The sequence below is a fragment of the Populus nigra genome, chromosome 19 (assembly GCF_951802175.1).
Source record: "Populus nigra chromosome 19, ddPopNigr1.1, whole genome shotgun sequence".
Lineage (NCBI taxonomy): Eukaryota > Viridiplantae > Streptophyta > Magnoliopsida > Malpighiales > Salicaceae > Populus > Populus nigra.
The window spans coordinates 3894463-4036588 of NC_084870.1; the positions used below are offsets into that span (position 1 = coordinate 3894463).

The 142126-nt window shown below is 32.3% G+C and overlaps 14 protein-coding genes across 32 annotated transcripts in view; 9 read left to right on the forward strand and 5 right to left on the reverse strand.

The window, feature by feature from the left end:
* Positions 1-7565: 7565 nt before the first annotated feature.
* LOC133679962 (LEAF RUST 10 DISEASE-RESISTANCE LOCUS RECEPTOR-LIKE PROTEIN KINASE-like 2.5) lies at positions 7566-15786 on the forward strand. Its single transcript, XM_062102708.1, has 7 exons — positions 7566-8531; positions 9306-9338; positions 11978-12013; positions 12174-12203; positions 12392-12427; positions 13013-13108; positions 14544-15786. The coding sequence occupies exons 1-7, from the start codon at positions 7721-7723 to the stop codon at positions 15686-15688; spliced, it is 2187 nt and encodes a 728-aa protein (XP_061958692.1). The 5' UTR covers positions 7566-7720; the 3' UTR covers positions 15689-15786.
* A 3891-nt stretch (positions 15787-19677) lies between these two features.
* On the reverse strand, positions 19678-24163 carry LOC133680397 (receptor protein kinase TMK1-like). The gene is made up of 2 exons (XM_062103318.1): positions 21323-24163; positions 19678-20494 (listed from the first exon to the last, which is right to left on the reverse strand). Exons 1-2 carry the CDS (start codon positions 23760-23762, stop codon positions 19986-19988), a joined length of 2949 nt encoding a protein of 982 aa, XP_061959302.1. The 5' UTR covers positions 23763-24163; the 3' UTR covers positions 19678-19985.
* A 16720-nt stretch (positions 24164-40883) lies between these two features.
* LOC133679459 (histone deacetylase 8) lies at positions 40884-45626 on the reverse strand. 2 transcript variants are annotated; one of them, XM_062102061.1, is made up of 4 exons: positions 45254-45626; positions 44478-45058; positions 43310-43619; positions 40884-41197 (listed from the first exon to the last, which is right to left on the reverse strand). In XM_062102061.1, the coding sequence occupies exons 1-3, from the start codon at positions 45507-45509 to the stop codon at positions 43317-43319; spliced, it is 1140 nt and encodes a 379-aa protein (XP_061958045.1). In that variant the 5' UTR covers positions 45510-45626; the 3' UTR covers positions 40884-41197; positions 43310-43316. The 2 variants fall into 2 exon arrangements, with proteins under 2 accessions (XP_061958045.1, XP_061958044.1); XM_062102060.1 differs by having other exon boundaries at positions 40884-41207; positions 45254-45625.
* An 11381-nt stretch (positions 45627-57007) lies between these two features.
* Positions 57008-60946, forward strand: LOC133680287 (RINT1-like protein MAG2L). Of its 2 annotated transcripts, XM_062103141.1 has the most exons (5): positions 57008-57501; positions 57585-57683; positions 58531-58649; positions 58752-60345; positions 60428-60791. In XM_062103141.1, exons 1-5 carry the CDS (start codon positions 57180-57182, stop codon positions 60571-60573), a joined length of 2280 nt encoding a protein of 759 aa, XP_061959125.1. In that variant the 5' UTR covers positions 57008-57179; the 3' UTR covers positions 60574-60791. The 2 variants fall into 2 exon arrangements, with proteins under 2 accessions (XP_061959125.1, XP_061959124.1); XM_062103140.1 differs by having other exon boundaries at positions 58752-60946.
* Positions 60947-62042: 1096 nt separating this feature from the next.
* On the reverse strand, positions 62043-66632 carry LOC133680288 (probable serine/threonine-protein kinase PBL2). The gene is made up of 6 exons (XM_062103142.1): positions 66299-66632; positions 64883-65208; positions 64648-64783; positions 63659-63795; positions 63442-63565; positions 62043-62723 (listed from the first exon to the last, which is right to left on the reverse strand). Exons 1-6 carry the CDS (start codon positions 66363-66365, stop codon positions 62329-62331), a joined length of 1185 nt encoding a protein of 394 aa, XP_061959126.1. The 5' UTR covers positions 66366-66632; the 3' UTR covers positions 62043-62328.
* A 5891-nt stretch (positions 66633-72523) lies between these two features.
* On the forward strand, positions 72524-76702 carry LOC133679318 (proteasome subunit alpha type-3-like). The gene is made up of 10 exons (XM_062101868.1): positions 72524-72755; positions 72896-72935; positions 73021-73104; positions 73853-73926; positions 74562-74648; positions 74752-74836; positions 74947-74993; positions 75304-75369; positions 75816-75906; positions 76412-76702. The coding sequence occupies exons 1-10, from the start codon at positions 72652-72654 to the stop codon at positions 76481-76483; spliced, it is 750 nt and encodes a 249-aa protein (XP_061957852.1). The 5' UTR covers positions 72524-72651; the 3' UTR covers positions 76484-76702.
* A 3237-nt stretch (positions 76703-79939) lies between these two features.
* Positions 79940-85582, forward strand: LOC133679276 (COP9 signalosome complex subunit 2). The gene is made up of 12 exons (XM_062101819.1): positions 79940-80074; positions 80178-80270; positions 80990-81068; positions 82043-82283; positions 82358-82432; positions 82524-82658; positions 83530-83717; positions 84291-84359; positions 84462-84552; positions 84654-84788; positions 84976-85088; positions 85224-85582. Exons 1-12 carry the CDS (start codon positions 80065-80067, stop codon positions 85312-85314), a joined length of 1320 nt encoding a protein of 439 aa, XP_061957803.1. The 5' UTR covers positions 79940-80064; the 3' UTR covers positions 85315-85582.
* Positions 85583-91157: 5575 nt separating this feature from the next.
* On the forward strand, positions 91158-98993 carry LOC133680417 (CBL-interacting protein kinase 32-like). Of its 11 annotated transcripts, none has more exons than XM_062103354.1 (16): positions 91167-91357; positions 91818-91917; positions 92776-93003; positions 93275-93337; positions 93852-93923; positions 94240-94347; positions 94489-94569; positions 95621-95674; positions 95775-95900; positions 95982-96071; positions 96808-96930; positions 97057-97170; positions 97910-98023; positions 98114-98170; positions 98269-98343; positions 98602-98993. In XM_062103354.1, the coding sequence occupies exons 3-16, from the start codon at positions 92833-92835 to the stop codon at positions 98674-98676; spliced, it is 1323 nt and encodes a 440-aa protein (XP_061959338.1). In that variant the 5' UTR covers positions 91167-91357; positions 91818-91917; positions 92776-92832; the 3' UTR covers positions 98677-98993. The 11 variants fall into 11 exon arrangements, 7 of the variants coding, with proteins under 7 accessions (XP_061959338.1, XP_061959339.1, XP_061959334.1 ...); XM_062103350.1 differs by having other exon boundaries at positions 91171-91357; positions 97907-98023; XM_062103351.1 differs by lacking the exon at positions 91167-91357 and adding an exon at positions 91400-91423 and having other exon boundaries at positions 97907-98023.
* A 3433-nt stretch (positions 98994-102426) lies between these two features.
* Positions 102427-110090, forward strand: LOC133679092 (vacuolar protein sorting-associated protein 26A-like). Of its 2 annotated transcripts, none has more exons than XM_062101599.1 (12): positions 102427-102562; positions 102746-102802; positions 102886-102960; positions 103885-103959; positions 104082-104154; positions 104983-105027; positions 105285-105396; positions 106266-106332; positions 107925-107969; positions 108448-108503; positions 108606-108781; positions 109442-110090. In XM_062101599.1, the coding sequence occupies exons 2-12, from the start codon at positions 102800-102802 to the stop codon at positions 109618-109620; spliced, it is 906 nt and encodes a 301-aa protein (XP_061957583.1). In that variant the 5' UTR covers positions 102427-102562; positions 102746-102799; the 3' UTR covers positions 109621-110090. The 2 variants fall into 2 exon arrangements, with proteins under 2 accessions (XP_061957583.1, XP_061957584.1); XM_062101600.1 differs by having other exon boundaries at positions 102448-102641.
* Positions 110091-110302: 212 nt separating this feature from the next.
* LOC133680106 (probable protein phosphatase 2C 55) lies at positions 110303-111421 on the forward strand. Its single transcript, XM_062102930.1, has one exon. The coding sequence runs from the start codon at positions 110303-110305 to the stop codon at positions 111419-111421; it is 1119 nt and encodes a 372-aa protein (XP_061958914.1).
* Positions 111422-118058: 6637 nt separating this feature from the next.
* LOC133679298 (heat shock 22 kDa protein, mitochondrial-like) lies at positions 118059-119073 on the forward strand. Its single transcript, XM_062101842.1, has 2 exons — positions 118059-118360; positions 118445-119073. Exons 1-2 carry the CDS (start codon positions 118108-118110, stop codon positions 118879-118881), a joined length of 690 nt encoding a protein of 229 aa, XP_061957826.1. The 5' UTR covers positions 118059-118107; the 3' UTR covers positions 118882-119073.
* Positions 119074-122234: 3161 nt separating this feature from the next.
* On the forward strand, positions 122235-124182 carry LOC133679240 (calmodulin-7). The gene is made up of 2 exons (XM_062101778.1): positions 122235-122465; positions 123455-124182. Exons 1-2 carry the CDS (start codon positions 122390-122392, stop codon positions 123826-123828), a joined length of 450 nt encoding a protein of 149 aa, XP_061957762.1. The 5' UTR covers positions 122235-122389; the 3' UTR covers positions 123829-124182.
* A 2628-nt stretch (positions 124183-126810) lies between these two features.
* On the reverse strand, positions 126811-130292 carry LOC133679238 (SNF1-related protein kinase regulatory subunit beta-1-like). Its single transcript, XM_062101776.1, has 4 exons — positions 129729-130292; positions 128716-128900; positions 128456-128618; positions 126811-128045 (listed from the first exon to the last, which is right to left on the reverse strand). The coding sequence occupies exons 1-4, from the start codon at positions 129936-129938 to the stop codon at positions 127743-127745; spliced, it is 861 nt and encodes a 286-aa protein (XP_061957760.1). The 5' UTR covers positions 129939-130292; the 3' UTR covers positions 126811-127742.
* A 4638-nt stretch (positions 130293-134930) lies between these two features.
* Positions 134931-142126, reverse strand: part of LOC133680336 (probable peptide/nitrate transporter At3g43790) — a 7296-nt gene continuing 100 nt past the window's right edge. Inside the window, exons 1-18 of one of the 6 annotated variants that reach the window (XM_062103208.1) lie at positions 141798-142126; positions 140953-140993; positions 140671-140731; positions 140456-140558; positions 140232-140334; positions 140024-140077; positions 139878-139940; positions 138846-138895; positions 138639-138714; positions 137856-138071; positions 137216-137303; positions 136774-136859; positions 136583-136690; positions 136354-136398; positions 136141-136229; positions 135948-135991; positions 135206-135331; positions 134931-135096 (exon numbers count right to left, since the gene is read on the reverse strand). The exon at positions 141798-142126 is cut by the window's right edge and continues 100 nt beyond it. In XM_062103208.1, the coding sequence (XP_061959192.1) occupies positions 135240-135331; positions 135948-135991; positions 136141-136229; positions 136354-136398; positions 136583-136690; positions 136774-136859; positions 137216-137303; positions 137856-138071; positions 138639-138714; positions 138846-138895; positions 139878-139940; positions 140024-140077; positions 140232-140334; positions 140456-140558; positions 140671-140731; positions 140953-140993; positions 141798-141951 (1473 nt within the window). In that variant the 5' untranslated portion in view covers positions 141952-142126 and the 3' untranslated portion in view covers positions 134931-135096; positions 135206-135239. Of the gene's footprint in view, positions 135332-135364; positions 135406-135947; positions 135992-136140; positions 136230-136353; positions 136399-136582; positions 136691-136773; positions 136860-137215; positions 137304-137855; positions 138072-138638; positions 138715-138845; positions 138896-139877; positions 139941-140023; positions 140078-140231; positions 140335-140455; positions 140559-140670; positions 140766-140952; positions 140994-141797 lie in introns of all 6 variants that reach the window. The other 5 variants (XM_062103209.1, XM_062103211.1, XM_062103207.1 and 2 more) reach the window with 5 other exon arrangements.

Sequence of the window (142126 nt, forward strand, 5' to 3'; positions counted from 1 at the left end):
TTTTTATGAAAGATATATAGGAATGAGTTAGCTAACATTTAGCACTGGTATTGACTAAATTGGAGTTGTATAGCTCTAGATATGGGCAAAATACCATTAAGAAGTCAAATTGTCCGTAACCGGACAGTTTAGTTCTCAGAATTAAAACTATTGTTAGACATAGAAGATAATAGAAATTGCTATAACATTTTATATAAAAGTTGTAGAGAAATGAGTTGGCTAATATTGGGCACTATTCTTGCCTCAATTAGAATTATAGCACTTCATATATAGGCAAAATATCATTGAGTGGACAAGCTGTTTTAATAAGATAGATTTCACTACCTGACTTCTAACTAATTGTAGAATAGATGAACAATAGAATTTTGGCCAACCTTATACATGAAAGTTGTACTTAAGGATGTTAAATTTCACTAGGATTTGGCCCTACCAATTGAAGCTCTAGAATTCCATTTAAAGACTAAAAACTACAGACTAGCCATGTTGCAAATTGATGGACAGATTTACACGTGTGTAGAAGATGAGTGATTTTGGGCATGCTAATGGTTCATGTTGAAATTAATTCTTCCGAATCATGGGAGATGTATATGTAATCATTTAAAACAAACATATAAAAGGGTCTAAACAGAAATAGATGCTGAAATTTCATTGACGCAAACCCAAGTCATAGTTACTAAAATCTCGTTGATGCAAAAATGATTCGTGTAAACACGTGAACATAATATACTAACTCTAAGGAAATACACTTGATATGTATATATACATTATGATGAGGAAATGAACATGCATAAAAAGGAGCATATGTATAATGAATGAATATGGATTGCATATAACATTTGGCTTGAAGGAATCATGACCAAAGACTTCTTTGTGAATCAAGAGGAGTGACCAAGATTGGATCTTCTATTGGAGGAAGTCACGAGACAAGCAAAACAGGTGTGTGGTTTCCTCTTCTTAATGCTTATGTAATTTAAAATCTCCATGATGAATGCAATTATAATAATATTATGTTCAATATAAATAAAGTTTGGTGTATTAATGAGATTAGCTTCGGCTAATGGCATCTGTGATAGGGATGCCAGAAAATGAATTACAAGATTAGCTTCAGCTAATGGGATTCGTGATAGGATTGCTGGGAAATTAATTACAAGATTAACTTCGGCTAATAGCATCCATAATAGGGATTCCAGGAAATGAATTACAAGATTAGCTCCGACTAATAGCATCCGTGCTAGTATTGTTGGGAAATGAATTATAAGGGTAGCTTCTGCTAATGGCGTCCATGTTGGGACACCTTGGAGCAATCGATGAGCCTTGTTCGTAAAAGGTATGCATATTTGGATGACCTGGAAAATTTGATAAGTATAATTGGCTAAAAATATCCAGGTTGGACTACGTAAAGTTGAAGATCTAATAAAACCAATTAAACAAAGTTACTAAGTTCATGTAAGAAGATAAGAGTAATAAATTAAGAATAAATAAATGATATTTAATTGGTCTTTAATTGTTTCCCTAGAAATTTATAAGTTGGTTATTAGAATCCTTAGGACACTAATAGAAAACTTATGCTTTATTTGTATTCTTTACATGATCATTTATAATTCTATTGTCAATATAATTGTATGCTTATTAAGTTGTTTTTGTAATAAGTCCATCTTACATCTAGGGAGCTCATTAGATTTTAGGAGTTTTCTTTGCTAAGCTTATGTAAAAATTTATTTTAAGCATAACACCATTAGCTAGATCATGCAATATGTTTTTTTTTTTGTAAACTTTAATGTATATAAAAATCATAGCTCAACATGTAGTATGTTAGTTATGTAAACTCTGATTTTGTTTGAACTAGAACTCTTTAGTTATCTTGTAATTAAACCTTTTGAAACTTTTAAATATATTTATGTTATGTTTAAATTCACTCATTAAATGTTAGTGTCTGTTTTCCTTTTGACTTTATTATATGATTTATGGGCCACACACACACACACACACACACACACACACACACACACACACATATATATATATATATATATATATATATATATATATATATATTGTGTGAATGGATTGTATGAGGTGTTGAGTATCGATGATGGAAATGAAGTCCAAAATCCTTGGACCATGTTGTGATGGATTAAACAGGTAAATTGAAAGTAGTCGATAACTTGAGATGTTCTATATACAAATGAAACTCTGCTAAAATTTTGGTAGAATTCTTTACAAAAAAAAAATCACCCTCACATTAAAAGTGTAAAACCCGGGAAAAATAATAAATAAATAAAAGTGAAAGAATTCATGCATATGATTAAATAAAAACAGAAATTCAGAAATTTTTGAATATAAATTTCCGGGCGAAATAATTCGAGACATTATAATAAACCCGGTACTGTTGAGGGTTAGATTTAATTGAAGAGAATAATGCACTTAAAGGAAAAAGGAGGTCTAAATGCAAATAAGGGAAAATATAGAGTATAAATAGTCTCTCCTCACCAAGACAATCTGTAGGAACCATAAGGAGAGAAAATAGGGAGTTTTATACCCATTCTCGAGAAATCAAGAGAGAAACACTAAAATTTCAAGAACCCATCCAAGATTAAGAGCTTAAAGATGGGATAAACACTTGAGAGCAAAGGATTACTAAGAAATTGAACAAGAAGAAAAGACATGAGGGAAATTGAACAAGAAGAAAAGAAAGGAGGGAGTTGAAAATCTTCAACTGGTTGAAGATCAAAATCTTAATTTGTACCAGGTAAGGTATTCTAAACATGATCTTAAAGAAATTCATTTTTAAATTCGATGAAGAATTGATGCCTTGATTTTGGATCATAGGTTAGGGTTCTTAGACATAAATTAGGGAAAAAGTACTTATTGTTGAAATTAAGTTAATTCATGTGTGTGGTATGTAGTTTATGAAAGTATTGTGTGAAGGGGAGGGGGAGACGAATCTGGACAGACTTGTCTCCTAACTTCTGATGAGATTTCAGGTAGGAGGATGAGGGGATTAGGATCGGGTTCCCCATAGAAATTGTAGATTTGAATGTTAGTTAACCAAGGAAACTGGTCTTGCTCAATTTGGAAATATAGAACTCCAGTTATGGGTTACTAACTGAGACTGAGTCGTGACTGATTATGTAGGGTAGTAGGACTAATTAGTAAATGAACAATTTTGACTATCTTGGAGGCAAAATTAGGTTCTCCTCCCTCAGAGAACTAGTAGCCTTGAGTCTTAGCTTTCTAACGAGATCAATCTCAGTTAAAATGAAGTTTTAGAACTTTGGATATAGTTAAAAATCTGATGAGTGTTCAGACAGTAACAGTTGGAAATTGGACAGTAACAGTTCAAAGTCAAACAGTAACAGTTCAAAGTCAAACAGTAACAATAGGAAAAGTCAGACAGTAACAGTTGGAAAAGTCAAACAGTAACGGTTGAAAAAGTCAAACAGTAACAATAGGAAAAGTGAGACAGTAACGGTTGGAATAGTCAGACAGTAACGGTTGGAAAAGTGAGACAGTAACGATTGGAAAAGTCAAACAGTAACAATAGGAAAAGTCAAACAGTAACAGTTGGAAATTGGACAGTAACAGTTGGAAATTGGACAGTAACAGTTCAAAGTTAGACAGTAACAGTAGACTTTCATGTGAATACTATAAATAAGAATATAAAAGAATTGAGTCATACGAACACTTGTATATTAAGATATTAACTCTGAAAATATACATGATATATGTATGTATGTTATTATGAGGAAATGAATATGCATAGAAAGTAAAAAACTTCCTTGTGATTCAGGAGGAGCAACCAGGATTGGATCTTCTGTTAAGGGAGGTCGCGAGACAAGCGAAGCAGGTGCATGATTTTCCCTCCTATTTACACTTATACAATTTAGAATCCTTCTGGTGAATGCAATTATAATAAATGTGTTCAATGTAAATAAAGCCTAGTGTAATTACAAGATTAGCTTCGGCTAATGGCATCCGTGATAGGATTGCCGAGAAAATTTACATGATTAGCTTCGGCTAATGGCATCCGTGATAGGATTGCCGGGATATGATTGACACGATTAGCTTCGGCTAATGGCATCCGTGATAGGATTGTCGGGAAATGATTCACACGATTAGCTTCGGCTAATGGCATCCGTGATAGGATTGCCGGGATATGATTGACAGGATTAGCTTCGGCTAATGGCATCCGTGATAGGATTGCCGGGAAATGATTCACACGATTAGCTTCGGCTAATGGCATCCGTGATAGGATTGCCGGGATATGATTGACAGGATTAGCTTCGGCTAATGGCATCCGTGATAGGATTGCCGGGAAATGATTCACACGATTAGCTTCGGCTAATGGCATCCGTGATAGGATTGCCGGGATATGATTGACAGAATTAGCTTCGGCTAATGGCATCCGTGATAGGATTGCCGGGAAATGATTCACACGATTAGCTTCGGCTAATGGCATCCGTGATAGGATTGCCGGGAAATGATTCACACGATTAGCTTCGGCTAATGGCATCCGTGATAGGATTGTCGGGATATGATTGACAGGATTAGCTTCGGCTAATGGCATTCGTGATAGGATTGCCGGGATATGATTGACACGATTAGCTTCGGCTAATGGCATTCGTGATAGGATTGCCGGGAAATGATTCACACGATTAGCTTCGGCTAATGGCATCCGTGATAGGATTGCCGGGAAATGATTGACAGGATTAGCTTCGGCTAATGGCATCCGTGATAGGATTGCCGGGAAATGAATCACACGATTAGCTTCGGCTAATGGCATCCGTGATAGGATTGCCGGGATATGATTGACAGGATTAGCTTCGGCTAATGGCATCCGTGATAGGATTGCCGGGAAATGATTCACACGATTAGCTTCGGCTAATGGCATCCGTGATAGGATTGCCGGGAAATGATTCACACGATTAGCTTCGGCTAATGGCATCCGTGATAGGATTACCGGGATATGATTGACACGATTAGCTTCGGCTAATGGCATCCGTGATAGGATTGCCACGAAATGATTTACATGATTATCTTCGGATAATGGCATCCGTGATAGGATTGCCGGGAAATGAATTACAGGATTTAACCTTACAAGGTCACCCAGTTTACGCAAGTAAATAAGAATATTCAATTAAGAATATACAAATGAGTGTTAATTGGGTTTAAAAGATTCGCAAGCAAAATATAAGTTCTTTGTTAGAATTCTCATGGATTTGATAGAAAGTTAATACTTCATTCGTATTCATTTCATGAGCATACATATATTTTTTATCAACATAATGGTATGTTTATTTATGTAACAGGTCCACCAAACATTCAGGAAGATCATTAGTTTAGGACTCTACTTTGTGAAGATTATGTAAATATTTAACATGTTTATGTAGTATACTTTTGTGCAAACCTTGATGTATTTATAAAGGTTTAGCTTAGCATGTAGTATTTTTAGTTTTTTAGTAATTAACCATTTTGAAATATTTAAGAACACTTCTTATATTGTAAATACCTTCTTTGCATGTTAGTATTCCTTTTCCTTTAAATTTATGATATGATGTGTTGGACTATGTTCATATTGAACTTACTTGTGGGATATATATATATATATTGTGTGGATTGTATGAGGTGTGGAATTATGAGGTTTGATATAAGGTCCAGAATTAAGGGACCTTGTGATAATGGGTTGATTGAGTAAACTGATAGTAGTCATTAACTTAGGATATTCTTAATGCAAACGAAACTCTGCTGATTTTTGGAAAAAAAAAAAATTTACCCTCAAATAAAGAGGATATGTTGTAATCTTTTAACATTGATCGAGTCGTACAGTCAGACTATTACAAAAAGCATATGCCAGGATCTTTTAGCGTTTATAGAATACAACAGTCAAGACTGTTACAATCTAGCCATTTTGTTATGCTTGTTCTGCTGCCAATTGTTTGGCCTCCATTCGGTAGCAGATTGGCCACTATTCTGGTGAGTGTAGCAGTTGTTGTTAGGGCCTCAGTGGCCATGACAATGACCCCTGTTACAGCTGAAATTTGAGTTGTGATGAGACATAGCAAGATGAGCAGAAGGTCGTCGTGATGGCAGCAGAGGTGGCTACGACAGAGATGATAGCAGTAGAGATGGAGATAGTAGAGATGGAGATAGTAGAGATGGAGACAGCAGAGAGGTAGTGGTGTACTTGAAATAAAGGGAGTTTTTGTGCAGAAATTCATTGGTAAGAAGGTGGTTGTAAAGATCAACATACGACAACGATTCCACATTGGTCATAAGACTCGTTACCAAGTCTTTGAACTCACCACAAAGGCCACAAAAAAAATATAAATTGAAGTCTTCAAGGGACATGGGACGACCTGCAGCAACCAATTCGTCAAATAACGATTTGGCTTGCTGCATGTATATACTAACTGATAAGTCACCTTATTGAAGGGCTTGAAAGGAACCATGCAATTGCATGATGCAAGAGTTAGACGGAGATGTAAGAGCTTTCTCAAGAGTGCGATAAACAAATTGCGAGATATGACAATCTATCATGAGATGCAACACATCCATAGAGAGAGAGGAGAGCAATGAACTCAAAATAAGTTGATGTTGTTGCTTCTAACAAAGAAAAGAAGGGTTGATTGTAGAGGAAGAACCAGCAGAACCGTCAAAAACATGAGATGAAGGACACGACACTAAGCAGTCAATGAAGTGAAAAACACCTTGACCAAGGAGATAGGGCTTCATCTGCATTCACCAGTAGAGATAATTTGTGTCTATAAGTTTCAACAAAACAACTTGATGGGTGTTGGATAGAGTAACAGTAGCTGGAGTTTGTGTCCTCATAATGTGCAGAGGAATGGCAGAAACTTATGAGGAGGACTTATTGACGTGTTCTGATAGCAAAGGCTACTGTTGTGGAGGAAGAACACCACTGGTAGCAGCTTGTAGATGGCTGGCCAGCTAGGCTGCACCACCGGTGATGAGGGAGAAGTCGGCAGTAGCAGCAATAAAGTCCATTTAGGAGAGGAAGAGGGAAGGTCGGCTACAAGGAAGAGAGGGAGAGAAGAGTTCTGATGGCAAGAGGTTTTGATACCAAGATGCTTAACCTATTGTTTAGCCAATCTTTTCTATATACATTGAACAATATATAATAATAATGGTGAAGATTATAACATAAGAGTATGCCTATAATATTTTCTATAAAAGTATATTCTATAATACATATATTAATACCTTGATTTTGTAATTGCGGCAAAGTCATAAAAGCTGCCTTCACTTTCATTGGTGGGAACCCTTCATGTAATTTCCTAATGCATGATGTACAGCTCTAAAAGATGTGGGCATTGTTCACGCACCACAAATACGATACTGTGCATTTTTATAAAATTCAAAGTTGGCTTCCCCTTTTCTGTGGTGCGAACTCCTCATGTAATTTCCTAATGCTTCAGCAACCATTCCATAATTAATTCGTAGACTTGACCCATGATCGATCACTTTCGTATTGAATGAGGATGGACCCAGTTTATATAAAAGAGTATTGCTCAAGACCACATAATATATGCAGGCAGAGTAACAAAACAAAACCATTATTTTATTTCCCTGCAAGTTTTCTCTCGATGTTGAGTGGAATATCAAAGTACCTCTTTGGTGCATATGCAGCCCTTCTTTTTCTACAGATCATAGCCATCCACCATAGCTGCAGTGCTAGAAAGAACAGCAATTACTGCTCTCGATGTTGAGTGGAATATCAAAGTACCTCTTTGGTGCATATGCAGCCCTTCTTTTTCTACAGATCATAGCCATCCACCATAGCTGCAGTGCTAGAAAGAACAGCAATTACTGCTCTCCTTCTTCCTGTGGCAACATCCATAATATTAGCTACCCTTTTCGACTAAGTACCGATCCCAATAGTTGCGGCAACAAAAAATATGAACTTACTTGTGAAAACAATCGCCCAACTTTATACTTGAATAAGGGGGTAAGATATTACGTTCAGGCAATCCATTACAGCAACTTCACGATTCGACTGGTGGATGCTGATTTTCAGAAGGCTGATTGCTTCTCTATCCCTCGTCATTCTTTAATCATAGATCCCTTAGACAACAGGGATTATCTTCCATATAACCTTGGCTGGTTCGATAGCAATAGGAATTCCCTCTATCCATCAACTTTTATTTTTATAAGTTGCCCAAATCCAATACCAAGTCCTTCACACTATATTGTGGATGCTTCTTCATGCAAAAATGGCAGTACTCGTTTTAATTCTACATCTAATATTTCTTTTCCGGGTTCCCACGATATGGAGGGTTATTCCTTTGTCTTTATGGATTCTCCCTTGGGGGGCATACCGGACTTATGCCATGTAAATTTGATGTATGCCGCGCCTTTCACTTTTCAGCCGAAAAATTGGACCAATATTTCCTATATAGATGTCCGCGATAGTATTCTATATGGGTTTGATCTTTCATGGTCTGGGGCCTGCTGTGATTTTCTGAAAGAGAACCACTGCAAACTTGATGAAGCCGACATACGCATGTATTGTTGTACGTTACTCTCTCTCTCTCCCTCTCTCTCTCTCTCTCTCTCACACACACAAAGCTTACCTTAATTTGAATATCTTAACAACACAGTTTGCTGATAAAAAGAGCAAAATTATGCGTTACCGTTTGTCTTAAGCTCTTATTTGCTCTTTCATTCATATCAGCTTCATAGTTATTCTACTTAATTTTTTTTTCTCTCTCTCTTCTATATACATACATTCTATAATAAGAACAACTTTCATAGGAAGAAGATTATTTTATTTATTTTATTTTATAATCTGTTCGTTTTGTTTAAATAATAACAATTTATAATAATAATAATAATAATAATAATTAATTGTTGTTATTATTACCACTAAATGGAACATTAACATATATTATCCAATGGGCAATGACCAGAGTATGTCTCTAATTAGTGGGGTTGCAAATCACTCCAATACTCTTGTATTTGGCTTGATTTTTAAACACCCCCTCCACAATTATATATGAAATTTGCCTCTCTCTCTCTCTTCCAAATTTTAAAATCTTATACCTCTTTTTTAATGGCTTATTAATTTTTTCAAAAAAAATACTTTTCTCTATCATAATTTAAATATCACACCCCAAATATTATATAAAACTAACTTTCACCTTGTAATAATATTTTAAAATATTATATACAATTCCTCAACCTTTTTACATCAAATGCACCATGCATAATTATTCTATATTCACCAATAAAGAGTAATGTTGATATCACTTAGTCTCTTTACCATTTATTTGTTTTTTTTTTTGCAGATTTTTTGACTAATCGTATACTCAATCATTTTGGTAAGAACTTTTCTATTTATATAAATTCTTGAATTTAAAACCTAAATAAGGTTCAAGACATTAAAAAAATGAATTGGAGAGAGAGAGAGAGATCTTTAGAAATTGCATGTTAGATGGTCATAGGTCGAGTCTGAAATAAGGATATTTACTCTATCCATCTCAATATATACCCATTATGCATGTCAAATGAGAATTAAGTTAGGTATGGGAGAAAGAAAATCCAAAACCCGTAGGTATGACTATACGCGCACTTTATACATTTCTAATATGCTCTAATTATGAAAAAATGACATGCAAGATCCTAATTAGAGAAAAATAGTAATAATAATAATAGGGATTTAAATGATTCCCCTAAAAAAATTGAGCAAAAGCCTTCCATTCGAATACTTTAAATTTGTTGGGAGTAAAATACTGTTAAGTTGGGTGGGATGTACTTCAAGTTCTGAATATAAGTTCAGAGGATGATTTTTTTAATGTTTCCAAGGCTGGAATTTTGTTTTTAATGAGTAGGGTATAAGTTTTAAAAAAATTAAAAAAATATTCATTTAATAAAATAACAAAAAAATAAATATAATCAACCTACAAAATTTGTGACTGAATCATAAAATTGAGATAATCTCATAAAAAAATAAAAATTAAAATTATAAAATTAAAATCAAGAAAAATAAAAATAAATTCATAAAACTGGTATATAACCCAACAAAAAAAATTAAAACAAAATTATGAAGTATAATTTCCAAAATAACATAATATTCAAGAATGAAATTAAGAAAAATAAACATAAAAATAAAAATAAAAAACTCAAAAGACAAAACTTTGTTATAATAAATAGTATTTTATGGGTGTGGCTAATTGATTTAGTCACAACCTTTAATGTTTTGTTAATTAATATGCTAATGAATTAAAAAAATTATAAAACTTTTAAATTTGGATTTATGTTAATTATTTATTTCTATCGCTATGTTTTTTATTTGGTCAATTAAATTATTTTTGATTGAAATTTGTTTTATTAATTATTAAGGTCTCTAAATCTATTCAATTATTTAAATAGTTGGCTTGTATCAACTAAATACTTATAAAATGAATTTTAAATTTATGTAGGGCTATTATCACCAAATAAACTGTTTTAGATTAATTTTTCTAAGATAGTTTATTTGATGATTGTTACTAATTAAGTCTTGCCTTCCTTCTATGACGTAGATTCAATATTTATGAAAGGTTTCGAAGGATAGCAGTAATTATCTAATGATCAAACAGCTGTAGATTTTATATATATATATATATATATATATATATATATATATATATATATATATATATATATATATATATATAGTAAAAATTATATCAAATTAATGGGATAAGGAATTAGAATAAAATATCATATAAATTCAAATTAAAATTGAAATTAAGAAAAATAAAAATAAAAATATAAAGCACAATTATCAAAATAATATAATATTAAAGAATAAAATTAGGATAAATAAATAAATAAATTCATAAGACAAAACACTATTAATAAATAGTGTTTTGTGGATGTGTCTACGATGATTTAGTTAAATCCTTTAATGTTTTGTTAATTAATGAGCCAATGAATTAAAAAATGATAAAAAAATTTAAATTTATCCTTGTATTTATGTTAACTATTTATTTCTATCACTTTTTTTAATTTGGTCAATTAAATTATTATTTTCTTGAGATTTGTTTTATTAATTATAGGGGTCTCTAAATCTGTTCAATTATTTAAATATTTGGCTTATATAAACTAAATACTTATGAAATGAATTTTAAATTTATGTAGGGCTTTTATCACCAAAATAAAATGTTTTAGATTAATTTATGTAGGGCTTTTACCAATTAAGTTTTGCCTTCCTTCTAGGACGTAGATTCAATATTTAGGATGCAGTAATTATCTAATGATCAAATTAATAGTTGTAGATTACACACACACACACACACACACACACACACACACACACACATATATATATATATATATATATATATATATATATATATATATATATATAAAGTAAAAATTATATCAAATTAAAGAGATAAGAAATTAGAATAGAAAATCAAAGGTTTAAATAAAAGTAGTTTTATGATTTTAAAATAGAAAGACCTAATGAGTTATGAAGGTTTTTTAGAAAAGTTAAGAAAACTAATAACTAAACCTAATGAAGTTAGTCCTTGAACTAAAAAAGCCTTACAATTTAACCCTATTACTCATGTCCTATTGAAAATATTTATTTTAAACGTCAACAATAAAATAAAAAAATCACATCATAGCAAAAACACAAGGAAAGATTAGGAACACAAGGGGTATGTAATTGATCAAATTATATATATATATATATATATATATATATATATAAGAGAATCAAAATAAATATTAAAAGATTTATATGAATTGGTTGAAATGGTTAGCTCTCAAAATGATATAATCCACTCAGTCAATAATGAATTCAATTCGATAATTTTTTATTATATTTCTTTTTTATTTTGCTTTAAACTCTCCAAGTCTATATATTTCTAGTTATTAGGTTATTTGAATACTAAAACAGACTTTATGAATTAGTAATCTTACTATAAGATTCTGAACATTGATACAATGTTTTCTTTTCCTTGAAATGTAGTCGTCATTGTATGGCCGCTAAAGAAGTATTTACAAGGTGAGGAATCTTTATTTATTATGGCTCGGTTTTGCAAAAAGAATATATGGATTGAATTTAATTGATACATTTATCTCATAGGTATTTTCTTTTATTTTTTTTATAACAAAATCCTGGACACCGACAATACCTTTTTCTTTTTCTTTTTTGGTGAATATAGCTCACGATTGGATAACATATCGAAGCTCAAGTGAGTTATTTTATTTTATTTTATTTTATTTTATTATAACACTTTCTACGAAGAGTACTAATACTAATATTAATTCTACTATAAAAAAACTATATTTACTAAGCATGCTAGCCTTTCCACTTATTCTATACATATCTTACAATATTTCACATATTTTCTTTGCTCTTTTTCTGTTATTGTTATTGTAGGGCAACCGGGATTGAAATTCAACTTTTATAGTAATGGTGAGGACTAGTTAATGCATGTCTTATTTAGGCTAATTTACAATCTTCCTGTTACAAAGATGGATGTGAAAGTCTTCTTTCATTGGGTTCAAAGAGTTAATCTAAATATTTGGTGTTAATTTAGATAAATATTATACTAAATTACATATTAGTTTCATTACAAGTACTATAAAATTATTACAAAAACCATACAAAAGTTTAAAATTATTACAATTCAAAATTCCTTAATAATGTTTCTTGAAGGGATGATGGTTTTGAAAAAGTTTAATGCATGTTGAGAATAAATGGAGAATTTTTATATATTTTTTATTTTCCTTATAATAGGTTATTGTAATTTAATTAAGAATCTTACATTGCTAAAATATGATGTATAAACTACATTTCCATATGATTATACATGCATTGTTTAGCACATGAGAGCATTGGGATAGAAGTTGTTTTGAATTTATCCATATAATCTTATTTTATTTTCTATTTGTTTAGCAATAACCCTATCTTGGCAACTATCCAAAGTACCTTATATATAAGTGAGCATTGCCTTTATGTACTATTGTTTGTGTTTCTAATTAAGTTTGTATTTGGCAGGAAAGTATCATTTTATCACGAAGACCATCTCTTCGGATTTTCTAAGCATTCTTATGATTTTGCTCATTACACTACCTGTGCTGCTTATGCTTAGCGGTAAGTATTCTCTTTTACTTTTTTGAAATAATTGTGAACCGTTAAATGTATGTATTAAGATGCAACGCCATTAAAAGATAATATCATTTTAGAGTTACCTTTTACTTATTTTCATTATTTAAATTGCTAAAAATAAGTCTCAAATTTAAATTCCTCAATTCAATTCTAATTACTTATTTTCTTGCAACCTATGTGAATTTTTCCATTAAATATGGAGAAGTGTCAAAAATGTAGAAATTCGAGCTTGAATTTTACCAAAAATAAAAGAAAGATAAAACAAATTATAAAAATTGACAAATGGGAAACATTAGGAAAAAATCAAACTTAAAATCTCTAAAACTCTTAGAAACAAATTAAATACTAGACTAAAATGGAAAAAATAAATTGTAACCCCTCATTGAATTTTTAAAATGGACAACGAATGTATATTAAGATGTGAAACCATTAATTGCAATATTATCTCTAAGTATTGGTACTTATTCAATGGTTTCATCCATTATCTTTTGCTTATCTAAACAAAATATCAATTAAAAATTGAAAAAAATAAATTGAAAAGCATCTAGTCAAAAAAATAAATGGAGTATTTAAAAAGTTATTAAATATTAAAAAATAAAAAATGTAAATAAATAAGAATGACTTAACATATTTTATTTTTCTCTTTTTCTTTTTTATGACAAAATAATATTTACAATGCTCCATGGTGTTTTTTTTTCTAATGGTTTGTCAATTTCATTTTTCAATCTAATTTTTTTATTCAAATTTATTTGCATTTTCAAATTTTGAATTTTTATTTTTTTTAATATTTCTCAATTGTTGATTTTATACAATTGTTTAATTATTCTTTTTTTATATATAATTATAGGTGTAAAATTCTATATTCTTGGCATGCGTTGACATTTAATGGAAGTATTGATCAAACCACAATAAAGGGATCACATCAAAAAAATTATCTAAAGTAAAGGGACTGTATGAATGAAAAAATAATATTTTTTTTGTGAAATATATAATTATTTCATTGTTTATTAGAGCTCTGAGTTTAAAATTAGAGGATTAGGATAGAATTAAAAAAAGAAATTAAAGTTTGAGGACTCCTTTTAATGACTATTCTAACAAATAAAGAGAGATTTTATAAGCTAATGAATAAAATTACAAAATTTGAAAACAACATATATAGGCAAGAAAAACTTTATATATATATATATATATATATATATATTGTTTTTATGTTTTGCATTTTCCCTAAAATCAATGAAATCTTAGTTAAAATTTATTTGGTGATAAGAATTTTAAATTTGAAAAAAATTGATGCTTTTGCAAATACATGTTTGAATTAAGAATCATAATTTCATTTAGAAAAAAAATATTTACATGGCAATCTAATAACAAATAATATATTTTCATAATTGATTAATGTTCTTATAATGTCTATATGCAGGGATATATCGTATATTATTATTTTTTTGTGGGCTTCCATGTCTCATAATCTTATTGATCTACAAATGGAGAAGAAGGCATTTATCAATGTATGGTAACATTGAAGAATTCTTGCAAAGTCATGATCATAATCTCACGCTTATAAGGTACTCTTACTCAGAGATTAAAAAGATAACTCAAGGATTCAATGACAAGTTAGGTGAAGGAGGTTATGGTTCGGTATACAAAGGAAAACTTCGTAGTGGCCGTTTTGTGGCTGTAAAAATTTTGCGCAAAGAAAAGGCTAATGGCCAAGAATTTATCAATGAAGTTGTTACCATTGGAAGAATTCACCATTGCAATGTGGTGCAACTCATAGGCTTTACTTTTGAGGGCTCGACGTGTGCCCTTGTATATGAGTTCATGCCTAACGGATCTCTTGAAAAGTATATATTTTCTAGGCAGGGAAGCATACCACTAAGCAACCATATATTATATGAAATTTCTGTTAGGGTGGCTCGTGGCATTGAATATCTACATCAAGGTTGTGACATGCAGATTTTGCATTTTGACATCAAGCCTCACAACATTCTTCTTGATGAAAATTTTTCTCCAAAAGTCTCAGATTTTGGACTTGCAAAATTGTATCCAACTAATAATAGCATTGTGTCCCTCACCATGGCTAGAGGAACGATGGGATACATGGCTCCTGAGTTATTTTACAAAAGTATCGGAGGCGTCTCTTACAAAGCCGATGTATATAGTTTTGGGATGTTGTTGATGGAAATTGTTGGGAGAAGGAAAAATTTGAATGCATTGGCAGATCATTCAAGCCAGATGTACTTCCCTTCATGGATTTATGACCAGGTTAATGAAGGAAGGGATATACTTGAAGATCAAGCGACAGAGCATGAAAAGAACATAATAAAAAAGATGACTATAGTGGCATTATGGTGCATACAATTGAAACCTACTAATCGCCCCTCGATGCACAGAGTTGTACAAATGCTTGAAGCAGATATTGAATCTTTACAAATACCTCCTAAGCCTTTTCTTGCTCCGCAACAGACATCAAATGATGATAGGATCAATATAGTCAATCCAACAAGTTTAAGAGATTCATCAAATGTTTGTAGCATCGATTCTTCATATCAATTTGGTCGTTGATAGAAATAATCTTATATGTTTGTTTATTTAAGAAATATGTTAATTTTGTATGCCTTAACTATCTAAACTTTGATCATAGTCGAAATCATATTGGTGTTTGTTAAAACTTGCAATTAACTAGCTTACAAAGCATCCAATATACACTAGTCATGTATTGTTCTCACATTAAAATATTAATTTCTAAAATTACTTAATGTCCATTATGACATTGTTTCTGTCGCACGTGTGCGGCATCGCGATAATCGTTCACTCTCAAGTATATGTTGTTTCTATCTATCTAGAAAATATGGGGAGACAAGGAATTCTAGTCTCGTATCAGTGGAAAATAGAATGGGAGTCGCCACCTAGTATTTTGATCATTAGAAATTCTAATTGGTCTTGAAGATCAGGTACGGGGACTAGTTGCGTAAAGGAAAGGTATTAGCATCCCAAATACACTCTACCTAAAATAGACTGCATTGTTTTATTGTCTGATATATGCTATGATTTTATCGTATTTCTAATTGCTGGTCTGTCTACGGTTTAAGAAAAGTCCTACTTGGTAAGGAAATCCTTATCTTATCCAGTAAAACCTAACTGTTCTAACATCAACAAAAGAAACTAATTTTAATAGTAGAATTACATCTTACGTGTAAGTTCATAATTTTAGATATTAAAAGAAAACAAAATAATTTTTTTGGACTTTTTGAAATATTGGTCAAGTTCTTGTAACTTTAATAAACTAGTTATTAAAGCCAAAATGCATGTTAAAACCTATGTTTTTTTTTTTGAAATTTTCTTTGTATGAAAATACGATGTGATTTTTTTGTTTGAGACTTGGTCATATGCATGAAAACAAAATATTTTTTTAATTTTTTAATGTTTTGATGAAAAACATGTATTTTAATACCGGATTTGTATCTTTATGATATAAAAATACAAACCATTATTAATCAAAATATCATTAAACATTTACGCAAGAAAATCATAAATTTCAAAATCATTTTTTTGAATTTTTTTGGGATAGGCCAGACCCGGCCTAGAAAAAAACTAGGCTGAGATCTGCCTAAAATTAAGTTAGGCCAGAACCGGCCCGAAAAAGAACCTACCTGTGACTAGACTCAACCTAGCCGCGTGGGTTGGGCTGATGTTCCAGCCCAAAACAACGTACTGAGCTCGACACGGTAACTAGTGAATTATAATTAGGTGGTTACTGTAACCACCTAATTATATTTCATTTGCTGCAGAACGTGAATTGCTCACGTTCTGCATGCAAATGAAGATGAACAAAAAAGGGACAGAGAAAGGGGGAAGGTTACCTGGAATGAAGGAACGTGCTTGCTGTCTCTAGTGGCTTGTGGTGGCGGCGGCGGCCAGGAATCCCAATGATTCTTCTTCCAAACATGGTGGTTGTGCAGTGAGAAGCTGTTGCGCCGGTCAATGGTTCTTCTCCTCCTAAGAGTGTGCCTTTTTCTGCTTTGTTTCTACTCTTTGTTTTGTTCACTCTTTCTCTCTTCTCTATTTCTGTTTCCCTCTTTCCCCTCTCCTTCTTCTCGCCTCTGTTCTCCCCTGTTTCCTTCTCTCTATCTCTATATCCCCTGTTCTTCTTTTGATTTCTCTTACCAGTCCCCCTCTGTTTCGGTTTCTTTATTTCTTCGTTTTCCCGTCAACTCCCCCCTATTCTGTTGGTTCCCCCCCTCTTCGTCTATATCTCCATCGTTTTCTTCTCTCCCTTCCTCTGTTCTGCTCTTTATTTTCGTTCTTTTTTTTTCTATCCCGCTGGATCTCCCTTTTTTCCCTCTCTTTCTCCTTTTTTTTTCGGTCTGCTCTCTTTTCCTGTATTTATAGGTTAAAAACAGGGGAAGAGAGAGCTACTATCCCTGTCCAATCATGGCACAATGGTAGGGTTGACGAGGCAGCCACAAGATAGCTACCTTAGCTGCCCGATGGGCTTGTCCCTTCTGTTTTTTCATCTATTTATTGATTTTATAAAAAAAATTAATTATTCTTTTTTATAATTATAGGTGCAAAATTCTATATTCTTGGCATGCGTTGACATTTAATGGAAGTATTGATCAACTCACAATAAAGGGATCATATTAAAAATATCTAAAGTAAAGGGACTGTATGAATAAAAAATATATTAAAAAATATCAAAAATAACGGTGTGAAATATACAATTATTTCATTGTTTATTAGAGCTCTGAGTTTAAAATTGAAGGATTAGGATGAAATTTTAAAAATGAATTAAAGTTTGAGGACTCCTTTTAATGACTATTCTAAAAAAATAAATAGAGATTTTATAAGCTAATGAATAAAATTACAAAATTTGAATTTGGTGATATTTAATGTTTTTATGTTTTGCATTTTCCCTAAAATCAATGAAATCTTAGTTAAATTTTTTTTGGTGATAAGAATTTCAAATTTTAAAAAAAAAAATAATGCTTTTGTAGATACATGTTTGAATTAAAAATTATAATTTCAATTAGAAAAAAAATATTTATACATTTTAATATTCAAACATGTATCTGCAAAAGCATTACATGTTGATCCTCTTATCCGGGATCCTAATATACACTAAACGTATGCTAGTTCACGCCTCATCACATTTCTTATATTTCTTTTGTCAGCAATCATTTCATCACTTAGCAATTCACACAACATTCTCACCTTGAATACTATTCAAAATATTGACATCATTACATAAAATTCCCTTATTTCTCATAATATCCAATATTCGATAATTCACATATCACATCAATAACATATTAAATCATGGAATTTAATTTGAAAGTATAGGTGTGAATCATCTACCTGCAGTAGAAGCTCTACTCGTGCTCCCATCTTGCTGTTGTTACACCACATTGGTGGTCCCTCCCATCAAGCTCATCTCATAAATTTTCCTCATTCAATGATATGTTTTATAATAATCATATCAATAACTAATAAGTCTTTCTTTCAATCATTTTTTTTCTTTATATTTTATGTTTTTCTCATTACAGCCATTAATATTGTCATTTTTTATCTAACCATAGTTATCATTCCTTTCTTTATATTTTAGCTATTATTGTTTAAATCTCAAATTGTTACTGTCTAACTGTTATTATCTAGACCTTGAATTGTTACTGTCTAAACATTAAACTGTTATTATCCAACTGTTATTATCTAGACATTGAACTGTTATTGTCTTGAACTCTCTTCAGATATCAAGCGTTAATGTCTAAACATTAAAACGTTACTATCTTGAACTGTTAGTATCTATACATTTCAAACATAAATGATTATTATAAAAGATATTCTTTTTTGAAAATCCAAACCCAGAAAACAGATGGAATTCTAGAATTCTTCAGTTCAAAGAGCTTTCTCGATTTGGTTTGAAAGGAAAGGACTTCTTCCATGAATGGCCTCCTCGTCTTGATTGACATGTTTTGCACAGATGGTAAGATGGCATCCAACTGAGCCACCATCAATCTGGCCGTCGGTGTTTGGGTGAAACGTTTTATTCGAAACATTTAATGTAATAATTATAGGATGTTTGAATAAATTATTTCCATTCAATGATTGTCTATGAAAACTAAATTAAAAATATTTACAGGTTTAATTTCAAATTACAAAGTGAGATTAAAATGTCATACATTCACAAGGAATTCAATACTTGACTGTTTGTCTCTCTCTCTCTCTGCTACAGGTTTCTGAATTTGCTCAGCTATCACAACAGCATAATTCTTCAATTCAGTTCAAAAACTGACCTTGGTGCAGAGAAGCCACAATATAACAAAGACTTCCAAATGTGTAGCCGAAGACACACGAGATGTTTTTTCGAACAATGGCCACCTGATTAAGGATTACTGGCCACAATGTGAACCTCCCTCATGTTTCGAGGATAACAAGTACCGATATTCGTCTTAAAGGTGTTTTTTGAATTTCTTCTTGCAAATGGAGGCATTTAGGTAGTGAAATTAACATGTTGATGCAGTGTCTGATCTAAAATAATCAAGAAGAGGCAGAAATGACATGAATCGAGTAACTTAAAATTCCGAACGACAACAGTTCTTTACAGACATAACATATGACAAGCAAATTCTGTATTAAGGAATACCAAAGTGAAAAACTGAAAACAACATCTATCTATCTACAGTTATCAGGGCTCAAGAAACAAACCCAGAACGTCTGTGTGGTTGCTTTTAAACTTGTGTTTACTGTGTGCAATAACCTAATAAAATGCTCGATGCTATTAAGCTGTAGCATAAAATAGAGCAACTGACTCCATCTTAATAGAACTTACAGCTCTAGTCCAATGCTTAGGAGCTGCCTTCATTTAACGACCATCAGCAGATGTGAAGGACTCAGCAAACCCAGCTGGTCTTGCTGGAATACTGCTCTTGCTGTCATTAAGACTGGTATAACTTAGCCCAGTGCTTTCTCCATCCTGCCAAACTTTTAACATCTCTGGAAGTGGAAGGCTGTAGTCGATGCCAGAAAAGTCCTCGGATTCGTCGTTAATTGGTTTCCATTTCTCAACAAGTGGTGCCAACACATTCACCGCATGACCCATATCAGGCCGGTGGTTTGGTTCCCTCAAAGTGCAATGCCCAGCCAATTCAGCTATGGTGTAGATGCTCTCAAAAATCTCTTCACTGGCATTAAGAGTAGGGTCAATGGCAGCCATAAGCTTCTCTTTGCTTGATTTGATTTTCCAAAACCACTCAGCCAAGTATCGGCTTTCCTCAGAGCGCTCCTCATCAAGGGCTGTTAACCCGGTCAGAAGTTCCATTAACACCACTCCATAGCTGAACACATCAGCTTTGGTTGTTATCTTCCCCATAACTGTGAGAATAAATAAGTAAGAGCAGCAGTCAATTCAACCTTCTAATTGTTGGTGTTATCTTGGAAATTAAATCCAAAAAAACCACCAATCACCACAAATGTTATATATCAATGATCTGCAAATTTCTCAAGCAATTCTACAGTGTGGACTAAAGGAAGATATACAAAGATCACACGCACTTACCATTTTTACTTTTAGCCGTAAAAAATAACTATTTGATAAATCCATATATTAATGTGATTCCATGTGGGTTCTTTTTGATGATTTAAGATACATATCAAAAGTTATCAATCACAATACGAGAAAATAGAAATGACTGCATAACTATCATATCTTCCAATAAATCATAAGGAAAAGATTTTAAAGGGTAATACAAGTAGAAATGTTTTACAAAGATCAGTCAACAGAATGTTTGGAGCACACAAAAGGAGGGAAACATGTTTTATGAATATGATTAATGTGCACTACATGTTTCTGTTCTACATATCATTAACATCATTATTGCATTCTTATTGATAACAGGGTTGAATAAGCTCATTCCACTGAGAAGGATATCAATTACCAATGTGATGTATTGGAAAAAAGCTTGTCAGTAACTGCATCATAGCCAAACAGTTAAAAGGGGACAAAAGGTAGTAGTGATGGGCATTTCACAGCAGATGTTTTAGCCAAGACTTTATATTATTTGAACAAATGAGGCACAACTGGAAAACCATAAAAGTCTTACTGAACCGAGCAATACTTCTTAGTTTCAGTTAAATTAGCTTCTTTCTAGTTCTAAATAATCCTTGTTCTATACCAATAATAAGAATTTGGAAAACACTTACCAGCATATTCAGGTGCAAGGTAGCCAAAGGTTCCAGCAAGTCTCGTCACAACAGATTTCTCTCCGTCTGGAGCAAGTTTCACCAACCCGAAATCAGAAACCTTGGCACGGAAATCATCACCTAGAAGAATGTTGGAAGATTTGAGATCTCGGTGAATAAATGTTTGTCGAGCCAGACTGTGAAGATATTCCATCCCCCGGGCCACATCCAATGCAATACTCAACCTTCTTGTCCAAGATAGAGGCTCCAAGTTTAATTTCTTCCAATGGAAAAGATGCATGCTTAAAGCACCTTCTGACATATACTCGTAGACAAGAAGTCTTTCATTGCCTTCGATAGAATAACCAAGAAGAGAAACCAGATGCCGATGCCGGACTTTAGAAAGAACAGCAATCTCAGCCTGAAATTCATCCACAGCTTTACCACTCACCACTCCGGCCTCCATTCTCTTAACAGCTATTTTTGTCCCATCTTCCAATTCACCCTTGTAGACAGTTCCAAATCCACCAGAGCCAAGCTGATTTTTTTGGGAAAAATTATCTGTCACCTTGCGAAGAACTTGGACAGATATAATAACATTTCCAGCCTCAATTGCACGGGAATTTTCAGTCAGACTACTTGTATTACTGACAGAACTAGTTCCAGTTTGAGTGGACAAGCTTCCAGTGATGTTGTTGGAAACTGCAATCTTGACAAAATTTTCTGAATCAGATGGATCTCTAGGGTGAACCACAATGGAACAAGGAGGATTTGAAGTTTCTTTTTTCTTCTTAAAGCAAGAATATAGACACAAAGAAATCAACACAACAGCCAGCAATGAACCGGCTAAAATTCCACCCACAATTACTAGTTTGGTTCTTTCAAATTTTCTTTTAGTTTGGGCAGGAACTTTTGTAGAAGTAGACCGATTAGCGTGTGAGCTTGAAGTTGGAGAAGGCGGACTAGAAGGCATAGTGAATGGTGAAGGCTGTGCACTGCCTGGTGGAGAATTCTCTGGTGGAGAATTCTCTGGTGGAGTGAAACTCACAGGAGGTAGGCTGCTAGCAGGGGAGGGGGATTGCTGACTCTGATTCCCACCAACCAGAAGAGGATTTCCATCAACAACAAGCTTCACGCTATTCCGAAACTTGGGCAAAGGAGGACCTAGATTGTTTTCACTGACATCGAACAATCTCAAAGACTTCAAGTTTGTCAAATTGCTGGGAATTGTGCCCTCTATATCGTTTCCTCCAAGTCCAACTTGAACCAGTGAATCTAATTTTGCAATTGAAGGATTAAGGGTGCCAGTAAGATTACGTCTAGGCAGATTTATAACAGAAACCTTTGAATTAGAATCACAATTCAATCCCAACCATGGCCCATGACATGGATCATTACCAGACCACTGAGGTGCAATATTTGAAGGATAATTCACTCCACTAAGAAAATCCAAAAGTGCATAAACTTCTGGGGCGCATTCAACTCCAGGTTTAGATTGACAAAGAGGATTGGAGTCATAAGAAACCTTACCAGCCTTGAACACTGGCACTGGACCCATTAGCTGATTATTGTTCAAGTCCAAATTCTCCAGCTGCATATCTGCCAAGCTCTGAGGAATATAACCGACAAGTTTGTTTCCGTTGAGATTAAGATCTCTCAACAAAGACAAATCTCCAATTTTCTCAGGTATTGTTCCAGAGAAAGAATTCCCATGAAGCCATAATTGTGACAATGATGTCATGTTTGCGATAACATCAATTGAACCACTCATGCCCCCTCCTTCTTGATTATTCAGAAGCAAAATTGACATCAAAGATTGCCCAAAACTTGCAGGAATTTCACCAGACAATCTGTTGTAAGAAAGTTCTAGATTACTAAGAGATGGCATGCTGCCTAGAAAATCAGGCAATGGACCAGCCAAATTGCATGAAGACACTGAAAAATTCGTCAACTGAACAGAACTTGCCAATTCACTGGGCAGAGACCATCCTGTACTCTCATTCAAACTATTGCCATCCAAGGCCAAAACCGCTATGCTACTAAGTCCCTCAAAGAAATCAGATGGGATAGTGTCAAAATTATTGCCATTCAAGAAAGCATATACCAGTTCAGACAGTCCTTTAAAGCTGGGTAGTTTTCCATTGAAGTTGTTTCTTTGAAGCCCTATATTGTAAAGTTTTGAGAGCTGGTTGAAATTTTGAGGGAGGGGTCCTTCAAGACCCATATTTTGGACCTGAATTTGGGTGACTCTGCCATCCGAACAGAAAACATGAGGCCATGAAGGAGGGCCACAAGGATCGTTACCCTTGGCTGGCCATTTGAGAAGCTCTGGATTTTTCAACCCATTCTGGAAATCTAACAAGATCTTAAGGTCATTGGGATCCGTAAAACTATAACACAAAGTAACGAAACCGAACAAAAAACATACAATGTTGCAAAGCTTCATACTTTCACCTCCCATTATCAAATCACCATACTAAAAGAACGAAACTAACCCTCCCAATGTACCTTATAATCCCAAATAAAAACTAAGACTTTCACATGTCAATTACCATAAAAGGATGTAAACAACAAGATCCAGGTGCAAAAAATTAACATTTGTTTCAAAAGTTTTTGAAGAGAACAAGAAATGGAAGTAGAAAAGGGATTAGATTTTGAAGGAGAGTGAAGAAGACGAAGAGAAGGAAATCGTGCCCAAAACAGATTGAGATAAAGAAAAGTACGTTAGACTATCATCCACTACTTTAGGGTTTTTTATGTTTAGCTAAATCTTCGAACAGCCAGACCTTAAAGTATAGAAGGACACCACCATGACTGACACTCTCCCCACCCCTTTCTTGATCTCCTATCTTTGCAAAAGCAGACGTCATAATAATAATAATAATAATAATAATAATAATTTGTTTTCCAATGCTAAACGAAATGGCAATATTACCCTCAAAAGGTGGCAGCTCAGAAGATAATGGCAGTCGGTGCATGTAATCACAGGATCCATTGAAAAATATTTTCTTAACAACACTAATGTTAAAAAAAATAAATCTTGTAAAACATTTTGCAGTGTCATTATTATAATTAATAATTATATTTTTTAAAATCTAGGCTAGGAGGCTTATGAAGCAAAGAAGCTCCATTGATGTCGGTAAGTGGAAGCTTAAAAAATCTCTTGGGATTATTGAGTGGGTCCAAATATGGATGACTCAACTACTTGTACTACTTTGTGTTGTGTTGTGTCGTGTCGTGTTGGTTGAATGATGACAGCATTCACTTGCTTTTGTATTGTTTTGTTCACTGCTTCCTTGTATCCAGGAATTTATAAACTCCCAAGCTCGACCACTAAAGAAGACTTTGTTAAATTTCTGCATTATTACCACTATTGTATTTACGTTGTTTTGGGTTCCATATTTGTTTCGTTTAACATTGGAGTGCCTATTGTTTTTCAAAGTATTTAGTCTATTTACAAGGTATTTTTTTTTTATTGATGAGTCGGTCCAAGTTTGGATGAAAAATATATATTTGTTAAAAAAATACTTTTCGTCAAAATCTTTTTATTGAGATGTTAAGAAAAAAGAAATGTATAAATATTCCAATAAATTTTAATTAAGAGTATTGACAAAGCTTGTAATTCATAAACATGTCAATGATTATAAATTTACAGGCGATAGCAATTCAAGAAATGATTTGACTGGGATAATAAATTTTATTTAGAGGTGAGTAAAAAAAATTAAAAAATCAAGAAAATTGAGGAAATTAGAAAAAAATAATCGAAAAAACCTAACCGTGAAAAAAACTGATTAAATCGATTAAAATTTTAAAAAAACTGACCGGTTCGGTTCGGTTCGGTTTTGATTTTATAAGCCTGAAACCGAAAAAACCGAACTGAACCGAACCTAACACAAACCAAAAAAACCGAGCCAAACCGGAAAAAACCTGAGCCAAAACTGTGTCAAACCAAAAAACCGAGCCAAATCGGAAAAAACCCGAGCCAAAACCGTGCCAAACCAAAAAAATCGAGCCAAACAAAAAAAAACCGAGTCAAACCGGTTTGAACCGGTTTTGTCCTAAAAAACCGAACCAAATCAAACCAAAACCAGTCGGTTTGAACCGGTTTTGGTTCGGTTTCGGTTTTAAAAAAAAATATTTGGTTTTGTTACATTTTTTATAAAAACAGAACCGAACTGAAAATAACCATCCCCTAACTTTACCTATTATTACTCCACTTAAAAAGTAAAAATTGATAGTTGTTATACCATTTTTATTCCAATATATTAACTATAATTTTAAATATTACTTTTCAATCTCTAGTTACTTTTACTTTATACTCGTTCATACATCAATCAACCATCGTGCACCTCTTACCAAAAAAAATCATCCACTCAAAATTGGCATAGCAAAACGAAAAACAAAAACAATTTGGGCAAAAACTGAAAAAAAAAGAAAAAAAAGGGAAAAAAATTAATAACATACCTTATTAGGAACAAGAATATCTTGACAATGATTAATATCAAGTAAAGAAAGAAAGGATATTGTGTTTAAGAAGAAAGAAAGAGCCTTATGAGATAGATAGAAAAAAATAATGGATGTGTTAGCATGTGAGTACTTATGGAATATTGTTTTCAACATTAATTTCATGAGTTATTATTACAGCAAATCAAATGGTTTTTCATTTGATCCTTTTTTGCACCTTTTTTATAAATTTAATTTAATTTAAAATTCAAATCAATATCCTTAAAAAGGTTTAAAACATGAGAATTCATTTAATTTTATGAATTAAATTTAATTCACATGGTTCTAAATAGACTATAGGATTGTACATCTAGTGATACCAGGGATGCATTGCAAAATATATCAAATTGCATACCTAATTTAGCATATAAAAAATCAAAGTAAAATTCCTTGGATATCATGCATATATAAATAAAACATGTCATAAAACTAGTCTTATAATGCTTTATAGCACCATACCTATATTGTGCACTCATTTTTAGAAATTTAATTTCTAAATATAGTAGTTCTTAATCCTTTTGCATAGATTATGGAAACGGAATTCTGGTAGTGCAGCTAAAAAATAGGTAACATAAGACCCCATCTTTGAAACAAAGATTTAAAGAGAAAATCCAAGTTTGCAATGTAATCAAAGGAAACATAGGGTCATTTACCCACCATTCCATACATTATGTAGAATGGAACATTTTTTTCTCTTTTGAAAAAATAATATAAATATACATAGATAGAATGGAGAATGGAACACTTTTGAAATTTGTGATCACAGTTAAAATCTTACAGTAAGGAAATAATTTGATATATCGCAATGTATAACCTAAATTTTTAATTTTGCAGCAATTCTAAACAATTTCTAAATATATATATTAGATGAAGCCTCAAAATCTAAGATGCTTATGAATAAAGTTGATGTGTTGGATAATTAGTTAATTTTTTAGTTCAAGCAATCCAATCTATTCTTTCTAGTCAAGGTATTCGATGGCTTGATATGGAAAGCTCAGGTGGTTCATAATTGGTAGCTGGTAATGCTTGGTAAGCCAAGATGACTGATGACTGCTAACTGTTACGTGTAAAACATCTTTTTTTATGGATACAGGAACTCTCAAATACTTAAGTCAGTAACTTTATAGAAAAAGAAAGTGTAATGGTATCTCAGGCCTATATGGGTGTTGGGGTGCATGCCCATCACCAGTTGGGCGCCAATTATAGGCTTTTTGGTAGTAGTTGGGTTTAGGCGTGGTAGCCGAAGCCCATAAGGATTTTTAAGCTTTTGGAGGATTTGGACCCGTTAAATTTGGGTTTATCAATAGTCCTCCTAGTCTTTGTGATAATAAAACGCAAAGATCTATAAAAATACTCAGTACGACGAGTTTTGTTGAGTTTTTTTTGTATGAAAAGAAGGGTGAAAACCACAGGTAATATATTATAGAGTCTATGTGTACAGGTATGCACCATGGTTGAAAAAAGAATTTCTAAGTATATAGAGGGGAACCATGGAGGAACTCATACTTAGAAAATTTCTAATTGGCTTAGAGGAAACCATGAAAGGTGAGCGTATACTTAGAAAATTTTCTAAGACGCTAAGGAGAGTATATAGAGAGTAGAGCTTGTACTTAGAAAGTTTCTAAGTAGCTATGGGAAAAAACCTATGTCGACATCTATACTTAGAAAAAAATTTAAATGGCTAGGAGGACAGATATATATCGATGCTCGTACTTAGAAAAATTTCTAAGTGGCTAGAAAGATGGATCCATATCGACGTCTATACTTAGAATATATTATAAGGGGCGGAAAAGAAACCCACGGAGGAAGACCTTATTCTTAAAAAAAATTCTAAATGGCTAGGAAGACAGGCCAATATTGATGCCTATACTTAAAAAAAAAAATTATAAGGGACAAAGGAAAAACCCATGGAGGAGCTCATACTTAGAAAAATTTCTAAATGGCAAAAAGGATGGACCCATAGAGGGTGGTGCTAATTCACTAGGAAGACCAAATTCATCCTTTAAAGAGTGGTTGCATTAGAGTGTGGGAGGTATGTGACCTTCTTAAGATGGCATGAGGCTTGAGAGTCCTCTACTTAAAAGTGATCTATGAATTGTGGGAAGTATATGACCTCACTAGGATGGCATGAGGCATAAAAGCTCTTAAATAAATAAATAAAAAGATCTCACCTAATAACAGGAGGTTTATAGCCCCTTTAGTAATGTTGTAAAGGTTTGGAAGCTCCCTGCTAGAAAGTGTGTGGGGTATGTTACTTCCCTAACATTGTCATGGAGCATGGGAGCCCTCTATTATAAAGTGATTGTTTTCTAAAAGTGGGTGGCTTGTGGCCTTCCTGATGATGTAATGGGGCATAAGAGCCCCCTAGTAGAGGGAGGTTGTATCTAAAGGTGGGAGATCCAGGATCATTTTCTAAAGATAATATAAAACCTAGGAGCCCTACCGAAGAGTTGTGTCAATTCAATACTACATTAGAGAGGCAAGAGATTTAAAATCAATCCCTAGTGAATTTATGAGAGACCCTTTAGCATTATCACTTGAGAATGTGCCGGTTCGAATTACACTAGAGAATAGTGATACAAGATCATCCCTTAGTGAATTGGTAAGAGGTTTTTAGGCATCACATGAAGAATATATTAGTTTGAGACTATACTGATGAATAGAGGATTTGAAAACAACCCCTAACAAATTGATGAAAGGCTCTTAAACATCATTTAGATAATAATGTTATTGTAATAGGAATACCTCATACCCATCCCTTGGAGATTATAAGTATATTTCTCTAGGGAGACCAAGTCAATCTCCTTCATTGAGAGTGATGTTATTGAACTAGGGGGACCAGGTCAATCCTTTTCTTGAAAAATGACCAAAAGCCCCCACTAGAGATTTGTAGATAAGAAATGTATGTTAAAGATACATTATTTTTATTTCAAAAATAAACTTACATTCCTATTAAGGGTTATGTATTCTAAGGTGATTTGAGTGATAAGTATGAGGAAGGTTCTTTGGAGAAACATGCCTTGGAGGGGCATCAAGGTGTATTGCCTTGATAACTTTGAATAAGTGATCCTATTTTGATTCAAGGGAGTGATAAATCCTTAGAATACACCAAATACTCATAAGTTGACCCCTCATAGTTCTTCCTTGATCTTTCATTTCTACTAGAAGAATAATTTTGCTTGGAAGGTCCTTCATACTATTTGTCCTTGTGAAAACAAGAAGGCCCATATCATAAGAAACTGGTCTCATCTACACATATGTGATTTTTCATTACTTGCTTCATATTAAGCAAACTTTTCTCTAGAAAAGCATAAAGTTTTCTCCAAAAAGGGATGTTCATTTACCCCCTCTCACTAAGTCTATTGGTTCAAGCAATTCTTACACCTTGGGCATCTCCTCACTGAACCTCTTCAAAAATATTTCTGTGTATACTCACTCTCTTGTTGAATAAGACCAAATAGCTTTGTAAAGCTTTCTTTAGCGAATATGCTAATACTGAAGCATGCAACTAGGTTAACATAGAGGTCACTAAACCCTTCACTGGAGTTTGGCTCCAAATTATTATATTATACATATGAAGACCCATAGAAGGTTATGTGGAGGATTTTGCATATTGAGTCATTGTCCTAGATGACCAACTTTAAGCTACTATGCATATTATGTACATGCTCCCTCAGGTTGGTTAGGCCATTATAGTTTTCCAGACTTATTTTTATTGAAATGTAGTCCTTATGGAGTCAAGTGTTCAATACTCATTGTTGTGGAAATGTAGTCCTGGTATGCTCATATACAGACCATCTCTAAGTTATTTGTCTGTCGGGCTATTGGGAACCCAAGAAGTTTGGCATAATGTCCATCCCATGACAACTAGAAGAAGTATATTTAGAGTACCAACTTTGTAGATGGGTATCATAATGACACGAGCGACCTCTTGAGGGACTCTTACGAATGTCATTATACCTAGTCCCCTCTATATAGAGTAATCATCTACGAGCGTCTGGTCTGGCTGATGGCTATAGAGTTGGGATGTTATGTGTTGCTAAGGGTGTCAAGACTTATTGGGGTGGCAAGGTTTGATTTTCCCCTTAGGTTACCAATACGATTTAAGTAAGGAGTTGCACCTGACTTAGAGTTGTTGAAAGGTTTAGTTGGGTAAAAGTGTATGTAGTAACTAGTAGATTTTTCTCATATCCTAACCTAGGTGTGTTTTAGTTGTGTGCCATGAAATGACATAGAAGTGTCAAAAACAAGTTTAGAGGCCTAAAAGGCCAATTTATAGGTTTGCTAGTAGCTTAGGCATTTTTTAGCAACTAGGTTCATGTTTTTCATGTTCATCCAAAAAATATTGTCTTGGGTGCTAGTTTAGGTTTTGTTTTGATTTGATTTTTGTTTCTACAAGTTCCATGTCATTATTAGTCAATAATCTAGGATTTTTATACACCAATAACATGTTTTTGTGGGTTTTAATCCTAGGGTTTTTGTTTTGAACTGAAACTCATTTTTTACAAAAGATGTGATGTTAAAGTAAAAATCAAAGTGAATGGATACTTGATTCTTAATTTATGCTTGATTGCGAAGAAAACCTTGTCTTTTATTGATGTGCCTACACACACACATCATTACTCTTTATCATTGTGTGTATGTGTGAATGCATTATTATTAAACCTAAAAATACAATCATTTAGAATTTTTTTTCCATCAAGATAAATTTTCATATTAACATATCTCTTATTTATCTTAGTAAATGCAATGTTTTTCACTAGAACCATTTTTTTCTATTAAAAAAATAATATGATTGTTAAAGCAAGTCAACAGATAATATCAAAATAGTATGTCTATTTTTTGTGATTGAAAACTAAAAAATTATAAATTTAATGAAATAATGTTCGAAGTCTATTTAAGAATAAAAAAGATGAATTGAATCGAACTTCCATGAATACTTTATTATTAGTATTATTAATTTCACATCATATATGTAATAATTGAAAATAAATTATTAAAATTCAATAAAACATTTGTAATAGTATTTAAGAATCAAGTTAAAACTAAAGAATAGGTGAATCTAGTAAATATTTTTCTAAGTGGCCAAAAAAATCAAATAAAGAAAAAAAAAGATAACAAGGGGTCATTGCGTTACCTAAACCAACAAACGGAATCACCGAAGAATTTTTTCCGTAAGTATTTTGGGGTGATATTTATCGCCTGAATTTTATCCATCGCTAACTCCGTCAGTATTTACCGATATAAATATTTTATCGGTATATATTGAGGGAATCCCAATCGGAATAGAAGGAATTTAAAAAAAAAAAACAAACCAAACAGTACGATGATTTGTAAGTTTTATGAATGATTTTACCAACAGAATTATAGTTAGATTTAAACAGGGATGTCCATGCAGTGACATGTCAGTTATACTGATAGAATGGCCGACAAAGTGACAGACAGAAACATTCCGTTGGTAATTTCATTGGTAACAACTAATATATGACGTGACCATTGACCATCCCCTCCCTTATTTCTACTTCTTCCCCTCTCCTCTACAACTAAACAACCCCCTCTGCAACTAAACAAACAGCCCCCTCCTCCCCTCCACATCCCTCATCATCTCAACATAACTCATCCTTCTTCAACTTTTTCAGTCACAACATTCGTGTTTTATTGCGGATTTTTTATTTTAAGTAAGTAAATCTATCATTTTTTTTAATCTGGACATAATTTTAAAATGTTAATTTTTTTATTGTATATTTTTGTAGTATATGTATATTGTTTGGGTTTTTAGTTGTTTTATTGTTTTTTCTTAAACAAACTTGTTGTATGGATTTATTATTTTGTATATGTTATGGTTTGTTTTAGATTTTATAAAATTGTATTTGTTTGTAAATTATTGAAACTTATATCGAATTACTAACTTAGGTGTGTTATGATGAAATAAATAATTGCTTGTTTAATGGATCTGTTTTATATTTTGTCAATTTTATTGCCGAGTTGTAATTTTTGTAAATTAATGTGTACAAATTTGTATGTACATAGATAATTGATAATGAATTAAGAGGAAGTATGAAAGTACATTGGATAATCTTGAGCTAAACCAATATTTTTGCAAATTTATTTACTTAACATGGTTAATTAATACATGTTGTCATCATTATTTGATATAGATTCGAGAAAAAATAATCATAGATGATCATTTCTAGATGTATCAAGATTCACCCCAATGATTACGGAGGATGGATTATTGTAATAGGGTTCATGGTTTTATTAATTACGCAACATCTATTCCAAGAAATATTAGTGGAGACGGTATTAGGTGTCTATACAAAAGGTGTGAAAATAAAAAGTTTCTCGATTCAGATGTTGTAATGATGCATCTTCTACACAAAAGGTTCATCAAGGAATATTTGTGTTGGTATGCACATGAAGAACCATTTGTTCCTCACAAGACCATGGTAGAAAGGATGGTTGGGTTAACTTATAGTTCTAGCAACGTGTATTAAGTTGTAAATGACAATAGTAATCATTACAGGACTATGGTTATAGATGTGATGAGAATGAATCAGGGTCATGACAGTTAATGTCCAATCGTAAATGAAGAACCTAATGTAGACGCGACCAGGATTTTGATCTTTTAAAAGATTATGAAGAACCATTGTGGGATGGTTACACAAGTCACAGTAAATTATCGGTTATTGCACAGGTGTTTACCATTAAGTCGGATTATAGGTTCAGTGAGACCAGTTATGACAAAATTATTGAATGGGTGAGAAACATTTTGCCTAAAAGGAACAAGCTAAAAAAGAACTTCTATGTTGTTAAGTCCATGATGAAACCCTTCAGTCTAGAATACCAGAAAATTTACATGTGTCCAAACTTTTACATGTTATACTATCTTGAATGATGAGCTGACCGAGTGTAGGACATATGGGCATTCCTATTATACCTAGAACTAGCAGGGGAAAGATTCTTGTAACATTAAAAAAAACTTAGATACTTCTCAATCACACCTAGATTACAAAGGTTATTCATGTCACCAAAGATTGTCGAGCACATGACATGGCACCAATCAAATAATGCGGTGGATGGAGTGATGGCGCATCCTTCCAGCGGTGAAGCATGAAAACACTTTAACAATATGCATCCTCACTTTTCAGCTAAATCAAGGAACGTGCTTCTTGCATTATGTACAAACGAATTCAATCTATTCAGGTCATTTGTTACTCCTTATTCTTATTAGTCGGTTATACTCATGATTTACAACTTACCACTAAGGATGTGTATGAGATCAGAGTTCATGTTTTTATCTACGGTCAAACCTCATCCTAATAGTCCGGGCCGGAATATAAATGTTTGTTTTTGACCATTAATTGATGAGTTGTTGCAGTTGTGATCCTTTAAAGTTTTGATTTATGATATAACGATGAAACAAGATTTTCTTATGAGGACAGCTTTGATATGGACTATTAATGATTTCTTTGCTTATAGAATGGTTTCTGGTTGAAGTACTTATGGAAAATTAGCATGTCTATATTGCATGAAAAATAACAAGGCATTCACACTAATAAATGGGGGTAAATATTCTTTTTTTTTTTACTATCACCGATGTTTCTTGCAAACAAAACACGGGTTCAGAAAGAACATAAATGATTTTTTTGTTGGCAGAGTTGAAAAGAATGTTGCACCCCTGCATATTTCTAGTGAAGAATTATATAATGTGGTGTTAGAGTAAGGTGACATTGTGTTTGGTTTCCAATCTGATAAGCAGAAGTTTTCTGGTTTTGATTTGACCTACAATTGGATAAAGCGAAGAATTTTATGAGAGCTTCTTTATTGAAAGACTAATCTCCTTCACCATAACCTTGATGTCATGCACATAAAAAACAACGGTTTGAGAACATTTTCAACATGGTACGTGAAGGGGACACTAGAAGTTCATTTTTTTTCTCTCATTTTTACAATCAAACGCTCTTACTCTCTCAATCCTCACACTCTCACTCTCTCAATCCTCTCTTGTTTCAAGTCTTCTTAATTAGAATTAACAAGTATATATGGTGAATTTTTTGATGTATTTGTTTTTTGGTTTATTAACAATGTATTTTTTGTTTTTTTTTATCACATATAGATAAACTTTGAAAGTAAGCACGCCATTTATTGTTTGTTGAATTTTAATTGTTATTATCAAATATGTAGTATAAATGTTAATTGAATATATAGGATTAAATTTAATTACAAAAAATTCTTGTCAATTTAGGATTTAAAACATTATCATGTTGAAATAATCCAAAATTGTTGATAGAAATAAATAAAAGCAATTGGTTTGTGGCATATATTTTGCATATTTGTAGGATTGAAAATTCTGGGTAGTTTCCAGTATAATGGAGGTGCTGCCAAATTTTTTAAAAAAAATCAAAATTGATTATGCAAATATTCATTAAAATTATGTAGATGCATAGGGGAAAATCAATTGCACGTCGTGAGTATATGATCGTAGTTAGTTCTTCTAACAACGACAATGACAATAACATGTCATTAGGTGCCAACCAAGAAGAAGCACCTGCATCAACTCACAACATTGCCTCTTCAAGTGCGATTCCACAACATAAAGGTGATGTCCCTTCACAGTGAAATCCATTCACCAGCAAGTACGATGCTAATTGGAAGAACGACCTTTCAATGTAAATTTGGTTTCCTTTAAGTTGGTATGTGTGTAACAATTTATGAACTAATATTTCATTAATTTTATCGATTTTCAGTTTCACAAACATTGAGGTTGTCTGAGTAATAACATCAACGTTTAAATCATGGATGGCAATCCCAAATATCCTGATTGGAAACCCCATATTAATGTATGGTTTACAAGATTTAAGGTTAGTGTTAGCTTAAAATTTAACTATTTTTTGTGTTAATTCCTTTACTCTATTGAAATTATTGATTTATTTTTTATGAATAATGAAAGGCTAAATTCAAGTGGGATAGAGAAAATAATAATGTTGCAGAGGGTTTGAGAGAATCGCATTGTAACTAGGTAACATAAAAACAATATAATAATTTTTTTAATTTTATATATTAAAATTTTATTTGTCATTACCTCATATAGAATACGTTTGTATCATGAAGCTTGCGTGATTTTTGGTATGAGACGCAAAACAAAACAAAAAAATATGCCAGAGAAATCAAAGCCGACGAATTCATGGTTCGGTTACCGCGCACACCAGCAGCTACGTTTTGTTTGTATTACATGCAAAACGGATGGTAAGATTAATTTTAATCACATCTATCTTTAATTAATTTGTTGTTATTTATAAATATATTTAACTTGTAACATTGTTTTTCTTACATGCTACGACTCGTGGATATGAGTCAAGCCCAATAGAGCTTTTTGTGGAGATGCATGTGCGGAGTGAAGACCGCCAAAAAGAGGTGCAACAGTTCGTTGACAAACACGCTCAACACTTTGTGGTATGTTTGTTCAACCATTTTCTTTCGTAAGTTATTAGTTTCTTAGGTTGAATTTGATGGTTTCATTTTTTATTTCTAGGAGACATACAACAGCCGGTTGAGGAAGAGATACGGGGACGATCCAGATTTATGGATGGAGGCAGGATCGTCTTGTAGACCCGATAGATATCAGGTGTATGGACTCTCCAACACTACGACCGAGAACTTGCAAACGGCTCATAGTGTCTCAGTTGTTAGGAGCTAGCAATCAATATCGAGCACCTAGTCTCAGGAGTTCGCAGCCTTGCAATAACATATGGCCAATCTCACTGAACAATATGAATGACTCTTTGAGGATTATGAACGACTCTGCCAAATAATCATAGATATGAGATCACAGATGAGTAGTACGTGTGCGCCCTTTTTTGACTATATGGTCCCATGAAAAACCAGCCTCATCCTCCAGCACTGCTATTGTTCTAATTTAATTTTATTTGAACATAAAAATTTGTAATGAATATTTGGCTTTTATATTAAGATTATTTATTTTTACATACTTGAATTTTATAAAAAAATATTTTTTTAATTATTATGGACGGATTTACTGACAGACTAACTCTATTGGTATATTCCAGAGAGTTGATAAAAAATGACTACACATGCCACTTCAACTGCTACATCACCGATGAAATTATTTCATCAGGATTTTATAGAGGGTTGGAATAAAATTACTCTAAATGTCATTGCCAATCACCGACAGAAAAATTTCATTGGTATATTCTAGCGAGTAAATTTTTTTTGGCATGAAAACTCTATCTAGAAAACCATTGGTTTTTAATTTTTTTTAACAACAAAAATGAAATTACCAACGAAAGGTTTACTAACAGATGGTTTCCGTCCGTGAATCAGTTGATAAAATTATCCCCGATGAAATGTTAGAATAAATACCGATAAAAACTCCATCAATAAAATTATTAAATGTAGTAGTGTTGCTCGAACTCGTGATATATTGGCTCTGGTCCATATGTTAACCTTAACCAACTAAGTTACGATAAAAATTTGTTTTCAAAACAATTAAAATAATATATTAATATTTTGTTATAGTGCATATGAATAGTGAACTACCATAAAAAGCCTTTGTTATTTTAATAGTATAGTATAATGTTGACCATATATATTTCGAGTAAAAAACATTTCATCTCTCGTATGCTAGGATAGGGGTTTTTAAGATACATATGTAGTTGAACATAAATATACCAACTCATCAAAAAAGAAAATGATGAAACTTAAATATAGTTAATGAATCTTCTCTCTTTTCTGTTTGAACGAATATCATAACATAATATTTTGGTCATAACCAACATTTTAGACGATAAAAAGGGAGTTGGGGGAGTGACATTAGTGAATCAATAGCTAAAAAGCCATAATTATCATTATTCTTGAAAGAATAACTTAATTCACTAAACATTAAAAATCTAGAGAAACAAAATATACAAGTGAAACTTGAGAGATAAATTGAAGTTAGTGAAATAGTTGAGATTAAAGTTGTGTTTGTTTTTCATTAGCTTTTGTGTTTACCGTGAAACAAATACAGTAATGTGTTTGGTAACAAACTAAACTGTGTTTTATACTGTGAGGCCCACTAAAAAATTGAGTTTGAAACGTAATTTTTGTGCAACAGTTTTTACATATTTTTTTAACTGTGTTTCATAAAACTCTATCTTTTTTACGTTTCAAAAGCGTTTTTGATGTGCTGATATCAAAATAATTTTTTTAAAATAAAAAATTATTATTTTGATACATTTCCATGTAAAAAAAACACTTTAAAATGCAACCACAACCACACTTCCACCAAACATTATATATTTTTTTTTTTGCTACACATAAACTTCAACCACAATTTTTACCAAACACGTATCTAAATCCAACTAACCAGAACTAATTGCACTTTTTTAAAAAATTATTTTTTAAAAAACCACAACCACAAAAGCTACTTTATAAACAAACATACTTAAATTGATGAAAATTTAGAAGAAGTTATTGAATTTAGTTAAGAGATTGAAATTAAAATAAATAAATAAAGGATAAAAGAAAATATTATTTTTCTAAAGTCATAGAAAAAGTTTGGCCTGAAAGATAAAAACAAAGAGGTTGAAGGAACAAATTTGATTAAGTTGTAATACAAGAAGTTTATTTTGTGAATAGGTTAACTACAATACTATATTCAAATATTTGTATTGTCTTTATTATTTGGTTATTTGGTGTGGATTATTATCTTCATTATTCTTGTCACAATTAATTTTATTTTTTTTAGTTTTTTAATTGTTAAAAATTTTTATGTTTTGAGAAGTTATGAATTAGTCCAATAAATAATTAAACAAAAAAATATAAATTTTGATCCGGTCGTTAAATTAGATTAAATTTTTAATAAATTATTATAAAAACTTAATTTTATAACGACGGCTAGTTTATCAGTTGTTTTTATTTTTGAGGCTCAAATTAAGTCCAGTAGCTATTCTTTTGAATATTTTTTTCTTGTTGTTTTTTTTTAAAAAAATAAATTTAGATTAAAATCTTTAATTTAATTAGGATTTTAATAAATGAGATATTTTTCTTAAACTGAACTATTTCTTATTAGAAAATTTTATAAATTATTGAATTTCAACGGCTGTTAAATTTAGAGCTTGAGAATTTCCTAGTGCTAAATTCTACATCTGGGTTGGAGAAATAGATTTACATTAGCTCTTTCTAATTATTTAATAATTAAGAAATTATTTCGGCATACGGTGTGAATCACGTTCTCAAAAACATTATTTTTTTAATTAAAATTTAATATGGTTTATATGTTTTGGATCGTTTTAATGTGCTAATGTAAAAAATAATTTTTATAAAATGAAAAAACATCATTGACATATATATTAACACGAAAAATAATTTGAAAAACAACTATTATCACACTACTAAACATATTTTAAATCAAATCAAATCAAATCATTGAAACATGAATCGCTTTTATAAAAGAAAAATCAAAGAAGAAGATAGCCACAAGCCTATGCAATCAGAAAGACACCACCAAGATCATGCAAATCCATCAATAACAAATGACAATTGATGCTGAAATATTTGGTGCAATTATTAATAACCGAAAGTATGAATCTCCATGGCTGGCCGTGGCTGGGCCACAAAACAAATTAAAATAAAATAAAAGGACTGAGACTATTAAAATCATTAAACTTATAATCTCCTATCCTCTGGTCGCTAATGGACAAAGAAATAGTGCTTAAGGGTCCCTTTGGTGGAGGGCCATTTTGAAAATGGAAGTTTCCGCTTACGTGGACATTAAAATAGCATCACGTTCCCTTGTCCACGTAAAGCCATGACACGTAGTGCTGGGAGTATCATATAAATTATTTTTAAAATATTTTTTTATTTTAAAATATATTAAAATAATATTTTATTAATTTTTAAAATTTATTTTTAATATCCAAATATAATTAAAAATAAAAATAAAAATTTAAAATATCTCAAAAATATGGTTAACTACGATGCCCGATCATTACTTCATTGAATTCTTAACCATGCCATGCTAAGAAATACTTGAGTCGCCTAATTTACAGTAGAAGAGAAGACATCACAAAGCTTGTATTTTATGGAATTAATTAAATTATAGCGAGAATTTGAAAGAACAAAATAGGGCAAGAATCATGACAATTACTTGCATCATCAAATTCTAGGATTTAAATCATTGTTTTATTAATTCGAAACTTGACCAGCAAAAAAAAAAACAAAAAAAACTAATCTAGATTGAAAAAAATACAATAAGAAAAAAACTTGGCTAATCTTAAAAACATGGATGGATCTAATTAGCCTCATCAAAACTTAATTATTATTTCATTAATTTTTTTAAAAAAATTATTAAATGATGTTGTTTTGGTTTTTTTTTAAAAAAAATTGAATCAGATTAACTCTACTAACCGGTAAGCCTTGCCTCAAATTAACTGAAGTGATTTAAATAGGGTTTTCATTTGTTTAACGTGATTCTTGGCAAAATTAAGGCTTTGATGCTGAGAAAAAAATAAAAAGGAGATTAGAAATGAAAGAAATTGATTTAGCTTCAATTCTTTTTTATCATCCACTAATTTTGAGCATACCAATTTGTTGTACAGATAAGGGCTTTGAGCATTGCCTGAAAAACTGCTACTTTCATCAATACAATAAATTTCAAATTGGAACAAATTTATTCTAACGAAAAATAAAGATCAAAATTTGATCTCATGCCCCTAATTAACACGGCAGAATCTGCCACCCTTCGACAGGCATTTTACAGAAACTGAGATTGCAACTCAAAACCAATCGGGCATTAAGCATTGAAAGGAGGGATGATCTTGAGAAGCAATGTCAAACTTAAACATGGTTTCTAAGCATGAACATATATTATGTCAAGGAGAATTTTTAGATGACAAGATTAGGATTTGTATCTTGAAAAAAAATTAAAGTCTTTTCTTCTTCTTCTTCTATCATGCTATGGAAATACAGAAAACCTGAGTATTAGTCTATTTATATGTTACCCCGTGCAATAATAATCCACCCAACAGCCACACTATGATATTTACCTTACGACGCCTGACAGCATGTCGAAATTCATGAATTCCTGAGCTCATTGGGATCATTTATTGAATCATGTGCGGTAGCGAAGATGTTTCTATCAGCCTGGACACGTCAGCATCAACTCAGTAAACTTCAGCCCCCCTTGCAGGATGACAAGCTCCAACACTGAATTATTACATGTACTTGGCATCTTCCATGTATTCAATACAGTCAACTCACAAAAATGACTGATGCAAAGGACATGCATGGAATACAGGATTTTACATCAAGCATAGATACAAAAAACAGCAAAAATATAATCAAGATGCCTTTGGAACTGAATTAACGTGCAAAAGGTTTCTTGTTTTGTCCTGTTAAATGAATGAAACCTGCTAATTTGCAGAATATATACTTGCCCCAACGTCCATCTATATAAGGAGGGGGCGGGGGGGGGGACCAGAAATGACACTTCTTCTAGGAAAACATCAGTTTGGTCATTAGATAAATGGTGGAGCAGTAAACAATAATAAATGCTCAGATGCATTTGACAGGAAAGGATAACAAGGATGTTCCAAAGGGGGGCTGACCATTCTTGATGAAGAAAGGATGTCTCAATTAGTATGGAATCAGAGATACAAAATGCAGATTCATTCTAATGTTAGTAGAAACCAATTCTTTTTCCCTTGAAGAGGGATTCCTGATAAATCCCATGCAAACCAGATCACATACTAGAACTACAATAAATGCCCTTAATGACTTCATATAAATGGTGGATGTCAGATCATGAGCAGAAATGGAAATCTCCAGAAAATTTCCGTCAAAGCCAGTGGAGTTGCAGTAAGATTTGTATTCTAAATTACTGTTCATTGATGTGGAAGCGCTGAGCAAGTAAAGAAAGGCATTATTTTTGAAGAACAAGTCAGCAGAAACCAAAGCTGAATGGATGGTGATTGCTATGCATATCAGCAAACATAGGACAAGGAAAACTCCAGAATGGAAAAACTTCATGATTTTAACCCACAGATGTCATGAATGACAAGTAAAAAAAATATATGACAGATGTTGGAAACAATCTGTAAATTATAAAGCGGTGATTCTGACAATTAAGTGTATACTTAAAATGATCAGCAGCAAAGGATAGTACACAGTTTATCACTGTACCATCCCAGGATTTTAAATTTTTTAACAAACATCAACTCCTATAGTACAGTTCTCATACCAAGTTTCTTGGCACAAACGATGGTTTTATATGATCAACATCATCCTTCACCTATATTGACAGTCCATTTTCCAAATCCTTGATGTCCACCACGGAACGGGAGCTTCTCACCAGCTTGAATAGTTGGTAAAATTTGATGTCAATCCTCCACCTTGCTGTAGTGACCTACATATGTTGAGTATTACTTGAACATAAATTTATGGACAGACATGGAAAAAAATCAATGGAAAATCTGTAAAGTATGTTTGTTTTGTCTAATGCCTCGACCATAAATGAATTTGGCATTGTTCAATGCTTTCAAGCTCAAGCTAATGGCTGAACAGAGTAATTTTACCTCAAAATATTGTTGCTAAGTATGTGAAATGCTGAATGAGAATACAGGGAGCTGAGAGAATAACAATTGGGCAGAGGTACTTGGAAGAAGGCAAAGAGAAGATAAACATGTTGGGCACACAGATTTTCCATACGTTGCACAACATAAAACGTTAAAGAAACACAAAGACCAGAGTTCAGTGCTGCACCGAATTTACTGTACCACAAATTTAAGTTCCCAAGAATCGTCTCTTTCTCCAAATTTCAACCTAGTCAATCTTAAATAGATCTTCGCTAAGCTATTCAGCTATAATTTGAAATCATATAGTAATCCCTAAATTTCTGGCTCTCCAAAAAGCAAATAAAGGCTCCAATCTGTCCTATATCAGAAGGGGCAACACTTGCAACCTAAATATTTTGAACTCGTTTGTCCCACAACCATAGCCTTATGTTTTATACAATTATTAGCAGAAGTTCTATGTTTTTGCCGAAAAACTTCAACAAAGCATAGACTCACTGGTGCAGAAAATATCACATTTTCCATCCCTTGTTATTTCTAATGAATTTATTATTTCTTTCCTCTACTCTTTTTGCAAAAAAATAAAACAAAATAAAAAATAAATAGAACCTGAATTTGATGGCTATCAAACATTAGCAAGACAGGCAATGGATTGTTTGGACCATGGCTTATTTGGTTAGTTACATTATCACTCAAATAAGCATTTAGTGCCCGTGTGAAGCTCAGAAAAATGGTTAACATTATGGAGAGCAATATCTTCATTGGCAAATCTTGAGAAGATCCTAGCTAGAAACCAAATCATCTACACAGATAAAAGATGACCTCTAACACTGTCTCATAAATACACAGGCAATTTTAACATGGCATTGGAACATAAAAATACAAAACACAGTGAACGGCGCAGAGTTGGCAGGGAACAGGTCATCAAGATCTTCCTGATTTAGAATGTTCCAGACCAAAACAGACAAGTGACTCCCTAACAAGGCAAAGAATATTAGGATTGATCTGTGAGAATCTAAAAAAAAAACATGCAACTGTATGCATGAAGCTGTGCAGAATATATTGCGAGAGTCTACATTATTCTGAACTACTGCAAAGAGCTCAGAAATAAAGCAATTGGAATTAAACTTACTTGAGGCTAACAAATTAAAAAAAAATTCAATATCAAGACTCACTCCAAGGGGCTAAGTTTTAGAGCCTTTTCTCAAGAGTCTGAGTTTTTTTTTTTTCTTCTTCTCTTACAACTATATGAAGCCACTGAAAACAGTATCATATGTTAATGAACGATTCAAAACTTTTCCTTCTGTTTTTTTCCGGGTTTTCTCTAAATTTGGAATTTATCACTTAGCAAGTTTCATACCAGGGGTCAATCCAATTAAGTCCTCAGCATCTACCAATTTCGCCATATATGGATCTTGTATCTTAAAATGGGAACAAAATATTCAAACCTCTAGACAAAGCATAAAAGGGAAATAAAACATGTAATTCCTCACATAATAAATGTAACCAATCGGAGTATATAACAATTAGCATGGAAATAATGGCCTAAAAGCTAGGAATTAAACCTTCTATTAACAAAGACAATACTTTCAGGAAGCTCTTCCAGATCCAAAGAAAGTCATTTGTCAACTCCTAAATTTATTCACTTCCAACTTTGCATGGCTACTTGTCTTGGTCAGCTCAATAGGATTAAGATAAATCATCATATACACAACATATTAAACTCTATTGTTATTTCTATTCTACCATGCACATCATTGTGTGATCAGTGGTACATAAAACTACGACCAATGCAAATGTAGGGCTATAAATTAGGAAATCAAGTAAAAGCCTAATTCACATTAAACTCTTACTGTTCCTATGATAGCATGACATAATATTAAAAATACATGTAGCATATGAATCATAAATAAAAAATGGGCTTTGAATACCATACCTTCTAATCATGTTCCTTTTAAAAACGGAACCATTTCTTTATGGTACTTTCTGGTGGCTTCAACAAATTTCACGGCAAAAGCCTCGTCCTCTGGGTAATATGCAATGGGATCACATAACAGAGGCTGGGGAAGGTCAAGCACACCTTCAAGTATTGCATGAAGACAGTAAGCTGAGTACGTGATGTGGTATCCTCCTTCTTGGACGATAAGAATCTTCCCACCACTGTGTTTATTTGCCAGACTATGAACTATCCGTCCAATCTCTCTATAGCCATCCATTGTCAAGCATTGCCTTCCATTTGGATCAAACTAAAGCAAGAAATGCGACTCAGTAAGGAGATCGAAGTTTTAAGCACTAACATTTTAGAAAAAGAAGGCAAAATCTGAGAAATGCTCATCAAAGAAGTACAATTATAGCTAGAGTCTAGAGATGATGACAATCGAGGAACTTCATAACAAACATGCACAGTCCAAGTTACGAGGAAAACCACAAAAAGAAGAAAAGGGAATCCATCTGGAGGGTGTGTGTGAGAGAGAGAGAACAACTTAGGATGCGTAAATTTGAAAGGGGACACAACTATTTTCATATTTATTTTTCAGAGCCAAGTTACAAATAATTTGCAGTATAGAAACACAAAACTGACGTTTTAGTCTAGAAAGCTCTCTAGAATATTGAATATTAGTACATGTAGTAAAATATATCCAAAAAATTGAAGTATATGGTTTAACTAGTTCACAAGCTTGCTTTTTTCTCATGTATCCATAATTCACTCAGTTGTCTCTGTGCTTTGCTACTTTCAGGTTGTATAAGACAAAAAAGGGTTAAAAAGAGAGGAGAAGGGGGAAAGGATTAATTAATGATCAATCTGAAGGTCTCTTCCACATAATTTTTCATTTTTCCTATTTCTACATCCTGTAGAGCTGTAAACATATTTCAATGTCATATGCCGTGCTCATTTAAGTTCTTCAGTTTCCCTTTCACTATTACTCCTCTGTGTATTCCCATTAGACATGTTATATGGAAATATATAAAGACACAAACAGTAACATATTTATGCATGTATAATTATATTGTCAAACTAATATGCATATGTTTACATGCATAACCTTACCTCATAACATAGTAACAATTTGGCAATGGCCTATCATCGAATTAAAGGTACTTACAGCACTTGAATCTTGGCCAACAACAAAAACTATCATATCAGGTTCAAATTTGTGAACAGCTGGGACAACTAACTCCTTCATGGCATACCCATATCCCCTATCGCCTGTCCCATTAGGAAGAGGTATGTTCAAATTGTAGCCAAAACCCTCTCCTTCACCTAGCTCACCAACAGATCCATTCTGTGGGTGAGATGGACCCCATGAACCATGGTTCATATGAAGGGATACGGTAAGTACTTTATCTGTCCGGTAGAATCCCTCCGCTGTTCCATTTCCATAATGAACATCAATGTCAATAACTGTAACCTTTTTGCACCCTGAATCTAAGGCCAATTGAACCGCAAGACCAGCATTGTTAAGGAAGCAATACCCATCTGCTTGTTTAGGTTGAGCATGGTGACCAGGCGGCCTAACCAATGCATAAGCAAGCTTTCCATGCCCGTCAAGAATATGCTTCATCGCTGATAGTGTAGTGCCAGCAGCAAGAAGTGCAGCATCCCATGAGCCAGGATTTAAGAAAGTTCCGGCACAAATCATCTTCCCTCCTTGTTTATCTGCTTCAACTAGTTCATCTATGTACTCTGCAATTTTAACATAAATGAAAAAAATCAGACACGATGCAACAGATTGAAAAAAATAACCTATTTTCTTTCTGCCAATAAAACATATAAGCAAAAACTTTAAAACTCTAAATGGCTTCAAGATAGCAACTTTCCTATTCAATAGGTTCAAAACTAGGGAATTGCTGATCTGAATAATAAGAAAGAAAGAGTTACCTGGGGCGTGAAAAGAGAGCAATTCAGGGACTTGAGCAGGTCTTCCATGTTGCCAAGAAATGTATGGAGAGATGGGACCTTTCTGAAGTATAGAAACCATGTTCTTGATCCTGTCTGAGTTCTCTGGGTGCTTCTCTAACACGTCTAGGAACCCAGGATCAGTTCCTGAGTCAAAAACTCCCTTTCTGGTTTCATGGTTTAGCATGCCCTCGTGCCAGAACACGTCTATGATCTTGTTTGAGCAAGCAGCAGCCATGGCTGACAGCAATTCTTAGAGGATTTTAAGGTGAGACTGCGAGGATGGGGAGAAATTTTAGAGAAAATTTTCCGCGCATTAAATTAATTTTTAAAAAAAAAAATAAAAAAGAAGAAGAATGGAAGTTACTTCACCCAACTATTTGTTGTAACATGGTAGCGATAAAATTACCTCTTAACTATTAAACTTTTGAATTAGGTATTAAATTGAAGGTTATTTTTTATAATGAAACAATTATTTTTTATTTCACAATATAATTAACTAGTAAAGTTATCATATTCTAAGAAACAAAATATTATTCTAATAGTATAATGATAAAATTATCTTTTAATCTTTAAACTTTTAAGCTAAACATTGGAAAATAAAATAGTCTTTTTACACTATAATACAATTATTTTTTATAAATTATATAGAGTTAAATTGATTTATTTTTTTATTATTATTGTAAACCCCAGAAAAAAAAATAACGCTTAATTTAAAACTAATAAATTAAGTGGAAATTTTTATGAGTATGGATGGAAAAGTCAAATGAATTAGTTTAAAAAAAAATGTATGATGATTTAAGTAAATAAAATTGTACATAAAATTTGGTTTTTTTATGTAAAATTATTGATTATCTAATTTTATGATATTAAACATATATTTTAATCTAACCATTTGATCAGGCTAAAAATTTACAAAAAATCTCCCAACATATTTTATTTTAGATTAAAATTTCAGGTCAATCAAAATTTGATAAAATATTACAAGAGTACTAATAGTTAGAAAAAATATAAAAAATAACAAATAAACTAGGTAGTGATATTTTTATAAATAAATAAAAATAACCCCCTTTATTTATATATTGACCGACTGTTCTAGCAGCTCAAAATCGAGAGAGAGCTCAAAAAAACCTCCTTCCATTCTTCTTTTTCTTGCTTCCTTTACTTAAAAATTGGTGAGAAAGTGAAGCTTTGTAGAGAAATTTGTAGAGAAATTTACACCAAAAAAATAGTAAGATTGAATCAATAATGGGAAGGGGTTGGGACTTAAAGAAAGAAACAAGAAACTTTGAAAAAAGAAGAAGGAGAGGACGAAAATATTGACAAAAGCCCATAAATTGAACTAAAAACTTGGTTGGGAAGATTTTTTTATTATTATTATTTTGTTGTTCTATTTATTTTAGAAGGAAAGAATTGAGAACCCCTAAATTTTGATTCCAAATTTCTTGAGAAATGTTTGGAAAGTTTATACGTTGAAGAAAATTAATTATGTTAACATGAGAAGGGTGAAAACTAGAAGAAATTATGGAAAAAATTGAAATAAATCAAGGAAGAACCCCTCCCTTTGAAATCGGCCATGGGTGGGTAATGGGCACATGATAGGAATTTGTTTGAAACTTGTGAATGTATGTGACTATGTGATGTGTATGAATGAAAAATTATGCTAAAATGAGTTTTTAGTTGGGTTGAAATTTGTATGTTATTTGCATTGCATGTGAAAAAAATATTAGTTGTGGTATGTTAAAGAATTTTTGATGAATAGTTATGTTAAAAATCAAATAGATTTTAATATGGCTGTGTGAAGAATTAATGAGTTAAAAGAAAATGAATGAAGAAGAAAAGAACAAGAAAAATTTTTGTTGAGTTAGAAAATTTTGTTGGGACAAAAGTGTTGGATTTGTGTATGATTTGATTAAAATAGCCTTGTAAATTGTATTAGTGTTTGAATAAATATGCTTAGGATTGATAGTTAGAATAATTTTAGATATTGATTAAATGGATTAAAAGGTTGGTGGTAAAATTATTAAAGGTTTTAAATAAATTTAAACGCTTATTGAATATATATTACTCCAAGTGTTATGGATTGATAAATATGATAAACGAATGTGTGAAGTGAGATGTTTAATGTTGAAAATTGTAAAAGAGACAGCTTTCTTGGTTGTAATTTGTGAATATGAAAAAAAATGGAAGGATTAGCTTGAAAATGATAACATGAATTATGTTGAAATTTGCTTGAATTGTTGTGTAGAATTGTGTATAAAAATTGCATAAATGATGTGTATATATGGGATATTGATTTAGAACAATACGTAGAAAGTTAAATCAACTTTGTTAGTAAATGAAAGAGAATAGACTTTGAATGCGATGTTATGTTATATTGTGGTTGGACTTGAACTAAAATATTTTGGAACGATCCTTAAACAATAAATTGAAAGGAATGCTATGAAAAATAGAAGGTAGGTTCAGCTTATAGGAAAAATAAATAAACTTATATAGTGTTAATGAACTTTGTTTTTCAACTTAAATAAAAAAAATTATATCAATGTATAAAGGTGTTATTATGGTAAGAGAATTTCCTAGAATCTTGAGATCTTGATGTTATTTCATGTGTACAAATAAGGACATTACATGATGTTAACCTAAATTATTTTAGGATAGTTAAAATGAATATGGAAAATATGTTTTCCAAACATGAATGTGTTGTATATATGAATGAAATATGATATGGTCATATTTAAAAATTGTGATAAATATGTGTTAAATGTGGAACCAAGATATAATTCTTAAGATTAAATGAATATGATGATAATGATTAAAATCTTGTTTTTATAGAAGAAATTGCAGTAGCGAGGCCCCATATAAGATGAACATCATCATCCCGAGTAGCAAATAAACACTCGACACTTAACTTATTTACTTAAAAATTAAATAATTCATTGATGTTTAGCTATATTAAAATGTTCAGTAACTCTAAAATGAAACAAAGAAAGGAAAGAAATGTAAAGATGAGAGTAGATTGGAAAGTCTGTTAAAATTATTGATTAGTCATCAATGTGTATGGATACTAATGATATAAGTGTAACTGATATTAACATTTGATTTATTAGTTGTCCATTCAGTGGTAACTAATGATATGGGAAGTACTGTATTGATATTGATTAGTCATCCATATGTATTGATACTAATGATATCAGTGTAGCTGATATCGATATTAAATTGATTAGTTGGTCATTCGATGAAAACTAATGATATTTGGAGTACCGATATTAACATTGATTAGTCGTCCATGTGAATGGATATTAATGGTTTTGGTTTAGCTGATATCAACATTGTTGTATTATCCATGTATTTCTCGGCTAAAAGTAAAATACTAAGAAAGGAATATGGAATGAATATTAAGGAATCAAATGGGGGGATTTTCTACTAGTGATAAATAATGATTGCATATGGTGATAATTATGTATGTGCAAATACCTGTATGTCATAAATGTATAAAAATGCAATTTTTTGTTGTAATTTTTAAAAGTGTATGTTGGTTTTCAAGTATTTCATATATTTTTCTAGAGCCGTAGTTTACTTTCAACTTTGATTTTTACTCTAGATTGTGTGTGTGCGTGCGCATGCACATGCATGCTCCTAAACGTTCAGCGTATCTTATGGTTATATATTAGTACTTTAAACTTAAAAAATATGTATTTTGGAATGAAAATTAATTATGATGTCACGTGTTCCTAATTGTTTAACTTTATTGTTGTATGAATATAACTCTATTCAATTATATATTATGTATTATGTTTGATTGAATAAGGAAATAATAGGGTAGGCCTAAGATTGCTATATATATATAGGGTGATCTAGAGCAGTTGGATATGATGTATATAAAGTGTTAATGTGTCAATTACAAGTAGTGAAATTTTAAGAAGGCCTCTTTTTAAGAAGAAACTCTGTCGAAATCTCATTGGAATTATTTCTAATTTAATTAAATTACATGAAATTAATCAAGTGGTTAAAGGTTATATATAATAATAAAAAAATCAAGTATTCTTCATGCAAAGTATTATTGTGAAATGTATAATATACTTTAAATTTGGGGTCGTTACAATTGCACATTAAATTACTAATTTAACTCTCGAATAAAAAAATATGATGCCTATTACTAAGAGGCATTTTGGTCCTTCCCGGGGGGTTTGAAAGATCTTGGCATTCCCTACGTGATAGTGTGGCGCGTGGAGCAAACATGTCTCTGGTTTGGTGCCAACGACCCCTTTTTTTTTTTGCGTTCTTCTCTCTTTTTCCTAAATTCAGCACCAACTTCTTCAATTTCTTTTTCCTTCACATTTGGCCCATGTCATTTTTATTATTATTTTAAAATAATCTATAAAATTACAAATGTTTTTCAAATTCAACCCCTTTTCATTTTTAAATTTTTTAAATTTGATTCTCGTTCTTTTGATTATTTTTTTTATTTTGAATAAGTTTTAAAATTATAAATTTTTAAATTCACATTATGTTCCTGGTTGAATAAGTTGCAATCCTATTCGTGCTCAAGTTCTTAACAGGAACTGTACTAGCTGCTAGAGCATCACCTCCATTGTTAAACTTAAACATGTCAATTTTATTTAAATCAGGTTTAATAATCTCACATGAATGCCCAAAAACTTGGTAAGTACTGTACATTTTCAACTTCCATTCATATTCAACATAAATCGAGATAGGCTTAGTTGATAAACTCCAAGTAAACTCAAATCATGAATAATGGACAACAAAGCATCAATCTCAACATATACCCTTGTGAAGTCAAGCCTAGTTCACCTTAAAGTTTGCTTATCACATGAAAGAGGTCTCCCAACCATGATTGTCAACTTGCTCAAACCTTTTATTACCCACAAAAGAAATAGTAAGCCATGTAGTTTTACCTACACTAGAAATCTTTTAATTCTATATGTATCAAATAAAAGTGGAGATTTCATTCCTATAGCACAATCACTTTCCCTTCAAACATTCATGGCTCTTTTTCAAGGATTGAATAGACATCATCCTTAGCTTTGAAATGAAATGTCATGAAACCATTTGCCATCATCATGACATCCTCCAAACCTAAACTCTTCCATACTCGAAAAGCTATAATTTTCATGGCATGATAAGGCATTTTGTAACTAGGGAAAATTCAACAATACTTCTCTACCATAATAAATTGCTTTTATTAACAACATCCTCTGAGACATCCATAGTTTTCCCTATTTTATGCATAGGTAATGATTCCAAGGTACACTTTTGATGAGTAGTGGTGATGTGAATATTTTTAACCCATGAGGACGAGGCTTATGGGGGTGGAGAGGGGTTGTTTAGGATTTAGTTTTATGGTGTTTAAGGGCTATTTTGTGGTGATGGTGGTGATTTTGGGATGCTTGGTCGTGAGGTGGGTTGCCTTGGTGGGGGGGGTTATTGTGGTGGGTTGGGTAAGGTTTGTGAAGGGCAATGAAGGGTGAAGGTGATGACAAGAAGGATTTTTGGCCAGTGGTGGTGGTGTTTGTAGAGGTTGTGTCATGATTTGAAGGATGTAGGCTATTATGGTTTTTTGGCTAGGGGATGGGGATGGGACATGGGCGATGGGTTGGGGTGGTTGTCCAGAGCCTAGGCGGGGTTCTGTGTTGATGCAGGTGAGTTTTGCATGGTGGTGATGGGGTTTGCAGCGATGATAAAGGAGATGGAGGCAGTCTGTTTTAAGGAGATTGGGTTTCTTGAAGATATAGGGTTTCAGCTAAAACTCTCAAAAGAAATCAAAGAAATGAATCTCCACCGACCAAAATGAAGGGCATACAGAGATGAACCTTCGCTTAGAATTTGAAGCTGATTGAACGATAGAGAGCAATGGAACAAAGCGGTGAAGGTAAAAAACCTTGATTTGTCTCCTTTTTTTCTCACCAGGCTATGCAGCTTGTGGTGGTCCAACAGGAGTTGGGATTAAGATCTTCACCTTAAGATGGTAAAGGACTTAATGCTGGACAAAATATCCAAAATTGTGACAGATTCAACAATGATCGGAGCCAGATCAGAGCAACGAAGATGGTTGTTCTCTGAGGAAACAATCCACATCACTTGTTCCCAATCTTCATGCACATGCAGTCCATGCTTCACAATTTGTCTTAAACACATAAAAGTGAAATAAGAAAGTAATAAATCATCCTTAAATCCAGAAATAATTATTGTCTAAACATGATTAAGAAATAAGATAAACTATATATAAAAGAAAAATCAGCGACCACAATAAATTAACCAAAGAAAAAAAACTTGATTATGATGATGGATCGTAAAAAAACAATTGTTTGAGAAACAAAGATAAAAAAATAAATAGAATTTAATAAAACAATATCTAAAAAAACATTCTTAATAAATCAAAGTTTAAAACATATATATATATATATATATATATATATATATATATATATATATTAAAAAAGAAAGAAAAATAGGGATAGACATGTGGGCTTGTGTGACCCAACGTGCATGGGCCTTTAAATATAAGCTCGTGCATGTTAGTCTGCCAACTCAAACCCATATGTCTGGGCAATTAATTTCTTTAAAAAAAAACCTCTAATTTTGTTTAATAATATAAAATCAAATAAAAGTTCCTCTCTCAACATCAATCTATTTTTCTTTAAATATAAAAACCCAAAAATACCACAATGATACTTCTCTCATCAAGATAAACACTTTGACATCAAATTTTGTTATTTTTGTGCAAGTAATTGGAACAATTAACTTTATTTCTCTCCTTCTAACTTCTTCTCTCTTCTCTCAAACACAAAGATTAAATTATAAAATGAAATAAAGTTTTGGATCAAATCGTATGATTTTCAAACTGAAAAGATTAAAAACTATTTTTGACAAAATCCTAAGCCTAAAAAATTAAATTGAAAAAAAAACAATTTAAAAACCAAACAAAAAAAATACTATGCAGATCCATAATGGAGCACACAACTTTTTTCTTGAGCCCTCTTTTTTTTTTTAATCCATAATTTTTTTTGGTACATCAAAATAATAATAAAAAAACTAGGAAACTCTAGAAAAAAGGTTACTCATAGATTCAGCCAAAAAGAGATGTTCCATTCCTGGAAAAGGAGCCTCCCAAATCATCAGATCAATTATGGATCTTTTAGTAGTGTAGAATTTTTCCTATAGTTGAAGAAGTTGAGAAATGTCCAACATTTATTTTTTAACCAGAAATTTCCAATATTTATTTTCTATCTTTTCCTATAATTGGAGAAGTTGAGAATTTTTCCTATATAGTTTTCAAATTTTTTCGATATGTTGATATCAAAAATTATTTTTAAAAAATAAAAAAAATTATTTTAATGTATTTTTAAACAAAAATTACTTTGAAAAACAACCGCTATTACACTCTGAAAGCCCCAAAATAATAAAGTACGACACTAACATGTTGGCAAGTGTCCCATGTTGACCAAACACACCTTAATTCCCCATGTACGTTTGGAAACACAATGCAAACCGCATTCCCTCAAAATAAATTTAAAAAAATTGTGTTTAAAATGAAAATAAAAAAACTATATTTTCAGATCATTTTGATGTGCTGATGTCAAAAATAATTTTTAAAAATAAAAATATCTTATTTTAATATATTTTTAAACAAAAAAACACTTTAAACCATCATCATTATCACAACCTCAAATACACCCTAAAAGACACATTTGTCTTCCACAGTCCCCATGTTCTATTCCATGCTTAAATCTCATTAACTATTTATAAAGAGTACAGAAGTTAGAGACTTTGAATGGTGCTGTATGACGGATTAATGTAGCATTTTCTTAGTGAAGCCATAAATCCTCTGCTCTCTTCTCCAACTCTTACAACTTTGTTTCATTACTCATCATCCTCGTTCGCCATTTTATCTGGCATTGCTGCTCCTCCCAATAATGGAAATGGCATCTCGAAATCATGAGAATGGTGGCCTCTTTACACGAGGGCACCAGAAGCTCAAGGCATGGAAATCATCAGGAAATGATGATCCAAGCTAAAGTAGGATTTGCTCTCACGTTGGCTTCACTCTCCTGCTACTTTTGAACCTCTTTACGATGGTTTTGGTGTGTCTGCAATGGGGGTTGTTCTAACTGTTGTTGTCTTCGAGTTTTCTGCAGGTACGTATGTGCTGATTACCATGACGTTCATATATTTTATGGCTAGATCATTTCTATTTTAATTTAAGGGCATTGGAAGTGATAGCTAGATGACTTTCTGAATCAACTTTTGAAGTATATTCACTTTAAAAGATATTAAACTAATGGTTTTTTAGTGATTATTTTTATGATTTTTATATCTTGAGGTTAAAAATAAAAAAAAAATCTAGAAAGAAAAATTATTTTAATATATTTTTAAGTGAAAAATACTATTAAAATGTACATGCACTACAATATCAAACAGGCACTTCATCTGAAAATAAATTAAATTAATTCTTTCAAAAATATTTTTTTTATATAGTTTTGATGTGTTTGTATCAATAATAAAAATAAAATCTAAAAACAAATGATTTCTATACTTTCAATAAAACACTACAATATCTAACACACAATTAGTGCTTCAAGAATATATAAAAGAATTCATGGATCATACCTTTTTATTATTTATTTTTAAAACTTTTAGTAATCTTTTGGAAAACAATTTAAAAAGTTTAATGGTTAACTTTTTAAATAGAATTCATGAATTAACTTTTTACCTAAAACATTAATTTTTTTATTACAGTAGAAAGCTCAAGAAAATTTAATGAATGAGAAATTTCAAAATTTTCATTCATTAAATATTTTTGAAATTTTATTTTTTTTATATTTTTCAAAAAGTTTAATGTTGGAGCAATCTGAGATTTGTTTTGAGTTCTTAAAATTTTAAAATAAATTAAACTTTTATTTCTCGAATATATTCAAAAAATTTCATTTCTTAATTTTTTTTATTTTTTTTATTTTGGTACAATGGTCAAGAAAAGTTAATGAATGAGAAATTTCAAGATTTTCATTTCTGAAATTTTATTTTTATATATTTTTCAAAATTTTAATGTTGGAGCATTTTGATTTTTTTTTTTGAGTTCTAAAATTTTTAAAATTAATTAATTTTTATTTGTAGAATATATTCAAGAATTTTAATGTTGATAATCTTTAAAATTATTTTAGTAAAAATTTTGAAACATTTTTTTATCAAATATTTTTTTAAAAAAAATAATAGCTTCATATTGATTTGTTTCAAACCCCGACAGCGGTCCTAACTTCATAAAACTAGTTGATTTGTGATTTTTTAATCGAAAATCCAAATTGTATTATTCCACCCTTGCATAAGTCATATTAATCATCATACTAAATCCTGGGAACCATTTAATTATTTAAAAATGTATTTAATTTGCCTTCTCACCATTTATTTTGCTTGCGGATTTTTTACTGTTTCATGGTAACATATCTATTTTTAACTAAGGTTTCACCAACACTTTTTCATGTAATTATTTTTTAAATTTTATTTCTCATTGTCATTATAATTCTTTGAAATTATTTTATCACTTTTAAAACACATTTATTTTAAATTTTTCTAATTCTTTCATCCATCGAAACCCATTACTGGTTTTGTTGTCATTATAAATTTGAAACTAAATTTCTCAATTTTCATTTTAATTTTATCAATACCTTTAAATGTATTTACAGATATCATACCCTCCCTTTACTTATCACATGTATTGTTTATTTATTTATTTACTTTTTATTTTTTTCTCTTTTCATCCCAAGTCTCATTACTCGATGAAGTCTTATTACCATTGATCCTATGTTTACGCGAGAAACTCTCTCCAAACCTAGACAACAATCTAGGCTTGAACCTCGAGAACCCCCAAATCTAGTTAAGTTCTGAACCCTGACACCAATCCCAGTTCCAATTTAAATCCAACACAGGTCTCATGTCGAACCCCAAACACCCTAGACCTAATTCCAAACGACTTTTGAGCATCCTAGTCCAAGTCTCATCCTAAACCCTAGTCGCCCTCGATTAGGTCTTGAGTTAACTTCTAGGTGTCCCGAACCCTACCGATCTTGACTAGAACTTTTATCGTTCTAGACTTAGTGTCAAATCAAGCCCCTAGCACCCCAGATTACATCCTAATAATGATCCCTGGACCAAGTACCCAACCCAAACTTTAAACACCCTAAACCAGGTCTTGACACGAATCTTAGGCATTTTAAGCCAAGTTTTAGCCCGAACCTCGAGTGTCTCAAATTTAATCCTAACTTAAATCTTAAAGGCCTTAAATCATGTCTTAAATTGTATCTCTTGTGCCTTAAAATAGGTGTCAATTGGTGCCTAATACATGATCCACCCCTATTTTCTAAAACTCTCGAACCTGACTTTATTTCCTAAACAATAATTTATTGTCCCGCGCTTCACTGCAGTCAAATCATTTTTTTAAAAATATAAAAAAAAAAGTTAAAAGCGCAAAAAGTTTTTTTTACACTGTCATTAAACCTTGTCAAGCAGATCAATCTTAAAACCTCTCGTCTCAATTCTTTATCTAATTTAAGTTTTTAATTCAACCACATGGGAGCTAGCCGACTTAAATCGATCAATTTTGTGGATCTAAAGGTATTGGATGATTAGTAGAAACATGGTTTAGTTTTTCAAAAAACATTAAGATGACGACTTTAAAAAAAAAAATTAAAACAACAACAGATTAAATTATTGTGAATTACTATTGTAACTCATAGTATAATAGGTATGGGTGAACTACTGTTAACCCACACCCTTTAGCTTTCTATTAATACGATGATAATGTTAAAATTTTGGTTTTTTTTTTTAGAAGTTTTGAAATGTTGTTGAAAATTTTATTTAAAAGAAAATATAAATAGATAACTGAAAATGAATATCAGATAGCTCAATTATACCATTCAAACCCAAATCCAGTTATTTTAAAACCAAATGCTAATTAGTCATGCAAGCCCTCATTTTCATAATTATCAATTTATTTTCGGTCATGAATTCATAAAGCTTAAGTTGTATCTTCTTTCTTTTCATCCTCGTATCTTACACTAAAGCATCATGGTCACCTGCCGACAAAACCACAACACCAACCTTTTCCCTGTCTCTCACGCCTGTCCCGATGAGTTTGTTGATATTTTGTATTATATTTTAATTATATTTTTGAATATTTTTAAATTTTTTTAGTTTTAAATTAAATTTTTTAATGTTTTTAAATTATTTTAATGCATTGGTATCAATAATAATTTTTAAAAATATTATTTTAATAAATTTTCAAGCAAAAAAAATACTTTGAAAAAAAAATATTAACACACTTTTAAACACTGATTATCTATTTACCAAAACCTAGTTTAAGTTGGTTTTTTTAAAATTAACTTGATTATATCTATATAATCAATTAGATAAATTTATAATTTAATTCACCTAACTAATTAAATATCTAGATGAGAATATTGTTTTAATTTTGTACTAAAGTTGAATTTTTTAGTTCTAGTTTTTGAATTTATTAATTTAATTGACCTAATTAAATATCTAAATTTGTAATTCAAAGGAATTTAAAAAAAATCAAAAGAATATTGTTTTAGTTTTTTTAAATTTATCATAAACAATGTTATTTAAGTTGTTGTTTTTTTTAAAAAAGAAACTGAAACAATTTTGATTTTTTTTAAAAAAAAAGACTGAAACAATTTTGAGTTGATCTTAGGGGACCATCGACCCCCACATTATCTCAGCAAAACCATGATCCAATCCTTGAACTCGAACTGAGTCGTACTGGTAACTATAATTGTCCGTAACTCCGTGTCTCTCACTTTGATCTGAAACTGACATGAAAACTTGAGTTACGATAACGCAAAGTGCATGTTCTTCGACACACTTTTTGACACTAACAATGGATTCTCCTCCTCCTCCTACGCCACCACCACTACAACAGCTACCGTTTCAAGTTCTGCCCAGAAGAAGTGAGCTCTCTTCACAGAACATACAGTTTCTTGATCAAAATTTAGTAACCCATCAAGATCTACTCGTCAGGGCTCCTCTCCTCTTATCTGATTTAACAAAAGAACGCTCCAATTTCGATGCCCATCTTTTGAACTTACGGAGAAAACTCACCGAACTGGCTGTTTCGTGGATTTCTCGCTCGTTTAGTGCTAAATCATCACTTTCCAAAGTCAATTTCATGCTGGAAAATCTGAGTCTCCAAACCTCTCAATGTTAGTATTTCTCTCTGTTAATGGTATTTGAGTTAAAGTTGTTTAATAGTTTCTTGATTGTTTTTTTGTTGTCGATTTTGTAGATGGGATTGGTTCATGGAAAGTAGGGAAGGTTCTGGTTGAGGAGATCCCAAAACTTGCTAAACAGGTTCAAAGAATTGAAAATATACTGAAATATATTGGTGGGTTTTGAGTTTTTATTTTATTTTTTATGCTTCTTTATGTTTTGTGTATTTGCTTTTTGATTAATATTCTTTGATGGGTTCTTTACCACTTTATAAATTTGCTAATTGTGGTTGTTTCCCTTTTCTGATGGTTAAAAAGTTTATTAATGGAGTAGCCTTTAAGTCAAGGCTTGGCTTAATTGAATCAAAATCTGCAGGGCACCATGTTTTTTGTTCATTTATGTTCAAGCGATGTTTCTTGAATATTTCCATATATTTGCTACATCAAATCTCCTTCTGGGTTAAATTTGGGTGGTTTAGAGTATAAATATCTGGTGAGCACCGGTCGAGATTTGTTGCTTTAGATTCTGATATAGCATGACATTTAATGCAGCATGGGACCAATTAGTGCAAACAGGTTTGCCTTGATCTAAAATTTCATCCATATTCTGCTACTACTTCCTGAATTGTTCCTGAAGTTCCGCAATGACTGTCACCGTCTTTGAAGTAATAACCAAGCTATTTTGGAACCACTTGATATTGCATGCAGGTTCTTTGACAAAATTGTAATTAATTCTAGTTTTTTTAAAACAAGAAGGGTTATATTTTGGCCTTTGTTATTCTACTGTGCTTTTTACTGTCAAATAGATTCTTTGTTTGTTATTAAGCTTCTCGGGTTTCTCAAATTATGGAATGTATATCTATATATTTATGCTTCTTTGTTTTTCCTCATTCATCAATGACAGTAATATGTGGAGGCTGTATATATGGATTTGCTGATTGACTTCATGGCTAGGCCTGTCAATTTTAATTTTAGATCTTTTTGCAATATAGTTTTGCTAAGCTTTCTTGTAAATTGTCTCAGATACTGCCTTGCAGTTGGAAGCTCTGGTTGGAGATCTTGAAGATGGGGTTTTCTGTGTCGGTGGTCTCCATGCTCGGAATTTGTTTTCAGAAAAGCGCCAAATTTCTTTGAAGTCAATGGTAATGGCTCTAATCTCTGTTTTCTTATCATTCCAGAATGTTTGTTGGATTTGTATATTAATAGGCGAGTCAAACATGGATCTTTAATGCATTGGTATGCAGGACTTTGGACCAAAGCTAGAAAGGATACTTGAAGCCATAAAAACGATGAACAACATTGAGGAAGTATTGGTTAACATTAAGAAATTTCAAGCTCGGTGGCATCGTCTTTTGGAATCTGTTGATGCTAGAGTTGATAAAATTTTAGTTGTTGTTCGGCCACAAGTTCTTGCTGATCACCGGGCTCTTCTTTCTTCCCTAGGCTGGCCGCCCAAACTTCTAACACCAAAAATAGACAGTGGGGATATTGCTGGCCTTTCGTATCCACTGGTTTTAATGCAAGGAGACAAAATTAAATGTTATTCTCAAACATTTTTAGCTCTTTGTTCTTTGCAGCATCTGCAGAGACGAAGGGAAGATCGACAGCATAACATTATCGAACAAAGGGAGTGTGGCATAGGGCTTTGGGCCATTGATGAACTAGTTTCTCCCATTGCATCACGAATGGAATACCACTTCTCTAAATGGGCTGAGCAGCCTGAACTTATTTTTGCTCTTGTCTATAAGATTACAAAAGACTTTATTGAAGGAGTAGATGATGTTTTGCAGCCTTTGATTGACAAAGCAAGGTTGAGGAGCTGCAGTGCTAAAGAAGCGTGGGTTTCTGCAATGGTCCAGATGCTTTCCGGGTTTCTAGCAAAAAGCGTTTTTTCTGTTCATGCTGAAAGATACAAGGATAAACAAGTTAGATCAGAAGTAAGTACATCATGGCTTCATTTGATAGACCATATTGTTTCTTTTGACAAACGGATGCAGTCACTTTTAAGCTCAGAAACTCCTTTCTTCTTAGAGGAGCCTAAAAGGTTTGAAGGGCTCTCCAGAGGCCTGTCAGTGTTAACAATATTTTGTGATAGGCCAGAGTGGCTCAAGATTTGGTCTACAATAGAGCTGAAGGATGCATGGAAGAAAATAAAACCTGTACTGAAAGATGAAAGAGCTTGGATAATTGATAAGGAATGTGATGTTGTAGTTGGTACAGAATCTAAATATTTTGTACTATCTTCTAGAGGAGACCATAAAGCTCCAATAGTAGCAGAATCAGCCCTGAAAATAGCCTGGGAGATGATTGAACGATGCCAAACTTTGCCTTCTCTTCAACACCGTATTCGCTTTATCAGATCAACTTCGGCGAGATTCTTTTGGTATTTTCTTAATGGATTGGTCTTGCGGTGCAAGAATACTGACTTTTCTCTTGAAAATGTGGATGCCTCCTTAATCAAGGTATGTGGATCAATCAATGCTGCTAGATATATTGAATCTAAACTGCAAGAGTGGAGTGATGATGTTAACTTTTTAGAGATGAGAATTGCTGAAAAGGATTTTGACATTGATGGAAATAATGAAGTTTTGGGTGATAGTTGCTTCTTTGGGGAAGAAATCAAAAGTTTGGAAGAGCTTATGACTAACTGGCTCATGGAGATAATCACTGCTCTTCTTCATCATTTTGAAACCCTTTCCTGGGAATATCTGCAAAATGGGAGATTTTTTGTGCAAGAGAGAGATGTGAATTTAAATAGAGTTCCAGCAGTCACCGATTTAGCAGTATCATTTGGCATTGTACAAGCATTGGATGCTCTGAAAAGTCAGCTTCATCTTGGTAAGACGAGTCTCAACCCGAAAGACTTCTTGGATTTATGGAGAAGTGTTGCTGATGCGCTTGATCAATTTGTTTCTCGCAGCATTTTCACAAGTGGTATTCGATTTTCTAATGAAGGGATCAATCAGTTTGATTCTGACATGCAAGCACTGTTCCATGTTTTTCAACCATTTTGTTCTCGCCCTGAAGCATTTTTCCCTAGTATTAGAGAAATTCTTAAGCTGTTAAAAATGAGCAAGGAAGAAGCAAAACTTTTGCTAGTAGCTTTATCCAAAAATAAAAATGGGACGAAATGCTTGCATTCTCTAGGAATTTCACACTTATCTTTTGATCAAGTTGACAAAGTTTTGAGTAATAGAAGGTGTAGATCTTGGTCTTGATTTTTTCCTTAAGATCAACGCAATGTGATTCATAAAGATTAGTAATATAGTTGTACATTCTCTGAATCCTTTTGCTAATGATTTGTGTGGAAACAATAAATTTGGATGAACTGGCTGCATGTAATCAGGGGATATACAAGCTCTTGATCCTTGTAATATTTTTGTTCACAATCTTCAGTGGTCGAACCAGAGAGTTACTCTTGTTGAGAATTGGGCAATAACTCTTTGACCCTGCCTTTTCTGGTACTATTTGGTAAATTTGAGCATTGTTCTATTGAGCCATTAAGATGGGTTGCCACTGCAGGTTTTCTGTCATGGTGAACCTGGAAAGAAGAAAAGGAGCCTTCTGTTCCGTAAAAAGAGCCTTCTGTTCCGTAATCAAGTCTCTATTTTTATTTTGATTTCATGAGATAACAAGTATTTCAATGGATTCCAGGATTTATATTGAAACTATTCTATAAAGTGCCTTCACATTTATTTTTTCCACATGGATTTGTGGATACGTGGATTATGTTATCAACTCTTGTTGGAGAGTATTTTTTTTATAAAAAAAAAATGGTTTTCATGTATATTTTTTTTAAAGTAAATTATTTTTTCTATATTTATAGTATTATAAAAAATAAATTAGAAAATATTTTTAAGTGTTTTGTTATATTATGAAAAATAACTTGTTAATGTTTTAATTTTTTTTCAAGTTTATTAAAAAAAAATTAGGAACTAAATTTGACGGATAAAAAAGTTAAAGAAAGATAAAAATAAAAATCAAATCAAATTTTATAAATTATAAAATAAATAACAATAAAAAAAATAAAGATCAAATCTATTGAATAAAAAAATTAAAAATGAATGAAATTAAAAAACAAAATCTAATTTTATAAATTATTTCAAATTAAAAAAATAATAATCAAAAGAATAGTAATCAAATTTTATAGATAAAAAATTTCAATTAAAAACATAATAAAAAATAAAAACTAAAGTTAATATAAAAATCAAATTTTAAAAAATAAAATAAAATAAATAAATAAATAATTCAAATATATATATATATATAATATTTAAAAGATTAAAAATCAAATTTGATATAATTAACGATTAATAAGATATTTTTTTATTTTTTTATAACTTCTAAAAAATATTTTTCAAAAACATTGGAAATTAAGCTAAAATTTTTTTTAATTAGAAAGTATTTTCTATTACCTAACTTTAAGGTAAATAAACACTAGAAAATTAAAAAAATAATTTTCAAGTGAAACAAACAGGCCTTAATTACAATAATCCAAGAAAACATAAAATTTATACAACCCAAACGGCCTGAAATGTAGGAAATGACCCTCACTTTATAATTTTCTTCCACAACGCATCCTCCTGCAAATGAAATTAAATAATCAAGTACATTTTACAAATAGCTAAGCCGGTTGTCTTTGTCCATGACACTAGTCTTCACAGAGATGAGAGACATGCACACGCTTCCACTATTGCATCATGCATCTTCTAGCCATTTACAGATCCTCATACTTTCAGGTGCAACTTCATACATCTAACCAGCCCTGAGTAGAGCGATGCCAAAAATAGGATACAAGGAAAGGATAGTTTATAGATTTGCTTATGTTTTGGTTATCCTGTAAGAGCTGTTCATAGGCTTGATCCCATGATTATCCAGCTTAACTGGACGTGCTGTTCTTGGGATGTCCTTTGATGTGTTGAGTTTTTCTAAAGTTGCTAGAACATCAATCATGGGTGGCCTGTTCTTGGGATCTGTGTGCAGGCACTGTAACGCGAGTGCAGCCGCGGCTTGGGCTGCTTTCTTAGGGTACTGTCCACCCAGTCTAGTGTCCATGATTCTCAAAACTCGCCTGCTGTCGATCAAGAAAGGCTTCGCCCAATCCACCAGGGTTTCGTCTGGACCGCCTCTCTCTTCATCCATTGCCCTTCGTCCTGATAGCAACTCTAACAAGACAACACCATAGCTGTACACGTCACTCTTCGGGGTCAAATGACCTGCTTGGTTTGGAACAATTAATGAGAAAGAGCAGGTGGTTAAAAAACTTAAAACATTTGCTTCCACTTTTCAATTTTCCTTTTGAAGGGAGATCGAAAAGGACAGAGTAGTTACAGTAACATATAAAAATTTGGCTAAATAGCACTTGCTTATACTTAGTGCCCGTTTGGGAACCCAAGCGCGGCTGCGGTTGCACCCGCGTTCTGCGAAGCCTAAATCTAAAGAACATATCTACTTTTAAAACAAATGGAAAACATAAACAGATGTTAAACCCTCAATTCATGGTTTACATTTTGTATTCAAAATTGGAATACTATCCTACGGATAGAAAAACTGAACAAACTCTCTCTGTTCTTTTTGGAGAGTCAACTGCACAAACTAGAGCTTATTAAATTTTACCTACCAATCATTATCTTTCTCCAAATATTATTAACAGCATCAACAACAACAATGACAACAATAATGATCATATCCAGTGCTTGTGAGCTGATGGTAAACCCTTCTTTTATCATTTATTATATCCACTAGTTGTGCAAGAGATAGGGGAACAGATGCATGGAGCAAATGTGGAGAATTCCCCACTATTTTGAGAATCTACAACATAGTAGTAGTCCAGCATTTTTGAGTTCATCCTAATGAATTTAATTGTTAAACTCTCCTAAAGATGATCCATTTACCATGAAAAACTAAATCATATGCAACAGAAAGTCGACTGACCTGTGGCTACATACTCTGGAGCAGCATAGCCCCGAGTTCCCAAAACCTTGGTTGAAACGTGTGTGTTATCTCCAGTAGGGCCATCCCTTGCTAAGCCAAAATCTGAAAGCTTAGCATTATAATCCTGAACAAAAAAAATCAAAAATCCATCAGCCTTCTGGGTGTAGAGTTACTCTTTACCGGTACCCAAGTACAAATTCATGAGGTTTCAGCATACCGAATCAAGTAGAACATTGGATGCCTTCAAGTCGCGATAGATTACATTGGCATCCAACCCATGCAAGAAGGACAACCCCCTTGCTACATCAATTGCAATATTCATTCTCATAGTCCAAGTGATAGGCTGAACACCTTCTGCAGGGCGAGAGATTGTTTTATTTATTATTAGTTTTGCAGAAAAGTATCAATAATAGTCATTCATAGAAATTTTTCATCGTGGGAAAAGTAAAATTATTATCTAAAATGAATCTAAAACAAGCCCGTGATCACTTGTTTCATAGAAGAAAGGGTCCAATTCCACTCACCAGAAGAGCAACAAGCCACATTAAACAAACAAGTTGACAGCATGAGTTTCAGCTTAGTTATTTTTTTTCTTTTTCTTCAATTTTATTTCAATGTCATTGCTTCCCCCTAAGATCATGTATCATTCAGAAATCACCTTCAGGCATATGGAAACACAAGTGCTTCCAAAATATGAACTACGATTTTAAGAGCATTCAGTATCTTTAGGAATCACCGTGCAATAGTTTCCTATATGACCCTTGAAACGTCAAAAAAAAGGAAGCTTACTTCTCTAAATGAGGTAACTCCTTGAAATTTCCTCCTGCAATGTTCACCTATGTTTTTCCCTATTACTAAGAAATAGATTAAATTCTTCAAGAATTTTTCCGCTCTCCCTTCAATCCAATCCTCATCATCTTCATCCAATTGTTTCATATATTACACCTCGCAATCCCAACACAAAAGAGCCTAAAATGTGAGTAAAATTAGTCGTCAAGCATATAAGATAAGGACAGTATCTCTCCCTCTCCCTCTCCCTGTTATAAGCAATGGTATTCACATAAACATCTAAGTACGTTTAGACACACTTTATGATAAAACACATATACTATTCATGATGGACTGTAATACAGAGATAAACAAAATTATACCTAAACATGTAAGGAAATTGGGAAGAAATAAATCAATAAAATTAAATTTACTTACTTCTAAATAAATGTTGCTCCAAACTTCCCTTCGGCATAAATTCATAGACTAGAAGTCTATTATCAGACTCGGAACAATACCCAATGAGTTTCACTAGATTTTCATGATGAAGCTGACCGAGATAGGTTACTTCTGTCTGCCAAATTTAAAGCACCGAGCACAAAGATGAGTTCAAATATAGGTTTGCAAGGTCAAATGGAAAAATAACAGCTATAAGAGGGTCCAATATACATACAAGCCACTCTTTGTGACCCTGACAGCTTTCTGGCTTGAGCTTCTTGACTGCAACAATAACTCCACTTCCAGGTTTGGTAGGAGCAAATGTGTTCAAGTCAATCCATCCTTTGAAAACACACCCAAAACCTCCCTCTCCGAGCAAAGTTTCTGAACGGAAGTTCTTGGTGGCATTCTTCAAATCAGTAAAGCTAAAGGACTTGAGATTGCTATGTGCAGATACATCAACTTTGGATGCAATCAAAGATTTGTTCAAGCTTCTAAATGATGATTCCCCGCTAGGAGAGGTTGAAACTTGCTTTGCATCACCATTAGGCTTTGTAGCTCCTGAAAGGACAGATAGCAAAATAAAAGAGCAACTATCAGTGCCTTTGAGATACTATGCAGGTAACCAGAAAACTTGTGTTTTTGAACAGCCACAAAGAAGTAAACATTACTAAAGAAGTAAACATGAATCAGCTTCCTTGCGTTTGAAGTAATGATACAATCTCTCCACAGAACAATGGCCTTATTTCCCATCAACATAAGTCGGTCAGAACAGATTTATGAACACTAAGCATCCATTTAACCCAGTTACACAACCCTTCCAAAGTAGTTTAAAACTGAGTCTCAAAAACATATAAATGCACTGCTATTACTTTCTTTGCATTTAATTATGCAGTTGAACTCCTCTTTTGGATTCGACAGAAGGTATCCAGCGCAGGTTCTCATATCATCGTACCCACATTAACCCCACATCATGGCCTCCTCATCCTTAACGAACCTCACTTTGCCTTGGCAATGGGTGGCCAGCTGAAGTGGGAATCCAAACCGGTGACCTTAAGCTTACTAGTTTGCTCCTCTGCCATTTCACCCCCTTTGGGTTTCTAACGTCCATTAAATCAACCAAACTTAAATCACTATCCCATCAATATCCTTCGCATTAGGAATCAACATTGCTTCAAATTTCCACATTTTTGTAGCATTTCTTAGCCCACTTATTGCAACACACACTATATTATCAGTGGAAAACGTGTTTTGGAAACAGTTCCTTCAATTAAACCCTCTTATGATGCCTAAACACTCTAATCGATACATTAAAAACTTAAAATCTTTAGTTTCAAATTAGTCTAAACTTTGAACGTTCATCTAGATGGCAAGATTACAAGCACAGCCCCAATACGTCTACAACTATCAAGAATCCAAAATCCATTGAAAACTAAAGACTAACAAACTCTCACATCTTCTATTCACAAACAGAACAAGAGGGAGAATTAGCTCAACTTATAACTAAAAAGATAAGTTCCTCAACATGTGCAGCTCCACTTTGACATAAATTCCTAAACTTTCATATAAAAAAGTGATCTTTATGGACATACAACACAAATTAAGAACCCAGAATTGATTAGCAAGAATAGTGAGAAAGATCATGACTAACCAGATGGAGGAAAATTACTGGAAGAAGCATGAGCACACTTAACAGGCTTCCTCACACAGTTTCCCATAACTGGATAATCTTTACTTCAATCTGCCATGGAAGAAGAAGAACAAAAACTGGCAAATAAGACTTTGTGAAACTGGACTTAGAATTTGAGGGTCTAAATAACAGTGATGAGGAAGAAAATGTAGAATAGGGAAACCGTCCATTGGCAATATAATATATATTAAGTATACGTGCTTGATGGACGATAAGAAGAAGATGAAGCAAGCAAGTTAGCCAGAAAGTAATCTGGTCAATGGAGGAAACCACCTTCTTTGAATGGAAAAATCAATGCAACAACAGAGACGGCCCCACGTACTTTGCTCGTCCTTGGTAAGTGCTTGGCTGCTGCATTAATTAATGAGTAAATTATTATTTAGTTCTTTTTTTTACAAAATAAATAAAATAATCTCTCTAGTTCCAAAAATTAATTCATTAGTCTTTCGTTCATTTTATGTTCCTTTACAATCTTTCTTTTTTGTTCTGAAAAATAGAAAAAGGTAAGAAGAAGCAAACAATCTTCCTTTTTTGAGGAACGAAAGTGAGAAGAAAATTTTTTAAAAAAAAACACTAAAGACATCAGTGGTTTCACGGCGCCATGTGAGAGATTTCAAAGTGATATATCTTTTTTTTTCCAATTTTCTTCTCACTTTCGTTCCTCAATTTTTTTTTATTTTAGTTTGGTTCTTTAATGCTGCATTTCTTTGGAATTCGTCATGGCGATTTGTCATTATGCTTGTGTATGGCCTATTAATGCAAGGGAGATATTTCGTTCCTAGGTTGATAATCGGTTTGGTAAAATAATATTTAATTTTATTAATTTAAAAAAATTAAAGTTTTTGGAATTAAATTTAAACTTGGAATAAATGCCAGGTCCTTTTTGTTTGTTAGTATTAAATTTTAACGGTTAATGAAAATCTATTTTTCAACCACTTAATTTATTTTTTTAATCTAATTCTTTTATATCAATTTTATTTTAGATTTAATTTGATAGTTTATTTTGGTTATTTAGACATGAGGTTCTCGCAATATTTCATGGTTGGTTGATACTGGTTTGTAAAAAAAAAAAACATATGTTTATGTAAACTAATTAGGAGTTAAAGGACCAGAATTAAAATGAAAAAAATATGGTGGGTTAGGTAAATAGATAAGGTAACTTGGGCGGCGCGTGTGGAAGCTATCGATTGTGCTCTAGCAACGCATAAGGTGAATTTTGGTGGCGTAACATTGTCGTCCACCTTTGTGTTGAATTCTTCACACCGAGAGGTTACCGGTGAGGCGACGCTTGTCTAGTTTGAAGCTCGTGGCTACCCTTTTTCTTCTTCTTTTTTCTTTCTCTTTTCTTCATGGGATTCGCACTGCTTTGCAAAAATAAAAGTTATCTTTTCTTTTCAATTTTGTTTCAAATTTGTTCATCATTTTTTTTATTGTTATTTTTTGTTTTTAATTTTTTTTAATTGATTTTGTTTTTCAATCTCGTCCCTCACGATTTAGTTTCGTTTAGTTTTTAGATCAATTTTGGTCTTTTTTCTTTTGATTGCTACCTGTTTTAAATCCTCTTCTTAATTGATTTTTTTTTAATTTCATTCCTCAACTTTTGGTTTTTTTTGTCAAATATAGTCCTCATTCTTTTGATTAATATTTGTTTTGTTTTAGATTTTTTTATTGATTTTTTCTCAATTTCATCCCTCGATATTTGGTTGATTAAGATTTTGCATTTGTGATTTTTTTTAAGTTTGCCTTCTACGAGATAATATCAACTTCATGACATCATGGTCTAGAAGATTAGTCCGATTTGATTTTAGCCTTTTTTATATTCTTTTTTAAAATTGATTTTTTTTTCAATTTTGTCCTTCAATATTGGTTTGATTGGAAATTGAGCTTCATAATCTTTTTCACTTTACTTTCTACATCTCATATCTCAAGTCACGGGTTTCGCATGTTAACCTAAGTTGACTTGAGATTTTTTTGTTACTTTTTTTTTAAAATTGAATTGTTTTTTTATGGTTCAATCCTTTAACATTGAGTTGGTTTGAGAATTGAGTTTTGTAGTTTTATTTAATTTAGCTTTTTATCGGTTATCTCAATCTCACGACTAGGTTGTAAATTTGGCAGGCTGACTCAAGTGAACTCAAGTTAGTTTTTTCAAAATTGATTTTTTTTAATTTCTTCATTCAATATTTAATTTGCTTAAAATTGAGTTTGGATTTTTCTTTCTTTTTATAGGGTTATCATGTTCTCATTTATTTTTTATTTAATGAGATTGAAAAGATCTTTTTAAGAATATTGAGAGGATATCTTTCTATAGTATTAGCAAGCGGTTATTTTTTTCAATAATCATTGTCATTGTTTTTGTTTAACCTAGTTTATTTGCTATCATTGTATTATTTTAATTACATTATTAAATTAAATGTGCTTATTGAATCTAATTGAGTCAATAATCAAGTCTCATTTTTTAAAAAAAAATTGCTTGCATCACTTGATCATCTTTTTTTTTAAGTTATTAAAATTTTGGCCTGGCCTGTAGTGTATTACGGTGACCAATCTTGTTAATTTTTAAATACCAAAGAGACTATTTTAATTCGTTATATAAAAATAAAATAATTAATTAATAATTTACTCATTAATTTAGTATACCATTTTATCAAATAAAAAGGGTATTCCTAGATAGATTATTTACTATTTTCTTTTAGTTTAGATTATGATTTTATAAAAATTAATGTTATGTTTTTTAAAAAAACAAAAATGAAAGATCAAGGATAAAAAATGTTATTCAAACTTGTTTTTTGTTTAAATTGCAAGGAAATGTTCAATTTGGTCCTTCAAGTTTCTTTTTTTTTTTCGCTTGATCTCTCTTCCTTGGGCTTTTTATATCTTGGTTCATAATTTTATTTTTTCCATTTCAATCCCTAGACAAACATGTCATCCACGTGATTTTTGGGATTAAAAATTTTGGGCCCTAGTTTTCTCACCACTGGAAGCTAGCTGCGATGGTAAAAAAATATTGTAAATAAACAACACGTCATCCACGTGATTTTTGGAAATATATATTTATATATAAAAAAAAGTTCTGGTGGTGCTGCACCTTCAAAGATCCAATCTTCTGGTAGGGATATGTTTTTCTATTAAATTACTTTTGGGACAACAGTGTTTGAGCGGGATAAATCTATTTGTAGTAGGAGCGTTTCGCCTTTTTGATATTGGAATTTGTGTTTGCCGGCAAAGGCTGAGAACATGGCTTTGTAATGGATTTTGAATATGAGAGCAACAAGGATAAATCCTTCGAGCATGCCATAATTATGGGTCTTTATTTGTAGTAGCATACTTTGCAAGATATTTTTGTCTTTGAGGGATATGGTTATGTTTGGATAACAATCAAATGATACCGGACCACTGCAGAGGCTAGACTCAATAGAACCGAGGAAGGAGTCTTGAAAGTTTTGAAATCTAACATCACAGACACACCACAAATAATCAATCATTCTACCTCCACAAATCAAGTCAACACTTTACAGAATGGTCCCGGAGAGTCTTCTGATGAAGGTACTTCTCCAAACCAATCTCTTACCCTAAACAGACTTACCTGGCAAACTCCCAAAACAACCATTGCCCTAGACATTTCCATAACTACCGAACCAACTATCCTTCCTCAACACAAATATAATGCCTCTTCCCTCTATGAATGAAATATAGATGGAATGTCCGAATATAATATCCTCAACACCCTCCAACAAATGACTATGGCAGCCAATGCCTACAAAACCCAGACAGGAACCCTAGATAAAGCTATTACTGGTTTCTTTGGCCAGTTAAAAGGATGGTGGGATTACCATCTCATTGAAACCAATCACCTACATATCATAAATTCCTTCCAAACATATGAGGACCAAACACCCATTATATATATATATATATATATATATATATATATATATAGCAAGGTGCACCGCTTGATTTAAATACTCAAGCCCAATCATGGCTTTTTTTTTAATGGATATATTTTTTTATATTTTATAATAGGACTAACTTTAAATGAATATATTCAAATAATATTCAAATAATTATCCAATTATACCATATTTTTTTCAAATAATATTATAGTTTTTATTATAATATTAAATTAAGATTATTTTTTAATAATCATATATGAACCTAATACGTTTTTTTTTAAATACCTCATGAACATTTAGTGAAAATAAAATATCAATTTAATTATTTTATTGCATTTTTTTATATTTTTTTCTCACATTTTATATTTATTTGATATTTTGCGTCTAAATTATTGATTTATGATTTTTTTATTCTAAATTTCTTTTAATATTATGATAAATTTTAATTTTAAAAAACAATACCTCTTCAAAAAGACATGTTTTATTAAAAAAAAAAGAGAAAAAACACATGAATAAAAAAAGAGTTTCTATTAGAGAGATACATTTTTTGCTCTCTATTTCAAATAAATAGATTTTTTTAATTTATATTTTAATTGCCTTTATTTTTTATTCAATAAACCATACTGCTGATAAAAAAATTAATGTTTTTTAACAAAAAAAATTCTTGATAAAAAAAATTCTTTTCTAGAATCTAAATAATTATCTTTTTTTACAACATTTATTTTTATTGCCACACAATTAAATAAAAAAACAAAAAAAACCATCCACATAACTACGTCAAATATTTATATATAAATTTATCGTCTTGTTTTAGTTTTTAATTAACATTAACAATATTTTTTTGCAAGTCCATATATTTGTCAACTCTTTTATTGCACATACAATATAGTTTCCTTTCCTGCATTGCAAATTAACTTGGAGTCTCAGGTGCAATGTAACCTTAGCTAATATTATAAAACTAAAAGGCAAAAAAAAAAAAAAAGTCAAATTCAAAAGCAAATAAAAAAAAAAGAAATCAAACCGAATATTCAACAGTCAGGAATATACGAGCAGGCAATTATTTATTTATTTTTCGCCGTAAGATCACCTCATCGTCAAAAAAATAATATTATTATTTAGGTCTCAATCAGTCCGGTCCATGCAGGGGACAGGGGGCTGTGCCCTTGACTTCAAAGCTGTGTGTTCATTTTCATTATCTGGCTGTGTCATCATGCCTTTGATTTGCAAATTGGTCAATGAACCATTCGATTATGGCACTGACCAAACATGCGTGTGTATATAAATATAATCTTATTACAACCATAGGTCCCACCCTACCATTTTTTAATTTTCTTTCTCACCTTGGATTATTGTCTTTCCAATTGCTATATGTCATAGTTTTGAAACCAGTTCAGCCTGGTAGGTTGAACCCGGATTCAGTCAACTCGGGATTGAAATCGGATCGGGTTAAAGAAAAAATAAAAAAAAACTTAATATAACCCGGCGAGTTGACCTGACAACCCGATTGACCCGGTCAAAAACCCTAGTTGCAACCTGTTGACTTTTGTTTTTTTACTACAACGACGTCGTTTTGATTTTTTTTAAAAAAATTGATCCGGTCGAAACCCGAAACTCGAGTCTTGGATTGAGCCGGGTCTGAAAACTATGTTATATATAGCTTCATTGTTTTCGAGCATTTATATCATGGTAGTTTTTATTAGAGTTTTTAAATCCAATTCGATGACCAATCCAACTCAAGGTTCAAGTCATAAGTTTTGCTTGGGTTGCCGGGTTTTAATTGGATCAACCATAATTTTTTTTATAAATCAAAACGATATTGTTTTGGTTTTAAAAAAATAATCAACGATTTACAACCGAGTTTTTGACTTTTCTTAAACCTGGCTTGGTTCCAACCCTAGGTTAGCCGAGTCGACTTGCTAGGTCGGTTCGAGTTTTAAAACTATGGTTTTTATAGTTGTGATTTAAAAAATATTTTAAATTGTAATTTCTTTAAAATATTAGTGTTTTTATTAAAAATGTTGTGAAATGAGTTTTTTTATGTAAAATAAAAAATATTATAGTTTAGTTTATACAAAATAAGAATTAGAGTATAATTATACACGGAGTTCAGTAAAAAAAACCAAAAACAAAACTACATCACTAGCCGAACAATTTTTTATCTGACAAATAAAAAAAAGCTGGACCTCAAAAATTGTGGCTAAGAATAAAAACCATGGGCTGTCCATAACTCTATTGGGCAACAAGACCCAGCCCATGACCCAAACCCAAAACCCACCGTGCTTTAGAAACACAACACTGAGGCAGCCATGTTCGATCTGTGCTGTCTTGAGATCGAAGAAAACTTTTCTTCTTAAGACAACACCAAAACCACTGGATAGATAGAGAAGTTAAAGAAAATTATCTGAAAAGAAAGCTTGAGCGATGAGCAGCATAGGAACAGGCTACGATCTGTCCGTCACTACTTTCTCGCCGGATGGCCGTGTTTTTCAGATCGAATACGCTGCTAAAGCCGTCGATAACAGCGGGTCTTCTTTTTTTTCTCTAAAATTTCTTAATACTTTTAAATTTGTAGACCAATGTTCTTGCTTTGTGTTGTTTTACTAGCATTACATTATTTAGGGGTTTTCTTCTATTTTGTTCATACTAGATTTTTTTCTTCTTGCAGTACTGTTATTGGCATCAAGTGCAAAGATGGGATTGTTATGGTATAAATTTATCTCTTTCTTTAGAAAAATCGAATTTTCTACATGCATTAATTGTACTTGTAATCATAAAATTGTTTAATTTTAGGGTGTGGAGAAGCTAATAGCGTCGAAGATGATGTTACCCGGTTCCAATAGGAGAATTCACACCGTTCATCGTCATTCCGGCATGGTACTGCTTTTTCATTTTTTATGTTTGTGTAAAAAGTTGCAGAAATTTAAGAAACAAAGATGGGGTTTTTTCTCATTACAGTGTTTGCAGCTAATTAGAGCGCAATATGATATTTTTTATTGTTTTGGATGAAGATTTATATTGAAAATTAATGCAAATTTGTGGTCGTGGATAATATACATGACATCAGTGTTTTTTATTTCTAATGGGATTTAATGCTCATTTATGTAGCTAAAATGTCAGTTTATATGTGTAGTTCGCTTTTTGCATACCTGATAAAATTGGGTCTTGTTTAGGGTCAGTAGGCTTCATTCTGATGCTGTAATGGGTCATCCTTGAAATTAACGAAGAAACAAGTTTTAATTTGAATGGATTGGAGATGGGTTTTTACGAGACATGGTCAAAGCAAATGATTATTGTTTCGCAGAAGGTTTAACTTAGTCTATGAGTTAAGAGTTTGGTAGGTGTGATGCTGGGATTTTGGCTTCTCCAATAAAACTCTATCGCAGAGGCTAGGTCAAACTTAAGTGGAAGAACATATAGCATGTATTCATGCATTCCTTAACAAGAAGAGAGTGGGAGTAGTTCATTTCTAGTTATTTCAAGGGAAGATGTGCTGTAGGAGGTATATGGAAAGGTTTACTGTTCTGGTCTTAAAATCAAACACTTTGATGAAGAATATTGTATTGTTTGTGCAACTGTATGCAAGCAAACATTAACTCTCTGTCTCTCATCTTTCAAATATCAGGCTGTTGCTGGTTTAGCGGCTGATGGTAGGCAAATCGTTGCACGTGCCAAAAGTGAGGCATCCAATTATCAGAGGTTTGTTTTTGAACAATGCCTTGTAGTTGTAGTTGAAGTGTTATTTTTACTCTGAAGCCTGCTTGAGTATTAAATAGAAACCAATAGATTGTTACAAATCCTAATCGATTGGCTTTTGGTAGTGGATGTTGGAGGGCTGAAAGTATTTTTCTTTTGAGTGCTTTTGGCTCAGTTGCGACCCAGTCACTGAAAATTAGCATGCACTTCATATAACTTCCCATGATCAACCACCAGGACTGGGGACAGTAGGATGTGTCATTTATGCCCTGTTAATGCAGCATGGGTTAGTGAGCCCTAAACTTGATGATAGCTCAGCCTGCTACAATTTTCGTTAAACTAATTTGAGTTGTATGGGATCAAGATTCAAGACACCACATATTGTAAAGTTGGTGTTTGGACAGCACTTGTTTGTCTAAGGCCTTAGCTATCTGTTCAATATGACAAGATTTCTATTAGAAGCCGCTGCTATATGCTTGGTCATCAATCACCACAAGATCCCCATTTTTGCCAGTTGTTTGCTCAGATATCATCTTTGTTCAAGATTGGAGATGAGGCGCTGTAGCATGATTCAATTTGCCTTGTGGATCTCTTACACCACATGTTTGCTAATTCTGAGTGTCATTATGATTTTGTAGTGTTTATGGTGAGCCCATTCCTGTCAAGGAGCTCGCTGATCGTGTTGCTAGTTATGTGCATTTGTGCACTCTCTATTGGTGGCTTAGGTAAGTAAAATTCCTTTCTTTTTTTTGGTTGAAATGTCTTCTTCATCTGTTCTTTCCACCATTTAGCCTTCAGTAAAACTACATAAAAGTTGTTATGCTGCAGGCCATTTGGTTGTGGGGTGATTCTCGGTGGTTATGACAGAGATGGACCACAATTATACATGGTTGAACCATCTGGCATCTCCTATGTGAGTTGATTTGTTCTAGTTTTGCCTGTTTCCTTTGCAATGTTTCTCCCTTTTAATTTTGTTTCATGGTGTGTTTCTTATCTAATGCTGTGTTGTTTGATTTGATGTAGAGATATTTTGGCGCTGCTATAGGGAAAGGGAAGCAGGCTGCTAAAACGTAAGTAATATTTGTTTTTTGTTTTGTGAGTGTATGATTTTATCATAAGGATTTGTGACATGATTGGAATTTAGAAGGTGATGTTCATTTATTTTTTCAGCTCTTTGAATATAATTCTCATCTGAAGCCAATTTATCAATTGATAAAGGAACCATTTTTATTGAAGGAATTAATCTTTACAAAAGGTTTAATTTTGTTAGCCTCATTTCAAATTAAATTGGTTGTTGCATTTCTGCAATTTATATTATCCTTTAGCTAATGTTTAGTTTTTCCTTTTTCCTTTTAAATGATTGAATGATGCTGTGGACAGAGAAATTGAAAAGTTGAAGCTGTCTGAAATGACATGCCGAGAAGGGGTCCTTGAAGTAGCCAAAATGTGAGCGCTCCAATTTCTTATTCTCTTTCTCTTCTTTCTTGCATGTATGTATTTTTGTCAATTATCATTGCATTCAATATATTTTTCTCTGTTTTCTTTCGAGTCTGGATCTTTTGGCAAGGATACTATTGGTTCAACAATGTTTGGCAACTCTTGGCTCCTCTTTTCTCCTTCCTTTTTAAATCCTTGTTAATGCCTTTGGTAAATTTTAGATGATGTAATAGCATTCATATAGCTTTCAACAGCTGAGTTTAATCACCACTTTAAGTGATTTAGACAAATTTTGATGAAAAGAACCCTTCTTATCGGACATTATCTGCATTTGTAACTGTCAAATCAATAGAAACCAGAGAATTGAATCATAAAATAGAGGAAGAACCCCCCCCCCCTTTCCATGTGGGTGCGGTGCATTCTTTGTATTGATATCTTCCTTCTCCCTTGATCAGCATTTACAAGTTACATGATGAAGCAAAGGACAAGGCCTTCGAACTTGAGATGAGTTGGGTTTGTGATGAGTCAAAGAGACAGCATCAAAAGGTAATTCTGGTTCATTCTCAATTTGAGTAATCACATGCATTGATCATATACTGGAGCAGAAACATAAACATGTGGACTTTTACCTTTTATTTTAATAAAATCTTCACTTACAATGCATGACTGGCACAGTTATTTGCAGCCTGACATTTTTGGAGACATTATTTTCTGTAGTTGAAGAAAAGGAAGCTAGTGTTCACTAGTCCTAGTTTCCACTTGGAATTTGTGTGTTCCGGTGTCTGCTGTAGTGTAGAAGGAAACTAGCCCTGTTTTTTTTTATTTCATTATTAGAAGCTACATTGCAATTTTTATGTGAAAGCCAGACTTCTCTTGCTGTAACTAGTTCAGCGTCAAGGAGAAGTGGGGCATTGTTAATATGGAATGAAAGATGATGTAACTATATGATGACCATCTTGTCCAATAACCAGTTCATATGATAATTCTTTCTTGATGTTGTTTTCTTATACACTATGAGTCGAGTGTTAAATGTTCTTACTGTGAGCTTCAGGTTCCTGATGAGCTCTTAGAGGAAGCCAAGGCTGCAGCTAGGATTGCACTTGAAGAAATGGATGCTGATTAAAAAGCTTAATTCAGCTAGGCCAGGGGCCATCGATAAGATGATTTTATTTTGATTGGGTTCTCATTGTTACATTCGAAATCTTTTTTGTGAATGGCCACAATATCATCCTGGAGCTTATTACGAATTCTTGTCATGCTTTTAATTGGTGTTTTCTTAAAACCAATATGGTCCCTCATAAACTCTGCTCAAGTCCAAAGTTTGGAGTCATTTTTTTCTCAATATCCTTTCTTTTTCTTGTGAGCTCACTTCTTTTAACAAATGAGGGGAAAATATTGAAAATAAGTTTTGATTTCTGTTTGTTATAGGGAAAGTCTCATCTAAGGGTGTGTTTGTCAGAGAACGGATGGATTGTGAAAAGTGGAAGGAGGGGAGAAATGGTTAACTTATCATCCATCTAGTTGTTTGATCAACAAAAATGGGGAAGGATAATAACTAGTTAATTTATCCAAACTAAAAGCGCATTGAAACTTTATAAATGAATGGAAGTATATGATCTAATCTGTCCAAATTGAGAGGTTTGAAGTACTTTCATATTGATTCATATGATCGCATGTAAATGTTAATCATAATCTTCTTCTGACAGATTGATAAACACTGTCACACACACCTGCATATTTCTCAGTAAGAGTATCCCTGATAGCAGGTCCTCTTCCATGTTTGTTTGTTTCACCTTCATACTGTATACCATAAATGAAAGAACATGAGATTTGATACAAAGAACTTGTTATAGTACTGACTTCTTGAATTAGTTAGTACCTGGGAAGCCAATGAGGATGTTCCCAGAACGAAATCATCTGGAAAAGAATGATGAAATAGCGGTTCATGCATGGAGGAATTGACGAAACACCATAATGATGCCCGGAAAAAAGAACTTATACCAGCTCTATCATCAAAGCAAAAAACTTATTAGCCCTTTAAAAGAAAACCCTTTAGATGAGAACTTACCAGCGTTATTTTAAAATTTAGACCGGCTGGAGAATGCTTCTGAAACCTAGACCAGTCTGGTTTTCAGAAAAAACAAAGACTAATAACTTATTCAAGGAGAATTTGAAATTCAAAATCTTAAAAAATAATAATTCAAGCAACAAGTGTTTAATTTCTCTGTCTCTCCCTCTTCTATTTCATTTCCTGGACAAATCTTAAAAAAATATCCCAACACTAGACATCTAGTTTCAGATTTTATCCTAAATAAATCTTTGTATTGATTTTATCCCCCAAGTCTTAAAAATTTTCCATTAAATAGTTTTAATAAAAGGATTCAATATATAGAAGATAACCTTATGATTCCTAAGAATATATTTTTTTTAATCAGAAAACTTGGAAGAAATTAACAAGATTTTGAGCATGTCGATCAGGAATCCAGCAAGCCTGAGAAAAGTTTGAAGATACCAGATAACACGCTGATCAGCTGGGCACAGACATGATGGCATGAGCCCATCGTCCAAGCAAATCCTGGTAGTTCAGATCAGACTATCAAATTTCTAGCCATGCTAAGAACACCTCTGCGTGGAAGACTCCTTGCTTGGCAAGGTGATCAGCCATGTGATTTGCTTCCCTCAAAATATGAGTAAAGGATAAGCTACCACAGAACTGAGAATGATGGCATGAGCCCATCGTCCAAGCAAATCCTGGTAGTTCAGATCAGACTATCAAATTTCTAGCCATGCTAAGAACACCTCTGTGTGGAAGACTCCTTGCTTGGCAAGGTGATCAGCCATGTGATTTGCTTCCCTCAAAATATGAGTAAAGGATAAGCTACCACAGAACTGAGCTAATTGATCAATACGGGAGAATTCATAGTCAAACTTCCAAAGCTCTCGATTCACTGCCATTTAACTATCCGACAGCGTTTAGAAAGTCTGATTCAGTCATTGAAGATTTACCCAGAAGACCATGATTGGAAGGAGAAACCTCTAGGGATTTCAAGACTCGTGTACAGAATTATTAGATTGGTGAACATGGATTTTTTGTTTATAAACATTTAATATTATATCTCAAGTAAACTCGCCATCAAAACAAAAATATTAGCGTATGTATAAAATTAGATCTTTGAGGTCCGAACTTGAAACTTAAAGAAATGTTCATTCCTTATTGTTTAAAAAAGACTGATTTTCATGTCTTTTTTTTTTACAGGTCATTTAATTTTCTTTTTAATTTGATCTTTTCTCATTTTCTCATTGTTTTTATTTGAGATTTTACCTAGTAATATCTTGTGGTGGTCTAAATATGAGGATCTCATAATATCAAGAAAAAATTATGGTGGTTGGTTAATAATGAATTTTGTAAAATAAAATAAAATTTTGTTGATATAAAATAATTAAGTCTCAAAGTATCAAAATTGAAACTAAAATAAAAATTGTAGGTTGAAGTTTACGAGTAGGGCAACTTGACTAATGCATGCATCACATACGCTACGGTGTAAAGGAAGCTATTACATTCTAGCGATACGTGTAGCTTTCTCCAACAGCCAAACACTAGCTTTTTGGTGGCGTTGAAAACAACACGACAAAAGCTTTCAAGCGAGGCAATGCATATATGCAAAGGAGTAGTGATAAGGCTTTAACTAGGTTTTGTGATTTTGTTTAATATGATGATTTTAGTCTCATGATCTAGATCATGAATTTAAAAGGTTAATTTAGATTGAGTTGAATTTTTTTAGTTATTTTTAATTATTTTTTTTTAGTTTCATCCTTCAAATATTTAATTGCTTTGAGAATTGGGTTATCAATTCGCATGATCAGGTTTATAGGGTTTGGAGGATATGCATGGGTTTGCTAGTTCTTGTTTTTCTTTTTTAATTTGGTTTATTTATTATTATAGTTTTTTTATAATAGAATTAAATGAAATTAACTTATTAAATCTAATTAGATCTATAACTCGAGTTGTGGATTTTTTTTACTTTTTTAAATGTTTTTTTTATCAACGTAGGTGTTCGAGTCAGTTTGCGCGCATCTCAACTAATCCCACGAGCCCTAAAGTTAATAACCATGTAAACCTCCAGTAGTTCTGAGGTTTGTGAGACTCGAACTAGTGACCTCTAAAAAGCAAACCTAGAATTTGACTAGTTGAGTTACACCCCTTAAGGTTACTTAACTTACTTTTTTAAATGTTTGTTTGAGGGTGTGATAAATATTATTTTTTAAAGTATTTTTCGCTTGAAAATATATCAAAATAATATAATTGTTTTTTATATCAACAGATCAAAATTATTCAAAACATAAAAATATATATTTTTTAAAAAATATAGTTAAACCATAATTCCAATCACCACCTTAAACATGTTAATACTGCTAATATTAAAAGTTTTCAATGGTATAGTTTTAGATAGTAAAAAATATTTTTTAAAATATTTTTTTATAATATATTAAAATAATATTTTTTATTTATTAAAATATAATTTTAATATTAACATGTAAAAATTTAAGAAAGTAATTTTTTTTTTTAAAAAGTACCGAAGTGCCAAACATGAACTAAAACACCCATAAAAAGCCCTGGACCATTTTCAAGGTTTTCAAAATGAACTGATTCCTTTATCTACTGTAAGAATAAGAACACAGTCGAAATTTTCTGCTCTATCAACAATGGGTTCAGGTGTTTTTTCAAATTTATATCATCAAATCCACTTAATTAGCAAAACCCTATAAATAAATTCTGTTTTTTCTTTTATTCTTAATTGTTGCGAATATATTTTCAGATGCTGATATGGAGGATTATGGGTTCGAGTACTCAGACGAAGAGCCTGAGGAACAGGATGTTGATATTGAGAATCAATATTACAATTCTAAAGGTTCTTTATTTTCTTTCTTTATAGTTACTTTTTTTTATTAAATGGGTCTTTATTTATCTATTTATTTATTGTTATTTGGTGCAAATTCGAGTGTTGTCATTGATAATCGATAATGGGTTCTTATGGTTTTACGAGAAAGGGTGATATTGCTTGTTGAAGTTTATTTGTGCAAATTATTGTTTTTATTTTTCTTTTTTTCAAGTTGGGCTTGGATTTGATTTGACAAGAGAAAAAGAAAACCCTATTTTTTCTAGGTTAGCTCAAATAGATTGGGTGCTTTTGAAGTGATGATCTTTAGAATGTCTCTCTGGGTACTTTCGGATTTAAATTGAGCGAGTGGGTCTAGAATGATTTTTCGGTTTTGAAAGACTATGTTTAGTCGCGAGGTGTCATCAGCCTGGACATAGATAAACAAGTAGTCGCTGCATGTTTTGTTTTTGTTGTTGTTGTTGTATTTCGGGTCGTGATTTTTTTCCATTCTCATTATTCTTCTCATATGCTCATGTATGATTTGTTTTCTTGGTTGAAAGGCTTTGTTGCATGGTTTTTTTTTTATTTTCACTAGCAGGTTTAATTAAGTAGCATTGATGTGGCATTATCTGCTATCTTGTGATTAGCAGTTTTCATGTAGTCAAACCGTTAGTTGTTCTTAAAATGCTTTTTTTATATTTTGTATCTGTTGTAATTTTCCTTTTCCTTTTCATTGTTGCCACACGAAGGTTTGGTTGAAACGGACCCAGAAGGAGCACTTGCAGGTTTTGCTGAAGTAGTTAGCATGGAACCAGAGAAGGCAGAATGGTGAGTAATTTCCAACTGTCTTGTTAATGAAAGTGGATCTGCAGAATGTAATTACTAACACTTTCAATTCTGCTATAATAACTTTGAGCATGTGGCTCTCAGTTTCACCTTTCAAGCTCTCCCTCTCATTTCAAATTGAATTTTGTAAGGTAGATAATCTTCATTGGAAGTATGGAGGATCTGATATGCAAATCAAGGTTGCAAACATTTTCTGCAATTAAGCTTTAGGTGATATGGAAAATCAGCACAATTCTAAGTTTTGTTGATCTTGTCCTGTCTAATAACTAATGTGGTTCTTGCACTTGATCTCTACAACAGCGAATCTTTGTGTAGCATAAGCTTTATGTAGCTAGCAGACAAGTGGATGACTTGGCTAAAGAATTACTTGCTAAAAACTAATTCACTATACATAATTGTACAGAGGTATTGTGGGTTTGAAGCTATCTTTTTAAGTGCTATTCACTTTGAGAGTTCATTCAAGTAGTATCCAGATAAGTAGTATCCAGATTAGAATGATAGACACTCTTTTCCATCCAGAGACCAAGTGGCTTTAACATGTATCTGAGTGTGATATGCAGGTCATATATGTCATGCATGCATTTATTATCTCACTTAATATTAATAAATTATACCAGTTTAATGTGCTGCAGTCTAATTGACTTTAGAGGGAGTTGAAAGGTTGGCTTAAAGGGGAATGACATGAGTGGATAAAGGGACAGTCACATTCTTCCTTTGTCTGCTAATATTTGTCAATGCTCTTTACATTTCAAAATACTTTGTTGATGCTCTTTACACTGCTGGAGAGGTGACATGGAAGTAGCTAATAGCCTTCGCCTTTGTACTGCTATTAAAATTGTTTCTTTGTTCTTATGAGGCATAAACTGCTTTGGTTTTGTATGTCTGCTCAAATAATTACCTAGAATTATTTATTTCTGTAAGCTAATTTTTTATAAGAAAAATCTTCTTGTTACCAGGGGATTCAAAGCATTGAAACAAACAGTTAAGCTTTATTATCGATTGGGGAAATATAAAGAAATGATGGAAGCATATAGGGAGATGCTAACATACATCAAATCAGCAGTGACTCGAAATTACAGTGAGAAATGTATAAACAATATCATGGACTTTGTTTCTGGATCAGCTAGTCAGAACTTTGGTCTCCTACAAGAGTTTTATCAGACCACTTTGAAGGCTCTTGAAGAGGCAAAGAATGAGGTTGGAACTCTTCACCGTAATCTTCTTAGTACCCTTTATGTCAAGATCATTAACGTTGTTCTCTTGTTATACAGAGACTTTGGTTCAAGACAAATCTTAAGCTTTGCAAGATTTGGTTTGATATGGGTGAATATGGACGGATGAGCAAGGTACCTTGTCTAATTCATTCTCTAGCTTTCCCTTTTCTTTCTTTTTTTATCTGCAGTGCTGGTTATGTAATTGATTCATTGTACATGACAGATTCTGAAGGAACTCCACAAATCTTGTCAAAGAGAAGATGGCACGGATGATCAGAAGAAAGGTAGCCAACTTTTGGAAGTCTATGCAATTGAGATTCAAATGTATACTGAAACTAAGAATAACAAAAAGCTCAAGGTAAGAATTTTCCGGTATTTAGTTTGTGCTTTGCTTTTGTATTTAGAATTGGATGATATAGTATATACTGTAATAACTGTATTGAGCTTTCCTAATCTCCATGGGAGTTTAATACCAGTTAAACAAATATATACGATTGAACTATTTTCTATCCTTGAGGTTTTTTTTTCTTTTACCTGAGTGCTTTGACCGTACACTTTCGTGAAGTAACTTCCATGTAACCTGTCAATTCATTATTTTTTCAGCTGATAACATGAAATTTGATAAGAACTTCGATTAGAGGGTATGCAATTTTATGAGCTAATGTCCTGCTTTCATATTTCATTAATGAACATTCTCAAGGTGCTTGTTTAGGTTGTAGGAAAATCAGAAAAAACTTCTATGGAAGCAATCTCCACCTTGTATGTTAACCAGATCGAGTAGGATTTCATGTTGTTTGTAGAATTCAAACACAAAATGCGTTGGTTTTTTATTATTCAGTGGTGCCCATTTGACAAAATTGTTAGGCCTGGTAAGTCTTAAGAGCAGGATATGGTGTTCTCCAAAGATATGATGTTGATGTTGATACTAAGCTCAATATACACATGCCTTGTATCTGGTTTCCCTGATAATGTAGTTCAATTTTGGTATCCTGCATGGAGCATATACTAACTCACATTAGGGATTTCTCATTCCAATATATCCCATGTTTTTAATGAAACATAAAGGTTGCTGAGAGTCGTATTATTGTTAGTATTGCTGTTTTAATTTTCACAATCCACACTTTAGTTTATCTGTTTGGTTGATTTAACATACTTTTTTTCATGATGATTTAACATGAGGATTTGTTTCTTTTGATTTTCTCATGTAATTGTTTATGAAATTTTTCCAGCAATTATACCAAAAGGCACTGGCTATCAAGTCAGCAATTCCACATCCAAGGATCATGGGAATAATCCGTGAATGTGGAGGGAAGATGCATATGGCAGAGCGTCAATGGGCTGAGGCAGCGACAGATTTTTTTGAAGCTTTTAAGAACTATGATGAAGCTGGAAACCAGAGACGCATACAATGCTTAAAGTATGTCTACCTTTTCTTCTAGTATATATTTTTTTAATCTTATTTTTGGTCTTGTCATCATCTTCTCTCCCTTGGCAAAGTATTAGTTTGTTTTGTTATCACCTACCTTGACTCATCAAAGTCTCAGTTATAAGCTAGCTGGTTAAGCTATGCCATTCTTTTCATCCTGTTGTTCTATGTATTACCTAGAAATTCTGGTTTATTGAGTGAAACAAAATGCATGCAAGATATTTTACGCCACTTCGCTGCCCTCCAATTGGTAATAAGCTTTGAAGTTACAAATTAGTAAAACTCACTTAAAATCCATGTGGAAAAGAACTGTACAAGGTGCACTGCATGGTGTGCCATACTAATGACAACAGCTGGATACAAGTATAAAGTGACAAAATGTGGATTGAAATTTGGGTTATATACATCATCAATGTGACATGTAATCATATGAGGGGTTTTCTTGCAAGATATGTCTTGCCTTTTCATTGCATCAATAGTCCATTACCAATGAGATTTCTGTCTGGATGAGAACTGCTGTTATGCCATTTTATCATAAAATGATCTAATCATCATGGTTGACAGATACCTAGTTCTAGCTAATATGCTGATGGAATCTGAAGTAAATCCATTTGACGGTCAAGAGGCAAAACCGTAAGTACATTTATAATATTTATTGCTCTACAATCTCAAGATTGGTCTTATATTTTCCTCTCCAGCTCATTTGTGTGTTCTCTAATGTTCGTTACTCTTCAGATATAAAAATGACCCTGAGATTTTGGCGATGACCAATCTCATAGCTGCATATCAACGAAATGAAATATTGGAGTTTGAGAAAATCCTCAAGGTATGGTTAATGGACTCTGATGGGATTTATAACGTTACATGTTGGTAAGCCTTTTTATTTTACTCTGCTGACATTTAAGTTGTTCCTTGGGCTTTCTTCAGAGTAACAGAAGGACGATAATGGATGATCCATTCATAAGAAATTATATTGAAGATTTATTGAAGAATGTGAGGACTCAAGTTCTGCTCAAACTTATTAAACCTTATACAAGAATCAGGATTCCTTTCATATCAAAGGTGAAGGCCATGGTTTCTTCTTACCGTTGCACTATTGTGTGCAATTACTAATGTTTAAGTTTTAATGCTAATATTTTTGAGGATCTTAAAACTTGACTGAGAATTTTAATTGGATTGAGATATTCTAGTCATGTATTCCTAAGAAACTTCTATTCCCCGTGAACTTATAAATTCTATTGACTGGCAGGAACTCAACGTGCCAGAAAAAGATGTTGAACAGTTGTTGGTTTCACTTATATTGGATAATCGCATTGATGGACACATTGATCAAGTTAACAGGCTGTTAGAGCGTGGTGACAGGTAAAGCTTCTTCTCTATTTCTGCCCTGGTCTACTCTCTGCTTGGCAGCTGAAATTGCATTTCCATTACATCTGTGCAAAAATGCTGGGCTTTTATCACAGCCAACCATCTTCCTCACTGTCAAATGTCATGCAGGTCAAAGGGAATGAAGAAGTATACTGCCATTGAGAAATGGAACGCACAACTTAGGTCTCTTTATCAAACTGTCAGCAACCGGGTGTCTTGAGATTGCAGCGTTGTGTGATTTCCCTCCAAATTAGGCACTCTGGTTATACCAGTATTTTGGTGGATTCAAGAGCAAACTTTTCTTCTCTCTTTCGCGAGGCCTGAGTGTTAGAGAAGTTGCTGCTGAGTTTGGTCCATAAATGAGTTTTATGTTTAACAGTTATTCATTTTGAAGAAAAAAAATGTGAGTAGAGAATGTATAAATATATAGCTTACTGATAATTTTGAATTTTTGATACTGAGAAAATTCAAGTCCTACTGTTTATTTATTTGTTTTTCTCCATTCTTATTTTCACATTGCTGCTGCTGGCCTTTGGTTTCTATGTCAGTATCTTGAGAATGTCATAAGATATAATGGATTGCTGAATTGAGAGGCTCATGTGGCCTGCGTGCTTAAGATAGGAGGAACTGGGTATTATTGTGTTGCATTCTGGGCATAACATTAAACGGATGAACAGCAAGTTGATATGTAATTGAATTACAACAGAATCAGTATCCTCCAATTAAGGCCCAGTGTCTCCTGGAACCTGGAAAAGTGCATCTGCATGTTGGCCCTTCACTGTTTTCTTTCGAAGGATAGATACGAGGATGGGGACGAAATGAGTGTATGCGTGGATCACAAGGTGCAGAAAATCTTAACTCTTGATAGTAACTTGGGTGCCTTGCTTGTTTCTCAGGAATCCTCTAGTTTCTCTTATTGGTTTACAAAAACTGTCACCAGGGCTAGTTTGGGAAAGCATGAGGGTCCCTTTCAGGAACATTCAATCCTTTTTGGATCATCCATGTTCCTTGTCTCTGATAATGTCCACAAAAATTAGAGAATACTTGTCCAGTACTGTATCCATCTGCCGTATATAGGAGAGAATTATAAAAGTAGAAATGTATATGATAGTGCTAGGAAATGTATGACTACATTTGGCCCGAATACAAAATGGCGAATACAAAATGGCTAAATGCTTGGACATGGCATTAGCTGGCATTTGCTGATAGGATAGCCATGCCCCATTTGAGGAGTGGTGGACCATGTTTTATAACCCACCTAAATTACTTTGTCGAAGCTACGTAGTGGATCGGTTTTGGTTGACAGCTGAAATCTTTTCTTTAAAAAGTTGAATTCGATATTTTTTCAGGAGAATAGATCCATCGATTGTTGGCAGAAGGAAGGCCATGCAACAATTTGATTGTCTTAAGTATGTTTTTCTACCTGTACACGGGCTTAATAAGATGACAATATTTCTCAACTACACAAATATAGTTAGAAGCTTTTAATAAGAACACGTGAAATATTGATTCGAACGTAAAATATGTAAAGTCTGTTTATCAACCAAATAAAGCCTATTTGTCAACTATCTAAAAGATATATCTACTGAAAAAACATTATTATCTTCTATTTTGGAGCTGAGATTATCATCTTAACAAAAATATCATCATGATGATCATGCCTCGAAAGGACAATAAAATGTATTATGGTTAATGACTAGAAATTGAAGTTTTTTATATATAAATTAAATTATTCATAATAACAATATCTTTCTTTCTTCAAGTGATATCCAGGGTAGCGATCTCATAACCTTCCAAGGATGAGATGGACTCGGTTTTCTAGTGTGATTGTATAATTTATCTTGGAAGGGATCAACTTAGTCTTCCTAGTATGATTGAACATGTTACCTTGGATGAAATGGATCTTAAGCCTCTTTAGAGAGATTGCACAACTCTCTAACGATGGGATTGACAAGACATCTCTTTAGGAAAATGACTATACAACCTTCCAAGGATGGGATGAACTCAGTCTCCATAGTGCAATTGCATAATTTACCTTAGAAGAAATCAATTTAGTCTTCATAGTATGATTGTACAATTTACCTTGAAAGGGATTGATCTAAAGTCTTTTTAATATGATTGCATAACTTTCCAAGGATGAGATTGACATGACATCTCTCTTGGGAAACAGTCACACAACCTTTGAAGGATAGGGCATACTCTGTCTCCCTCATGCAATTGCTCAAGTTACCATGGGATGGATGGATCTGAAGTTTTCCTAGCGCGATTGCATAAGTTATCTTCGAATGGATGGATCTAAAGCCTCCCTAATGCGATTGCACAACTCTTAAAATATGTGATTGACATGACATTTCTTCGGGGCAATGACTTCACAACCTTCCAACGATGAGATAGACTCAGTATTCCTAACATGATTGCATAATTTAACTTGGAAGGGATTGATTTAATCTCTCTAGTGCGATTACACAAGTTACCTTGGAAGGGATGAATCTGAAGCCCCCCTAATGCGATTGCACAACACTCTAAAGACGGGCTTAACATGACATCTCTTAAGGGAAACAACTTCATAACCTTCCAATAATTGGGTAAACTACCTCAACAACGATGTTTTACTTAAGGACAACAATAGTAATCCCCACCTCCTGCCTAGCGGTTTTTCAAAATTCCATTATATATTCATCCGGATTGACAAGAATATACTTGCAACCAAGATACCCTCTTTGTTCTAGGTAGGGGATAAATCCCTTCTAAGTCTTGATTCAAGTTAAACAGTTCAAATTTCAAATTTGATAAATATTTTTCTAAGTGTGGGATGTTGGACCCATATAAATTTTTAACAATTTTTCAAGGATTTTTGAACCTTGTATAGAATTTTTAATGTGAGCATTAGACCCATACAAAGTTTCAAAGCTTTTTCTAAGGGTCTTAATCCTTACATGAAATGTTTATTATGGGCATGAGATTCATACACATGAGTAAATAAAGAAATGAATAAGAATTAGAATTTTATAAAAATAAAAATGTTACATAGATAAACCTACAAAATCAAGGGTGCGTACATCAACAAGGGGAGAGGGAGAAAGAAGGCTTAAATATCTTGTAACATCCCCCTATATTTAGGTATAAATTCCATACAATAAATCCAAAAATAGTGTAAATATTTTTTTTTTTTATCATGATTTAATAATCTACCAAAATTTTAGCAATCTCTTCCCTGTACTGGAAGATTTTGAATTATCGACTAAACCTATTATACTTCAATAAACAATTAATTCATATTCTAATTATTATCCAATCTTTTTGAACTTATCACATCACAGCTCATTCCATCACATCAATCATATTTTGTATCATGTATTTAACTGTTATATGAATTAAACTAAGATTCATCCACAAAATAATCAGAATATAACATTATATAATTTAAACTAAGTATTATTTAACTACTATGTTCAAAATTAATACAAACATTATCAAGGAAAAACTCTACATTAGTAATCATGGATTTAACTAATATTTAAGTCCAACATCTTATAAAAATTCTTAGCGTAATAATAATTAAATTAAAATAATTAACATGTAAGTTATCATCCCAAAATCACACAAAATATGCAACATTAGTTATGTTCTTATAAAATACAAAACACAAAGGTTTCATAATCTGCTAATCCCAGCGAAGTTGCGAGGATCCTAAAATTATTTTATACCATAATTAATTAATTAATATAACATAATTTGTTTTTTCCAATACAATTTAATGAATTTGCTATAACTTAATTCCTTTTCTTATTAAGTACATTAATCCCTCGAACATTCAAAATATTTGCTCCTTAACCCGGACTCGGACCTGGGTAAAAATTCTTATTCAGGGTATCTAGTTTCACAGCCCAGAACAGGCACTATTTCTTCTACCAAGAACTAATCATCCAACCCAGAACAAGACATTGCTTCTTAAACCAAGAATTAAGCATCTAGCCCATAACATGATATTAGTTATTAAACCAAGAATTAATCATCAAACCCTGAATAGAGCAACAATTTCAACTAATTTTTGTTTTGCAGCAAATTATTGTGTAGTTGTGTTAATTGTTTAACAATATCATCAACATGTAACTTAATGAGCTAGGATGATCGTTTCACTGAGGCGAGTACGAAGTTACTTCTTTGTATGACATGTTTAAAACCCGAGTGACTTTTTTTCTGCTTTTAACAAAGAAAAGCTTATTTGCCTTGCTCATTTTTATCTCAATGAATTTCTCTATAGTGGATCTTATGGTACTTGATGACCAATTTGATATGTATATTATTGATCTTACACAATGATGATGAACTCTCTGATATTGAAGGTATTGCTAGTCTCGCGGAGAAAATGATAAAACAAAAAATGACAGTTTGGAGAGAGTTTTTCAAATTGGTATATATACTTATAAAATTATCACTACTTCTACCAATTGCAACTGCTATAGCGAAAAGAGTTTTTTTTTCTGCTATGCATATTATCAAGAGTAGATTGCGGAATAGAATGAGATATAAGTGGATAAATGATAGTTTGGTTGTATACCTTAAAAAAGATATCTTCGATGATATTAATAATGAAGTTATTATGAAGTAGTTTAAAAATATAAAAATTTGAAGAGAATAATTGTAATGTAAGTTTTATCATTTTAAAATTATTCTTAAATTAATTTTGCTTGAGTTAGTACACATGTTTCAAATTGATTTCTCTATATAATCGCATGTTACATAATATCAAGTATTTATTATTACTTTACCTTCTCATTTAAAAAATATTGGCTTCTTTAATGTACTGGGTAGGGATTTGCTTCTTATTGCATACCTTTACACATGTAAAGTGTACAAGAAAATTTTAAAATTAATTTAAAGAATAATTTTATAAAAAAATTAAAAATTAAGGTTAAAAAAGATTAAAAGATGAAAACATAGCTAAATATTTAAAAGATATAGAAACTTTAGTTTGATCTTTAAAGTTTTAGTTTATGCAATATTTGATCATATAATATCTTAATTTTATGTTTTAATTCTAAATTTTTTTAATTATATTTTAATATTTTATTGTTGAGAGATGAGGGAGCATATTGCATGAAAAAAAACTTTACAGTACAATTAATAGCTGCAGTGATTTATCTAGTTATTTTAATATATTTTATAATTATAATATTTGTGTGGGAGTACATGGTCCCGAACGTAGCGTGAGTGATGGGAGATGGACTTTACGACGACGACAAATGTCATCGTCCCCAAAGAGTACAAATTACAAAAGATCAAAATATAAAACGTCAAGAAAATACATGACCAAACTCATCATTTAGGCCTAAAAATCTATTTTATTTATTTTTTAATTCTTTAATTTGAGAAAAAAAAGAAAATTACAAGAGAATAATAAAGGTAAAAGAAAATTATTGTTTCGTCACAATCCTACCACAAAAAAGGAAGGCCAAACTTATAATTTTAATTTGGATCTAAAAGATTTATTTTTTAGTCAGACTTTGAGAGAAGAGAAAAAAATATATTATAAATATATTAATTTATTATAATTTTAAATTAATTAAGAATATATTTTATATATTATTTTATTTAATATCATTTAATGTTTACTTTGTTTTAAAATAAAAGAATAACAGCTTTTTTTAATAATATTAGCAATTCTTTATTTACACCCACCATTAATTTTTTAAAATTTCCTTTGCAGTAACAAGAACAAAGTGCAAGTGGTCGCAATAAGAGTTATAAAGTTTAAAGCCAATATGATTTCATTAGCCGGACTTTTATATTTTCTATTTATTAAAAAGTTTGATGAACTTTGCGTTATTTAATAGAGTTATCCATTCTCTCATTTAAAATTCTTCCATTTAAGTTATAAGAAAAATAAAAAACTCCTTCCATTCCAGGATCCAAGCAAAATTAAATTGTACGTTATTAAATTTATACTGAGTTAGTTTTTATTTATTTATTTTAACAGTTAAGATATATGTATATCCAAGCAAAAATGTAGCTGTAACTTGTAAGAAAAATTATGGCGGTAGTAAGATTAAGACAAGAAACAGAGTAGTAGGCGAAAATTTGTCTGGTTGCAGGGCAGGTGATCATAACAAAATTACTGTAATTCATCAAAAAGCTTTCACCCATTGCCATTTCCTTTGCTTTTCTCTGCACTTTCTTTCAGTCATCTTAAGAGAAAGAATTGCCAGCCTTTCTTGCTGATCTCTCTGTCTCTCAATCACCATATACAAAACCTTGCTCAAGTATATCCTCTCTCTGTCAATCCACTTTTAATCCTTGATTATTTTAATAATCATTTTATCCGTTGCGTAAGATATGTTTCCTATGTTGAATTTGCTTTGAACCTAGTCTGACTGTTTTGCTGACTCTCTCTCTCTCTCTCTCTCCCCGAAGCTAAAAGCTTGCTTCTTTTTATTACCACAAGTACAAGGAACTTTTTTTAGTCTAATTCTTTTTGAAAAAGATCCAATCTTCGCTTTTTAATAGGTTGGTTCTTGTAAAATTTGATTTGGGTTTTTGTTTTTAGAGGTGGGAATTTGTAAAGTTGGCAAGAAATTTGAGTTCTTTTGAGTTTCTTGAACTTCAGCTACAGTTCTTTTATTTTTTGTTTTCTTTTTTTAATATGGCGTTTGAGAAAGATTCTTTTTTGTTTTTAAATTCAGTTTTTATTTGTTAATTATTAACTATAAAGTATTCATACAGGGGCTTATATAAGCAGTCATTGATTGACTACTGAGCTGTTTCTGGTCTAAATTCCACTTCTGTGGGCGTGTTGGTTGCACTGGGAGCAGTTGGACTTGAGGTTAATTCACTTAAATTTTGATTTGGTTGTCTTTACTGTTTGTTTCGTAATTGGTGAAGACATTTTTATGTTCTTTGTTTTCCCACTTCAAATTTTCAACTTGGATTCTTGTTTTTTTGTTTCACCTCCTCTTTCTGGGTTTTATTTCTGGTCAGATTTTGATTATGTTTTAGCAATCTGATCCATTCCTTGTAGTGGTAAATTGACTATTAGGAAGGGTGTTTTCCAGCTTCTCATTGGTTACTAGCACTTTAGATTAGTTTGTTTGCTTTCTTATCAGGTTCTTGTTGTAGATCTTTTCTGCATAGTTTTGTTTTTTTTTTGTCTATCATGCGGTAAGTTTCTTGTGTTCACATTGCATGCCATTTTTATTTTTTGTTCTTTCTTTGTAACGGTTGATTCGCTGTATTCAATCTCCCCCTTGTGATGAGGTCAATTTTAATTTGCAATTGAGCTATACTTTATGGAAGGGTTTTTGATTGGGATGGTAAAAATTTGCAGTCTTCCTATACACGAGACTTCCGATGATAAATAACTGGTCGTGGATTGTTAATCAATTACGAAAGTGCTTGAAGCTTGAAAAATACATTATCAGTTTTTGAAAGCAAGTTGTGGGAGTGATTATGTTATTTGTAGTGTGCAGCAGCATAAAGACTAAGAAAAAAAAGTTCATTTCAGTTTTTTATTGTTGTAATTTCCAGAATATGTAATGCAAACCTTAAAATTATCCAGACCCTGCCATGTGTTGACCAACTCAGATCACAAAGTTTGACCTGGGGATATGCTCAATAAATTCCATGTTTGTTGAAATTTATGACTGTTATTGATCTGGCAGTTACACTTTCTTGTGCATTTCAGGAAGAGTTAAAAGTTTGCAAATTTCAAGGATAAGAACATTGAACCCATAAACGAAGCATGAGTCAACCTAAAATTAAGCGTAGAGTGGGTAAGTATGAAATGGGAAGAACAATTGGTGAAGGAACATTTGCAAAAGTAAAGTTTGCAAGGAATTCTGAGACGGGGGAACCTGTGGCTCTGAAGATCCTCGATAAAGAGAAGGTTCTCAAACACAAAATGGCTGAACAGGTCTGGTTAGTCGATTCTGTTTTTGTAAAATTGTTTGTTTCTCACTGCTTTACACGTCTCAAGAGAAACTGATACAATATGCATTCTCTATGTATGTTTTTCAATTACTTTCTCCTGCACTTCTGAAAGCTTTTGTCCTATTTTCCCCCTTTCCGGCGTAGGAAATTCTTTTATTATATATATGCTACCACCAGTAAAGGTGTTCCAATATTGTCAGAAGAGCTTTAAATGATCCCTTTAGATTTCTAAAATGTTGCTTGTGTTCTTACAGATCAAGCGGGAGGTAGCGACAATGAAGCGTATCAAGCATCCAAATGTTGTTCGATTATATGAGGTTTCTCTTTTAGTTTTCAGCATTACTATAATATGTATGCGTTTTGTAACGTGTTGCACCATGTTACCAAATGTACCCTACAAGCTGTTAGTAATATCTGTAAAATTAGTCCTCCTTTACATCCTTTTCTGCTAAAAGTGAGCAATGTCAAATTTTCTGGTTCTTTTCTTAAATGCTTTTGGCTAAAACTATAGAGTAATCTTTCTCAGTATCCTGTTATCCCTATTTTATCATATAAGTTTTAAGTTCTAGCATCACTGTGAAGAATGGAGGAAGGATTGTCTATATAGAAATAGTGACCAAGTAGAGCATGTTTGTAAAAGTTATCTGAAATGACATTTAATTTGTGGAATTGTAGTTTGGTTTGACCATGGAATCTTTTTGCATATTCTAGCCTCAATCTATTAAACTGTATTTTAAAAGTCAGTAGCAGTCTTAATTCTATGTTATTTAAAATACTATTTGATATAAATATTCGTCTAAGCTTTATAAGAAAAAAATTGCTGATTTTCAGGTGATGGGAAGCAAGACAAAGATATTTATTGTTTTGGAATTTGTTACCGGGGGAGAGCTTTTTGACAAAATTGTAAGTTGTGTTATTGTTCATCAAACTTATAATGTTCTCTAGTTTATCCTTGGTAGAGTTTGGTAATTACATATTGGATGCTATTACAACTACTAGAAATTTATTACACACCTGTTAAGGCCAGTCCTGCACGTTGTCTACTTATCATTGACAATTACGATCTTAGTATAATTGTCAGTGCTTGTTTTGCTTACATTAATGCAATCTTGTGGTGATTGGAGCAACAATTTGGAAGTTTCTTTTGCTCGTGCATGTTCTCATACCAATTATGGAGCATTTTTTTGCATGTAATATTTTCTGTTTTAATTCTACAAAGGTAAACCATGGACGGATGAGAGAAGATGAAGCTCGGGGATATTTCCACCAGCTTATCAATGCAGTCGATTATTGCCACAGTAGGGGTGTTTTTCACAGAGACCTTAAGGTGCTACTTTAATCACTGTGTAACTTGTAAATGAGTGTTTTATGTATATATTTTGTTCATGACAGGAACCATAAGGGGATAAAGCTGTTGTTCTCACCTGACAAACTTCATTCTCTTCTTGCTTTTTATTGGGTGTCACAGCCAGAAAATTTGTTGTTGGATGCTTATGGGAACCTCAAAGTTTCAGATTTTGGATTGAGTGCACTGTCCCAACAAGTCAGGGTAACTACCATCAAATCTTCATCGCAGTTCAAGTCTTAATAAACATTAAAGCCAGTTAAATCCAATTATGATTAGTGTCAATTTCATGGTTTCAAAATAATGACCTTAATAAAAGCAGGTTAGGCTATAATAGACTTTTTTTCTTCTTTCAATCATATACCCTTCTATAGCTAAGTAGAAGAAATTAGGCTTGAAATTATGGTCAAAATACAAAATTTAAAGATAGAGAACTAACATGTAAACACAAAGAAAATGTATGGCTAACCACACATTAACAATAATTTTCATTTTGGTCCAAAAGTACATTTTCTTCATTTTCCCTGAGCTAGAGAGAGGAGAGAGAAACTCGCATGAAAATGATGAGGAGAGATATAGTGGTTGGTTGACATTGATTTCGGCCACTAAAAAGATTGAAAATGGTGTCAAAGGGTTTCATTTAATGAGATGAGTTCCATTGTGATGTTGTTTGGCCTTCACCCTGATTGAAATAGTAGATCTTGACTTTGAGCTCAAGACGTTTTACCAATTCAGGTTGATTTTTAATTTTTCAACCCATTTTTGGGTTATTTGATGCATTAAATGAGTTTATTTATGTTTTTAGGGTGTAAGGTGTTTTCAGGTAAAAAATGGTTGAAAAATGGAATTTTAGGTCAAAAAATCATTTCCCTTGATTTTTCAGTCATCTTCATGGTGGCTGGATTTTGGGAAGAAGACGACATATCATCTATTGCTGTAGATAATTTGTCATCTGTTTATTTTATTTTTTAAAAAAAAAGAAAGAAATTTTTTTATTGGTCTAGGCCCTGATCTAGATATTATTTTCTTACGTTTAAAAAAAATTTGGTCTAAGCTGCAACGATTGAAATAACCTAGTAAGAACCATTGCCTTACAATTATGAATTTCAAAATGCATTTGATTGTTCTCTGTTTATGGGCTTGTATCAATGTGGATTCTTTTTTTTTTAATGGAAATAATATGTTTTTCATTCAAGTCCCTTCCGTGACTCTTGCAAGGAAAGCTTTGTTTCTTACTAACAGGTTTATTTGGCAGGATGATGGCTTGCTTCATACAACTTGTGGAACTCCAAATTATGTTGCTCCTGAGGTTTGGATGAATATTTATGCCATATTTCTTAACCATATATGTTACCTTTTAAGCCTTTGGCGCTTTTTTACCTCTAATTATTTTCGGTACTGCTGTTTAGGTTCTTAATGATAGAGGTTATGATGGGGCTCCTGCAGATTTGTGGTCATGTGGAGTGATACTTTTTGTATTGCTAGCAGGGTACTTGCCTTTTGATGATTCTAATCTTATGAACCTGTATAAAAAAGTGAGCATTTTACAAATTTGATAGAACTGTTCTCTCCTTTCCCCCGTCCTCTGCTTTTCACTTTACTTCTGCCATATGCAGATTTCAGCAGCTGAATTTACTTGCCCCCCTTGGCTCTCTTTTGGTGCCATGAAATTGATAACTCGAATTTTGGATCCCAACCCTATGACTGTAAGTAGTTATGTGTTATTATCATTCCCTGCTTGGATGCATTTCCTGCATCTTAGAACGGAGTAAAAAAGAAAGGATTTCTGCATTAACTATTGGTGGACCACTCTTCTTTTTTAAATAGTAAGCGAATCAAAATGAATCTCAGAAAATGATAGATGATGAATCACTGCAAACAACAGCAAGTGTATTTTAAGTTATGTTTATTCGTTTTCATCACAGTTGGCACAAGGAATAGCTGCTCTGATGCTTTTGCCTCATTAGATCCCAATGCTGTCATAATATTGTTGCTGGACAATGGAGCCTATCCAGTTATCATGCTAATTTGTCTCATCTAACTTTAAATAGAACATCTTGTAAAGGCTTCCCTCTGGGCATGTGAACGTTGTATAACTGAGATTGGATCTTCTAGAGATTTGGTCAGGTAGCAGAATCGGAACACTGAAAGATTGTTACCGCAGTGGATATCATTAGGATGCCTGGACAACTTCTCTAATCTGCAAGTGGTGTGTATAAGTGCCATGATGTTTACATTACCTAGGTCCAATCTTGCTTCTTATTATATGTGTACTGTTTATGCATGTGAAGCTTATTCTGTTAGACCTGCTCTTGTAAGTATGCCAAACAAGTCTGGGCTTAAAATACTTATATTGGCAACCATACATCGAAAAATTAACATTAATCAAAACTTTATATTGTTTTATAATTTTCTCAATTTACTATTTGTTTTTAATGTCAGCGTATCACCGTATCTGAAATCCTGGTAGATCAATGGTTCAAGAAAGGTTATAAGACTCCTGTGTTTGAAGAGAAAGAGGACACCAACTTGGATGATGTTGAAGCTGTTTTTAAGGACTCAGAAGTGAGTTTAAGATGATTATTTTGTATTTGTACCAGAAAAAAAAAAGCACAATTTGAATAAACTGTAACAATTTATTGTACTTGTTGACAATATGCTTCTTAATGCATACTGTTGTCTTTGAAACAGGAAAACCATGTAACAGAGAAAAAGGAAGAAGAGCAACCAACAGCTATGAATGCGTTTGAGTTAATTTCGATGTCTAGAGGGCTAAATCTTGGGAATTTGTTTGATGGAGAACAGGTTTGTTTGCTGAAAAGCCTTTCTTTTATGTTATATCTTTCAAGTCTGAATTGCTGTATTCCTGTTGGATAATGCATGTCTTAATGCTAGTACAAAAAACATTAGCTTCCTGCTTCTGTGGAAGTAAGAGATGATGGTGACAAATTGTTGTATTCTTATCCTGATATGGTCTGGTAGTCAGGGGAGAGAGTGTGTCTATCTTTGTTGTTGTGTCTGCTTGGTTGTGAAACTGTATGTTTTTCCTTATTTCCCTTGTCATTTGAATATTTCAGAGATTTATCAACTTGTAGAATCAATGAAGGAATCAATGATACATATGATACATGTTATCACCCATGAAGGGATTATTCAATGTTTTAGGGTATTAAATAATCCAGGATCTCTAACTGCAATAAGACTCAGTTCCGTCCATATGTTTTTTTTATTCAAGGCATAAACAAGAAAATGGTTCATTATATTATTCCTCGAAGCTCCTCGTGGACAATTAGAGATATCCAGCTTTGTCCATTGCAGTGAGAGATTATATTGGACTATGAAATTAGAAGTCCCTGTTATGAAAACAGTATTTATTCTACATTATCAAAAAAGTCGCCTTGTCTACCTAACAGAATCTGCGGGGTTCAAATGAGGATGTTGTTTGCAGGTGATAGACCCACATGATAGGTTTATAATGTCACATTTGTTGGGATTTCATTAAATACTGAAACTTGTATGTTTGTGATTTCGTGACTTGCAGCAGGAATTTAAGAGGGAAACAAGGTTCACGTCTAAATGCCCTGCCAATGAAATAATTCACAAGATCGAAGAAGCTGCAAAGCCCCTTGGTTTTGATGTCCACAAGAAAAACTACAAGGTAACAAATGCATGAAATATTCGTTATTCATTTGGCTAAAGTAAAAGGGCCTGAGGTGGTGATGCTTAAATTTATCCTTGTCTTTCTCAGATGAGGCTTGAGAATGTGAAGGCTGGGAGAAAGGGAAACCTTAATGTTGCTACCGAGGTCTGTGACAAACTTCAAATGAAACTCACTAATACTGCTAAAGTCAAGTTCATAGTCATTTTGTGGTATTAATTCACTGATTTGTACATTTCTATCAGATATTTCAAATGGCACCCTCGCTTCATATGGTTGAAGTGCGTAAAGCAAAAGGAGACACTTTGGAGTTCCATAAGGCACAGTTTCCTTCTCTTCTTTTTCATTTAATTCATCCATTAACATTTCACTCGTTTCAAATGAAATGCTACTCAACAACCAATTGATACATACATGATTTGTCACTGTAATTATATATATAAGATATTGGCAATATCCTTAGATGATTCTCCTGCAATGGTAGCTGTTGCTTAACCAGAACAGTTGCTGTTTGTCATCTGATGTTCAAGTTACATATGATTATATTTTCATCTTTCTTGGTTCTTTTTCTTCTGCAGTTCTATAAAAGCCTTTCAACCTGCCTTGACGATGTCGTCTGGAAAACTGAGGAGGACATGCAACAAAGAAAGTAAAAGTTGTGCAAATTTTGACGTGTGGAAGTAATGCAAATGTGCCATACTTGTTCTGCATCTTCATTCCCCTTGTTTTTTTACCGTTTTCCTGGAAATATTTTCTCATTTCCTTAGAATTAGGCGGACATGGCTTCTCTAGTTGTTTCCTTGTTATTAATGTTGGGAAACACGGATGATCCTCGTAGTCTTGTTTATTTCTCTTCAATAGGATTTTCATGGGGTGGTTTGTTTTCCTCTTCGATAGGAAGATTTCTAGTAAATGAAAGTACTGTATATGCTCTCTTTTCATTATTAATTCTGCTTCTTCTTTTTTCAAAGATTATTCTCAGAAAAGGTTGTGTTTATGATTGTTTCCCTTCTCCATTGTTAGTTTCTTGATTCTCCAGTGCTGTTCCGAAGTTCTAAAGTGCAAGGTTTTACCTTTCAAAATTTCGAGCCATCGAGTTTCTATGTTTCAGAGCTAGCCTAAGGGCAGCATGTAAATTATCATTCATATTGTTGTGATTTAGTTCTCCTTTGACTTCGAGGGAAATGTGCAACTTTATTCAGTATTATCACTGGGATATGATTTTAAGTTAATTTCTAACATAAAAGAAATGCCTGTGAATGTATTTTTTTAGTATAATGAAAATTTTTAATTGAAATTTAAAAAATTAATGCGTGTTTAATAAAATAAAATAAAAATTTATATTATCTAATAAATTATAAAGAGTTTTTACGCTAAATAATGCATTATTTGTTTGCTATAAAAAAATTTTTTAGAAATTATTTTCTTGTATTTGGTTGTATCGTAAAAAGATGGCCAACAAAAATTATTATAAAAAAATATAAGTTTTAGATAGAGTAAAAAGTTTTTTAATTTAAAAGAGTGAAAAACACTTTTCAAGAAGTATTTATCAATTAAAGTGGTATTATATTTTATTATTTTTCTATAGAAAAAAACAATAATACATATTAACTAAATACTTTAGAATATACTATTAGAAAATAATAAATCACTAATATATTTATATAGGAAATAATATATTAGGGTATATTAATATACAATATAAAAGCATATTAATTTGTTATATTATGTTATATTAATATACAATATAAAAGTATATTAATATATAATACTTTAATTTAGATAACACTAGATTATTGACATATGCTTCGCCGCGGGTCAAGTTAAATTTTTCTTGAATGAAAAAACAAAGTTCAGATATTGCTAATGTTTTTTTTTCTAGTAGAAAAAAATAAAATTATGTGGGGGTTTACCCAATGTGACCTAGTTGATTTTATGGGTTCAAAAACAACATGAATGACTCATAAAAACAAAGTTTGACTTAAAATTCTTTTCAAGATGATATATTTTTTAATATTAAGATAACAACATAGTGGATTGACTTGGATCAACCTAGGTTAACATGTTAAATCTGTGACTCAGGTTATGAAACTATGATAACTGCATAAAAAGTAAATGAAAATAAATTATAAACTAATCAACATAATGTTGAAAGATGAAACATATATAAAAAAATCAATTAAAGAAAAGGACCTAGAAAGTTCTGACAAGGATGATTTTGATATTGAAAGTAGTGCGAATTAGATAGTAGTTGTGAAAAAGCTAAAGATAAAAGTGAAGTGGAAGGGTTGGGAAGAAGAAGAAGAAAAACCAGAAAGTTAATCCCACATTTGGTTTTTAATGCAAGATATTTAAAGTATGAGTTGATGGATTAATAAAGTTCGAGGAATATCAGATCTTTAGGTATGTCAATAAAGATTGATCCCACACTAGTTGCATTGAATGAAGCACGTATAAGAACAATGTATGACTATGATGAATTTTGTTTTGGGTTATTAGATCCTGTGAACAATATTTATGGATATTATATTGATGTCATGGTATGTCTAAACACTGAATTTTATTTTATGTTTAATACAACTTAAATATGATTTGCTAATTTTATTAGTTTCATTTAATCATGATAAATAATACTGTAGTTATAAATATTAACATTACACAACTTTACACTGCATAGCCAATCTCAACATTATGATTCATGATCCAAACTTTACATAATTCATCTTTAGTTTTTTCACTTCATTTAGTATTTGATCTATATCACTAGTACCTTCTCTCACCCTTATAGCTAATTCAATATCTTTAATAGATTTGCATCAATCAATAAATGTATTGTCACATGATTTATCATCAGATATGTAAAATAACTTGTTTTTACTTGTATCTGACTTTGATATCCTGACAACTGCCTCTTTTTTTTATATTTTGTACATTTTCTATTCTTGAACTTAGTCCATCCAAGCTATTACATGTTCATAGGCTACTCTTAGCATTTGATGAATATAAATAAATGTATTCAACTTTGTGTGCTGTAAATTTTAGGATATTATTGATTATGAAAGAGTTTTGGTTGTTGCTAATTGTAAGTGAAATGAATTTTGTATTTGCAGTGTTTGTAGTGGTGAGTTTTGTGCAATAATAATGTAGGATGACTTGCTTGAAATAGTGAAGATTTGTGAGAAAATTTTTATTAGTGTTTTTTAATTCGATATTTGTGTTTATTGGAAAGTTTAAAGGATAATAGATATTATTTGTGAATGGTTGTGTTCATTGGAAATGATGAGACAAGAGGGATTGAATTTGATATAAACATGGAGTTAATGACATTTTTGTAAATATAAAGCCATGTTTAACAACTTTTTTTTTAAAAAAAATTAACAACGGTTATATAATGATGATTTTGTTATTTTTAAAAACATGGGCTTTTTAGTTATTAAATTGAGAATAATGGCAAACTTAAAGATACTGTAATATTTTTTGTTGGATATTTTTTTACACCAAAGCTAGAGGATGTAAAGTGTTATAAAGTTATTCAAATAAAGGAAGTAAAGTGTAGTTTCTTATAACATGAAAGCAAAGCTAAAAAATGATCAAACTAAAGGAGGTTTGACATAATTATTCTTTTTTTTTTCTCTCATTTTTTCTTATTGTAATTTGTGAAAAGAGAAGAGAGAGAGAAAAAAAAGTCTTGAGGCACAGCGAAACTCAAAATACAACATCATTAGTACAATAAAAAAGATCATGACGAGATAAATACATACCAAGAAAGGTCATCAACGATGAATGAAGAGAGCCACACTTGTTCCCATAGGCAAGGTAACCACTTGCTATCTTTGGACAACAAGCATTACAAACTCAGGTTTTTGTTGGTGACCTTTCTTGGTATCATGGTATTCGTATCGTGAAGATCTTTATGATAATATTGATATTATTGTAATCAGAACTTCGTTGTACCTCTAATATTTTTTCTCTTTCTCCTCTTTCCTTGTTGTAATTTATGTAATTTATTTTATAATTTATTTAAAAATAACATGTTTATGAATAATGACAAGTTGAATGTCACGTTTTGTAATCTGATATGTAAAAACTATATTATTTTACAATAAAAAAAACTTAAATAATATTATTTACTATTTCTTAAAAACATGCTAATAAGTAAAAATACCCAAAACAAAGCAAAAGACTGAATCTATGCTTGTTTAGTATTATAATGTAGTTTACTTTTAAAAATATTTTTTATTTAAGACTAGACGAAATAACTTTTTTAATATTGTTTTTAGCTCTACTCCACTTCCAAGCGGTACAGCTAGTCCTCACTTTTTTTTTTTAATAACGCCCTTTCGTTACTGACGTGTAATATTTTGATTGGATCAACGCTAAGAGTTAAAAAAAAAAAACCATCAGTTTGACATTAGAAACAAAAAAACTATAAAAGAGAAAATAGAAAGGAGAAAGGCAGCTGAACTGAGCGGAGCTGATCCTGCTGTCTTTATTTACTAATTTAAGATTTGAACATCAACCCATTTCAATATCGTCCAGGTAATAGTTCGGATCGATTTCAATTCTCTTAAAGCTTTCAACTTTAACTGATCACTGCAGTTTTTAAGGAGTTTCAAAGGTGGGTTTTTTTTTTTTTTAATGTTCTTTCTCTTCTGGTTCGGTAGAGATATATATAGATGTGATTCATTCATGGAATTAATCTATCTTCTCTTTGGTTTTAAGGGCTTTCATGCTTTGACAAAGTACCAATACAGTACTAAGTTTGACTAAAAGATCATGGTAAAGTATTCTTGGTTTTAGTACTTTGTATGAGTTCCATTGTTTTTTGAAAAAGTGATTACCATGTATTTTTGGTTCTTCAGAACTTCTTAGTTGGAGCTTTTAAACCACCATGCAATGTTTCTATCAATCTTGCTGATGGAAGAACACGCAAGCAGGTACCTTGTTAATTTGTTAACATTGCTCAAGAGTTCTGCTTTTGCTGTATTATTATTTTTGTCAAATATTTTGTTATTCACAAAATCGAAGTAACTTTGTATGCAAATCTTTTACTTCAATGGTTATTATAACACATCGACTTCACTAATTGGGTTAATTTCTGGGTTGATATTCTAAGCCTCATTTATGGTCAGATTTCAGTTACGCAATTGGATAACACCAGTGGGTCTTTGATCTTTGTTTATTCTTTTTTATTCAATGTATTTGCATTCTTTTCTCCAGCCTACCAGCTGAAATCCTAGATTCATCCTCACCCGCTGTTCTTTTAATTGAAATTAGATGCCCTTAAGCTGAATTTCAATGTGTTGAAAGTTGAAAATTGCCCATGCAGTACCAGCTGTTCTTTCAATTGAAATTAAATGCCATTAAGCTGAATTCCAATGTGTGGAAAGTTGAAAATTGCCCATGCAGTACTTTCTTTTGTGCCGTATCAACTTACAAAGAGACCTATAAAATATTTGTCTTTGTACTCACTATCTTTATCTTTCTATTATGCACGTTTTCTTTTTCTTTTTGCTGTTACCAAGAGTTCTCTGCTTCTTTGCGTAGCTGTTTTCAATTTATTGAGTTGAGTGCTTAAGAAAAAGGTTTTGTTCCTACATTTTGACCTCATCTAAGTTGCTCCATCTTTCTCTCTCGCATCTCATCCTGCCTGTATTAGCATTGGGATGTAATCCACTTGAATAGTACCACTATGTTATCAGGTCTGTTAGATGGAATAAAAACATGGAGTTTGGTCCGATGAACTAATGAGTTTTTCCTAGATATGTTTGCACTGAAGTGATAGATTAAATCTTATTGAGAGACCTTTTAAAAATCATTTTATTCAAGCATATAACTACCGCTTCTATGTGTTGCTATAGGTTCCTTTAAAGAAGGAAAATGGCCAAACAGTCATGGTTCCTCTCTTCCAAAGTCAAGAAAACATTGTTGGGGAGGTAATCACTGATATTTTTTTTTGGTTGTTTTCTTAATCTTAAAAGTTACATAGAGATGTTCTTTTGGTAATGTTGTCATCAACACTGAAATTGAATCTTATTGTTTCTGTATTCACATTCAGGTTGTCATAGAACCAGTTCAAGGGAAGAAGGTCGAACACAATGGTGTTAAAATTGAGCTGCTTGGTCAAATAGGTGTGTTGAATTTGCTTCCAGTCTTATATTTAGATCTTGTATTTTATATCTGGAAGATCATGTTCATGTTGTTATGGTTATCTTGTCATTTTTAAATTAAGTGGAAAATTAATATAAATGAGAAAAGTGAAGGATAAGCTCTAAAAGCAGGCAATACTGGAATTCTCATTGCTGAATTATTTGGGAGTTGTGATGCTTGTTTCTCATCTAGGATTTCAAGGCATTGTCAATGCACTTCATAGTTAGAATAGAAGTGAAAGAAAGCAGTGCTGAGAGCTTCTTCTTCTCGCATAAGTTGTCCAAGCCTATAATAGATCTCTATAGTTTGCCATTGGTACTCACCATTTATGTTAACAGAGTCTTTTGGCATTGTACTAGAAATTTTCAGGTTGAATGCTGTCTTCACCAAGGGGTGGGAGCTTCAAGGGAAAAATGGTGGTTGTCTCTTATTGTCAACTACAACGTAGTAATGTTAAAGAACAATTATTAATTTTTTTTCTGATAAGAATTTTGATTTGGACAAGAATATAAATGGATATATAAGAAAAGACTTGGAAAGAGAAATAGCAGACAAAAATATATAATAGAAGACGTACATTATCCACTTATAATCTCTCTAAAGCAGTTTAAAAAATGACATTGTTGTTGTAGAAGAATTTTTTTTCCCTTGCTTGTTTTCTTTGTAATTGATTGTTCCTCTTTGGAGTAGTTATTTGGTGGATTTTTCTTTGATGCGAGTTACATGAAATTCTAGGACTACATTTCATTGGCTTATCTCATGAAAGAATCACATTTCAGAGAATGACAAATTTCTACCCCTCTTTGCAGAATTGTATTTTGAACGAGGCAACTTTTATGACTTTAGTTCTCTCGGTGAGCACATCTAAACATTTATTTCTTGTAAAATTGGTAACTTAAAGAAGGGCCATATATGGTATGACATGTTCAGTACATCAAGTCTTCTTAGTTTATATGTGCATAATAGTTTCATAATTTTTTGAAGACATGGCAATCTATTACTTCATTTTATTTTAATCATAACTTAAGTTTTGTGGGTGGCATTGTTAATCAATCAGTGAAGGTCATTTTTTTTATTTATTTATTATGAACTCTTATCCTGTCATGTGCAGTGCGTGAACTTGATGTACCTGGAGAGTTATATGAAAGAAAGGCATATCCCTTTGAATTTTCTACAGTGGAAATGCCATTTGAGTCCTATAATGGAGTGAATGTGAGGCTTAGGTAGGGTATCCTTTTAAATTGCACAGGTTTTATTATGTAACTAATATTAATTTGTAAGCATTTGTTGGGTGGGGGGTGTTCTCAACACCTCAATCCAGCCCTAATTTTTCATCAAAAGACCAATTTTCGAATTTGCACCTGCTATATTTTTGCCTGTGATACCAATTTGATAGGCTAGGTATGTAAACCGCGCTTGTTTCTTCATCTGTTTCCTATTCCTTTCATGTTTTTTCACCTTAACTGTACATAGTTCTGATATTTGCAAAATGTTATCTCTTTCTCTCTCCCTTTCTCTCTTCCTGTTATATATTCAATGTAAGAATTCTCATAGTTTGGCATTTGCTACTAAATGATTTTCGGTAGTTCTGAAAAAAGGGAACAGTTGCTGATTCTCAAGGCATTAACACACACACACACTAGAAAACCATATTTTGGCTGGTTGGTTATACACATAAAACATTGTTTAGCAAGATCAATCTTGCATGTTAAGCACAATTTAGTATGTTTTGACTTCGTTTAATACTAGAGCTAGAGCATTTATCTAAAGGTTTCTGTAGCAAGATTTTATTTTTGAAGGAGGGTTTTGGTTAAACTAAAGAGACTGGGTGGAGGTGCTGGGAACCAATTATAATATATTAGGAGAAATTTTGAGCTTAGGGGAGGCATAAGGCCATTTTGTTGTTTGTGCTCCCTGTGAGTTCAAAGTGATGTTCATAATTTCATTTTCTGTACTCCTAGTTTAGACTGCAAACAGTATTAAAAATTATGATGACTTTTGTTGTATGATTTTGAAATTTTAAACTAAAATCAGTTCAATTTTTTTTTTCTTAAAGCATGACAGCAAACTTAAGCTTTATCATTGTTTACAGGTATATATTGAAAGTGACAATCAGTCGGAACTATGTCAGCAACATTGTCGAGTACCAGGATTTTGTGGTAAATGAATAATTTCTCTATTGTAGTCATGCTTGTCATATTGAATGCTGATACAACATACCAATCTTTTCCGGTTATTTCCTTTAGTTCTATATCTTGGTTTTGTCAATAAGACACAAAAGTTTGAAAGAAATCTGTGTGCTATTTGTCTTTGGAGACCTCCCCATTATATAGGACTTAACAAGGCTGATTTACAGCAATTAGTGGGCTGATTTATTGGGCATTAATTTACCTAAATAAGGGCTGATTTACATCAATTAGGAGGCTGATTTACATCAATTAGGAGGCTGATTTATAAAGCTGATTATTAGGAATTAACATCCCTAACTTTCTGCTATTAACATCCCCCTCAAATTGATGCTGGTAAGTCAACCAACAATAATATGTCAACAAGAAATTGATGTCATTATCTAGTCATTGATGTAGTTATCTAGTCATAGCTTTGATAAAGACATCAACAACCTGAAGATCAATAGAAGTATATGAAAGGGAGATCACCCAATGGTCAAAAGCTTCTTGAATTGAGTGACAATCAACCTCGATGTGCTCAACAAGTTCATGGAAAACTGGATTGGTTGCAATTTGAGTAGTGTTAGTGTTATCAGCATGTAGAGGAGTAGGATGGTTATGAGGAAAACCAAGTTCCATAAAAAGATCACACAACCAAACAATTCCAAAACAAGCAGTAGACATGGCACGATATGGAGCTTCGGTGGAAGATTTAGAAACATAATCTTGTTTCTTATATTTCCAAGAAATCAAAGCATCACCGAAGAACATATATCAACTTCCTGTAGACCAGTAAGTGTCAGGAGACCCTGCCCAATCTGCATCACTATAAGCTGTAAGTTGAAGGGAAGAACTGGTTGGAAAGAATAGCTTATAGGTATGAGAACCGCGCATGTAGTGGATAATGCGATGTGCAACAGCTAGATGATGCCGGGAAGAATTCATGAACTGGCTGACCGTATGAACTGCACACGATATGTTGGACTGAGTAATGGTCAAGTAGATAAGACTCCCAACAAGTTTCCAATAAAGAGTCGGATCAGAGAGGAGGCCCCCTTCAGCCTTCCTATACTTCCACAAAACAGCTAAAGGATTGTTGACTGAATTAGTCTCCTCCAAACTAGCCAAGGTGATAAGACCTTGTACATAATTATGTTGGTTCATGAAAATCTCATTGAATAGAGAATATAACTCCATGCTCAAAAATTAAGTGAGATGACCAAGATATTTCATATGAAAAGATTCATGCAACATCTTCTAAAGCTTAGCAATCAAAGAAATGTCAGTTCTAGTAATGATAATATGATCAACATAAACCAAGAGAAGCACCATTCCCATAGCTGTTTTGTGGAAGAAGAGTGAAGTGTCATCATACTGAATTTGTTCAAAAGAGAAGTTAAAGCAGTGTATTATGAAACTTCTCAAACCAGGCTTGGGGTGCCTGCTTCAACCCATATAAAGAACATTTAGGCATCATATAGATTTCTGCTAATGTTTTTTTTTTTTTGGGATTATCTTGTCAGTATAACATCCTTGAGAGTGTTACATAAATTTTATTTTTTTACTTTAATACTCTTGTTCAGGTTCACAACTACACTCCGCTCCCATCAATCAATAACAGCATTAAGGTCAGGATTAGTATTATTCCTCTTCTGCGTGTTATTATTATGTGGATACCTACATGTCAAAGCAGTTACTCTTTTGCAAATGTTTGATTGCTTTTTATTTGTACAGATTTCTTTTACTAATTCAATCTGGGAAAGCACATTTGTTCACATTTAAGTTTTTTGAATTGTTCACATGTTTATTTGGTCAATACAACTTTATCTCTTCTTCTGCAGCACATCCTATCCACCACCTTGATTGGCCTTAAGCAGCATGAATCATAGCCTTTGTCTCATTACATGTTGGACTAGAAAATTACTTGGATGCTTGACATATTGAGTTGAGATGTTTGTGAAGGCGAGTTATGACATAAATGAACTATTCTTATGAAACTTGAATGAACTATTCTTATAAAACTTGGTTGTTGACTATGAATTAGCTTTCAAATTCATTCAAAAAATTGATCCTGCTCCCCATGTGCTGTTTTTGTGGTGCTTGTAGATGGAAGTTGGAATTGAGGACTGTCTTCATATTGAATTTGAATACAGTAAAAGCAAGTAAGTCTAAATGAGGGTTATTTTGAATAAAATTTCACATGATGATATAAGTTGGAAGGGGAAGGGAGCTTTATGTTTTTTTATTGAGTTCAAATGAATCAGGTACCACCTGAAGGATGTCATCATTGGCAAAATTTATTTTCTTATGGTGAGAATTAAGATTAAGAATATGGAGCTTGAGATCAGGCGTCGCGAATCAACGGGATCAGGGCCTAGTACATATGTTGAGACAGAGACCCTATCAAAATTTGAGTTGATGGACGGTGCTCCTGTCAGAGGTACATAATTTCAAGTTATTTTTATCTTTTATCACCAATAATATGCATGATTGCACTTAACAAATCACTCAGAAAATCTGTGTGGCATCTAACTTTTCAACTCTCTTAGTGATCATTAAATTTATGTCCGTCCTACTTGAATTTTAACTTGATCATGATATGGTTAACTTTTTCCTCGCATTTATTTATCTGTGATAAGGCACTGGTGTTGGAAGATTTTAAAAATGTTCTGGCTGTATAGTAGGACCATTGTGGTTTACTTGATTATTAAAGGCTGTGATAGACTCCTTTATCACATCGCAAACTCTGTCAGCATGGACATGTATAGAAACACTAGGAAATAAAGATGTCAGAATGTAAGATATTGAAAAGCAGGAACTAGACAGAGAAAATTATAGTTTAACGGTAAGCAAAATTAGAGGATTTGCACCTCTTAATTTGAAGTTTAGCTAAACTGTAAAATATGGTTACTAATGTATAATTTTTCAGAACTGTATGCGTGAAATCCACGTGATGATGTATTCGCCAGTAATTGATGAGAAAATGCGAAAACTTGATGATTTGCTGCACTTATTCATCTTTGTGTGCGTGCTGGATACTGGTCTCTATTCATATTTCAAAGGATTATCATGCTGATGCAATTACTGATGCCCGTAACAGGTGAATCGATTCCGATTAGATTGTTCCTGAGTCCATATGAGTTAACACCCACATATCGCAACATCAACAACAAGTTCAGTGTGAAGTACTACTTGAATCTTGTTCTTGTTGACGAAGAAGATAGACGGTATTTTAAGCAGCAAGAAATCACAGTTTATCGGCTTCTTCCAACTCCTTGATTGATTGTCCATCTCAGAGGAGCTCGGTAATTTTAACATGACAAAAAAGGAAGAAAGGAGCATTATGTTGGTAACACCAATTGGGTAGTTTGCTTCTTTAAAGGACCAAGGATTGGGATTTGTCATGGAGAGAGATTTCCCTATTTTTCGTGTTGGTGGTGCCTTTCTTGATTTTAATCCGTGAAACACCTTTCTGATGGCAGAAACCTTTCCATGTTTGGGATACTTGGGACTAAACTGGTTCCATTGTTCTAATTTGGTGGTTGCATTTTAAGGCTGTTCTTTTCGTTGCATTGCAACCTGTACTTTATTCTGTAAATTTGAGTTTTTTTTTTTTTCCAACTCCCTTAGAATGTGTTACGAAAATCTTCTTTCTAGGTGTAACTTGCATAGTTTTTTCTTTACATCGAAGTTATCTTAGGATATTGCAGGTTTTATATATTTATATGGGATCTTCAAACCATTTTATATGGGAAAGTTGTAATAATTCTTTCATGCACTTGGTCTTGGGCATATTTGGGCCACCATTTGATCTCAGCTCAGAATTCTAACGGCACGAGTAACTAGGCACCGACCTAGTATCCCATGAAATCCTAAAAATCAACGGACTTTCCATCTAATCCTTACAATCCACTGAAACGCGATTTCTTATTTAAGAAAATTTCTCAATCAGAATGCAACTATGACTCTCAGTTCAGATTTGTCTCTCGAAACCAAAGGGCATAGAAGAGTAGCTTCTGTGTTTGGCAAACTAAATTTCTGTATACCTAAAAAGAGCTTCCATCAAAGCAAACATACCATTGGGAGGGCAGATGGTGTTAGTGGCGAGTCAGAAGAGAGCATTGCAGTCTATTCTGGAATTTACGCAAGAAAACTCATGCCCTATTGTATTGGGATGGCAGATGGTGTTAGTGGCCAGTCAGAAGAGAGCAGTGCAATCGATTCTGGAATTTGCGCAATAAAACTAATGCCCTATTGTGTTGCAAATCGAATGATGGATGTTAATGACGAAGCAACTTCTGAATTTGACAACCTAAAACTGGTGTCTGGTTGCTTCTATCTACCAAAGAAGAGCGAGAGCAGGCCGCTCGGACAAGACGCTCACTTCCACTTTCAAACGAAACGGACAATCGGCGTGGCAGATGGTGTTACTGGCAGGTCAGAAAGGAGCGTTGCAATTGATTCTGGGATTTACGCAAGAGAACTCATGAGCAATTGTGTTGCCAAACTGGGTCGCAAACCCAATGGCGCCGCTGTTAATCCAAAACGAGTGTTGAAAACAGCTCATTACAAGACTGAATCAAAAGGGTCTTCCACTGCCTGCGTTGTGTCCCTCAACGGAACCCGTTTGTGCTATGCCAACGTTGGCGATAGCGGGTTTCTTGTTTTCAGGTCTAACCGCTGTGTGTATACTTCAACAATAAAGCAACGTCGCTTTAACCATCCTTATCAGTTAAATAACAGTGGTAGAAGAATTATAGAATTCGATGACATAGCTGATGAGGGTGAATTTGAGGTTGAGGCTGGCGATGTTGTGGTGCTTGGAACTGATGGATTGCTTGATAATCTGTTTGCGCATGAGATTGAAGACATTCTTGAAAAACAGATTTCTTGCGAAACGCCCCATATGCATCCTCAACAGATCGCTGTCGCCATTGGAGTTGCTGCCGAGGCTAATTCACGCAACGATTTATACAAGTCACCATTTTCCATGGCTGCTGGATTGGCTGGATTTGAGTGTGTTGGTGGTAAACATGATGATATTACTGTCATCGTTGCACGGATTGAATCATCTCATTAGCGAGCTAGCCAATAGAGATATAATTATTTCTTTGATTCTTGTAAGGTTCCCGTAATATCACTTGTTTTTGGCAGATTGATTAAATTTTAATTTCTTGAAAAATTAATGATCAGCTCTTTGGTTGATGTGTGTTGTGATCTTTCTTCTTATTTCTTGCTTGGTCATTTTTCATGTGGAAGTTTAATTATTTTTAAAACCAGTTGATAGTGAATTAATTAGGATTCATGAAATTATGTATAGATTCTTAAGTGAGATTACTTACAATGTTTATATTCAGAAATTGTTGTTAGTAATTATCTGAAAATTATTAACCCATAATGTGATCTTACCCATTACCATAAAATTGATAAATTCAAATAAAAATATTGATGAAATTTTTTTGTTAATATATTATAATGATATTTACTGACCGAATTTATTCATTAGTAAACATTAATAAAAACATTCTCACAGTATATATCAAGAGAATCATAATAAAAAAAATATAAAAATCAAATAGTATAATAACATATAAGTTTTATAGATGACATTATCAACGGAATAAATTCGAGGATAAATATATATTTAAGAAATGATTACTATCATCATATATGGTACTATTCTTTTCTTTTCTTTTTTCTAGAATAGTCAAAAAAAAAAAAAACTTCTGTAGTTAGAAATATATGTGGTTAGAAGAAAACTTGTAGAAAACTCTTAAAATGAAATTATACACCGTGTAAATATATTACATATAATATTATGTAGGTTTTGTTTAAAAAAATATATGTGTGTTTATTTTAGTTGAAAATGTACCTTTCAAAATAGTATTTAGAAACTTTTGTGAATGATAAAAGAATTATTTGGATATATATATATATATATATATATATATATAAACTTCTAGAATGACTTTGAAACTTTTAAAATTAAAAATTTAAATATCATATAGATACTGCAAAAATATCCAAAGTCAGCAATCCATAATATTTTATATATTCCATTTACTTTCTTCATCATTAGTTTTGTTCTTTTCATGCTTCATCCTACTTCTTGTTGATGGTTCTACCATCAAATAGTTGTTTCAAGAATATTTCACCATAAAAACACTACAACATTAACAATAATAAATTAAGGTTGAAAGATTAATAATATGAAAAGAGTTTCAAAAACTGAGCTTTTTTTTAGAAAAAATACATATTTTTTTGTATCTTTTTTTATATTATTTTTCTAGTTTTTTTTATATTTGAAGGGAATATTTTTTTCTAGTTTATTTTTTCTTATTTAGTATTATTAGGATTTTCTAGTTTTTCCTATATAAAAGATTATAATAGCCTTCTTGTAAGTAGAGACATAGATGAATATGAATTAAATATTTTGATGGTCTCTTTATACTTATGGTGTTTTTGGTTTTTAAAGGTTTTGACTTGTAATAAACTCCTTACCCTTCACTCTCGTATGTGTCAATTGATATTAGAGTTCAATGATTCTTAATGTTTATTTTATTTTGTTATGTATTGTAAAATAACCATTGCTAGAAGAGGTTGCAAAACAAGATGTGCTTGTGTAAGAGGGGATAAGAAGGTTTTTTTATCAAGAAAAAGACATATAAGAACTAATGTGTTATTTTTTTTGCGGCGGTTGTTATCATTCAAAATTCTCATGGTGGGATCCATGATGAGGCGACCCAGATGTTGTGTTTGGGATCTATGATGGAATAACCCGCATAAAAATATTGTGTTGTGGATCCATGATGGGGTGACTCGCACAAAGAAGTTAAGAACTCATGATGGGATAACCCACCTATAAAAGGATGTTCTTGATGAAGGATAATTTTCAATTGAAAACTAAACTCGAGGATGAGTTCCTTTCACCCCAAGAAGATTGATGTATGAGTTGTTTTAATAAAATAGATATTTTCATATTATTTTTTATGATATTTTTCTAGTTTTTTATTTTTATTTGAAAGGAATACTTTCCTATTTATTTTTTCATATTCAGTAGTATAGGGTTTTTAGTTTTTTCTATATAAAGAGGTGCAATAACATTTTGACAAATAGAGACATTGATGAAAAAAATATATATTTTGATTGTCTACCCATACTTATGGTGTTTTTGGTCTTTGAGAGTTTTAACTTGTAATAAATCCCTTATTATTCGCTCTGGTCTACTTCAGAAACCCTAGTTGTAGTCAATTTTAATAATAGGAGGAAAATACTATAAATTTTATTCTCAATAATCAAAATTAAATATTATAGCTTTCTTAGGATTCTTAAATAATGTGAAAACAATATTTTAAATATAATAGTAAAAGTAAAATAAGAGTTATAAAATAAATAGAAAAAATCATAAATTAACTAGACAAATATGATTAAACAATAACATTTAGATTTATTTTGTGGGCCTTATTTAACTTAGATATCTATGAGAAATTATCCCTATAGGAAACAAAGCTTCTAGAATCTTCGAGTAAAATTTTAGCGTAATAACAATCAAATTGAAAGTTATGTCTATTATCATAAGTTGTATGTTTGACCAAAATCTTTTGCATCAATTTTTTTATAGTGAAAAGAACTTATCCTTCAGTTCAAATTGTTCTTACCTCGATCACTTAAATATCCAATAAAAGTTAAGCCTACAATTGATCATATTTAAAAAAATAGAGCCTCTAACCTAGCTCTTTTATTTTCCCATCCATCATCAAAAGTTGCTGCTACATTTACATAAGTGGTTATTGGGTTTGCTAGCCAGCACTTACTCATCAACCATAAGGAAGTTGCTTCTCTTTAACTATTGGTACAAAGAAGTTGGGCTTTTAGAATCTCTAGCAAAATCTTAGCTTGATTTAATAGTCAAATTAAATGTTATGTCCGTTATAATAAAGTTATTTGTTTGACCAAAATATCATGCCTTATCATCCTTATCAGTTATATAACAATGCTAGCATAATTAAAGAATTTGATAAAATAGTTGATGAAGGTAAATTTGATGTTAAGGTTGATGATATTGTGGTGCTTGGAAATGATGGGTTGTTTGATAATCTGTTTGCTCATAAGATTGAGAACATTGTTGAAAAATAGATTTCTTATGAAACACCCTATAAACATCATTAACAAATTAATGTCACCATTAAAGTTGTTATGAGGGGTAATTCACGAAACAGATCATACAAATCTCTAATTATTTTTTTGGTGTTAAGTTAGTTATAATTAAGAGAGTTGGTGGTAAATATGATGATATTATTGTCATCATTGTGTGGATTAAGTTACTATAATAAATTATATCATCATCTAACAAGTAGATGCCCTCACGTTATAAGAGATTATTTGTGATTATAATTAGAATGTTGAATGTTAAATAAATTATACTATATTGAACTATGTATTTATATATATGACTTAAATATTAGTCTTTCAAGTAAAACACTTATTGTGTTGAATTTTCTCCACCTGAAAGGTAATTGATCTAAGTTTTATTTATTTTAAAATCAATTTTATAAAAATAAAGCATTAGCTTAGAAAAAAACTATATTCCATTTATGAATCATGAGACCATAAAATATAATCTAAACCTCAAATCCACATATAATACCATAAAAAATTTCCATGAATCATAAGATAAAAAATCCATGCATTATATTATAAAATAAAATTAAAACTTCATAAAAAAAGGTTAAGAAACTGGGTCAAGACAATTGAGGGTCAAATTAAATTGGATTTTACCCATCTTGGATTTGACCCAGTTAAACCGAATAATAATCCAAACTAACCAGGTTAAATGACACGGGGCACTTAATGGATTGAGCGAAATTGGCATTCTTATTCAAGAGTTTAGTTAATTTTTCCTTTTCATATACACACAAATAAAAAAAACAAATACACAAGCTTTTACATCATTAAAATCTGGAATAATTATTATAAACCTCCTATAGTTTAATTCTTTTCCACTTTGTCTCCCTTCTTTCAAAAATTATATTTTACATCCATGGTCAATTTAAAATTTAAAATAAGATAAAAAGATAAATTTATCCTCATATATAATATAACACATACGCATAAATGACATTTTGATTCCTCCCTTTCCTTCTTTTCATCTTTTCTTTCTCACTAAACATCAACAATTAAAATTTATGTCAATTAAATTAAAAAATTAAACAATAAAACATAAAATCCAAATCTAGATTGTTTCTTTTGTTGCGAATAACAAAACCTAATATGGTTTTTCTTTGGATGTTGAGAAGATCAAGTCTTTCACCTATGGTTGGATAAAGAAACCAGGGATTAAAGCCTTATTATTAATAATCGGGGGTGGGGGTGTTCTTGTGCGCATGATTTGCTAGATTGTTTTACCCACAAGTTTTTATTTTAATGGGTATTTGATACGAACACAAACAGAGTCAAAATTGTAGTGATTTTTCTTAAGTTATATTGTCAGGGAACTTTTTGCTTGTGTAGTAATGTGACCATTGGTAAACTTTCAGTGAAGGCAATTTTCAGTTTTTCTTTCAATTCCTTATTATTCTCCATATGTCATACCAACATGACAGATTAACAATCATCAATAAAAATATAGAGAAAGACACATAAAATAGCTTTATTTTTATAGGATTTATTTTTTAGAGAGATCTAATTAAAAACATCATATTTAACTTGGGAGGAGTAATAGTCATGTGAGATTGGTTGAAGTATAAAGTAGGCAGGTTGCTGTTGTAGAGAAATTATTTGATGAAATGCTTGAAAGAGATGTCATGATGGAAAGAATGTTTTTTTTTTTAATTTTACAATAATTTTGTAATTTTATAATTTTAACACTACAAGGGTTTTTTTAATTATTTAATGGAATATAATGGAAGTTCTATAACATTTTTTTTTATTTTTTTAAACGCGCAAGAGTTAGGATGTAAAATGTTATGAACTTATAAACTCTATTGCATTTTGTCTAACCACCTAGTATAATCTACTGGAGTAATATCTTGCCATAATAAGATATTCTTTTTATAGACATTTAAATTTATATGATCATCTTAAAGAGGGAGTCTTTTTGTTTCAATGTATAAAAAAAACAAAAATCTTTCCTATCCTAATGCATTTTTGTAGAATAGGCCAAAACATTCTCTTTTTTTGCTTTGCTTTGAAAGACACTCATAGTAGACCATTTAACACGAGGAAGATAGTTTGTGAAATAATAGTAGTGGACTAGAAAGGCTAATTTTGGAGCAAAACTTGAAGTTACCATTTTAATCTTAAAAAGATTGTTTAAGGTTCATGATTGAATCTTTGCAAAAAAATCTCACAGGTTCTTACAAAATTTAGAGATTTTATGTGAAAGATGATGAATTAAATGCAATTTTAAAAACCTAAGCATCACGCCTGAAAGCTAAAGCATGCATGGTTTTAAATTAAAATAATTAGCTAAAGTGTTTGACATGTTAAACATGTTCTAAAATATGATTGACTAATTTTAGACAAATAATATTATTTTCCATTTCATACTTGATTGATTTGATCAGTCGATTTTCAGTACAAGTGTGATGAGATTAATACTTGTTAATTTAAAAAATAAAACAATATTTTAAACATTCAGTATCTAACATAGAAAATTATGATTAATTACTACAAAGCAAAGGAAGATAGCTGAAATTGATGGTAATTTAGAAGAATTGAGTGCATTGTAAAAGTCATTGGATCAACCAAGATTGTTGAAAGAGCAATTGACTAATTGATCAAAGGACAATAAATCACAATTAACAAGAAAAAGGAATTAGTCAATAGAGTTTAACTCACATATAATTATAAAGATACAATTTTATTCAGAGTGGAAGTTCTTAATAAAATAACTAATTAGATATGTTAAACTATGATTCATGTGTCTATTAATAAAATATGAATTTATCTTGTATTAGGATTTGAATTACATATGTAAATAAAATTAAAACTCCATAATATAAATAATAAAAATAAGGCTAAATACTACTGTAAATAATGATTAACCTCCCAAATTCAACTTTTTGCAAATTTCACTATTTATTTTTACAACTTTATATTTATTTCTTGCACTTGAGTTCCTATAATATTCTTCTATAATGAGACTCTATGGTGTTTTTAAAACAGTTTGCTCTTATTAACGATTTAAATTCTAGAATTTTCATTTTATTTTATTACAGATAAATATTAGCACCTCATCAAAGGTTAATCCTAAGTGTAATTAATTTCCAACATAAACAATTTTACATTCGGGATTAATGGAAAGAAAAGGTCATTAGTGTAAACATGCAGATAATTAATGTTACATGCAATATGACCTTATGATATTATTAGCCAGCAACCAATTAAAAAGAATTTCAATTTTTTTATTTATTTAAGAAATAGAGAGAGCAGTTAGAACTAATTGAGTGTCATACAGCTATTTAACTGTAAAAAAAAATATTCACCCGTGAAATCTCCATGAGAAACAAAAAGGCTGTCACAGTAAATAACTCTGGTTTTTAGTTTTTACCATATAATAACTTGGGTAACAAGTCAGAGGCTGTGAAACGAAACCAAAAAAAAAAAATATGTGCACAGGGACGTGTCCTCTGTAATCTGTACTACCTTTCACACCTCAGTGCTATTAAACAGACCCACACCTCTCTCCTCCAACCCACACCCCTTTCTTGCTTTCTTTCCTTCAATTTCTTGCTCTCTAAGTTGAAAGAAAAACTAATATCATCAATGGCGTCTCCTACCCATCTCATGAAACCTGCTCCTTCTCCTCTAAAGATCATCCCTGCTCCTGCTACTGGTAATGGTACCGGCTTTACCTTCCGCCCAATTCCTACCAGTACTGCTCCTCCAGCTACTATCCTCCTCAACACTGACACTCTCCGCGACTTTGACAACCACTATGTCCACAGAGACCCTGCTTTTGGCTTTGACCGCAGCTACTGTGTAGGCTTTCCTCGCAGCAGTGATGACTCTCTCTCTGGTACCTAGTTTTTTTTTTCACTCTCTACTCTATCTTCTTTCTTTTTCTGGCTTGATTTGAATATGTGTTTGACCCCATTTTCAGCACCAAGGAGCCACAACCAAGTGCTGAACTTGACGGATCAGTTCATGGCCAATCCTTATCCAGTCGGTCCGCTACTCCTTTCTGCAGCCATCCCTGGCCGGAAGCGCGGACACAACTGGGACGCGTATGAGACTGATGTTGCTCTGAATATCAGCATTGACATGCCTGGACTTGACAAGGAGGATGTAAAGATCACAGTGGAGCAGAATAGCCTGCTTATCAAAGGCGAAGGCAAAAAGGAAAAGGATGATGATGATAACGATGAAAAGATGGCTGATAAGGGCAGGAAGTTTTGTGGCAAGATGGATTTGCCAGCTGGGAAGAGGTACAAGACGGGCGAGATTAAAGCTGAGATGAAGAATGGGGTTTTGAAGATGGTGGTTCCTAAGGTGAAAGAGGATGACAGGATCGATGTTCTTCTGGTCAAGGTTGAGTAGCTTGCTTGCTAGGTTGCAGACTTGCAGCGCAGGGAATATTGTTTTAGGGTTTGTTGGTAAATGACTAATGAGGGCTTTCGTTGTTAAGGTGAAAAAGTAGTAATTAGCAGTCGTTAAATAACATTAGAGCTGTTTGCGTGAGATGAGGACTAATCTGATGAATTGAGGCTGATGAAGTCTTTTTTATCTTTGTTAATTTTTCTGTTAATTACTGTATTAATTTTGCTGATCTTCCCATCTCTCACGTTGCACATAGGATTTTATTTTTTTTCCACCATCATAGAATTCAATAAATTACACGGAATTGTTTATAGAGATGATCAGGACAAAGCTCGGGTAAAAAAGATCAACTCTTAAAAAAAAAAAAAAAAAAACCGTAGGGCTCGCGAGGTTAACATAAATACATAAAGGAGAAGGAAAACAGTTTGAAATTTTATTTCCTCCTCGATGTTAGAATTTTTTTTATTTGACTTTTGATAATATATATATTTCAAAGATTCTATCATAAATCAAAATGTTTATTCCTTGGGTGATTTAATTTGTAGGAGATTGGAAAACATAATTAAAAAAAATTACTAGTGTGTTTGGTTTGAAAAAAATTATTTTATAAAAAAATATTGGAGAAATAGTACACATTTATTCAACTACTAATGAAAATTGTTGTTTTATTAATAAATCGATAATAAAAATAGCAGTTTTCTTAAACAATAACTATTGCCATTAGTGTCTCTATTAAACAACTGCTAATGACAATGGCGGTTCTTCAATACACAAACATTAATGTGAATAACGGTTGTGTTATCACATCACAATTTTAACCTAAAACTAACATCAAATTTTATATAAAATAAAGTTTAAATCACCACAACTAAAGCCCAAACAAAACCATAAATTACCAAATCTCAAATCCATAATTGAGAGTGTGATATTTTAACATTGTTTTTATTTGTTAATTATAATCCCAAATTAATGTGTTATTTTTTAACATTGCTTTTATTTATTAATTATAAAGACAATTGATAATGACAATAACAAAACATAACAATATGCATTTTTTAACTTGTTAATAGATGATTTGAAATTTTAAACAACTTGTTCACCTATTAATTAACGATTTTAAATAACGTTTATCTAAAATAAGTATGAAATGCATAATATGTAAGACAATATTAAAAATCAAAATGAAAATTAGCTAAAACAATATTACAAAAGTAATAATAATAAAAATAACTCCTAACTAAACAAATAGCACAACATAATTATACACAACATAATAACCTGCGCTAGGTTTGGTGTAATGATTTGACGTATTATACTTATGTATCATCCCATGTATTCCTAACCAATTTAATATTGGAGGATGAAATCGTAAAAATAATTTAAATTAAAAAAAGTTGTCAAAATTAAAGGAATTACAATTAAAAGAATAAGGATCAAATCACATAGGAAAAAAAATAAAAATAAATGAAATTATAAAAAAAAACTTTAATTCTAAAAATTATCTAAAACAAGACAAATAACAATTAAAAGAATGAGAATCAAATATGTCAAATAAAAAATTAAAGGAGAATGTAATTGAAAAAAATCCAATTCTAGAAAATATTTCAAATAAAATAAGTAGTAATAAAAAAAACATGAAAAAAATATGAAGGAATAACAAATTAAAAGGTTGTTTTGAAATTTTAGAATAACATACGTGGAAATCAAGGTGGAGAGAAAAAATGAGAAAAACAAGAAGAGCAATCCATCAATGCCAAATTAGAAATCAAAACACCATATACATCGTCATTAAAAGTAGCCCTCTCAAGATGATTTCAACTACACCAAAGCAACTCGTTGTTAATCATTGAAAACTGCTGCACATGTCATCTAAAGGTGATATAACGTCTCACGTACTGAAACGTATATTGCACGTGTCGGTTATGTTTTTTTTTAATAATATCTATATTTAATAATATACTAAATTTGTACTTGAATCAACATATTGCACATGTCGGCTAGGATATTTTTTTTTTTAAAAGGTATTTTTTTGTAATTGTACTATGCTAACAGTAAGGGAAAAGCAAAAATGACCTTAAACTATAGCTTATTAATTTTTTTAAGAGTAATTGTACTTTGCTATAAAAAAAAAAAAAAGTAAAAAGATGGAGTTGTCCCTAGTGAATTTTATAACGACTCACAAATCATTTAAAATACCGAATTACCCCTAAAAACAAATTCCTTGAGTTTTTTTTAAAATAGCAAAAAAAATTATTACACCGTAATGGTAAATAATAAACTAAATCTATAACTACATTATTTTTGCTTTCCGTTTTAGGTTTTTTTGTTATACAATTTGGATCAAATTATTATTTTGATGGCAGCCAAAATCCCATTGTGGTACAAACCGAGTTGAAAGTGAAAAAGAAATAAAATAAAAATTTTGAACCAAGGCAAATTTGAAAATCCAAAATGAGTTTTATTTCATAATTAGATTGAACTTGCTTCTAAACTTTGTCATTACTTCTTTGCCATGCTTAAAATCATCATAACTTTGAAAAATATGATTTATGATGTATTAAACTGAGAAAATAAAAAAAAAATTGAAAAAACCGAATTATGAAAAAAATCGATTAAAATTTTAAAAAAACTTATCGGTTCGGTTTTGGTTTTATAAGCTTGAAACCGAAAAAACCGAACCGAACCCAAACCAAAAAAAACCGAGCCAAACCAATTTGAACCTGTTTTTCTAAAAAACCGAACCGAACCGGTCGGTTTGAACCGGTTTCCGTTTTTTTAAAAAAAATCAGTTTGGTTATTTTTTTTATAAAAATCAAACTGAATCAAACCGAAAATGATTACCTTGTCATAAATAGGTGTCATTTCGTTCATTCATTTCGAAGACCCAGAGGTATTTGATAAAATATTAAATAGATCATCTTTTATTCACAAATAAACTAACGCATTTTAAGGAAAAAATAAATTAAAAGAATTATTTTAATAAAAAAATCAAGGAAAAAAAATCAAAGAATTATGAGTTGAGTTTTGAGCGGTTCATTATCAGCTCAATTGAGTCATCAAATTAATTTGAATTTTTTTTTGCCGAATGAACTGAGATTTTTTATATATCTTTTTTTAATGTGAATCAATTCAAGCCTCGGGTTGACTCATTGTCCATCAGAAAACGGGAAGCTGACAGGGAAGAATAGTGAGGGGTAAAACGGTAAAGGTCAAAGACGCGAGTCGAGAGAAAGGGGTTACACGTGGGGAAGAGAGAGAATCAGATGCGGAACACCACCAATGAGAGCACTTTTAACTTTAAATTAAAAAAAGGGGCCCACGTAGGCTTATTCCTCTGCCTATTTATTTTTCAAAGCCAGAGTCAGATCAAAGCAAAGACGTTCACGCAGAGTCGGATCAAAGCTAAAAGAGGCAGCGAGCCAGCCATCAGATATCATCATCCTCTTTGATTTAAAGCATTTCTTACTGTTTTTATTTTCTCTGATATTTTCTCTCTCTCCAAACAAAGATGGCCGATCAGCTGACCGATGACCAGATCTCCGAGTTCAAGGAAGCTTTCAGCCTCTTCGATAAGGACGGCGATGGTCTCTCTCTTTTCTTTTAATTTTTTCACTTCTTTATTTCTCAGATCTAATTCTGTTTCCGTTGTTATTTTACCGTTTTCGTGCCGCTTTTGCTGTTTCTTAGCTTGATCTGTGGCTGTTCTGCGTTTTATTTATTTCGACTGGTCGTTTGGCAGCTTTTCTGTTTCTGTTTTTTTTAATCTTTTATTTCCTTGAGGATCTGTTTTGAAATGTGCTAGGTTTTGATCGCGATCTGTGTTTGTTTAGATTTTGGATCATTTCCAAGGTTATGATTCGGGCCGGGTTGACCGAATTGTTTGTTTGTTTGTTAATGAGGGGGAAATGATTGGATTTTAATTGAAGGAATAAATTTGGGTGGAATCATGTAGGTTAAGAAATGGTGTTAGGAATGATCTGTTGATGTCTAGATTAAGCTGTAGAGAACTTGCATTGGCAAATCGCAATCGGAATTGTAGGCATTTTTTGTGTTTGAGAACATGGGATAAGCTATTTAGAAGAGCCAAATTGGTAATATGGCTTTTTGAATAGTGTAGATATAGCATTTTTTCATATATGCACTCCAATGGAAAAAAACCTTTCAGAAAAGCCAATTGTATTTTAATGTATTTGATATTCTAATGCAACTCCAATCAAAAACTCTCTTTTGCATAAAAATATATTAAATAAACTCTTAGCTCTTTTGACCAACATGTAGGAATAGCTCTTCAACTTAGAAATGCTATTTTGGCTCTTCAATTTAGCTCTCACCTTGGAGCTATAAAAATGATGATTAAAGTTGGAACTTGCTCTGCTTTTATCTTGATTCTATTTTATGAATGATTCGTGTATTTTGTTTCAATGATACTGCCTGCAATTTGTTGAGGGTTGCATATCTTGGTCCGTCCTCTCCTCACACATCCACGCCGGACTTGTTTTGAATCATATTCATTATTTGAACTTGATGAGGTTTAGTGCTAGCAATATGATAATTGTTATTGATTTTATCTCAGGCTGCATTACTACTAAGGAGCTTGGGACTGTGATGCGTTCATTGGGCCAAAACCCAACCGAGGCAGAACTCCAGGACATGATAAACGAGGTCGATGCTGATGGGAATGGTACCATCGACTTCCCCGAGTTCCTCAACCTCATGGCCCGCAAGATGAAGGATACTGATTCTGAGGAGGAGCTCAAGGAAGCTTTCAGAGTTTTTGATAAGGACCAGAATGGCTTCATTTCTGCCGCTGAGCTGCGCCATGTCATGACAAATCTTGGGGAGAAGCTGACAGATGAGGAGGTTGATGAGATGATCCGTGAGGCTGATGTGGATGGTGATGGTCAGATCAACTACGAAGAATTTGTCAAAGTCATGATGGCCAAGTGAGGTTTACTCACCCAAAACCCAAAAACCAAATGCATAAAAACAAAAAAGAGAAACAGGGCAAATAAGTTTGATGAGAATTCTATTTCCCAATTAGGACATCTTCATTTGGTGTTATTAGCTTCAGCTGGGTTGTTTGTTCTGTTGTTTGCATTATTTTGTGGCACTTTTCTTTAATGTCTACTTGCTTGCTCTGTTTCTTGTCCAGTAGCTTGGCTTGTTAGCATCTTCTCATTGATGTTTGGCATTTTCTTTCTACCTTTGGTTTTCTTTCTACCTTTGGTATTATGAACATAGAACTTTTGGGAGAATTGGATGATTTTGGTTATGGATGACTAATTTTGTTAATATTCCAAACTTCAGTGTCACTTTTTTGTTTGCTTCCATTCTTTGTTTGGTTTGTTTGAACATTTTATGTGCTGTATCTTTGGCCATTATTTCATCCAACTTGCTGCAGCAGTAAGACATGCTATTGTTTATCTGTTAAATTTAACAGTAATAATTAAGATGTCAATGACCCAATTTAGCTGCATGTGGTCTGATTCTTTAATTGCATTGCCTCTCACCTTGGCATCCCTAGAGATGGAGAAATTTTATAGTGCCTGAAGAGCAACTAGTGACACTCAAATAGTTACTCTTTATGCCACTTTAAAGGAAAAAAAAAATATAAACAATCTTGTCATATTTTGTGGGTCATAAGTTTAGAGAGTAACTAATAGGTTAGAACTACTGGTTATATTTTGTAAGTACAGTAAATTTTTTGAATTATAGAAGTTCACGAGCATATCTCTTAAATCAGGGTTGGACAGCTACACTAGCTGTTCAATCAGCAAAGAATAATCATCTGGTCTCCCTCTTTAACTGAGCCTAAACGATGACAAGTTCATCTGCTAGCGTCTTGTGGAGGTGTGTGTGTGTATATATATATATATATATTCTATTTAAAACTGATTTTACAGTTTTCTCTAATCTTGTCATGGGTGTCTAGACAGACACAGGCAGCCACTATCCTACTTGTCATGGGTGCCTGGCCTCCAACCTTGTATCTCTGGATTCTTGGTCTTACTGATATTAAGCAAGATTTCACATTTTTAAAGGGGCGGGCCATGAAACAAATTCTCTACCTCACAATACACTGCCAGTATCCGCACCCAGAAGGATGCGGAATTAGGAATAACTTGACGTAATTCCTGGCTTTACCTTTACATTTTAATAGCTGCCCAGATTGTTTGTCCAGTATCTAATTCGTTCTGGAAAGATCCCAAAGTTATTGGTTGTAAACTCCGGTTGGGGATTTTCTGTTGGTTTGGGCAACGTGGTGATGGATCCTGCTTTGGAAGGGGCAGAGCCCTCCCTCCCTGGGTGGTGCCGGAATATTCGATACACTTTACCCGTCAAAAGAGTGTTCAAAGTAAGCGTATGGTATGCTCTTTTCATCCCTTCTGGGGTCCGCTTCGATCACGAGGAGGATTTCCTTTCATTAACTTAATTGATGCACCAATTTCTTTTACTTTTTGAGGCCAAAACTCTCTAATATGATAGCTTAATGCACAAAATATAGTAGAAGGAATAGGCTAGTTGTGGATTCTGATGTGATTCGCTTTAGGAATCTGAACTGTAGCGTGCTGTTGGGCTTGCAGCCCAGAGGTTTATTTTAGGGATAGAGAGTCCTGGTTTCTATAGAACCTTGCTTGCCACGTGTTCTTCATCAGCTAAGTTAACAAAAACATGCGTGAAAATGTTAGACCAGTAAAAGAAAATGGTGTTTTCAAAGATACTATTTCTTGATTACCAGCAACAGATAGCTAATAACTGGGTGCTTTTCTTCACATCTTCCCCCCAAAAAAGCTGATGATTTGGATTCTTTTTATGTACAGAAAAAGAAAAAGGAGGAGTGACTCGAAGGAAGGCGGCAATATAGGTGGAGAGAATTATCATAAGCCCGAGGAAAAATGCTGTAATGTGTTATAAGAGAGTTTTATTTCCCTTCTTTCTTTATGAACAAGAGAGAGAATTCTCAAGAATGCTTGTTTCTGATCCAGTGTTTGGCTCTAAAATAATCTTGCCGTGGTTTTATTTATCAGTGAAACTAGAAGTCGATATGGTTTCAGGACTCGCGTGCTACTTTTTAAAAGGTTAGAAGCAAAATTATTTTTTTTCTACTCTTTGATTTTCATTTTTTACTCGGATTCTTATTCTATATTTTTTGTCCAACATTATTATGTATTCCAGAAAATTAAAAAACAATATATAAATACACAAAAGGGGTAGACCGGGAACAAATATATATATTTGAGGTATTTTTAAATGAAAATAAATTTTTTAGGCTACAAACTAGAACCTCAATTTTCTGATTGACTGAAAAATGCTCGACATTTATTCTGCCAAGGTGGTGGATAACATGTTTTTCATTAAAATAAATAAATAAATAAAAACACAAATGCAAAAGCATATGACGTTCACTATTAAAATAAAATAAAATAAAAATAAATAAACGAGATGTGAGGTCTGGGCTTCAAGTCATAGATATAGATATGCATGGGCTTTTCATTTTTGATCTAGCAGGCAATCCTGGCCTAATAGCTCGATTCTTATTTTTATTAATTATTTTTTATTTAAGTATTAATAATCATGAATAGAATTTAAAATTGAAAATAAAATTTAAATAAAAATAATTAATATAAATAAAATAATTACAGATAAGAGAAGGACTGGATAAAAAAAAATTGAAGGGTTGATATGATTTTTTACATGGCCAACAAGTGTGCAAATGTAGTAATTATGTTGTTCTATCAATTGTGAAAATACAAAAATATCCTTGTGCAAAAAGTATTGAATTATTTTATTCAAGGGTTATATTAGTAATTTTACTGTGTATTAAAAAACACAATTACCCACACATTTATGTCACGGTGAAATGACCACATTAGTAATTTTATTTATATGGAAAATAAAAGGAAATTATGATTACTAAGTTGTTAAAAGTGTAGAAACAAAGCACCAATAAATAAATAAGACATCCAAATACAAATAGCATAAGAATTCTCTAACCTTTTCAAGCTCAAACTGCCTGTTGAGCAGTCACAATTTGCAGAACCAACATGATCAGTAAATTGCAGAAAAACTATACAAATCACAGCTGAGTTAATGATCAGAATCAATTGTTCCTGTTATTTTCGACATCAGACGTTATTTCTAGGATCATGGCTTTTCACTGCAATAAGTACGTGCAGATAAATATGCCAGGTTCCTTGATGCTCCTGGGAGGCTGAGATACTATTTTTTGAAAAGAAAAACCATAACTTGAAATGGTGTGAAATAAGTTGAACAGGGTTGGATGCAAAGTAATAAGTTGAACTGGCATGAAATAATCCAAGCTCAGGAAAGAACAACTTTTGATGAGCTGGTAGGGCACTTTATTACTTTACACTAGCACAAATTCAATAAGCACCGCACATCAATTGTAACCACCATCAACCAAATGCGGAACTTGCACAGCAGGCTGATAGTGTCTGACTGAAAAAAAGGTCGCTCATACCTTTACCAAGCCAATATAGGTCAACTAGAAGAGTTAGTAGCCATAAGGGGAGAGGGAATTAGAGGGAATTTCAAACTTCACCTATAAGTGGCTTAGGTTGAATTTCAAGTTCGAACCTGAAAGCCACTCTCCTCTAAAGGACTACATTCAATGGTTCCAATAAAAGAATCTGATAACTAATGTATATAACTCATTTTTAAACCGTGTGGACCTTCCTGATAATGATATTGAGGAAACAGGAATGCTTGAAAGAAAGAAAATTTAACTACTACATGAAACATGTAAAGCTTGAGTAATTCTATAAACAGAGAAAACCCTAAAGGAACTGTATCGTGAAAGTGATTCCTTCACAGAGTCACAGATGGAAAGTGGGAGGGTGCTACCTTTTGAGTGGCTTAAAAAGGCAAACAGTGACATACTTGGATTGGAATCTATGAGTCAGTCCAAGAGCAACTAGAGACTGAGATGCCCAACCTTTCTCAATGTAAAGGTGGTTCAGCACAACATGTCGAGGCTTGGAAGAAGAAGCTTCATCAAGGACTGTTAGATGTACCTGCGGTGGAACTGCTAAAGGCTCCTTTGCAAAATCAACCTCAGCTGGAAATGCTTGACTGTAAGTGGAGTCTGGAGATGGTGGAGCCTCAAAATCAACCACAGTGTCAAGGTTTTCAGGCACAAAATCCTGCAAGAAATAGCAAAAGGAACTTAGAAATTGAGTCGTGCATGCTTTTGCAATTTTGTAAGGCATTAAAAAAATGTTTCGTTGGTCCAAGAAAAAACTTTTTTATTTTCTTCCTCGGAAATGAATATATTAGAAAAGTATATATATCAAGCAAAATCTTGGTTATATATGCATGTGGAGGAAGCAGGATTCGTGTTCCCATATTGAACATAAAAGACATGTTTCACATGGCTTCACCCAATCCATGGTTTGCATAAAACTCCCAGTTTTTCAAAAGCATCTTGAGCATATCCCTTCAAAAACCATGATTCTGTGCTCATTAAGTTTCAAAAATCATTGTCACTAATGAAAATTTGAACAATCAAGTGCTTCTGGATTTGTAAGACCAAGAGCCACGTAAAGATACTTACATGAACATCAAGAAGATTACATACACAGCCCATTTCATCAGTCACTACAGGAAGATCTGGAATATATCTCCACTCTCCATCCACTATGAACTTACAATGGTATATGCCTGGTGGGAGGACCATAAGAATAGAATGATCCTTACCAGATCTTTGTAACTTTTTCCTGCAGCAGAACAATAAATGATATCATATAAGTTTCCTCAGAAGCAACAAATACTCACTTTTCATCTTCTGTGTTTAAGATAGTGGCTTAACCTTACCTTGATGTAAAGTTGTCCCATGATCCTTCAACATCCACATCGTTTCCTCCATAGCTCCATGTGATAATTGTAGGGATTCCTTGCTCAGGGGGTTGGCCTTCATCACCAACCTCAGGAGCCTCATTCTGCCACATCTGATCAAAAGAAGGGGGGCCATCAGGCCTCTGCAAGGGAGCAACAGGAACCTGCGAACACACAATACAGAAGCAGTTACATTAGCTACAGCTCTATTACATACATAGACAGAATCCACCATCCGGTCCATAGAGCAAGTATAACCTTTATCTCCCCATCAAGTACAAAAATGGAAAGCAGAAATAAACCTAGACTGCAGCTATCCGCCAGATAAATTACAAAGATTCTCACACATAAAACAGTAATTGGGCAGCTAAAATCAACCCAATCCAACGCTAAAACAGACTATGTCAGCATCACACTCAGATTGCATATGCCTCACAGAAAACAAACATATCTAGTACCATAAACTCGTAGATCACCAGCTTACATATCCAGAATTGCATATCTCAGTCACTATTGATTCCCAAAAGTTCAATAACGACATCTAAAGAACAGAAACAAACGAAGCTCCCAAATCACATAACATTCTTAAGAACTCTAGTCAGGATAGAATCTTCAGTTCACATTCGGCTAAACTCAACCGCACCCCAGCCCCTAATAACCTTCTTTCATAATTACTTATCACAAATTTCAGTTATTGAAACATACTTTCACAAAGATCAAACATTCTAAAAGAGATGAATCAAATTTAAATCAAACCCACTTTATAACACCTTAATGAAAACCTTAAAATTACAAACAAAACGAGAAAATAAAGGAAACTTATTTCTCAAGATGCCTAAAATCCAATCACAAAAGGCAATTCGTCACCAACAAGCTTCCTCTTCCTTCCTTATTACAGATCTTAATGAACCCCGTCATCATCCAATGCTAGTAAAGACATAAACTTTGAATTAAAACTCAATACTTTTTCAATCAAACTATTATTATTATACCTGTGGAGCGAACAAGAAAGGCGATGTGGATCGAGCAGGAGCATGATCAGGAGGAATAGTATTTCTATGGTTATGATCATTAGTAGCCAATATTGAAACCGATGTCCGTGTACTCGACGCCCCACTTCGAATCACCGACGATGACTCACCGTTTTCTAACCCTTCTCCGTCGTCTCTCTCTCCTTCCTCTCTACCGTTCGCATTTCCCATTACTAAGACTTTCTAGCCTTTAATCCACGTACAGTACAGATCTAAAGTTAACCCAAAATCAGCAAAAAAAAAAAGGTAGTTGTTGTTGGACGATGGTAAAAATATATCACAGTATGATAATAATACAGTTTTTTTTTCCTTTTTTATATAAAATAACAAGAAACGTGTGTGCGGAGAGGAGATTGGTGTGGTAGTGATACAAAACTGATGTAGTCGAATGGGATCGATAGTTTAACTGTGTTGCAGAGGACGGGGAGCTTAGGGAGAAATAATAATGGATAACGATAGGAGGAGGAAGAGACTTATGCTGACAGATAAAATATTAGATATGGTAGAAGTTTTATTTCGGTCTTTCATGGAAATATTACCGAATATACTTGAAGAATTGAATATGCATTGTTAAAATAAGATCCGGATCAAGAACCGGGTATGAACAGTGAATTTTTTAAATTTTGATAATTAAATTTTTTCCATCAAAACTAATATATTTATTTGCGCTCCACTGGGAGTCCAATTATTTTTATCTAAACTTAAAAATAATGTTGAGAATAAAGATTTTTTTAGTAATATTATTAAATTCAATCATATAGTTTGATATTGAAACCTACCAACCTAATTCCTTATCTAGCTCAATTTTTGAATTACACCATATAAAAACTGATCTAAAATGAATTATTTAATTTATTGGGTTAAAAAACAACTTGAATAACCAGTAAAAACATAACATAACTTAAAAAAAAAACTTTAAGACAATAATTTTTTTGTATATATTGAGATGATGCTAGATTGGATCGGTCTCAATCACTTTACAACCTTAATCATGAAATTCAATAGATTTAATAATTTTTTTATTTTTATAAATTATTTTTATTTAATTTTATGATAATATTACATGCTTTTAAAATCAAGCATCAACCTTAAAAAAATATTTATTTGAAGTCGTGATAACCTTATAAAAAGTATAAAAAAATAAATCATGAATTCCATTTCTCAATCAATCTAATATTTAATAAGAGAAAAATAAAATAAAAAACAATTAAAAAATTAAAGGATCAGAAACTAAAAAAAAAAAAATATTAGATTTGATGAATAAACCCACTAAACCAATAAATTAAGCATGATCAAAGTTGAACTAGTTTCTCATAATTAAAGTTTTATCCCATTCAATTAGTAACTCGGCACAAATTAAATCTCAAATTCAAAGATTAACCTATTGAGGCAGATGTGGTTTTATAAAAAAAGTACAACTTCATGTGTGTTTCAATTGAAAATGAAAAGTCTAATTTAAAAAAAATGAAGGTAATTTCTATAATTATTCTGAGATATTATTGTTATACTACTTTTAAATATATTGAGAAGTTTTTAATTTATTTTCTCTTTTATTTTTAATTTATATCTTTTTTAATGAACTAATAAAGTAAATAACCATAGTTACTTCTAGAATAATCTAAAAAATTTCAAATTTATAAAGTGATAAGAAAAATATGACAACACATTTTTTTATTCAATAGTAACACACTCTTTATATTAACCAACGAATACTTTCAAATGTCTATAAGAACAATTGACATTTGTAATAGTTTAATAATAATGACTTACTACAATAATATATAGAATATTGCATCTTTTCTTGGTAAAATAATGGTATTGTAATGGAATTATGCTATACTAGCCACTCCAGGTGCCATCAATAAGAAAAGATATGATTCGAGTCTTATAAATTTTAAAAATATTAAAAATTTATATGATTATTAATTTTATGACCTGTAAAGTTAAATAAGATGCGTGCAAACTAATTCGAACATTCATGTTAATAAAAAAAATTATAAAACATATTAATTTGTGATTTTATATATTGGAAATGAATAATATATTTTTCTTTTCTTTTCAATGTATTTTCAAAATCCAATTCTATCATTTATTGTATTATTATAACATAATTAGTTATGAAGGGAAAATTTCTATATGTGTGTTAAATAAATATATAGCTTATAATTGTAGGATATTGTGATTATAATAACTTACAAATAACCAAGAAAGATTGTAACTGAATTAGTATTTATGCTCTCTTTTCTAAAGAAATATTTAATTCAACTCTATCATTTATAAAAAATATATAGGGTGTGGAAATTCATTGGAGCACTAGAAAAAAATTATTGTGAATTGTAAGAGTAAATTGACAGTTTTATTCTTCATCAAATCAACTAAGAAAACTAAGCTCAAGGGTAGAAGAGATTTTTTTATCTGATCTATTTGTTATTTTTATTTTAATTAGGGGTATATATGTCTTTTTGTATTTCTTATAATAGTGAAATACATTTTGTACCCTTAAAAGAAAAAAAAAACATAGATAATTGGTTTCTAGGGAAATTTTTTGAGATTTCATATTTTAGAAATTGAATTTTATAACTTGGTCTCATGATTAAGGTTATATGTTATGTATTTTAACCCCTGTTAAATCAAGTTATTTATTTTTTTATTTTTTAAGAGATTTTGGTCTCATGACTTGGATCACAAGTCCTTTAACATTTGATTTGTTTTTATTGGGTTGTTCCCGTCTCATTACCCGAATCGTAAGTTTGACTGGTTAATCCAATTACTCAATTATATTTTTTTAAGTGATTTTTTTTTAATTTCATAATTTAATATTGTATTTAATTAGGAATTAGGTTTCATAATTTTTTGTGGTTTGCTTTTTATTAGGTTACCTCGACCTTATGACCTAGTTATAGTGTTTAACATGTTGACCCAACTCATTTTTTATATCATTTTTCTTAATTAGAATTTTTATAAATTTTATCGTTCAATATTGGTTCAAAAAAGAACGGTTGAAAATTGAGTTTTATAATTTGTTTTGATTTGCTATCTATAAAGTTATTTCAGTCTTATGACCAAAGTCATGAATTTAGCAGGTTAACCTGAGTTAAATCAAGTTATTTTTTATTATTATTTTTTTATAAAGTTATCTTGGTTTGATGATCCTGTTCATGAGTTTGACGAATTTACTCATATTATTTTTTATGTTTTCTTTTAATTAATTTTTTTTAATCTCATCCTTCAACAGTGGGTTGGTTAAAAATTAAAATTCGCAATTTATTTCGATTTTCTTTTCCTGAAGTTATCTCGGTCTTAGTCTTATAACTCAGGGTACAGATATGATATGTTAACTCGGGTTAATCTAAGTTAAAATAATACGTTGTTATTTTAATATTGAAAATATCATATTGATATTTTTTAGTCAAACTATATTTTTACAGGTTATATGAATTGCTTTTAAATCTGTAAAATAAACCATGTCATATTTATATGATTTTTTTTATTAAAAAAATATTAGTAATATCTAAATATTTATTTATGTTAAAAAAAAATTAACGTAACTCTCAACGTAAGCATGCTATCTAGTTATTAGTCTACGGGAGAGGTAAGATGCTTAAGAGAACATGCTCTCTCATAACCTTTAAAACTCAACCTTAAATTAAGCCATGAAGAATAAAATTAATGCAAATTACTGGCCTTTAAATGTTGATATTATTATACTTTGCAGAAAAATAGTTTTTTTTGGAAAGTGATTTTCTTAAAAAGTGAATTTTGAAAAAATAAATTATTTTTTGATGTTTGGTAGTGTCATGAAAAGTAAGTTGAAAAATACTTTCTAATATTTGGTTATGTCATAGAAAATGAACTGGAAAATAGCTTATTAATGTTTTTTTTTCAAGTTCATTAAAATAATAAGGAACAAGTCATACAAATTAAAAAGTTGAATGAGAATGGAATTGAAAAAAATCTAATTTATAAATTATCTCAAATAAAATAAATAATAATCAAAATAATAGAGATCAAATCTACAGATAAAAAAATTAAAATATGATAAAATTAAAATAATTATAATTATAATTTCATAAATTATTTAAAATAAAATAAGTAACAATTTAAAAAATAAGGACCAAATTTGATAAATAAAAAATTTTAATTTAAAAAATAATAAAAGAAAAGTAAATAACAATTATAAAAATAAGGACCAAAGTTAATATAAAAATCAAATTAAATCAAATTTTAAGGGATGAATTTAAAAGAAAACAAAGATTCAAACAAAATATAGAGCAATCATAAGTTTGATGATCAAATTTGACATAATCAGCAAATAATATGATATTTTTAAATTTTTTATAATTTTCAAAAAGTGTTTTCCGTCCAAAATAAAAGGAAAACACTTTCCTGAAAATCAAGCCAAATTTTTCATTGACAAGAAAGTGTTTTTCATTGACGGGAAACTGTTTTTCGTTGACCAACTTTTCTAATAACAATAAACATAAAAAAGTTTGGAAAATAATTTTATAAGAACAAACACACCCTAATATATATCTTTTTATTTTCTATTCTTTTCAAAATAAACTTAGAATCCGATGTACCCCTCGTTGAGGCAATACTGAGTTTCATTTATAATAGAATTTTACGATCAAATGGATGTTTTTATTTTATATATATTTTTATTAGACAACAAAATATATTTTTGAACTAATTAACGCATCAAAAAATCTTACTTCTAAATCCCTTGGTCGAAAATGTGAACAAAATACTGTGATCAAATCTTGAAGATGATCACGAGAAACAATGAATGTACAAAAGGAGCCGTGCGCTCCTAGTGATAACCAATTTTGAATTTTAATTGATTATATTAAATTATCTGCAGGTTAAAATTGATTTTTAAAATATTTTTTATTTTAAAATATATTAAAATATATATTTTTTATTTTTTAAATTTATTTTTAATATTAACGTATTAAAAAAATATAAAAATACTAAAAAAATCAAAATTTAATAAAAAACTAGTTTAACAGCAGCCTCAGAACTAAAACATTTAGCAACCTGAGTGTGTTTTCTTAAAATAATAGGTTTTTTTATTCTTCTAATGTCGAAAGCAGCATTGATCGGGTGAAATTGTCAACAGTTGTGGTTCATTCTCCTAGCTCGTTGCTGGTGATATTTCTAGGGTTTACTCAGAAGATGGAAATAAGAATTAAAACAGGAACCGGAGAATTGAGTTTTACAAATGTATTCTGATCCCTAAAAGTCACCTGCTCTTCTTGGATTACTTTCAGATGAAGCATTCCCTGATAATATCTCTACTATTAGACTTGCATGGTTACAAGCTCAATCCCTGCAATAAAATTACATCAAACAATAATAATTAATCCCTTGCTATGGTTGCAGAAAGTGCAAGTAGGTTTCTTGTGAATCAATCTTGTCATATTTCACGCAAATCCCACCAGCATGGAAGGAACAGCAGTGGCAAACTGTGCTTTACTCGTGGGGTTGTGCTAGAAATGGCTTGAAAGTCAATAGCAACCCAATGAACTGGACCAAGTTTAGTACGAAGAAAACCAGTTGATCACCTGCATTTCAATAAACCAAGTATAATTGCTCACCTCTCAAGGAAACAGAAGCCATTTTATTTTGTTTTTAACACCTGTTCACACCATACAGATCGGTGAATGTCACTATAGTACCGATCAAGGAGAGTCATATGTTCATAGAAGATTGGCATGATATGTGACCAGGAGGCCCATGAACAGCACCTCACCCCTCGTATTGTAAAGCTTAAAAATGCGGTTTTATAAGGGGACAAAAAAAAGAGATAGACCTGAAATTTCCAGAATGGTGCTGATGAATATGAGCCAGTGTGGGTAGTTCACCACCGAACTGCAGGGTTTAGTTTTACTCTGGACCTAGCTCTGAGTTGAATCAGTGCTTAAAACCCACTACAGTAACATATTATGAATATCTCCCTATACTGGTTAAAAGACTAGGAATTGACTTTTGATGATGTATCAGCTTGGTGCAGAAAGGCTCCCGTTACGTGCAAAGATTTAATGATATGCTATTAGCATGCCAGAGGTTAAGAGGTCTTCATGCAACAAACGGTTAAAGCCTATATCCAAAACATTTCAGAAAAGAAAGGGATGGGTTTTATGGTCCATGAAGTGGAAGATGACAGAGAAATGTAAGCACCTGGGAGAAAGGCAGCAACTTGTCGCTTTTGTGCCCAAGAAAAGCTGTAGAATTAATACAAAAATAGCATTCATATGTCATTACCACCGGATATTTAGAAAGCCAAACCCATAACTGTCCCAGTACACACTGGCAATCACGTATTATTAAATGCAAAACCCAAATCTATAAGTAACTGTAACACTTCACTTACAGGGCACCACCTCCTGCAGGTCCAAATGCTTTGAAAACAGACATTGCAGTCATGGAAATGCCATTAGCTGCAGCTCTCTGACTTTGGGGCTGCAGCAACAACATCCAGAGTTTAAGAATGAGCCAGTGAATTATCCAATAAAAAGAAAAAGAACAGAAAAATCCAGAGAAAAGGAAGTGAAGCATTGGCCCAAACAAAAGACTTGGAACTTGCCACTGCGTTGTTCTGCAATATGAATAATCCAGTGACAAGAGTCACCTGCAAGATAGTGAACAAGTCGGCTTGTAAAATCAGATGTGAAAAATTCTCTATGCTTGTAATTTCATTGAAACCAAAATTACAAGAGCGTGAAAGGATGTATTCTGCTGCGTCCAAAATTCAGTTGACACTGTTAGGAAAATGCGAAAAATTACAAAAGACTTTCCAGGAAAAATGCACTTACAGATAGAGTATTCCGTAAGACGGATGCAATATTTATTACTAAATGCAGGGTTATTCCTGAGAGCATAGCTATATAAGGATAACTTGCTAGCAGTGGTATTGATACTGCCTGAAAAAGAAAATGATCAATTAATTTTACATTAAAGGGATTAAATAGAATTACCAAAACAAAACAGGCAAATGAAGGTTTACCGCTGAAAGGCGCGTCACCGTAATAGGTCCAAGTACTTTCTCAATTGGTGGATACAATAGAAGCTGGAACAGTAAGAGACCAAACCCTAAACACACAAGAAAAAATATCAGCAAATGTCTTCAAAGACCCCCTTTGACATAAGAAGCCTATGCAGTATAGCAGCAAGCTGTAAAAATGTGATCAGTTAAAGTATCTGTTCCGTCTTTGTTCTATGGTTCTAAGCTACCCTCAAGGAGTGTCCATTACCATTAGCTTAACTCATAAATTTCTAGGAGCTCTATAATTTTGTATCACACTAAGAATAACAACTATGAGAATAATGCTACTAGCTATGACAGCAAACTAATCTACAAAATCTTATTATTTATTGCCATTACAATATTGAGATGTAGCAGCACATGGTGATAAGACAAACCATAAATGATACATGAGCGTGCTCACCAGAAATTGCTAAAACTTCACCAACATCTTGTGACGAAAAGCTCAGCCCTCCATACTTTTTGTCACTAACCGCCCAAAGTGAGAATATCTGTACGCAAAATCGAAATGTCAAGTTAAACGACTTGTATAATGATACTATAAACAACTAACATATTTTGGAAAAAGATGTTGATTCCATAAATCAAAAGAACCATAAAAGAACCAGAGAAGTGTTTTAGGAGCCTGCTTAATGGTGTCTAGATGGTAAACTCCTATGTCTCTCCATTGTAGACGAATACTTTTCATCTCTTAATCTACAAGGAGCCATAAAGGATGAAGACATAGTTTTGATGGTAAAACTTTAAACTAGTGCTTCAAACCCTTTCAGGTTTTTTCAATGATGTAAGAGTAAATATGGTTCAAAATGCAAGGGTAATATGCTATGATAGAGACATGTGAAAGTTAACATCCTTTGTTAAGCTATGATGAAGACACACAAGAATATGGAGGGAAAATAAGTACTTTAAACCAGAGCTTCAAAGCCCTATCAGACTTTTCAGTGATGTCAGGGCTAAAAAGGTTCAAAGAACTAACAACATGTGCATTCATCCAAATGTTCAATATAATAATGCAAAGTTAAACTGAAAGGAAACCAACTTACCTCAGCATAAGCTATCTCTTGAAGAGAGAAAACACAATACACAACGATGACAGACATTAAGGGCCAATTCCTCAACAGATTTGCTTTCTGGGATATTTTTCTTTCCTTGACTTCAATAACATAATCCCTTTCATCAGATTCCTCTGCAGAAGCTTCCAACACATCACATGAATCGCATCTTTTGTTTACCTTTTTGTCATGCATGTGCAGTGTCTCCTGCATTTACATATATTCTGTTAGGTACTATACCAAGAAACTACACTGCTGCTATCAACATCCATGTGGACATAATGCTTGTACCAAGGTTGTAAAACAGCCAGAAATATAATGCACTGCAGAGAAGATATCTTCTTCTTTTTTAATCAGAGATTGAATGTAAGAGATTATTTTAGCAACATAAACAACCATCTAGATTGAACAGATAACATCAACAAATACAACATCATCTTGTTGTTTTTTTCATAAAGATACTACACATTGCGGAACAGGCTTTTTGGCATAAGTGATGAACAGTGGATATGTCTAGGAAGATTAGAGTATTCGTCATTGGCATAACATGTGGGATGTGGGAGGAGAAAAGATTGTAACTCTTGAAGGTGTACTACGTTTGTAATAATGACAGTGTGGATGAAAACCTTGGTCCTCTATTCATTTTCTTTCTTTTATTTCAATCAAACAAGACTATTCCAAATGATGTCAAGGGCTGCTACTCGATAAAGCTCAAAAGCACTAAATATCAGTCCAATGATGAAAGATAATGGTCAGGTGCTTATTGAAACTTACAGGAAGCCACCAACAAGCTACCAAAACTCCCACAGCATAAACTGATATTACAAGGCAGGGTAAGAAGTAGGGAAACCTGCAATATGCATGCATATGTCAGAACTAAAATTAACTAAGCAACAAAGAATAGAATCTTCATGAAATAAAAAGCTGATGGAATTATAAAAAAAAAAAAAAAACAGTAACTGAATAAGAAATGTTGATTACCTCCCAAAAATTGAGCTCTCAGCAAATAGATTTGGAAAATTTTCTGCAGGCTGATACCATCAATACACACCCACAAAATAAGTAAGGAACCTTAAAGAATCTTAAAAGAAAGAAGAAAGAAGGGAGAAGGAAACAAGGAAGAAAAATTAATGGATCCCGGAATCATGATTTCTAACTTTTTTTTGGAATTAAAAAAAAAATAGAAATTCAGGAAACAAACTTCTAACATCTACCAAGAAGCATACAGAAAAAAGAATTTGTGATTTTGGGAAGTAACAAACAGGACATGGTCCTTGATAAATTAATGCACTTGACTTATGATAAATCAAACATATGCTGAAGCATTTGATAACACAACTTAGACACACCAAATGATACGACTGTATCTAAATGTTTTTGAAGAAGCAGCATCTGCATCATGTCACTGGCACTGCATCATTAAGATTTAAGAGAGCTCAAAACATTGAGAGACTTTACAGAGAAAGTGTTATTGATGTCTCAATTAATAGCAAAGTTCATTACCCACTAATTAAGTAGCCTTCCAGTATATCTTACACCTTCAAATGAGCTAAGTTGAGCTCATAGAGTGGGTATAGTGAATATTATCAACCAAGAAGAGTTCTAATATTTCATGTTTGATGATTTTCCAATACTTGTGAACTGAAGATAGAACGTTACCACTGCCTGTAGTCAATTTAGAGGCACTGCAAATAGTTTGAGAAGAATTACTTCAGCCCTATTTCTCTATCAATCTAAGAATCATTACCGTGAAACAAATATGCAACTGGTACAATAGACAATCACAGAAATTTTCAAACACAACAATATCTTGAGCAGGCACCATTTTAAAATTCTTTTGAACGTGTGTATGATAAAACTTAACCAACAACCCGAATTAAGCAGCAAAGTATAGCAGATGTGGTGCACTGGCTCTACCATGGTAACCAAAAATCCAACTATAAAATGTACCCAGGATCCTGCCACTGAAAACCATTCAATTATTCAATATAGTTTCACCCAAAATGTCCACACCTGAGCAAGAAAACCTCCAATAGCAGGGCCAATAATCATTCCTATGCCTCGCGATGTACTGACCTGAAATTGGTAGTCCAGTTTAGAATGTTTACTTTAAATGATGCATCCACAACCATAAAATACTGCCAAAGAAATTGTCTTACAACTGATAGAGCCACAGATCGATACTCTTCTCTACAGACTTCGGAAGCATATGCCTAGAGCGCCAACAAGTAAAGGTTACAGAGCACAGAAACAGTATAATTAGAACTTTGTCATCTATCACAAAAACTTTGAGATACATGTTTCTAAGAAATATGTTTTATGTGTCGGAACGTATGTGCATGAGTGCAGCATTTGCAATGGGAATACCCTAATTGTGCCAAGTAGACTATTGAAACATCCAAGAAGAAATCTCGTAGAAAGTGCCATCCAGAAGCTTGTACTGAGGCCAAACAGAGCATTGAGCACAACCCTGAGACAAAAATTATTATCAACACAAACACAACAGTTTCAGATGAATAAGATTTGAAAATGCACAAGAGTAATTTCTTCAATGATAGAACTCTGAATGGTGAAGTTTTAAAACTGCTTACACTGAAGAGGTCCCTATCAATATAATAGGTTTCCGACCATATCGATCAGCTAACCACCCCCAAAAGAATGATGTTAATGCTCTTCCAATCATAAATGAAGATCCTAGAGGAAAGACGAGTAGGGGAGACAAAACAATTTTTAGCCAGCACTCTCATAATAAACACTAGCTGTACAAAAAAGTATAGTTAAGGCATGAAATAGCAGCAAACATTACCCACAAATCCCGCATAGAAACCAATATCCTCCTCTCTCTCAGCAATATGAAAGTCCCTTATCTGCCAAAAACCCAAAAAAAAAGGAAGCAAAAAACTGCAGATAATGAAATGCTTTGAAGCTTTAGGAGGCCACAGCAAAAGGTCCCTTATCATGACATGAATTTGTTTGAAAAGATGAGTGAGAATTATATTTTGAAAAGGCTAATTCTGTACCTCATGAAGATCAATTCAGACATTACATAAGAGACATAAGCATGAATTTTAACTGATATGTTACATACCATGAAGTAAATGAATGGGAACAGTGAAGATATTGGCAAAGCTGACAAAAAAAGATAGCAGTGTTATAGAGGTTAATTGACAAATATTTGGCTTGGCAACCCCAAGAGATTACCTTAAAAAAGAACAAGAACAGAGATTTGGAATAAAGATTTTTAAGAATAGGATCGCTTAAAAATCCATAACAGACATCGACAGAAGAAATTAATCCCTGTTAACTTCACAGGTCAATATCATCAAATCTTAAACTGCATGATAAAGAATTGAGTACACTGCAGAAACAGTAACAGGAAAAGCGAAACCAGTCAAGTCCTAATGGCAATCAACTACAAAAGCAAAAAGCAACCTCTATTTCTTGAAAATTTTATTATCAGGAATAGAAAATTGATTAAACTTGCCAATTTGAATTAAGAAATAATCAGAAAGGTATGATCATATACATGTACAGTTGTACTAGTTCAGGTTCAACTCTTCAAAAGATGAAACCCTGAGAGGCAACATCATGATTCTTTGAGAGCTCATGTTATTCCTAAGACTTTTTTTTTTTTTTGCTTTTCCTGATTAATTCATTGAATGCATGCCATATTCCATCTGCCATCTGCCCACATACCACAAGCCAAGTGATCTAATGCTAAATTGTTAAACACCAATAAACACAAAGCAAAACCCATGTTGATTAAAGATTAAAACGACTAAACTGAGTCCAGAAATTGGAAGAAAACAACTGATATACGAGCAACATAGATCAGGGTGAAGGTGGATATGAAAAATTGAATAAGTAAACAAGAAAGAGTAAAACAATAAACATGTTACAAAGAAATGAAAGAAGGTGCATGGATGGATGCACCTGTGCAGAGAGAGACGATCCAAATATAGGACAAGTTTCTGTAAGGGACACCTCTTTGCTCTTCATTGAGACGATCAATCTTACAACCTGGGCAATTCTCATAGTATTCTTTCGTCGTTTCCAATAAAGCATTTCTATTCTCAGTCCTCGCCATCACTCCAAACTCTATTTCTAGTATTTTAAAAATTTGATGGATGACTGTATATCTTGACCTTTTAACTCAGTTAGTATTACTATGGCAGGTTGGGGGTTGGGAATTGGGAGAGAATTTGAAGAGCCATCCATGCTGAAATTTTGAGTTTAAGAAGGGGACGATACGGCACCAACCA

Bases quoted from the DNA above. Each gene is read 5' to 3' on its own strand.
- LOC133679276 (XM_062101819.1), top strand. The intron at 80,271-80,989 runs GTTCTTTATTTT...TGCCACACGAAG, and splicing joins TCAATATTACAATTCTAAAG to GTTTGGTTGAAACGGACCCA. The intron at 84,553-84,653 runs GTATGGTTAATG...GGCTTTCTTCAG, and splicing joins AGTTTGAGAAAATCCTCAAG to AGTAACAGAAGGACGATAAT.
- LOC133680287 (XM_062103140.1), top strand. From the start codon at position 57,180: ATGGATTCTCCTCCTCCTCCTACGCCACCACCACTACAACAGCTACCG. The intron at 57,502-57,584 runs GTTAGTATTTCT...TCGATTTTGTAG, and splicing joins GAGTCTCCAAACCTCTCAAT to ATGGGATTGGTTCATGGAAA. The intron at 58,650-58,751 runs GTAATGGCTCTA...ATTGGTATGCAG, and splicing joins AAATTTCTTTGAAGTCAATG to GACTTTGGACCAAAGCTAGA.
- LOC133680397 (XM_062103318.1), bottom strand. From the start codon at position 23,762: ATGGGAGGTGAAAGTATGAAGCTTTGCAACATTGTATGTTTTTTGTTC. The intron at 20,495-21,322 runs GTAAGTGTTTTC...TTATTCTCACAG, and splicing joins CCTTGCACCTGAATATGCTG to TTATGGGGAAGATAACAACC.
- LOC133680417 (XM_062103350.1), top strand. From the start codon at position 92,833: ATGAGTCAACCTAAAATTAAGCGTAGAGTGGGTAAGTATGAAATGGGA. The intron at 94,348-94,488 runs GTGCTACTTTAA...TGGGTGTCACAG, and splicing joins TTTTTCACAGAGACCTTAAG to CCAGAAAATTTGTTGTTGGA. The intron at 96,931-97,056 runs GTGAGTTTAAGA...TCTTTGAAACAG, and splicing joins CTGTTTTTAAGGACTCAGAA to GAAAACCATGTAACAGAGAA.
- LOC133679238 (XM_062101776.1), bottom strand. From the start codon at position 129,938: ATGGGAAATGCGAACGGTAGAGAGGAAGGAGAGAGAGACGACGGAGAA. The intron at 128,901-129,728 runs GTATAATAATAA...GTGTGTTCGCAG, and splicing joins CTTTCTTGTTCGCTCCACAG to GTTCCTGTTGCTCCCTTGCA. The intron at 128,046-128,455 runs GTAAGTATCTTT...TATTTCTTGCAG, and splicing joins GTAATCTTCTTGATGTTCAT to GATTTTGTGCCTGAAAACCT.
- LOC133679240 (XM_062101778.1), top strand. From the start codon at position 122,390: ATGGCCGATCAGCTGACCGATGACCAGATCTCCGAGTTCAAGGAAGCT. The intron at 122,466-123,454 runs GTCTCTCTCTTT...ATTTTATCTCAG, and splicing joins CTTCGATAAGGACGGCGATG to GCTGCATTACTACTAAGGAG.
- LOC133679962 (XM_062102708.1), top strand. From the start codon at position 7,721: ATGTTGAGTGGAATATCAAAGTACCTCTTTGGTGCATATGCAGCCCTT. The intron at 8,532-9,305 runs GTACGTTACTCT...TTTTTTTTGCAG, and splicing joins CGACATACGCATGTATTGTT to ATTTTTTGACTAATCGTATA. The intron at 12,014-12,173 runs GTGAGGAATCTT...TGGTGAATATAG, and splicing joins GCTAAAGAAGTATTTACAAG to CTCACGATTGGATAACATAT.
- LOC133679318 (XM_062101868.1), top strand. From the start codon at position 72,652: ATGAGCAGCATAGGAACAGGCTACGATCTGTCCGTCACTACTTTCTCG. The intron at 73,927-74,561 runs GTTTGTTTTTGA...ATGATTTTGTAG, and splicing joins GAGGCATCCAATTATCAGAG to TGTTTATGGTGAGCCCATTC. The intron at 75,370-75,815 runs GTGAGCGCTCCA...TCCCTTGATCAG, and splicing joins GTCCTTGAAGTAGCCAAAAT to CATTTACAAGTTACATGATG.
- LOC133679298 (XM_062101842.1), top strand. From the start codon at position 118,108: ATGGCGTCTCCTACCCATCTCATGAAACCTGCTCCTTCTCCTCTAAAG. The intron at 118,361-118,444 runs GTACCTAGTTTT...CCCCATTTTCAG, and splicing joins CAGTGATGACTCTCTCTCTG to CACCAAGGAGCCACAACCAA.
- LOC133679459 (XM_062102061.1), bottom strand. From the start codon at position 45,509: ATGGCTGCTGCTTGCTCAAACAAGATCATAGACGTGTTCTGGCACGAG. The intron at 45,059-45,253 runs GTAACTCTTTCT...TTAAAATTGCAG, and splicing joins GCTCTCTTTTCACGCCCCAG to AGTACATAGATGAACTAGTT. The intron at 43,620-44,477 runs GTAAGTACCTTT...TTCTTGCTTTAG, and splicing joins TTGGCCAAGATTCAAGTGCT to TTTGATCCAAATGGAAGGCA.
- LOC133680106 (XM_062102930.1), top strand. From the start codon at position 110,303: ATGACTCTCAGTTCAGATTTGTCTCTCGAAACCAAAGGGCATAGAAGA.
- LOC133679092 (XM_062101599.1), top strand. The intron at 104,155-104,982 runs GTGTGTTGAATT...CCCTCTTTGCAG, and splicing joins TGAGCTGCTTGGTCAAATAG to AATTGTATTTTGAACGAGGC. The intron at 108,504-108,605 runs GTAAGTCTAAAT...CAAATGAATCAG, and splicing joins TTTGAATACAGTAAAAGCAA to GTACCACCTGAAGGATGTCA.
- LOC133680288 (XM_062103142.1), bottom strand. From the start codon at position 66,365: ATGGGAAACTGTGTGAGGAAGCCTGTTAAGTGTGCTCATGCTTCTTCC. The intron at 64,784-64,882 runs GTATGTATATTG...TAAATTTGGCAG, and splicing joins AGGGTCACAAAGAGTGGCTT to ACAGAAGTAACCTATCTCGG. The intron at 63,566-63,658 runs GTATGCTGAAAC...TTTTTTGTTCAG, and splicing joins CCAATGTTCTACTTGATTCG to GATTATAATGCTAAGCTTTC.